This window comes from Cydia fagiglandana, chromosome 7 (assembly GCF_963556715.1).
Source record: "Cydia fagiglandana chromosome 7, ilCydFagi1.1, whole genome shotgun sequence".
NCBI classification, from domain to species: domain Eukaryota; kingdom Metazoa; phylum Arthropoda; class Insecta; order Lepidoptera; family Tortricidae; genus Cydia; species Cydia fagiglandana.
The window spans coordinates 5859807-5994309 of record NC_085938.1 but is presented as its reverse complement, the minus strand read 5'-3'; the positions used below and the strand labels follow the sequence as shown (position 1 = coordinate 5994309).

Here is a 134503-nt window from a genome sequence, read left to right as displayed (position 1 = left end):
CACTTCAACACTTCGATGTACCGATAGTCAATATGGCATCGCTGAAGAGACTCAAGCACCGCCCATGTTTGCACCGAATCGAAGTCTTTCTCATAGTCCACAAACGCTAAGCATAATGGCAAGTAATACTCTTCGGTCTTCTGTATAACTTGCCGCAGCGTATGGATGTGGTCTATGGTCAGGCGTTATGCCCTCGGACAAGACGGAATTAAAGAGCTTCTGGAGGACTTTAAGTACCGGTGTTCCACCCGCTCTCAGAAGCTCTGAAGTGATTCCGTCTTTGCCCGGCGCCTTGTTGTTCTTAAGCTGCTTCAGGGCCATCCTAATCTCGTACAGACTGATGTCCGAGATATCTTCGGTATAATGTCGGGAAAGCTTGGCTCTTGGATCTCCTACCAAGCTGTCATCGGGCTTTGCGATCGAAGTGTATAACTGTCCATAGAACCTCTCGATCTCGCCTAAAACCTCCGCTCTGCTCGACGTTATGCTGCCATCTTCCTGTTTCAGCTTTGTCAGCTGGCTTTACCCAATAGACTTGTCCTTTGCGAACACTTCGGAGCCTTGGTTTCGCTCAATAGTCTCTTCATAGTCAGTGTCTCAAAGAGACATAGTAATAATTTATTACTAATTTCTATTAAAAAATTAATATATCCATGAAAAGAAGCAAATTTATCAAAACGTATTGATAAAGTCTCCTGAGTCACCATCACAGTCTCTTGGGTCACCAGAAAAGTGACCCAGGGGAACGGTGACCCAGAAGACATTTAAAGTCAAATCAATAATTTTACTTATTATCCACAAAAATATGTCATAAAAGTATATTGTTAGACCATATTAGAGCTAAGAAGGATCTATAAAGCTACAAATTAATATAAAAAGACAAAACTTCTTACGAAATATCACAGTAAGTCAGCGGACCGACAATTAACACACCTTGTCACACTTCGAACCACAGACGAAATGGCCGGCGAATAAGAAAGTAACCGTAATGGTGGATCTTGTCACGTGATACTTAGATCGGCTGCCTATTGGCTGGGCGATACAGTGTCATAACTTTGAGCCTTCGTTGCCATTGTAATGTGTGGTAAGTTAGGGGACTTAAAAATGAATCATTGTTTCGGGACGCAAAAACAACTTTTTTTTTAAATAAATCTACGAATTCTAGCGAAATTTTAGCATCGAATTTGTAAATTAGATGTCAATACCTTTTTAATTAAGCGTTAGTAGTGAATATGGTGGAGTACATTTTTTACACTGTTAAGTAAAAACCGAAGCCGACATGCGATTGGGACATGCTTTTTTTGTATGGGAGTCTAAAATTATCTCCTGGGTCACCAAAAAAAAACTATATTTAAAAATAATTCTTTCAGTTTTTAAGTTCTAGTTTGAATGATTATTTGGTTAATTTACTATAATATACCAGATAAATTTAAAAACTGTTACGATTTGTAAGATTTGAATTTTTATATCGTTGGGACACGATATGACATAAAAAAGTTGATCGACCCTAAATCATATTTTAATAAGTTACTTACAGATGAAACAGTTCTTATCGGACAAAGTTGTAAGATTACTTTGAAAATGTATAAACATTCTTAGTTGCCTACTTGTAATACCTACACAGGTTATGCGACATACCAGTTAATTACATAATTAAGCTACCGTATTCTGCAGAATGTAGTGTAGTGTAGTGTATCTAAAAAAACATTAGTTTACACGAGCGTAGTTGCCAAAGTACAGGATTTTCCCTGACATGTCAGAATTTTCGAAACTTTGTCAGGATTGCGGGGAGACTTGGCGAGTGTCAGGATTTTTTAGAAACCTCAACTAACCACTAGTAAAGTTTGGGAATTGGCCAGTTTTGGGCAGAAAAGGAAGGTGATGCTGTAGCTACAGAAAGAATATCGCCCGCGAAAGGTTCTGGAGTAAGGGAAGTAATCTAACAATCTCACTACCCTTGAGAGAGAGCACGATTGCCACTCTGGCCGGTTTTATCTTCGAAAAAATATCTAGTTTAAAAACTTCGGTTTACACAGGTATAATTAAGGTGGAGACATCTGTCCACTGCCTTCTTAAGTTCATATATACCTATAGGAAAAGTCAGGGTTTCAAGAATGATGTCCGGACTTTTCTCAGAATATTCCATTTCTTCATATGGCAACCCTGAACACCAGAAACTACCTTAATATGGATAAAATAGTTATGCGACTTTCTCTACACTTACGTTAAGGATACGAAGACGGAATAGGTCAATACTTTCATTAACACTTTGGCTGGCTTATGTCATTCTGTATACAATTCGCATTAGGTACCTATATATGAGCAAACTAGGTGCTCATAAATATCTGAACATAGGTAGGTAATCTTATTGTCAAGACGATTTAGACTGAGTACTTTTTTTTAACAATTTCTCCCACAACATAGGTACCTACGTATGAGATAAATAATAAATTGTATCTACAAATAAATAGCTAGTAAGGAAACCTCCGTGCCAAGCGTTAAAATCGAATAATGATGTTCCTAACGATATATCCCATTCGTACCAACGCAAACTCTTAACCGTCTACGATCGTTTTCAAAAGTACCTAAACGCAATTTTTCCTAAGAGAAAGAAGACTAGCCCTATTATAGTCTATGTAATACGAGCTCGCCAAAGTGTCTGTTTAGCAGCTCCTTTGTACGAGTCCTTATTCGCGCCACAAAAGAAGTTTTTGTTATCATTAGTGGTTGTAAAACCTCTATTGGGCTTATGCAGTGAGAGCGAGCGGTTTCCTTAGAAAAAACCAGTATAAAATTGGTCTCCGGGCATGCATAAATGTTACTAATTTCGATATCGTAATTCTGGTTCATAAACATTAGCAAATGCCTGGTTAATTTTGTACCCTGACTCTGAAATACAGGGCATTGACCAAGTTTTATTATTGTTGACTACGTGACGAATTTGTCGTGACGTGTTTTTGTCGCAAACTTAAAAAGATATCATAATAGGTACTGAATTGTTTGGCATAAATATGACCTTACGTAATAGACCAGCGGTGGAACAAAAATGGGTTTTGATAACATTAAAGTTTTTTCTTTTTTGATATGTTATTGTAAGCATGTTAAATAACATTCATGTAAAAAGTTAGAAAATTTTAGGTGGAGCGTTCGGCCATATTTAAATTTTTAATTTTTGCTAAATAACTATGTAAATATAAAATTAAAGTTACAAAAAACTTTAACATATTCAATAACACTTTAATTTATTCACACTATTCGGTTTTTAGAAATCTGGAACAGCTGCTTTCTGGTGAACGTAAAAACAGGAATTATTATGAAAATACAGAATTAGAGTAGCTGATATTGCAAAATTACGATATTATCTATCAACTTAGTATACATGTAAAAAGTTAGAAATGTAGACAATGTGCTTGTCTAGATATTGATTTCTCGTTAAGCAGTATAGCCAATATTGAATTAAAGTTTGTAGAGTTAATATTACACGGTCATAATAAAGATCTTACTTCTCACACAAAAGATTAGAAATATAAAATCACGGCGACACTAAATACTGATACGTAAGTATGCATTCCGAGCTTATATTAAGTTACATTTCAAACGCGCGGCGTTTGCGCGCGCCGCGCTGTGCGCCGTGGGAGGCAGCGATCGACGGTCGCGGGCTAGCGGTTAGCGCGGTGCCCTTAAAAATACGCAAAGCGTTTATAAAATTATTATCAATGGTAAATAGTTATTTTACACAGTACACTAATGGAAACTTACCTTCCCTTATTTATTTCTATATGTACTAGGGATTGCCCGCGGTTTCGTTTACGTAGAATTCGTTATCGTGTTAAGTACAGAAATAATAGATACATTTGAAAATTATTTTAGGTGCATTGTCATACAGATAACTACCCTTGTTAAAGTATTCTTCAAATTCAATACACAGGTGTCATTTCAATATAATTTTGCGTAATTTGGCGCTTTTAGGTTATAAATGACTAGCGACATATATTTTTTAAGAGCGATCATCTCCGATAATATTTACTTTATCATAAAATCAATTTCAAACTGACGTTATTCAATATTTATCATTTTAAAGTCAATATTACCAACCAACTGATCCAATTTACCTACGGTAACAACTCAAAATTTGCATCAAATTAAATGCCACTTTTCTTATCCGTTACGAACAATCAAGAGGGCCTTTACGAGCTGATGTGGTGAAAATTTTATTTAACCTTCGTCCCTTGAAACCTTCACTACGCTCAAGGTTCAACTTTACGAACCACTAACTACGCTCGTGGTTCAATTTTAGAATGTTTGAATTTGTGAATGCCTCGAACAGCCAAACTGTGGAATGAACTGTCCGATACGACCTTCAAACCTTCAAAGACCCCCATCTTAAAGGTCGGCAACGCGCTTGCAACCCTTCTGGTGTTGCGGGTGTCCATGGGCGGCGGTAATCGCTAACCACCAGATGATCCGTCTGCTCGTTTGCCTCCTATTTAATAAAAAAAAATGTTTCGCTTGTTTGGGTATCAATATTAGCACGAGCGGTTAATCAACAACTTTTCCCCTTGTAAAACAAATGTGACGTTCCACGGGAAAAGGTACCTTATGAGGGTTTCTAGTTTCGGAGATATGAAATGTTTTGTAAAGAGGTGAAAAAATGCTCAATTTTTTTTTTATTGTGTGATCTCAAACCTTGATGCGTAACGTTTGTTTACCTGTTTTTATTTTTGTTATAAGTTAGTTATAAGCCTAGTAACGTCGTCTCAGAGTTTAGTAAAAAGGTACCTTATGGAAAAAAGGTTGAAAATTTCCAAAAAAACTAGTCAATACGGGAAAAGAAGTTTGGTAGAGAACTGTATTAGCATTCTGCAAAACTAATTTGATAATTTCAGTTCTGGTTGAGGCGCCTAGCAAATATTATAACCGTACATCGACCGACATTATAAATCCAAGTAGCCTGCTATTATACTAAAGTTACTCTCGTCAAGTCTTTCTTAACTAGAATAATCTTCATTTGGTTTGGTCGCATGCAATAAATCAGCCATTGGTTTGCTGAAAAATGCTAATACCCGACGCATTACCTTATGGAATATCTAAGGTCATTGAACCTCAATGCCGCTTGTCTTCAATGGCAACCAAAATATATTATAAGAAATAGACGATTTATAACATCTTTACCCCAAAATATTATTAGTTTATCCTAACTGTTCCATCATCATCATGCCTCATCATGTAACTTAACCACAAGGTACCTTTTCATTACATACAAATTATTGGTCCTTTTTAAGATTATTATGACGAAGAACCAATTAAATTTGTGGCAGTTTAATTTAAATTAATATTTTCTATTCATAAAAGATAAAAGCTTCAATGTGATTGATGTTTTGTAGTGATGTATTATTAGATTTATTTCCATAAGGTACCTTTTCGTAAATGTATGGAGCAAATACTGTTATTGTTATGTAAGTTTAAAGTGGCATAAGGGGTTAAATATAGTATTTAGTTGGGGTTTTAGGATTTATTTCATTTGAATGACAGAATATCTTTCATATGTGCTCAGAAAAATTGACTGTGTGTTACATTAAAAGTAAAAATATTCAATTTTCTGATTTTATATGAAAAAGTCAGAAAATACATTTTCACCTCTAAATCGGTATTGTTTTTTGCTTAAACTGTCTCTTAGTGTCGTTTTCTAATAGATAAAATTTAAATCTTGAGAGCTCATTGCAATCAATCGTGAAAATGAAATAAAACTTTATTTTCAAGAGACTGGTTAGTATACACATAAATCAGTCGATATCAAAGGTTTCTATTTTCATTACAGAACAAGTCGCAACATTTTTTTAATCTCAGATATATAAGGTATTATTATTTGTAGTCAACTATGTAACTTACTTCAGGAACATAGTTTTTTAGGCGGCTTAACTTAAAAGTTCTCTATCGTAAAGTTGCTCATTTCACAACATTATTTTCAAAAAATCATATCTCTGTAACTACGCAACTTAGGAGGTTGATCTTTTGTGTTATCGATAGCTTATTTATTGTAGATTACTGGGGTATGCATAACTCCATACCCGCCATAAGGTACCTTTGACCGTGGGACGTCACAAATAAATAAGGTAGATGAGGTGCAGGCATATGAGGCCCGGCGGGTAACAAGGCCCAGCATTCAAAAATAGCAGTTGCTCCCTATTATTCCCAATTATTCTGAATTTGTACTTGTTGCTAAGAAGGCCCACTGTCAGTGCAGGTAAAAAGGTCTAGTCCCGGGCCTTATTGAACGTATGAGATGAAATATTAGATTAAAATATTTTAAGATAATTTTCAATATTTTTAATCTCTTATTAATAAGGTCGATTTGAAGAAACTTCTATGAAATTATGACTTATAAATAACACTTGCACTGCGTGGGCTGTCAAAATTGCTGCAGACTTTTCTTGGTCTAACTCTAATAATTTTTCACTTGCTTTATTGACCTAAAGACGTTTTAAAGAATCAAAAAGTCTAATAACATTGAGGCACTTATACTTTTTAAAGGCAGTAACTAATTACAAGTGACTTTTTTTTGTTAATACATAGGTAGGTATTTACGATCATCATCATATATTTAAGAGTATGACTCTTGTCGGTGGAGCAAATTCCATGTTTGGCGGTCCTCCGCCTTCTCTTTGACAGCCCGATACGACACGACTTTGATCTTTTCCTTTATTTGATCCATGTACGCTCTCCTTGGTCTTCCCCTCTTCCTGTTTGCTTCAACTTTCCCTTCTATGATATTTTTGATAAATTCGTCGTGTCGTATCAGGTGCCCAAGCATCCTTCCTCTTCTATTGTCTATAGTTCTTAACAAACTCCTCCTCTCTCCTACTACATAGGCCACACTGAATGTTTTGCACTACTGGCCACTGGTAAACATTTAAATTATGAATTGTATATTTAAAAAAAATACAGGCTTTTGATTATGGAATGTGACAAATGTTGGCGACAAATCGATCCTCTTTTGTTTTTAATGGCTTGTCAAAGTAAGTCAGTGCGTTGAACGTGGCTTTAACGCGAAAATATTTTTAGAGCTATGATTTTGTTATGATTTTAAAAGTTCGCTTACTCCGCAAGAGTGTAGTGCTTGCCTTCAAAATGCTTTTGGGATTGAAGCACCACATCTGAGCATCGTGAGGCGTTGGTATGGTGAATTTAGTAGAGACAGTATTATTCTAGATAATGATTTTCGTGAAGGTCGACCGTCCACGGCGATCATTCAAGGAAACGTGGCTACTGTGAGACGACTCATTGAAGAAAACCCACGAATCACCTATGACGAAATTTGAGGACAATTAGGGATAGGTATGAGACAAATACAAAAGATTTTACAAGAATATTTAAAAATCGGGAAGCCTTGTTGTCTTTGGATTCCTCACGAATTAACTTCAGTCCAAAAACAGGTACTTTTTGACTGGTGCCGAGAAATGCTGCGTAAGTACAAGCAAGAAAGTTCAAATGCTGTATATATCGTTAGAGGAGATGAAATCTGGATTTACTGCTACGATCCGGAAAAAAGGCATTAGTCCAGTCAATGGGTCTTTCGAAGGTGACAGGAGGCCCATAGAAGTTCAACAAGCCAAAAGCGTTGCCAAACATTTTGATCGTCTGTTTTTTTTAAACGCGACTTTTTTGTACCGTACTTTTAAATAATAAAAGAACGTTAAATACTGAGTAGTACACTACCATTTGTGTGCCCGCAGTCATTGAAAAAGACCGCGAGAGACGACCGAGAAGCCGCATCCTCCTGCGTCATAATAATGCGTCCACCGATACCGCAATAAAGGCAAAAACATTTTTTAATTACGAAAACGTGGAAAATGTCTCTTATAATTCAGTCATTATATGTTTTGAGACAAACAAATTAATATAGTTTTCAAACCTGTGTGACGTGATACGTCTAGGTGTACTGTTTAAAATGCACCACTCTCCCCCCCCCCCCTCCACCTGACGCTCGACCCCCCCCCCCCACCTTGAAATGTGTCCCCGTTGGTAGTTTTTTGGCATTCTCACGAAAACTATAATAGATATCAAAAAAGTGTCAAGGACAGAATTAATCCTCATTAAATTTAGAACAAAAATGGTCTTATGTGTTTTATTATAAGTTGGACGGTATTGAAGCTATAAGTACTTGTATAACCTTAAAATAACAAAATAACCATACTAGTATGACGAAATGCAGAATATCTTCAAAACGGCTAGACCGATTTTAATAAAATATACCTAAAAAATCACCGCAGTGAAGCCAGCTATCAAACAAAAGAAACTACATCAAAATCGGTTCATCCGTTTCGGCGTTACGAAGTCACAGGTAAACACAGAAATACAAATTTTTTTTCAACTGCACCCAATAATTTTGTAAACCGATTAATTTTGATCAATTATTTTAATGAGATCATGTCCCTTGAAGTTTTAGCTTTACGAAAAGTTAAAAAACATGGAAAACGGCCCAGTATTTTTCAAATTATCGGCATTTTCCCGATTTGTGAGTGGTTTCGTGTTATCACGTGCACGAGTTGCCCTTGACCCCTATAAAACGGGGGGTAGGGGAGGGGTTGTTATCAGTCACTTATCAGAAGTTGACCGGTACACATATCCGCATATTTTCCCGTAAAGAAGACCTGTGAAAAATGGAAACCACTGAAGCTGAAGTCCGCCAAGTCGTCCAGCTCAGCTCCTGCAAGAGGGGCGTAGCCAACGTTCAGTAACTGCCACGCTGAATTTAAGTCAATCTACAGTTTGCAGAGTTTACCAGAGGTTCCAACGGACTGGATCCTTTACTTCAAGACCAAGAATTGGCCGCAAAAAGTGTACATCAGAGAGGGACGACCGCTTCATTGTCACAACATCTCTCCGAGATCGACACCTGACAAGCGTTGCCATCCAGCAGCGTCTGCGTGAGATACGAGGAGTGGCTGCCAGTGAGTGGACAATAAGAAGAAGACTTAAGAAAGCGAACTTGACACCCAGGAGGCCTGCAACGGGACCCAGATTGCTGGCGCGACACCGTACAGCCCGAAGAGAGTTTGCAGAAAATCATATGGACTGGACCATTGAGCAATGGACCCCAGTTCTCTTCTCGGACGTGTGCAGAATATGCTTGAATGGATGTGACCGAAGAGGAAGAGTCTACAGAAGGCCAGAAGAACGGTTCGCCCAATGTTGCTACTCCGAAAGGGTCGCCTATGGCGGTGGATCCGTGATGTTCTGGGACGAAGTTTCCTACGACGCGCAAACAGAGCTGGTTTTCGTGCCTGGCGGGGGCCGTGGCGCGACTTTCGGAGAAGCAACATTGGGCGAACCGTTCTTCTGGCCTTCTGTAGACTCTTCCTCTTCGGTCACATCCATTCAAGCATATTCTGCACACGTCCGAGAAGAGAACTGCGGTCCATTGCTCAATGGTCCAGTCCATATGATTTTCTGCAAACTCTCTTCGGGCTGTACGGTGTCGCGCCAGCAATCTGGGCCCCGTTGCAGGCCTCCTGGGTGTCAAGTTCGCTTTCTTAAGTCTTCTTCTTATTGTCCACTCACTGGCAGCCACTCCTCGTATCTCACGCAGACGCTGCTGGATGGCAACGCTTGTCAGGTGTCGATCTCGGAGAGATGTTGTGACAATGAAGCGGTCGTCCCTCTCTGATGTACACTTTTTGCGGCCGCTTCTTGGTCTTGAAGTAAAGGATCCAGTCCGTTGGAACCTCTGGTAAACTCTGCAAACTGTAGATTGACTTAAATTCAGCGTGGCGGCTACTGAACGTTGGCTACGCCCCTCTTGCAGGAGCTGAGCTGGACGACTTGGCGGACTTCAGCTTCAGTGGTTTCCATTTTTCACAGGTCTTCTTTACGGGAAAATATGCGGATATGTGTACCGGTCAACTTCTGATAAGTGACTGATAACAACCCCTCCCCTACCCCCCGTTTTATAGGGGTTAAGGGCAACTCGTGCACGTGATAACACGAAACCACTCACAAATCGGGAAAATGCCGATAATTTGAAAAATACTGGGCCGTTTTCCATGTTTTTTAACTTTTCGTAAAGCTAAAACTTCAAGGGACATGATCTCATTAAAATAATTGATCAAAATTAATCGGTTTACAAAATTATTGGGTGCAGTTGAAAAAAATTTGTATTTCTGTGTTTACCTGTGACTTCGTAACGCCGAAACGGATGAACCGATTTTGATGTAGTTTCTTTTGTTTGATAGCTGGCTTCACTGCGGTGATTTTTTAGGTATATTTTATTAAAATCGGTCTAGCCGTTTTGAAGATATTCTGCATTTCGTCATACTAGTATGGTTATTTTGTTATTTTAAGGTTATACAAGTACTTATAGCTTGAATACCGTCCAACTTATAATAAAACACATAAGACCATTTTTGTTCTAAATTTAATGAGGATTAATTCTGTCCTTGACACTTTTTTGATATCTATTATAGTTTTCGTGAGAATGCCAAAAAACTACCAACGGGAACACATTTCAAGGTGGGGGGGGGGTCGAGCGTCAGGTGGAGGGGGGGGGGGGAGAGTGGTGAATTTTAAACAGTACACCTAGATGTATCACGTCACACAGGTTTGAAAACTATATTAATTTGTTTCATTTTCCCATACATTGATTACATAGAATGACTCAATTATTATACGGATTATAATCCAGACATTGCACCCTGTGACTTCTATCTATTTCCCAAAATTAAGGATTTAATTTGGGGTTTGACATTTAAGACCCCGGATAAGGCAGTTACTACGTTTCATCACCACGTCGAAAACATGCAGTCAAGTGATTGGGCCTCATGCTTCCAAAAATGGTCTGAGCGAGTGAATATGTGCATAGAATGTAAAGGGAAACATTTTGAGAAGCAATAAATGTATTATTATGGTTATAAATGATTTTATTCAAAAGTTACGCAAAACTTTCAGTGCGGCCCTCGTATGCGTAAAACCTCTTCGTTAGTTTTCTTTTCTTTTACGATAGAATTGCGAAAAATAGATATTATGCAACGAGTGACGAATTTTAAAACACGGTCAAAGGGAGTGTTTTAACGTGCTTATTATAGCACCGGTCGTAATGTAGCACCAGTGGCCCATTTTATAAAGCTACAAGTTACAATTTACAAGCGGAAGTCTCTTTCTAACCCTATGTTTTAGAACGAGACTTCCGCTTGTAAATTGTAACTTGTAGCTTTATAAAATAGGCCACAGATGTACTGTAAAAATTATGTTAAAAGATAATACTTACTGTTACGAATAAATATTTTTACTGTAAAAAAATATCCCACCAAACACATTTTCATGTAAATTTTGTTGCTAAGACGAAACCATAAGACTCGCACTGTCAAAAAGTTGTCAGATCTCTTGTCGAGCCAAGCTTCAAACTCTACAAGCCCTAACTTCACTTACTCTACACCTTAGTCAAAATATGTGGCTTGGCTGTTTCGCTACCGCCACATGGGCATAAGGTGAAAAATTTATTAAATTCATTATTTTTAGGGTTCCGTACCTCAAAAGGAAAAATACTGAACCCTTATAGGATCACTCGTGTGTCTGGCTGTCCGTCTGTCACAGCCTATTTGCTCCGCAACTACTGCACCAATAAGTTGAAATTTGGTATACACATGTAAGTCTCTAGCCCAAGGACATACACGTAAAGTAAATAATAGAAATTCAAATAAAGGGGTCACTTTTGAGATGAATGATAAATAGAAGAAGAAAAAAACTATATCTTGTTATAATTAATATAAGAGAATTAGAATATGAATTAATATAAGAGAATTTTGTTAGAATTTTAATTAGTATAAGATAGATATGTATATTGTCATGTTATTTTCTCCAACTCCCCATCGGCATACAAACCTCCTCAAGGTTTTGCCCACGATGGGTCTTGTAATAATAATGTACTTTATTTAGCTTATTGTTCAATAAATTAAAAAAATATATATATATATATATATATCAAACGAAGGGGCTCATTGTAAGAATCTCAGATATATTTTTTCATAATTTTAAAATAAATAGTTTAGAAGTTATTTAAGAAAATACGCAAAAAATGACCATTCCCCCTCCCCCCTTATCTCCGAAACTACTGGGTCTAAAATTATGAAAAAAATACACATATTAACTCTCTTCCTATAAATGACAGGAAAACCTATTAGAAATGTGCAGTCAAGCGTGAGTCGGACTTAAGTACCTAGTTTTCCGATACCTACGGGTTTTTTAAAGACTACTCACTTTTCTCTTAAAAAAATATATTGTTAAAAATTGTGTAATGTACAGAACCCTTGGAACGCGAGTGCGACTCGCATTTGGGCGGTTTTTGTATTATACTTACATACAATAGTTCTTGTAGAAACGAAACGGCCAAGCCACACACTTTTGGTGTAGAGCTAGTAAAGTTAGAGGGCTTGTAGAGTTAGAAGCTTGGCAAGAGATCTGATAACTTTTTGACAGTGCGAGCCTTATGGTTTCGTTTGGGCAACATTGTACATCAAAATGTTTTTGATGGGATTTCACTTCTTCTTGTAAGTTGTTTATGACAATCTTCCATCCCCTAATTTAAAGGGTTGGGGGTGATTTACTATTAAAAATCCTGAAATAAGTATCTGGGGGCATCTGTTACACAATGTACTTCTTACTGATTCCCCATATAACCCTTCACCCCGTAAGGGTAAACTTTGGGGTTGAAATCTGCCTTCACCCCGTAAGGGTAAACTTTGAGGTTGAAATCTATTCTATATCCTTCCCCATGACAATACCTATCTACATACCAAATTTCAACTAAATCGGTTCAGCGATTATTGATTTCCCATACAAAATTAAACCCCATCTTCATCCCCTTAGGGATAAATTTTTTTTGAATTTATTTGTTGTTTGTATACTAAAACTATCTTACATACCAAATTTCAGCTTCTTAGAGGACTTCAGGAAGTACCCGGTATTGATGATCATCAAGTGAGTGAGTCAGTGACGAAATCGAAGTTTTTAGATATGAATAAAATCTAAAGTATAAGAGCTATGCAATTGATATGCTTAATAAGTCCGAGAACTTTGTTTATCTGGTATAATCCAACCCCAAGTTATGAGGGTTCCAAAAAACGACGAAGCGCTTCGAGAAAAGGTAGATAGTGCCCTTGCGCTTTTCTCGTCTTGGCGGGGGCACTGCCGTGCCCCCAGATGTTAAAAGATGAGACTACTGTAACTAATAAAGATTTATGTTTAGTTACCTACTATTTTCGCGTAAACTAGACAATTTTTATATCTTTAGTTATTAAGACCCAAAATAATTATTTTCACTTATTATAAATAAATCCTCCTGTTATGAAGTATCAAATATTGTTATTTGTATATGTATAAGTCTTACCCCATCCTGGCCACTGTAGCGGGCCGATACGACTCACCTATAATGCGGCATTTTGAGCGTGTTTTAACCGCTACTAGGTGAATATTATTGTTATTGCTGTCTGTGTGTGTTTGTTTATTTATGATTATGTTCCACTAACACTTAGTCTTTAATCTTAATTGTTACTAACCATTTTGGGCCATTGTTGTCTTTAAATAAATAAAATTCTATTCTATTCTATTCTTAAGTTAAAAACAATAAAATCTGTTATTACCTACTGTCAAAATGATTATTTTTTGCGGGATTAAGTAATACACTGGTAGTGTTCAATAAGGCCCATAATAGGACTTTTATAAAAGGTATATTTTCCAAGAGTATCGTAATATTTTTTTTAACTATTTTGGTATAATAAAGAAACTTAAATAAATGAGAAACCTATTTGAGTGAGTTTTTCATACTTCATATCCTGTTTATTAAAAAAAAACCATTTTAATTTAAGGTGGGCTGTATATAGGCATATACGGCCCACACGGAATATACAATAAGGTAAGTGAGGCCACTTACCTTATTGTATATTCAGGATGTATACCGTGTAATATTGATCAGTTGGTTTATAATATACATATTATGATATTGACGTTGAATAGGACAGGACATGACAATAGGAACCAGAAATAGGTATAGTTGGTCAAACCAATTTGTCAGTAAATAAAAACAAAAAACTATATTCATCCTTTTCTTTTGGGTGCTAGTACTAGTGTAAGTCAAAGATAGTATGATGATTCTCCCTGTCTATGTTTGAAATGAGACAGTCCTTTGACAAACTATGTATAGTAAAAAATAGTTGTGAATATCTTGTACATTTTTATTACAATATTAGTCAAGATAATGAAATATAGCTGGTCAAGCAAATCTTGTCACTAAAAAAAGGCGCGAAATTCAAATTTTCTATGGAACGATATCCCTTCGCACCTACATTTTTCAAATTTGCCGCCTCTTTCTACTGACAAGATCTGATTGACCAGCTGTAGGTATTTTTACTTAATAAGATATTTTAATTTCACGTAATGTCCGCATCTAATTTATATATGTGCACGGTAAACAAACAAATGAATGATAAGAAAAGACAGACAGTGTTACTGAGCGGGAGGTGGGGCGAGGGTCGAGATATAGGTAGGCTATGATAGGCTCTCGAGCGCCGCGCCGGCGACTGACGGACCAGCGCGGCGTATGTATGAATTTCGCGCCTTTTTAACTAGATTTTACTATTACAATGCAAGCTACACACAGAAATTTCTTACTTTCCATAATATGGCTGCGTATATTATTTTATAGTAATAGACTTATTTTTACAGACTCTAATTCAATATTAGATCTTATAGGACAAAAAACGTATATTAATTCTAAAGCATATATCTTATTCTTCTAGCTTTTTAGCTTGCCTATTAACTTATAAATTTAGATATGTTGTTGTGGATTTATTAAACTTTAATTCAATATCGACAAAATAATAAGCTAATTGTAGTTTTACAAAGAAGCACGTTAAAAAAAATTCTAATAATTTTACATTATAAAGCGTCATACATATTATAAACAATGGAACTTAAACATTGCACTTTAATTCAATATTAAAAAATCATTACTAAAAATATATAAATACCTAATTTATATCTAACGCTCGTTCTAACTTTTCATCATATATAGCATATATGCTTAAAAATATGTCCTATATCAGATAAGTATCACTTTTTCAACTTTAGAATTATCAAAACTTTTAGTGCAAAAATCCGGTCCCACTATTGAGCTATAACGTGTGGTAAGGTTTTTGACCGGCATTGAATAACGGCGCACTTTTTTCAATATTTTTAGCTTTATTAAATGTAACAGTACTTATCTTAAATCTGACGACGCCGAATATTTATTGGTCAAAACGACGAATCCTTTATATTTGAGTAGAATCCATAACGACGAAAATTAAGTTGATATCTTTTCTCTTGGATCTAGAAATGAACAATGTATACCTAAATACAAACTGAAGGTATTGTTTCATTGGTTTTGATATTTGATGTGTAGGTTCTTATCAATTAAGCCAGTAGGTACCTTATATAGAACACCAGCTTATTTGTAATTAAATACCTCTTTATTCCTTAAACATTGGTTAAATTGGGCACAATCTCGGTCCCTCATTAGACAAGCTTTGAAAAGGCTAATCTTACTTATTCATTCAAAACCTTCGGCCATAAAGGTTGAGGAGAAACTCAAACATCTGCGTAATCTTATCGATTGAGGCTTAGGCGAAGGCTTACTTAGTCAATGCCACTAACTGACTGATAATCAAGTTTTTTTGTTAAAATAGACGATTTAGCTTAAATCAGAACTCTGCATTTAGTTTAGTACCAGAGATTTTTGGTGAAGGAAAACATCGTCGAAAAACTGGTTAAGAAACTCAAAAATGTACGTGAAGTTCTAAATCCAGATTGGGCAGTGGGCACAATTGTGTAGGTACGTGTTTCTGATAAGGAAAAAGTAGAAGAAACATTTTTTTGACGCAAATCCACCATATTTTTTGGCCGTGTTACCTATAGAAAAAAAAATGATTTTATCGTGTCAAATAAAATTTTATTCTAATTTTTCCTAATCAGAACACGATACCGAATATTCCCTTAAATTAAACTGATCCCCACTATTTTAGTTATACCTACCTTGTATAATATGAAAGCATTTTTGCCAAAGCTATAACGGACGCCATCTCTGTCACTCGGCCAATAATCTAATTTTGAGATCATGTTGTAAAGTTCGAATACCGGTCCTGGTCACCGATCTATTTCGCCTAGCGACCCTTTGATTTGACTTCGCCATTGATGACCCATTGGTCCGTGGCAGGTATTTGACTTGAGAATTTATATTGACGCAAATATCTTTAAAGAGGGACGACCTATTTAGTACAAAACGTGCAGCTTTCATTTTAATTAAATTGCAAGGATAACGAGATATTTACTGAACCAATCTGAATCAGTGGGTCAAATTGATGAACTGACATTATGTGCGAGATTTGATTGCTTTTCATATTCAACTGATTTGTCCATTTGCGTTGCGGGTCAGACATTTTATTAAAAGGTCACTTCTATGGACAATACGATAAAAGTTAACGAGTGGTACATAATATATATCCCCATGGTATAATAATATACTCCGCCTGGTACTCTCTTCCCGTCTTTTCTAGGTCACCTGACTGACACAAGCCTGCGTCATCATGCGACAGCGCTATATGATATTATGCGATAGCGCTATATATAGCTGCCATGTTATTGTGACGTTGGCTTGTGTCACTCTGGGAAGAGAAGACCATGTTTTATTAGACTATGTATATCCCGTTTTTCTTGTTTGAGCCGCAAGTACTGAAAAAATGTATTCGACCTGTTTCCCTAAACTGCGATGTGTAGGGATTGGTAGGTATAGGCAGGTACAGAAAATACTCAAACGAATTAAGCTTAGGTATTATAAAATGTGTATGACCCATGGACACTTGACCGGTGTCTTCGTATTAGTTTAGTGTTTATTAACTACAGTCTGCGTCATATAGCATCCAAAGTATTCAAATAGTTCGGTACGCCATATAAATTATATTACTTATAAGGTGTACCGAAACATTTGAATAGGTACTTTGGATACCTACTTAGGTAAAAAAATTAATGTTCTTTCCCCATTTATAATTGAGAAACAATTCCACTACCGATCTCATCTGAAAGCGAAGCAATTCTAAAATTGGTAAACTTTTTTTTTTAAATTGGTAAACTTTAGCTCTCATTCCCGAAAAATAACGGACAAGCCTCATGTTACCTTGCGAATTGCTATTAATGTTATCATTGAGATTTTCGACGACCTCAGCACGACCCACGGACTTCTGATTCCCCACGACATCTGCGCGTATTTGGACAAAGATTGAATTTACTTTCGATAACTTGGCACTGCATAATTATTGGACAACGTTTTCTTCCCCACCCCTACACGACGGCCCCTGCGCTGACCCTTGGACAGAGTTTTGCAAGAAAAATAAGCGAGTTCATACGAGATTGCGAGCAGATTCTACAAATTTGAAATTATTATCACAAGCACAATGCCGTTGAATTAGAGGAGCAATGGCCGTACAGGAGTACGTATCCGTGAAATACATATGTACATAAAACTATCTTCACTTGTGTTTTGATTTTTATTATTAAATTGCCATGAGCTGTTAAGTTCGTAAACAAGAAATCGGTCTAATTTTTTCTAACAATTTCAACCATCTGTTAGTTTTGTGTGGTTATCCTCATTTTATGAATGTTGTTCTTATTTTCAGGTGGATGTAAACATTCATTGGCGGTATTATACTGATGGCTAATTAGAACCATTGAGCCATGACATACTTCCTTGCAGTGTTATTCGGCTAAGCCTCGAGCATCCTGTGAATCTGAAGGATATAATTATTTCCATAAAAAAGAGCAATCGAATTAGGACCAAGATATCCCGAGAATCTAAAGACATTTTATAAAAAATGCAATAAAATGAAAATGGGAGACTCTCTTATTTTAACAATGTTACAAGATCATGACAATGTTATGGTCTATACTTATTAAAATTTTAAAACCAACATGTCTTTATCTTTGACTTGAAAATGTACAAATGATTTGGGTTAAGTTTTATGAAATGCAACTTATGCTAAAAATCTATTATTATTATATGTCAAATTATCGTGAACTCGATGTTGCTTAAGGCGTATCCAGATTAGTCAATTTTTCGCCAATCTGATTAAATTGCCCGATCGAATCGGGACGTACGGACGCAAACGCCAATTTGGCTCGCCGAATTCAACCGCCGATAATGACCGATAAAATGAGGTGCGGACACAAGAACACCAATTTGTGAGGCTAGTATTTTCGTTATGGGGCATTTTTTCAATTTAAATGTCTCTAATATCACCATAAATCTAAAATTGGAGATTGACGCCAATTTCATTTCTGATCAAATCGACCGATTTTATCAGTCCCGTCTGGACACCGCTTTAGCACCGCGAAAGGGCGCTGCGCGGTGCGCGCGGATTGACGCATGCGCGTACCGTATGCTTAGTATCTATGGTAATATAATTTTAAAAAATATGCAAATAAAAGGCGGCAAAGTTTATTCGTTGTGCAATACTCAATAAGTTACCGCTTGTTATTTTAATACTCGTAATAAACAAAATGAGTTCAAGTGACGAAAACGACCTGGAATAGACGGCACACCGCCTCATTTGAAAGCAGAAGCAAACTTAATAATGAATAACTAGCTTCCTGCTAAGTCCAGGGACAAATACAACAGGACTTACGACATGCTCATGCTGTGGAAGGACACAAGAAGGACAGCCAAAACGCAAGAAACACCTACTCTGAAAGTGGTTTTTAGCGTATTTCTGTGACCAAGTGAAAACTAAAAAGCCATCTACATTTAATATAAACTAAGAATATGCGTTGTTTTTTTAATTGTATTCGCGTCACTTTACCTCAATTAAATACGCTTTACTAAATTGAATTTGTTTTATTTCCTCACATAATTTGAGAATAGTGCTTACTATGTATACCTCAATGGAAGCAAAAATGTAGTATTTTTGCGAGTTGATACACTTGCTACTTGTGTATAGTGGCAAATGTATTAAACCCGCAATCAACACTAATCAATATGTAAACAGGCCCCAACGCGAAGCACATTTACCCTACAGACATACTTATCCATATTGACCATATTTGAACCTTTCAACTCTCTTCAAGGGCACGCCACACAGCGTGATCCTATATACTGTTGTAATGTTAATGCTTAAGGATAATAATTTGTGGATTTATAAAATAAAACGAAACGGAATTTACTGGATTTATATTATATTATTTTGGATTTATATTATAAGTTTTCTAAAGTACAGTCGCCATCAGATATATTGGTGCAGCTAGGGTGCTCATAAATATCTGAACACGCCTCTATTATCAGGGCGTGCGTGTTCAGATATTGTGAACACCTTGCCGAGCCCATATATAATAGCCAATAACGACCTAGTTATAAGACTATTACAATCTTAATCATTATGTATGTATAATACAACAATCACGTTTATATAGTCCTCACAAACGTATAAGTTACCATTTTGGCCAATATATCTTCAAAGTTTGGCACCGAATCGCTGTTAAAGACTTTGGTGTGCTCAAATACGCTGAATTTGGAAAGTAACGTCTGTACTTCCTACAAGACGGTACGACGCACTTTTGAGTTCATCTCTGTAATATTCTATTTCCATTCGAACGTTTCCGGGATCGTCTCCATCTATTGTGTTGATACTGAGATCCAAAATGACTCGTGTAGCAGTCCAAGAGTCGTGGTGAAGGCGTTAATGAAAATTTTCTCCAAGAAGCAGTGCCAAGTAGTCGAAAGCAATCGTTATCATTATCAAAATATCCTTGTTGATCGTGCTAGGGACGTTAAAAATACTTATTCTAGAAATCACACCGACATCCAATTACAAGAAAACACAAATGTTTCGTCCGTAGTTTCGTCCGACCATTATTTTCCAATTATTTGCAAGTTATTTTCCCTCCGGGAAATAGGCGTGATTGTATGTATGTATGTATGTATTTTCCAAGAATGACACTGACAGTTGACATCGATTTTTTTTCTATCTCGGCCCATTTACTGCGCGCAAAGGAATTAATTCCTCGAGTCTGCCATTTCACCTCACAAACGTCATATTGATCATTTAAAAAATTATATTTAATCAATAAAATGATATAAAAATAAAAGAGCTGTATTTCCGTGATCGCTATAATGAATACTATCGGGAAAAAATATAATTTGCCTATCTTCAAAAAACTTTACCTACCCAATTGTGAGCAAATTGCTACCCCGTTTAAGATTTTTCATCCACTTTGCTACCTACTTAATAATATAATTTTATAGGAAGTAATCTAAATGTAGGGAAGAATATAGTATCTACTTACTAACCATTTATTATGAATAATGATGGCCCCCTAATTGCACATAACGTCGTGACTATTAATATTTTTTACCGTCTTCTAGAACGACAACCATAATTACTTATTGTGGCGTATTACTGGGGGCCAATTTTACATTGTTTTATATTTGCCTGACGACATCACAAACATGGTGCCATGCCCGTCATAATAGTTCGAAAAATTCTGTGCCCGCCAGAGTACAGCACTATGCTAGCTAGTAAACCATAGAGTAACTTACACATACTGTGCCTTAAACTGTTTTTTGACAAGTTTTCACACATAATAAAATATTACATTGATGCATCAAGGTTGTTTGTTAACAAGGGCCTACCGGGAAACGCGTAAATCGAAATTTAGTTATCTACCTCTTTATCGCTCGAATATGCAAGAGGAGAGGTTTTTTTTTTTTTTTATTATTATGAATGGGGTTACTCATGGCCACAGACTAGCCGAGGCGTAGACGTGGCCTACGATGGAGCGAGCTCGCCCAGAAGGTGCCTGTAATATAACGAAATTACGATTTTCTTGTTTCGCGGTAGACCCCCGGATTGTGATGGCTAGTGGTAGTGGCGCCCCCTACGCAGAGTTTTGCGTAATATTCCCTATTCAACTTTATTATCCCATTCGAATATCAATTTGATAGTTTACCGGTAACAGCATCACTGTCGACAAAAACGGCTCGTCATGTTCCGCGTTATCATTACACAAGTCGAATTTGTCATAAGGAAAACGGAATAAGTACTTTATAACTTCCTTCATATTTAATTCGTTTCGGTAGATCACGTAAATAAGATCATATTCGACCTTAACGCACATAAATAAATACGCAGGATAAATATGACAATAATCACGTTTATTGTTTAAAAACATAAGTTATGTTATCATTTAGATAGAATAAGGTGCACTGGTAGGTTGACAGACAAACGGACAGGGGAGTCTTGTAATAGTAGGGTCCCGTTTTTAGCCTTTGGGTACGAAACCTTAAAAACGTACTTTGAACCTAAAGTAAACGTATCAATTTCAACCCGCTTCATGGATAAGCAATGAGCATGAGAAAAGAAAATATTTAGAGTGTTACTTCAACAACGAACTGCAAGAAAGAAAATAAAAACTTAAGCTTGAATAGGTCCGCGTTGCCTTACTTAGATAACCAGATTGTCATAACTAGTTCACCGTCCCGATATAAAGGTGACGAGAAAAACGAAGATAAAACTTTTCTTTTTAATTAAGTCGATAACTTATAACTTATCTAACACTGAAGTAGTTGAGTAATAAAAATAAAACACGAAGAAAAGGATTTTCCTTTGCAACTTTTTTAACTAGTAAAAGTTTAGGTACTTAGACCTAGTTGCTTTTATTTTATCATCGACGCGGGAATAATTACCATACCCTACCTATCATAGGTGTATATGATAACACATACATAAACTCACAAAACCTAAAATAATTATTGTTCTATCTATTATATTTGTTTCAAATAACACAGCGTACCAATATTTACTCGAAAAAACCCTGGAAATATAAAGAATATTCTAAATGCGAGGCGAAGCATCGATTCTCCACAGTACCGCAATTAGAACAGTGACAAAAACCTGAAGCGTTACGTTTAGCGGCCAAACATGATGGGCGTGATATACTACGAACGATCCGACACGTGTACACGGAGGCAGTTTCTTATTTTTGAGCATCAAGTGCGTAAAGTCTACCGTAACGATCGGTTTTCCTAGGATAGCGGTGCCGTCATATAGCGGCCGTCTCCATACTAAATAATACGGCTAAATATTGATGTCGCAGTATTTGTATGGAGACGGCCGCTATATGACGGCACCGCTATCCTAGGAAACTAGAGCATAACGTCGTTAACAGTCAGTATTTTGTGCTACTTTCCCTCACTATCACTATCCGTCCGAAGTTTTCCTGTAGGTTTTCTTGATAGCGCGATTCAGGAATTTTACTAGACGGGACAGCGCCATCTATCGTGAGATTCGCAAACTAACCCAAATTGATACGATTCTGGGGTTATTCCGAGAAAAATCTTGATAGCGCGATTAAGAGCTAAACCGTACCACACGACAAGTCCTTTCAGTCCTTTGTTTACATTTTTTTCCGAAGCTAACTGCGCTGCGTAAACAATTTATTCGAAACACGAAACTATTCGAGGCCGGCCCAATAAATGTGTGAGCAGACAATAGCTATGTAACGTATGTTACGTTGATTAGCATAAAATTATCTATTGTAATAACGGCATTGCGGATGCAACAACATAGTGATATGATGGAAATTATAACATTCCATTATGAATATAAAACACGATTAATGTGTATGGCTATCGACACTACCGTACGATTTCATCTAGTTAATCTCACGGGAAAGTAGGTACTAACGCGTTAATATCATGTTTTTATGGTAATTAGATGTTATAGGTATATCCGTAAAAGAAACAAATTAGCTACTGTTTACTGATTTCTTTATTAGATATCGCCGGTACAGTAATATGGATCAATTTAAAATGCACTGTTATGTATCACTTCGAACATTATCGCCGAACGCTTATTTGTACACAGGGCAACACACGAATGGCTATAAATTTAAAAAATAATGACAGCGTTATTTCTACTTTTCGTCTGGTGTGCGAGATTCAACACATAAAAAATGTTATACTTCTCGAAATATAATTTGCATACAGTACACAGACTTCTAGCAGAGCGTTTTGGCATTGATATAGTATTTTAATATTTATCTTTGCTTTAACCTTTTGGACGCCAATGACCGATACATCCGCACCGCAGGTTCAACGCCAGACTGATTCACAGACAACAGAGCAACATAGACCTATGTGCATAGGCATAAAGTTCAATTTCAGTTTTAACACTTCGGTGACGGTGACGCGGAGGCGTCCGCGTGACAACTTTTGTGCTTGACACGGCGTCGAAAAGGTTAAGCCCCATTTAGACGGATCACGAACATGATTGCGATTTTCGTTACATTGCGGTATTTAATCGATCGACTGAAGTCATTGTCATCGAATATTGCATGAAAGTTCTCGCAGTGTAAATGGGGCTTTAATGTTCGATTCGATAAGAGTAAATTTTATAATAAGGATCGAAAGTCTAATTGGAGCTCACAGATAATCCCGCTTTTTTAATTTAAAATAGGTAGTCAAGTATCTCTGTAGATACAATCAGCAGCAGAAGTTGCTAAGCGGGCGAGATGTTCAAAATTACCTTGACGCCCTCTTATTATTTTAACAATAAAGTCGCGTCAACATCATTTTGAACACCTGGCCCGCTTAGCAACTGCTGCTGTTGACTGTATATCACAAGAAACGTAAACCACAAATGTATTCAAAAACTACGCAAATTACGAATTTTTTGATCTGGCACTTATTAAAAATTATATTTCGAGAACTATTCACAGAAAGTAATTTATTTGCTCCTTTCTTAGTCAATTAAAAATTCGATTTTAACTTACACTATTTTGTAATCTATATGCACTTTGCGAAAATCGTATACAAGCAAAATATAATACTGCTAACGTAAAAGTACTATATGTTGTGACATAAATTATCAGACTATCACATATGCATTACATATTATATATTGAGGAAAATTAACAGGCATATACACCAAACAAAGCTCATCGAAACTGTAAAAAGATTGATTTTCACTTAGTACCAGGTTACCAAAACAGCAAATTCATAAATATCACATTTAGTCTTTCAACAATCTGGTACATTAAAAATCCGTCGCTTTACAATGAGATTACATGTATCATGACGATAATTATCTGTGGGAGAGCGTATTGTGTGCTGCTAATTACACACCAGTGGCGGCGCGTCAAACATATCCATAGGCAAGCCGGGGCTAATTTGGCATACATATTTCCTTTACAACTCTGCTCATACGTCCAAAAACAGGCAAGCCGGTGGGAATCTGCTTTTATGGACGCGCCGCCACTGTTACACACATCAGTTAATTAAGGTCGACAGATATTGGCTATGTGCAAAGTGCATTTAGTGAAGTCAATCACAGGACATGCAGTGGCGTAAATGTCAATTTTTATGTCATGCCTGTTAAATGTTAAATAATTAATGTATCCCGAAGGCTTCGTGCACATAGCCAATACTCGTAAGAACATAAGATGATTAATTGAAGTTTCAGCCTCTTATAACAGAAAAAAGCTTCAAATGACCTGGCGGTCTAGCATGAGTTGCGTTCTCGCACGCGACTCCATACATCAAGCGCGACTTCAAGAATGGACTCGTGCGCGAGAACGCAACTTATGCTAGACCGCCTGGTCCGGTAAGTGACGTTTAAATTAAACAACCCACTGCTATTGAGATAAAAAATGTCGCTATGTAGATTAAGTTTATGTTGCGATGCAAAAAAAAAAAACAAAAACCTACGAGATAATCGCTTCTCTTGTAACACACCAAAGAAAAGATAGAAATCTATATTAAAAGATTTTGTTTTTCGAGTTTGGAACACTTGAAATATAAACTAGATTAGATAAATAGTTTTCTATGCAAGTCTGCATACATTCTACTATGTTAATGTTACACATATCACGGCTCTATTGAATGGATAAATGAGAACATTTCTAAGATATTTAATTAGTATAAGTGGGCATCCTATCTAAGCTAGAAATTACATAGATAAATACCATCATACACGCTATTTCTAACGCTAAGTAACCAACGTATCACATCCATAGATTCACGCATAGCCGCACATTGGAAAGACATTATTTCATTTACATTGTAACGACTAATGACTTACTAGTCGCATTTGACACTGGTTATTATGATAAAAAGGTGCCCGCGGATCGTCCTACTTAAATAATAAGTACCATAGAGGCGAAATACTTCCATTTTACCTCGCTTACAATGTCATAAGTATTCCTATGTCAATAATATTCATCAAAACAAGGCAGGGATGAATAGAAAAGATCCAAATGAAGGACAATTTCTCAGCATTAGTTTATAACTTTATAAGACTCGCAGAAAAAAATAAATAGAAGATAAAATACAATAAATTTTGCATACAGGTTTAGAAAATAAAGGTCTTATAAAATTTCACAGCGCGGCACGAAGTACATTAAGTATAAAACTGCAATACAACTCGTACCCTCCCTCGATGGACCGCGGCCTATACACATTCACACTCCTCGAAAAGAACATCTAAAATTACATCACTCAATATTAGGATTAGAATCTCGTGTCACCTGAACACTGTTCAATTTACCACAGTTTCACTACACTTTACACTTCTAGGTACCACACTACCACTGCTGGGTAAGTTAAAGAGCACTTTTGCCGCACTGACGTAAGATGTACCGCACTTTTACCGTACGGGGTACGTTTAGTGAGTGCACTCGTGTTCTAACCACCTTCGGGTAGTTCGTATCGCCCAGGAGGTTTACCACTGCGGGTTGGGCGGCAGGTAGTCGGGCGGCGCGGCGAGCGGGGCGGGCGGCGCGGGCGGGTAGGGCGGCGCGGGCGCCGGCGCGGGCGGCGCGTAGCCCGCGTAGCCGGCCGGGTAGTTGCCGTAGCCGTAGTACGGCGAGTCGGGGTACGCGCCGTAGTTCATGCCGTAACCTAAAACGCCACAGATTAGTTATAACGTTCATATTTGTCACGCCAGATATTGAATGAAAAGTAACCTAAACTTCATGAAATTCGGTCTAGGTTAGTCACGTAAAGCTTCCTAATAGATACGTACCTGGATATTGCGCATAAGGCGCCTCCGGCGGCAGGCCCGGTGCGGGATAGGGCTGGGGCGGCTTGCAGTCCGGCGCCGGCGGCGCGGCGGGCGCCACGGCCAGGTCGGCGGCCGGGCCGGGCGCCGCCGGCGCCGCGCCGTGGTCGCTCCGCTTCGCGCCCGGCGACCCCAGCAGACTAGACACACTATGAGACATCCCCGAATTAAACTGACTCTGAGATTCGCCCTCCTTGTTGGGAGACTTTTTCTTCTTCGACTTAGTCCCCGGCTTTTCTTCGCTACCTGGGGAATACGACTGAGTTATATCGTCTAGGTTCCTCCGGAAGTCCGGCATGCCCTCCTTATTTAGCACGCTGGCCGTCCTCTCTAATATACTCAAGCTGGATTCCGTTTGAGGCCTACTGCCGGGTCTTTGATGCCTATAGTTTTTCAGTAAATTAATTTTCCTCTCGACGTTATCCATCGGGGGCGTTTGGGAGTTATCTACGCGCGTCCTAGAGTCGTCGCTTAAATGGGAGTCGCTGGTGTCGGAATTTTTGACTTCTAGAGCCTCCTCCGAAGGTAGTTTTTCATCAGTCGTTAAAACAATAGGTTCTGAAAGTTTTTCTTGAGTATTGGCACTTTTCTTTTGGTTTTCAGAGCTTGTGGAGGATTTTGAGTCTTCAGAATTTTCCGCGAGCGTCTTTGATTTTTGTTCGCTAACTGCTTTTTTCGCCTTTTCCGTTTCTTCTTCGTCGCTGTCTAGGATTTGAGTATCATCGTCGGAGTCGATCTTAGTTGGGGGATTAGAGTCGCTATTTTCATTATCAGATCTTTTAGCGTCCCTTCTGATTTTTGTTATGCTAAGTGATCCCGGGAGGTTGGGTCGGAGGATGCGGCCAGGGTGCGGGGGTAGTCTGTGTCGCACGGTGCCGTAGGAGCGCATCTCCCCTAGCCGGTTCCGGATGTCGGCTATCTTCTGTCCGGGGAGAAGAGGCCTGGAGATCTTGTTGTGGCCTATTATGGCGGGCCTGGTTATGACCCGCTGGAAGCCGGGTCGGGGGCCGCTCTTGGAAGTTATTGTGATTGCGGAGTTATTCTTTAGAGAGCCCGGTATGCTGCCTGGACGGCTGCCCAGGACTGTAACAAACATAAATGATTAGGAAATACAAATGCCGTATCCAAAGGAAATCGAGCGCAATACTGCTTGTAACCCAAAGGATTATAACAGAACAAAAAAAAGGTTTTTATCAGGACCCCAAAACAAAACGCCCTTTGTGACAGATACCAAGATAAGAATAAGAAAACATCGATAAAAATCTATTAGAGTTACTAATAGGTTCTTACTTTAGTCACATCTTTGATTTCACAAATTATGTGTCGCGCATTTGTATATATTAGATAAATACTCATTAAACTCACTCATTGAACAAACAATTGGAAAAAGCCCAACTTTCCAACCCGACAACTCAAGACAGATCGTCTTGGCGCCGAAAGATAAGGAGAGCTGACTGCACCTAATGTGGGATAAGGCAAAGAAAAAGAAGAAGACTCATTAAACTAACTTTTCTTCCCAATAGGGCTGCTATCCTTGTTATCAGCCGCCTTCTGCCCCAGACCCTTGAACGAGGTCTTGATGGCGATGATCTTGCCAGACTCCAGCTGCATGTAGATACCCTTCGGTGACTTGAGCACCATGACTCGCTGACCGGCCTTCAGGACGATGTTCGTCTTCTCGGCGGAGTTGGTTGGTATCACCACGTCTAAGGGAAATGTGTTACGTTAGACATTTTTAATGGGACGATGTGGGACGAGGGCATTTAGATTCAGGCAACTAAGGCCCATACATACATATCTTAAGGTACGGGAGTATTAAGGTGTGTACCTTATAGACTTAACATAATAATAGTCTTATAAACATTACAAATTTTATTGTTATACATTCTTATAAACTAAAAATAATATTTGGCGAGACAACAGTTTTCTGCTGCGTTACCTGTTCTAGTGTCACAAACCCATCTTTAACGAATGCCAACCCCGCAAGTTGTGTATAATTAGCGTTGTCAACTAAGCGTTTTTTCTCAACGCCTAACATCACATGGCGATCCTGCCAGTATAGCCTTGAGCTGCACCTATTTATTATTTATTTATTTAACATTTTAAATCAGGCAACAAGGCCCATATTACAAATACCTTACAGACTAACATAATTATATATGCATTTTTATACTGAGGCGACAAAACGGCGTGGCTCCGTTGAATCGTCAGGTCTTGTGTGGCAAATGTTTATGTCTGAAGAGTGGTCTATGAAGTCCCCACGGGTCTCACTGTCAGCACTGAGTAGACCCAGCCGTAAATTAGCGTGGCCACTTTATAAATGAATCCATTAATAATGTGTTCATGCCATTTTACAGCTTGCTGTATGTGATAGTTAGTAGTTACCGAGCGGCAGCGTCATCTCCTGCGCGGTCATGCCCTGGCGGCGCCACACGTCGGCGGGGATCCAGCGCGCGCCGTGCTGCATGGGCCGCACGGTGCCCACTGGCCGCTGCACCACGCTGCCGTCCGCCGTGCGCACCGTCCGGTACGCCGTCGTCGGCTTCGGCGCTAGGGCTGCCTTCTTTTCTAATTCGTATCTGCGCGAAACAAAATAAGCATTTAAAATTAAGGGTATAATTACCAAATTGATATTAGAAACTTTTTTGTCTACTTAACTTCTTTATTCACTTATACAATTCAATATTAAATACCCAGTCAAATAAGTCAAAATCTAAGCACCCAATTCGTAGTTTTTAAACTAGTGGCTCTGTAAGCCACGTAGACTACGCAAAAAAACAAGAATCACATGTACTTCTAGATTCTGTGTTCATGATTTTTTGTTTTTTTATTTTATTGAGAAACAAACGGTCTTAAAATAAACATATGAGCAACTTAGCTAGCAGCTACAAATTAATTTCAACAAAATTAGTTTAGAAATGCGACTTAAAGAGGAGAACAGCCACGCAGCCGAACATACGAAAGCATTTTTGTCCAAGCTAAAACGGCGACGAAAAAAATAAATATACTCAAGAACAGAGAGCTAGAAATCAATAAATCCGTATTTTTTGCATGGTTCCAGTACTCACCCTTTCTGAACCAATCGTTTCTCCGCACTGGACAGTTTCTTCTCCTTCCTGTCGCCCAGCTGCGACTCGTGCTGGAAGGACTCCTTGCTCAGCAGCTTGCTGTGGTGCTGGATGATGCCCTGCATCAGCACGTCCAGGTACTTGTCTCTGTGCTCGGACAGGTCTTTGTGCATGATTCCATTACTCACCCTCTCTGAGCCAATCGTTTCTCCGCGCTGGACAGTTTCTACTCCTTCCTGTCGACCAGCAGCGACTCGTGCTGGAAGGGCTCCTCGCTCAGCAGCTTGCTGTGATGCTGGATAATGCCCTGCATCAGCACGTCCAGGTACTTGTCTCTGTGATGGGACAGGTCTTTGTGCATGATTCCAGTACTCACCCTCTCTGAGCCAATCGTTTCTCCGCGCTGGACAGTTTCTTCTCCTTCCTGTCGACCAGCAACGACTCGTGCTGGAAGGGCTCCTTGCTCAGCAGCTTGCTGTGGTGCTGGATGATGCCCTGCATCAGCACGTCCAGGTACTTGTCTCTGTGCTCGGACAGGTCTTTGACATGATTCCAGTACTCACCCTCTCTGAGCCAATCGTTTCTCCGCGCTGGACAGTTTCTTCTCCTTCCTGTCGACCAGCAGCGACTCGTGCTGGAAGGGCTCCTTGCTCAGCAGCTTGCTGTGATGCTGGATGATGCCCTGCATCAGCACGTCCAGGTACTTGTCTCTGTGATGGGAGAGGTCTTTGTGCATGATTCCAGTACTCACCCTCTCTGAGCCAATCGTTTCTCCGCGCTGGACAGTTTCTTCTCCTTCCTGTCGACCAGCAGCGACTCGTGCTGGAAGGGCTCCTTGCTCAGCAGCTTGCTGTGATGCTGGATGATGCCCTGCATCAGCACGTCCAGGTACTTGTCTCTGTGATGGGAGAGGTCTTTGTGCATGATTCCAGTACTCACCCTTCTCTGAGCCAATCGTTTCTCCGCGCTGGACAGTTTCTTCTCCTTCCTGTCGACCAGCAGCGACTCGTGCTGGAAGGGCTCCTTGCTCAGCAGCTTGCTGTGATGCTGGATGATGCCCTGCATCAGCACGTCCAGGTACTTGTCTCTGTGATGGGAGAGGTCTTTGTGCATGATTCCAGTACTCACCCTCTCTGAGCCAATCGTTTCTCCGCGCTGGACAGTTTCTTCTCCTTCCTGTCGACCAGCAACGACTCGTGCTGGAAGGGCTCCTTGCTCAGCAGCTTGCTGTGGTGCTGGATGATGCCCTGCATCAGCACGTCCAGGTACTTGTCTCTGTGCTCGGACAGGTCTTTGTGCATGATTCCAGTACTCACCCTCTCTGAGCCAATCGTTTCTCCGCGCTGGACAGTTTCTTCTCCTTCCTGTCGACCAGCAGCGACTCGTGCTGGAAGGGCTCCTTGCTCAGCAGCTTGCTGTGATGCTGGATGATGCCCTGCATCAGCACGTCCAGGTACTTGTCTCTGTGATGGGAGAGGTCTTTGTGCATGATTCCAGTACTCACCCTCTCTGAGCCAATCGTTTCTCCGCGCTGGACAGTTTCTTCTCCTTCCTGTCGACCAGCAGCGACTCGTGCTGGAAGGGCTCCTTGCTCAGCAGCTTGCTGTGATGCTGGATGATGCCCTGCATCAGCACGTCCAGGTACTTGTCTCTGTGATGGGAGAGGTCTTTGTGCATGATTCCAGTACTCACCCTCTCTGAGCCAATCGTTTCTCCGCGCTGGACAGTTTCTTCTCCTTCCTGTCGACCAGCAACGACTCGTGCTGAAAGGGCTCCTTGCTCAGCAGCTTGCTGTGATGCTGGATGATGCCCTGCATCAGCACGTCCAGGTACTTGTCTTTGTGCTCGGACAGGTCTTTGGGCTCGGATTCCTATAACAAATAGTTTTAGATCTGTTAGTACCGTAAACTTTATTTTGTTATTTATTACACAAGAAGTTACAACTTGAACTAAACGTAAGATCACTATTGTCCTAGAACCTAGAATACAACTATGGTCCAGTTTTTAACGTTAATTTTTAACGAGCCCTTTTGATTTGGCTCGTTAGATTTATTTCGGAGCTTAGATATATATTGCTTTTTCTATATTAGATACCTACTCATATAACATAATTTGAAAAATACTTATACATATTTTACTGGAACTTGAATTTGGACCATAGTTGTAAGTTGGTCTACTGTTAACTGAGTTTACGGTACTTATTTTAGTTTCAATTACACAAACGGGTCTACCGCGATATAATTTCATTGTTTTTACCTTTAATTCCGACGTTTCAGCTGAGTTGCATCAGCTGTGGTCACGGAAAGACTGACGTCCCAACAAATGTCAACGGAGATATTAATAAAACAACACTAAACTACCCGAAATTAGTTTATAAAAATGTAAACTAATTTCGGGTAGTTTAGTGTTGTTTTATTAATATCTCCGTTGACATTTGTTGGGACGTCAGTCTTTCCGTGACCACAGCTGATGCAACTCAGCTGAAACGTCGGAATTAAAGGTAAAAACAATGAAATTATATCGCGGTAGACCCGTTTGTGTAATTGAATATGTGTACAAAACGCGAGAGTTTAAAGTGTTATTTTAGTTTAATTATCCCTTTTAACAAGTAAGACTTCACTCAATGTTAGTCGCTCGAAGGTCCTACGAACGACTTCCTAAGCAACACAGCATTCATAACTTTTGGAACTTAGTTCTAGAGGTCGTAGTATCGACTCTAAGTGTGACGTTCCACGGCAAAAGGTACCTTATGGCGGCTTGCGCTTACGTCGCATAGCGCCGCAATAATACTGGAGCGGCGTTAATAATAGCGTAAGCTCCAACCGCCATATTGTACCTTTACCCGTGGGACGTCACAAATGTTAACGGAACTAAAGGTAGAATGACGAATCAAAGTAGTTCATTTTTAGAAAAAAAAACTATTTTATATATAGGTATAGGACAATTTTACACAAATCTACCTAGTCCCACGTATTATTAGATATAACGTTTGGTTACCCCAGTTTTCAAGTAAACATATCTAATAACCTTTATTAATATAATTATTATCTACCTTAAACAAATACGCAACAAAGTTTTGACACACAATTGACCAACCACAACTAATTTTTTTCAATACAAATAAAATTAGAGACGGCCGACTGTGTGACTAATTCCAGATTCAGATCAACGAATATGGAGAAAAAACCTTCACGGTACAATTACGCAATCTGATCATAAGTCGTCGGCCTTTGTGTCTTCAGTAATAGAATTTTTTACTATGAAATAGTAGAAAGTGATAAGCCAAGGGCAATAAGTAATAATAGTAAGTAGGATTCTATTGTATTCGCTGTATTGCGCAAATTACGACAAACTTGAGATTAAACAAGTGCGAGTCGGACTCGCGCACGAAGGGTTCCGTACCATAATGCAAAAAACGGCAAAAAAAGAACGGTCACCCATCCAAGTACTGACCCCGCCCGACGTTGCTTAACTTTGGTCAAAAATCACGTTGATTTTAGTATTTGTTGTTATAGCGGCAACAGAAATACATCATCTGTGAAAATTTCAACTGTCTAGCTATCACGGTTCGTGAGATATAGCCTGGTGACAGACGGACGGACGGACTGCAGTCTTAGTAATAGGGTCCCATTTTACCCTTTGGGTACGGAACCCTAATAAATTGAATAATTAATTTTAATAATCGTTTGCTTTCATTACGTATATTAAATGTAGACTTGATACCAGTTGGCAAAGCAATTACAACATGATCCATTTGTATTTCATTTTAATTAAGCGTAACTCACATTTGTAAGGTTTTTTTGATAACTAAATTAAATATTTCGTAAGTTTAACAGCTGTAGCTGTAGTGTCGAATACCAGACACGTGTAAAAATCAATGTGTAACCAAATATTATCTTATCATCAGTATCGAAATCGAAGTATACACGGTGGCTAAAAAATATCTGCATTTCCGTTCCCAGGGTTTTTTTGGATTATACAGAGCAACTTTTACTATGGGACCAAGCCCGAAATTGCGAAAAAAAATGTACCCGCTCGTAGAAAATGGACCAGCCATAATGCATGAAACAGCCAGTCGGTCGTAGTACACAACCAAGCTAGAAAGCAACTAATTCTTACCTTCTCGTCATGATCAAAGCACAGATTAGTGATCTCCTTCATTGACAGCACAGCGTCGGGGTTGCACTCGTCGACCACGTGGGCGGCCATGCCCTGCTTGTTGATTTGTCGGTCGTAGTACACAATCAAGCTAGAAAGCAACCAATTCTTTCCTTCTCGTCATTATCGAAGCACAGATTAGTGATCTCCTTCATAGATAGAACAGCGTCGGGGTTGCACTCGTCGACCACGCGGTCGGCCATGCCCTGCTTGTTCATTTGTCGGTCGTAGTACACAACCAAGCTAGAAAGCAACAAATTCTTACCTTCTCGTCATTATCGAAGCACAGGTTAGTGATCTCCTTCATAGATAGAACAGCGTCGGGGTTGCACTCGTCGACCACGTGGGCGGCCATGCCCTGCTTGTTGATTTGTCGGTCGTAGTACACAACCAAGCTAGAAAGCAACCAATTCTTACCTTCTCGTCATTATCGAAGCACAGATTAGTGATCTCCTTCATAGATAGAACAGCGTCGGGGTTGCACTCGTCAACGACGCGGTCGGCCATGCCCTGCTTGTTGATTTGTCGGTCGTAGATCTTCTTCTCGAGGCACCAGTCCATTACGAAGCGGTATACGAAGCACGGTTTCTTCTGCCCGTATCTGTGTGTGAAAAATGGTATTGGAAATATGGTTTTTTAGTTTATATTGGCACTCTTAACGTTACAAGTCGTAATGAATAAGTATAATCAATAATCATAGTCAACTTTATTTCTTCAAAAAGAGTTCGAGGACAGGGCAAACGTTTAACATAACGAAATCTAAACAAACGAATGCACCCAAAAACTCATATTATGACTATCAATTTTAAGGGTAAGGGTAACTGAGGGGTCTGTTCTTTGTGACACAAGCTTTTATTCCTGTGGTACATTTTTCTTTTTTTCCGATTCTCATCTGAGAGTTGACTGCAGTCTGCAATTGACTTACGATCTAGATGTAGTGATTCTGAGAGTGCACTTCGAGTCAAAACGACGCTATAGATCGAGCCGACATCAGATCCAAGATGGCTTCTTCAAACGCTAGTATTGTGCGGTTGAATTATTTTCAATGGTTAACAGTACTCGTCAGTCGTCGTCGTCGTCGTCGTGAGTGTTGTCAGTATATCGTCGGTGAAACGAAAGCGCACAGACTTCGCTGGTTCGGTCACCTACTCAGAATGGGAGAGGATCGGGCTGTCAAGAAGGCGTTCCAGGTATCGCTGGGAAGACAGTGTGGCGGCGGATCTGCTTCAACTTCGCGTCAGTAACTGGCAGGAAGGTACGCAGCATCGGAACAGGTGGTACGCTCTCGTTTCGACGGCCAAGATTCTCTTTGGATCACTGAACCAAAATAGTTAACAGTACTTACCTATAAACTCGGCATACGGCCTGCGTGTCGTGGCAGGGATTCCATGACGCGTCGAACACGATGACGCGGTTTGCGCCGACCAGGTTAATTCCTAGCGAGCCGGCGCGCGTCGATACCAGGAACAGGTAGATATTTGGGTTGGCGTTGAATTCGTTTATTAGTTTTTCTCGCTCTAGCGCGTGCGTTGAGCCGTCTAGACCTGAAAAGGCGCAGTTTGTTAATACTTATAGACAATCGAGGTTTTCTGCAATTTTGCCACAAAAAGGCTTTCAAATGTGTAGAAAATAGAATAGATAGCGGTTTTCAATCTTGCCTTTCGACAAAAAGACAATTTTATTCATATAACATTATTGTTAGAAGGATTAAAAATACGTAAGCATACTGTAGCATATAATAAAATGCTATTCTGCTATTCTTTTTTATTTCCTTATTGTAGCAACTCATTTTATAAAAACTGCCAGCAATACGTCGTCCAACATCTGTTAATCAATCAAAATCTGTTATTATGCATTACACAAACTGAACTATACTGCAAAACGTAATTCAAGACCAAAAAAAGTAAGAAATGTTGCCACTTTTTTACTAGCGCGTCTTGTATTTATGTACAAATAAATAAATAAAAGTACTTTTTTAAATAGTAGGAGTAAAATTACTAATGAATAAATTATCTTAGCGTGATTATTTGTCAAAAGGAATTTACAATTTTAGAAACAAATTATTGCAATGGCAACATTGTCTCACTTTTTTTGGTCTTGAATTACGTTTTGCAGTATAGTTGAATACTTACGATAGTAATTAGTGTTCCTCTCCCACAAACAGTTTGTGCCAGGAATATAATTCCTCTCTAAAAAGTCTTCAATGAGGTTCAACGTAAACAAACTCTGACTGAAAAGCAGTATTCTATCGCCCATCTTTATGCTCTCATTCAACAAATAGAAGAAAAGTTCCATCTTAGAGGAATTCTCTATAATACCAGGGATATAGTCTTTAAGCAGTTCAGCAGCCCAATCATATGTTACCTCTTCTGCTTTCTTCATTAGGGCTAATTCTTCTTCTCTGTTTAGTTTTTCTTCTTTTTCACTGTCCTCAGACTCTGAATCCTCTTTCTCTTTAGAAGTTTTTCTGTCTTTCCTTCCTTTGGCAAGTCTAGGTCGACCCCTTGGCTTCGGTTTGTCAGATTTCTTGCTTTCCTTGCCTTTGCCTTTCTGTTTAGATTTTTTACCCTCATCTTCAGATTCGGAAGCATCGCTCTTAGATTTCCTCGTCTTTTCCTTTTTATCTTGAGGTTTCTTTGTATTGTCTTTTGCGAGACTGGATATTTCTTTAGTCTTTTTTCCTTCATCTTTGACAATCATTTTGGTGTCTAAATCGGCGATTTTGACTTCACCGTCTGATTCGGATTTCGTTTCAGTTTTCTCCTCAGCTTTGAGTTTGTCGACTTCTGTTTTGATTGATTCTAGAGGCCAAGATGTGAGCGGACTGCCGGAGCTATTACTTCCGAGTGGCGGTTTAGTTTCAAGATAGGACGGGAACGGATAATTCCCATTTGTACTATTATCTTGGTTTGGAAAACCTGGTATGTTAGTTTGGTTATAATTATAACCTGGATTCCCGTAAGGCGCTGCATTAGGGCCTGTTTCGTTCTTGACTTCACCAGGTTGGAATCCAAGATTAGGCTCGTTCTTAATCTGTCGGTTTGCTTGATTAGATCCACTGTTGTAGCCCAAATAAGGTGATGTATTATCGAACTGAGTTTGCCCGAAGCCACCGTTTGGACCGGGACCAACGTTTGGCTTAATGTCATTGGTTGGGAAGTTACCAGATTCAGATTTAATTTGTGGTTCTTCTTTAGGCGGCATGTTGTTGGGATAAGCGGGGAAGTTGTAAGGAGGCTGGTTGTTCCCGTAAGTAGCTTCGTTATTGGCATATGGCGGTGGGTAAGGTTGGTTGGGGTAGCTTGGTGGAGGTTGGTTGGGAGGGTACGAGGATGGTGGGGGTTGATTATTAGGGTAAGGTCCAGGTGGCGGTTGATTACTAGGGTACGGTCCTGGTGGTGCTTGGTTATTAGGGTATGGTCCTGGCGCTGGTTGGTTATTAGCATAAGGTCCCGTAGGCGGTTGATTATTAGGAAACGAAGCTTCTGGGGGCGCTTGATTGTTAGGATACGAAGATCCTGGTGGGCCGTTAGGATACTCCGGGAATCCTGGCGCATTCTGGTAAGACCCTTGATACGGCGGTCTGGGTTGGTTCCCGTAACTGGTCCCTGGTTGTTCTTGGTTGTTTTGATAAGGTTGTAATGCGTTACCTGGGTAAGGTTGCTGGTCATTTGAGGACGGGTTGTAGTTAGGCGGATATTGCTGACTGTTGAAGTCAGGAGGGTTTCCTGTGTAGTTTTGTGGTGGAGCATTATTAGGATACTGCGGATTGTTATAGTAGCCAGGATTGTTGTAATAATTGCCGTTGTTCCAGTAGTTCTGGTTGTATCCTTGATTGTTCATGTCTGGGTTATTTTGGGGGTACTGGTTGGGGTAGTTGTTGTCGTAGGGCTGCTGTGGGTAGTAGTTGCTGGGGTAGTTTTGGTTGTAAGGCTGTTGGTTGGGTGGATAGTAGCCAGGAGGCTGGTTCTGGTAGTTGTAAGGGTAGGACCCGGGCTGGTCTGGTCGGTAGGGTTGTGGCGGGTAGGGAGGGTTCCCGTAGGGTGCGTCGGGGCGCGGCGGCGCTGGGCCGGTGGTGGTGTTCGGTGGTATTGTCGCAGCTGGTTTCTTTGAGGCACCCTGTGAAGAAATATTTGGGTGAAATGGGTTAAAATAACAAGACAGAGGCCGCTCTAGGGAATGGGAAAATGGGATACAAGTGACAATATATTGGCTATGGTTTGTTCTCTAGCTATCTTATTGCGTTTGTCAACAGCGTCAACACAGGCAAGCAAATTTTAAATGAAATCTCATCTGACAAATGTGACCACTTTTGCAAGAGCTTCGCTGGATCTGGCCTGTTATAACGTGAATTTCTAACTTCTCTTCTAACATTATCAACACACAGCCAGTGAGATTAACAGTGTAGTAGTAATTACCTTAGGCCTGCCAGGTTTCCTGCCAGGCGTGTTCTTGCTGTTCTTCGCCCGCCCCGCCTTAGTGACGCCTCCGAGCTCTTCTAGGTCCAGGTCTTCCTCGATGGCGGCGTTGGCTTCGCTCCTCTTCTTCAGGAAGTTGTACAGGACGTCGGGATGGTTCCAGATCTTGATAAAATATTATACATTCAACAAAACCTTAATAACTGATTTTAGACACAAACATAGAAAAGATATAACACTTTAAACTCCGTTTTGTACACATATTTAATAACTCATGGAACGGGAGTTTTACAAACATGTTACATAAAAAAATTAAAACTTAAAACTCTTCAGTTCAGTTGCACATTTAGAAGAAAAATGTTCATGATGTTGCAGCGTATTTACTATAATGCAAGGTTTAAGGTTTTCCTGTGTCAACCGCCCTAAAGGAAGCCAAAAACTAAGAAAGAGAAGAAATAATTGTAAACGCAATACTAAAGTAACTGAAGTTACACATACCTTGCAGCAAATAGCGAAAGCCTTCAAGGGGTTCGGTACAGACGTGGAGCGAACGACCTCGTTCATGAAACGATCGTACAGTTTCCTTTGCAACGGCGTCATGCGCACCAATAATACGTATTCCTCCTTCTGGGGCAGCGTCGATTGGAGTACTGCGTGCGATCGCCTGCGAAAAAAAAATGTACAATTAGTAGGTACATAACTAGAAAGAAGGCTGGAAAATTTGACAATTTTGACGTAAAAGTGGAAGAGAAGTCGTTCGGTAACAAGATGCTGGCATTTTCTATTCCAGCTAAAGTATCAGCTAAGATAGAGTTTTTATCTAAAAGTACGTCTAGCCAGCCAGTCACAGGCAGACAACGTTGAATTGTATTGTATTGTAGTACGGGCGATTTTCCGCAACTCGACGTCTTGCGCCTATTTTGCGTGATAAAAAGTTATACGAAACACAGACAATGTTATACGAAAAATCATCAGAACCGGGACAAGTCGTTGCTATTGAAGACTGTTTGTTTTCTTACCATACCATGGTGTGATACGTTGTCAGGGGGGCTACCGCGAAAACCGAAATTCGCAAATTGCGGGGATCTTTCTCTTTTACTCCAATGAAGGTGTAATTAGAGTGACAGAGAAAGATGCTCGCAATTTGCGAACTACGATTTTCGCGGTTATAGCCCAGGTCCGGTAATGTAAGCGTCAAATAAAGTTTCATTTGTATGATTTTACCTCTGCACGAAGCCGACGAGCAGCGAGTGTAGCACGTGAGCCCTGTAGCGCATGAGCCGGATGTCCTGCGGCGTGGAGTCGATGCACTGCCCGTTCTGGATGGGCCGCTCGAACATGTTGCAGAACTCAGTCTTGCTGCCGAGGTAGTTCGGACGGACGAAGTCCACCATGCACCAGTATCCTGTCCAGTTAGCGTTAAAGAAGGTAGTTCTGTTTGTAGGTTACCTCTGAACGAAGCCGACGAGTAGCGAGTGCAGCACGTGAGCCCTGTAGCGCATGAGCCGGATGTCCTGCGGCGTGGAGTCGATGCACTGCCCGTTCTGGATGGGCCGCTCGAACATGTTGCAAAACTCCGTCTTGCTGCCGAGGTAGTTCGGACGGACGAAGTCCACCATGCACCAATATACGGTCCAGTTAGCGTTAAAGAAGGTAGTTCTGTATGTAGGTTACCTCTGCACGAAGCCGACGAGCAGCGAGTGCAGCACGTGAGCCCTGTAGCGCATGAGCCGGATGTCCTGCGGCGTGGAGTCGATGCACTGCCCGTTCTGGATGGGCCGCTCGAACATGTTGCAGAACTCCGTCTTGCTGCCGAGGTAGTTCGGACGGACGAAGTCCACCATGCACCAGTATACGGTCCAGTTAGCGTTATAGAAGGTAGTTCTGTATGTAGGTTACCTCTGCACGAAGCCGACGAGCAGCGAGTGTAGCACGTGAGCCCTGTAGCGCATGAGCCGGATGTCCTGCGGCGTGGAGTCGATGCACTGCCCGTTCTGGATGGGCCGCTCGAACATGTTGCAGAACTCCGTCTTGCTGCCGAGGTAGTTCGGACGGACGAAGTCCACCATGCACCAGTATTCTAGTAGGTTGTTCTGCAGTGGGTAGCCTGTTGGATTATAAGTTGTATTAAGTATAAAAAGGTCAGGAATTTGAAGCTTCTATACAGTATTTACGCTCCACATTTGAATGGCAAATTCGTGCAGCATGATTGTGACTATTGTATATGTCGCAGTAAGATAGATATAGCCGTTATATAGTTATAACCCTAGGGATATAATTATATGACGTAACATAGTTATACGAAAGCGATTCATTACTATCTTACTAGGTATATAACTATAATACGGCTTTAGTTTAGTGATATATTTATATTACTGGATTAATTTTAGTGAAATAATTGTAAGTAGGAGTGCAGCGGTGCGGCGGAGGTATAGTTATATCCCTAGGGATATAGTTATATGCCGTATAGTACGTAACTACGTATTATAATCATATTCCTAGTAAGATAGTAATTGTAGGTATTAGGAGTGCGGCAGTGCGGCGGAGGTTTAGTTATATCCCTAGGGACATAGTTATATGCCGTATTATAATCATATTCCTAGTAAGATAACTATTATATATATACAGTGAAACCTGGTTAAGTGGGACCTGGATAAGTGAGAAACCTCTATAGCTGGGACTCATGGTGCGGTCCCGACACTTTAGCACTGAATTACCTCTGTTACTGAGAAAAAACGAACCTCTATAACTGGGATTCGTTATTGTGATTTTATAGTCACATTTACCTCTATAACTGAGACAGGGAGTGTATTTTACCTCTTTTACTGAAACTATATTTATAAGATTACATTTTCCTAATTGTTTTTTGGAATTTTATAGGGAATTGACTTCTGTATCTGAGATAACGTCAATCTATGACCTCTCTAACTTGGACTTCATTGAACAATTTCCGTATTCTTACTAACTCTTAGTCAATCCACAAATTCCGCATTTGCCTAATTGTGTCTAAAGAACTTCAAGTTTGATTTAGTTAATTTATGTAAGTAGTTAAAACTATCGAAACGAAAGCTGAAATTTTGATAGGTACCTATTAAATTTCTAATACGCATTGAAGTTCGTATCAAATTTAATTTAATTTTAAAATATCTATCCTTTGGAGAATCATTCAAAATTAATTCAAAGAAATATTTAAACAGACTAAAAAAATATTTAGGGACAAGGATTATTTTACCTTATTTATTTTTAAAGATAATTACTAAATACCCTATTAAATCACCTCTATAACTGAAATATACTCTATTCTCACCTCTATTAATGGAACCCTCTGTAAATGAGACAGAAATTTATTTGTACCTGGCTAACTGGGAGCCTGGGTAAGTGGAAAACCTCTTTAAGTGAGACAAATTTGCTCGCCCCTTGAGATTTCACTTATCCAGGTTTCACTGTATTTTCATGCTACTATTTTTAAGGGTTTATGAGGCATGGCGATCGATTCACGAAAGCTGGTGCGAGATTTGACAGAATTTCAATGAAAATAGCTGTCACTCAGTAGAAATCTCGCGCCAGCTTTCGTGAATCGACCTGTACTTTTACGTAATATTGCTAAAAAGTATTATACGGCATATAACTATATCCCTAGGGATATAACTATACCTCCGCCGCACCGCTGCACTCCTACCTACAATCATTTCACTAAACTTAATCCAGTAATATAACTATATCACTAAACTAAAGCCGTATTATAGTTATATACCTAGTAAGATAGTAATGAATCGCTTTCATATAACTATGTTACGTCATATAATTATATCCCTAGGGTTATAACTATATAACGGCTTTATCTATCTTACTGCGACATATACATTGAAATAGTTGTCATATACTTAAGAAAAAATACAAAGGCGCTTGCGCGAGGCTGGATTTAAACCAGCGTTTTCAATCTCAACTGACGCCATATACATTATCGCTCTTAAATACTGCTTCCCATATATTATGTAACCTTTGAAAGCCAGTTTGACCTTGTACTTTATTACGATGGAATACAGTGCACCATTCAATGAGATTGCGAATGTAACAAACAGTTTCTGTCTCTTACCTGTAAGAACGACACGGCGTTTGGTCCTCATCTGCTTCAAGGCGTATGATATGTTTGAGTGAGAGTTCTTAATCCTGTGGCCCTCGTCGCAAATTACCAAGTCTGGCCCGGGTTTAACCAGCGCTTCGTACATTTCTGAAACAAAAAAAAACATATTACAAGGGTAAATTACCGTATGCCCTTTAAAGTATAGTCTTTGGCCTGTATTTTTTGTAGAAAAGTGACCACTGTTGTCTTAAAATAAGACAGACATAATCAGACATATGGTAAGTACAGTGACCCCATAAAGGTGCATCTAGCCGTCCAATAGTTTCTTGTCCTCGTCAGTAGGGGCGTCCTCGTTCTTCTTCTCTTCTTTCTTCATCTCTTCTCTGATTTCGGCCTCAAGCTTGCACGCCGGCTCGCCGTCCTCCAGCTTCGAGTGTAACGTAGCGTCGGAGCCCTAGAATAAGTAAAGACTAACCGTCCAACCGTTTCTTGACCTCGTCAGTAGGAGCGTCTTCGTTCTTCTTCTCTTCTTTCTTCATCTCTCCTTTCATTTCGGCCCCGAACTTGCACGCCGGCTCACCGTCCTCCAGCTTAGAGTCGTCGGACAGCTTCGAGTGTAACGTAGCGTCGGAGCCCTAGAATAAGTAAAGACTAACCGTCCAACCGTTTCTTGACCTCGTCAGTAGGAGCGTCTTCGTTCTTCTTCTCTTCTTTCTTCATCTCTCCTCTCATTTCGGCCCCGAACTTGCACGCCGGCTCGCCGTCCTCCAGCTTAGAGTCGCCGGACAGCTTCGAGTGTAACGTAGCGTCGGAGCCCTAGAATAAGTAAAGACTAACCGTCCAACAGTTTCTTGTCCTCGTCAGTAGGAGCGTCCTCTTTCTTCTTCTCTTCTTTCTTCATCTCTTCTCTGATTTCGGCCTCCAGCTTGCACGCCGGCTCGCCGTCCTCCAGCTTAAGAGTCGTCGGACAGCTTCGACTGGAACGTAGCATCGGAGCCCTAGAATAAGTAAAGACTAACCGTCCAACAGTTTTTTGTCCTCGTCAGTAGGAGCGTCCTCGTTCTTCTTCTCTTCTTTCTTCATCTCTTCTCTGATTTCGGCCTCGAGCTTGCACGTCGGCTCGCCGTCCTCCAGCTTAGAATCATCGGACAGTTTCGATTGGAACGTAGCGTCGGAGCCCTAAAAATATATATATATTACAACTTCGAATTATAGTTAGAGTCCGTCTATGCTAACTCTGCACAGACTTTCACGTGTCAAAATGAGAAGGTGCCATAATAAACGCTTTTTCTAGACTAATATCTGGGAGACTGAGCTTTGCTCGGAAAACATTAAAAAAATCGTGTTTTCCCAGATATCAGGCCTAGCTAGATCGATTTATCGCCCCCGAAAATCCCCTATATAGCAAATTTCATCGAAGTCCCCGAAATATATATCTAAATAAATATACATAGAAATAAATAAACAATAATTGCTCGTTTAAAGGTATTAGATTAGATACCTTTTCTACTTTTAATAACTCTCTCCTTGAAACGAAAATAGGTCAACAAATAAAAGCTTTCATACAAAAGTCATACCTGAGTATCCTCGTTGAGCGTGTCCGGTTTATCCTTGTTCTTCTCTCGTTCTTCCCTCTCTTTCTCTTCGGCCTTGAGCTCGGCCTTCTTTTTCTTACGAGGCTTCTTGTCCTTCTTCATGCTGAGCAGGCGGTACAGCTCGTAGCCAATCATGAGGACGCCGCCGACCGTTGTCCATTCCTATTATGAAACAAGGAAGGGTTAATAATTCATAATTATATATTGAACATATTATAAACCCCGACAAAATTATAAAATCATCATCTGTTGAGTTCAAACCTATCTAAGAACCATCCCTGGTGCATTACAAATCCTTTACACTGCAATTAAATCAGTTTCTGTAAACTTTACAGAAACTGATTTAATTGCAGTTTCTGTAAAGGATTTGTGCTAAGTGCATAAATGTGCATACAATATACAGTCTCCATTTCGTTGGGGGTAAAAAAATAAGTTTAGGCACTGGTCCAACTTTTTAACAACTCAACCATAAGCTAGGGAAGTTATAGTTAGGTGTACTGGACATTTCCCACAAATCGAGCACCATTGTGCATTACGAATGTATCCATTAATTTTATTGCTTTATGTTGTATTGACACAAATATTGTAAATAATGCCGCTTATGTAATACCTACCTTTAAGTAAATCGTATGTTTTCCCTCACAGGACAGGCTTATGCCTAGTGTGGGGGTCAGAATAAACTGTAAATGTTCTTATGTTTTTTTTTTTAAATAAACTATTTGTATAATTACTGTTTAGAGCAGCCATTGATAAAGTAAGAATTGTAATTAGGTACGAACGCTAATTTTCGGTAACACACAAGAATACAGAAAAAAGTAACGATAGCACAGAAAGAAGATGGGTTGATACTGACCTTGACGACTTTGGCGCGCATCTGCAGCGTCTTGTGGCTGTCGTTGAGCACGTAGATGGGGAAGTTTCGCGGGCGCACCTCGCCGTGCGCCGACAGCGGACTCGTGGCCGCGTCCAAGGGTAGCCACATGTTGAATTCCGCCACCTAACACAAGTTTTTTTTGTAAATTAGCTCGATAGTATAGAGACCGTGCGCGATGGAGGATCTGCCATCTTGTGGCCTGAATCGGAAGCATTAAACTGTACATTGACTCTTCACAACAAAGCAAGTGTCGCCACAGAATAGATAATAGTACTACCGTACAGAAAGGACACTTCCTACAAACCCGAAGTTTGATAGCATTTCAGGGTTGATACATGCTATCCCTTTGCTAGCCCTTACAAGTTGCAGTCGGGTTGCAGCATAGAAGTAGCACTCAGCAATTAATGCAGATCATATTTCTGTATGGGCATTTCAGAATGATGGGATGATTTAACTATTTAAAAACCAGCCAAGTGCGCAAACCAGCCAAGTACGCAAAAAACGGCAAAAAAATCACGTTTGTTGTATTAAATATTTATTTTATTTTTAGTATTTGTTGTTATAGCGGCAACAGAAATACATCATCTGTGAAAATTTCAACTGTCTAGCTATCACGGTCACGGTTCATAAGTTGTGACAGACAGACAGACAGCCAGACAGACAGACGGACGGACAGCAGAGTCTTAGTAATAAGGTCCTGTTTTTATCCCTTGGGTACGGAACCCTAAAAAGCGCTTACCCAATTTTGCAAAGTGTTTATAGGCATGATACACAGCACGGTCTTGGAGCTGGTGTGCCTCAGGAATATGTCGCAAAAGCACACGATTTGCAGAGTCTTCCCGAGGCCCATGGAGTGTGCCAGAATACACCCGAAGCCGGTAGATGTTGAGAATCTTTCAACTGACTCTATTATGTTGTCGAATAAGAATCTGACGCCGCCAATCTGAAAATTGAGTAGTGTAAGTTTTCTATCGCAGCAGTATATAGCAGCAGTGTATATATAGCAGCAGTGAAGCGACTTGAGAAGATCTGGAGGAACCGAGGAATTAACCGCAAAACAAAGATAAAGCTCATGCATACCCTAATCTTCTCAATCTTCCTGTATGCTTCCGAGACTTGGACACTGAAAGCCCGGGCACTTAGAAGGATAGACGCGTTCGAGATGTGGTGCTGGCGCAGAATGCTGAATATATCTTGGACTGAACGCCGCACAAACGAGTCTATCTTAAAGGAGCTCAATATCACCACAAGGCTATCCACCATCTGTACCCAAAGAGTCCTCAAATTCTTCGGCCACACAGTCAGACGCGGCACGGATACGCTAGAAAGGTGCATTATTACCGGGAGTGTCGACGGACGAAGGAGTAGAGGGCGTGCACCCAGTAGATGGTCAGATGTGGTACAAAATATTACCCAGACTTCGCTCCAGGCAACAATGCAGATGGCCGAAGATCGAGAGGCCTGGAGAGCAGTGGTAGGAAGAATAACCCATAGGAGTCACGTCCCTCAGACATGAGGTCACGACCACGAAGAAGAAGAAGTTTTCTATCAATAAAGATTTGGACTGTTTCGGTACAGTCAGCAGCAAAAGTTGCTAAGCGGGCGAGGTGTTCAAAATGATCTTGAAGCTACATTATTTTTAAGGGAACAAGAGCGTGTCAAGGTAATTGTGATCACCTCGCCCGCTTAGCAACTTCTGCTGCTGACTGTAAACCTCGAAATTTTTTATATTTTATGCATAGTCCGCATAGCCGCAAATATGTTAGCCATTAATGCTATAATAGAGTTAGCTTTAATGCTTAGAGTTAACAGGACATTGTGGCGTCTGAGACTTGGCCGTTAATGGCCTTAATCAACGCGATTTGCCCAGTGGCACTCAAAATATTAACCTATTAACGACTCGTTACGCTATTCGGATTCGGCACAACCTTTCCAATTTTTCCAGCGTAAAAAAATAAAGATATACCTGATGAGGTTTTATAACCCGCGCTATCTGAGGCGCTAGGAAGATATCCTCCTCATTTTCGGGATGTCCCAAATTTATGAGAACTCGACCTTGTTCGTCCGGCGTGTTGTAAGCGTCATTTACGTGGAGACCTGAAATATAAAGTATTACTCTATAAAGGCTGTAGACATATTAATACGAGCATGTTTTTGCATAGCTTAAAACTGAACTTCCATATAATTATCAAACCTGATGACAAAATTTTACGAGAATCGGATGAGAAATGCGACCTGTAGGGAACCCCCGAATAGATTTACGAAAGCATTTTTGCCCACGCTGAAACGGAGACGCTATACTCTCGCTTCGCGCTCTCTTGGTCAACTAGAATTTGGAAAATTCACATCATATGTTTTGTGATAACTGGATTGTCCAACGTTAGCCCTTGGGTGTTCATTAAGTTGGAAGACATTCCTACATTAAAACCCATTTTCGGTCACCTGTGTGTGACTTAATTTAGTCCGAACTGTAATAAAAAATATTTACCAGAATTATGTGGATCTTCCTCAACCTCCGGGCTCTTCGGGGCTTCCGAGTCGGACAGCATTATGCAATCGTCCGAATCGGACCCCGACGACGATGACTCCTCGCCACTGCTGCTATCCACGATCTCTACCACCTGCAACATAAGGTACAAGTTTAGTTAACACATTCATCCTCACTCATCCTCAAAAAGGAGGAGGTTATCAATTCGACGGTATTTTTTTTTTGTATGTTACCTGAGACAGAACTCAGTCATTTCTGAATCGATTTGGAAAATTATTTTTCCAAATACAAATATATCCGTAATATCGATATTCTGAATGTCGGATAATTCCGAAATTCAGATGAAAATCACCCAAAATTCCATCATTATAAAAGTCTCTTTTCGGAACTATCCGACAGTTTTCGACATTCGGAATTACCCGAATACACTAGTTCTTCTCTATAGTTCGCGATCTAAAGTATCTGTTATTACATATATAGAGACTTTAGAGGCACATCTCAGTTTAAGCTATTAGATAATGGACATAGGTAAGTTAACTTGTTTTCATCACACTCGCTCAGTAAATGTGGAATTGCACGCAGGTTTAGCGGGAGTTATAGAAAAAGCGTTTTCCCTAGGGAGTTATGAAGATTCTAGTGCCATAATTAAGTCTTGTCTTTATACTTAATTAGGGTTCCGTACCCAAAGGGTAAAACGGGACCCTATTACTAAGACTTCGCTGTCCGTCCGTCCGTCCGTCCGTCCGTCTGTCACCAGGCTGTATCTCAAGAACCGTGATCCGTCTCAGATGATGTATTTCTGTTGCCGCTATAACAACAAATACTAAAAACAGAATAAAATAAAGATTTAAATGGGGCTCCCATACAACAAACGTGATTTTTGACCAAACTTAAGCAACGTCGGGAGTGGTCAGTACTTGGATGGGTGACCGTTTTTTTTTTGCCTTTTTTTGTTTTTCTTTTTGCATTATGGTACGGAACCCTTCGTGCGCGAGTCCGACTCGCACTTGCCCGGTTTTTTTTTTGTATCGCAAGTGTGATGAAAAACATTGTGTGTAACTCAGGGCGTAATAATATTGCATACTCGAGTCTATAAATTTAACTTACTCGTTTGCAATATTTAACTTACGCCCCATGTTGCACAATGTACTATTCTTGTTGAGCCATGAGAATATATCTAATGGACTTACCTCTTTCTTATCAGTCTTTTGATCGGGTTTAATGGACTTGGAGGCGCCAGACGTCGTAGGCTTTGGTATCTTGGTCACCTCCACTTGACCTGACTTCATTGTGGTCTTCTTCATCTCGCCAGATGGCAGCTTCACCAATACTGTGTTTGGTAGGCTGTAAAAATAACATAAAAGTTAGAGAATCAAAAAAATTGGTGGTATATGCTAAATAACCTACCTGTAAAGCCGATGGTCCTGATTTTTGGCGTAGGCACTAGATATTACGGAAGCGGGTTCCAACCCAGAGGGTAATGTAGACCTCCTCACAATGTTTTCCTTCACCGAAAAGAGACTGGTAAATATAAAATGATATTGTATTGTAGTTCGGGCGATTTTCCGCAACTCGACGTCCTGCGCCTATTTTGCGATATGATATTTCGTACATAAGTTCCAAAAAACTCATTGGTACGAGCCGGGGTTTGAACCCGCGACCTCCGGATTGAAAAACGCACGCTCGAACTGCTAGGCCACCAGCGCTTGCACGTATGACGCGCGCATTCTACAGCAAACATAACAGCGAATTCACTAGATCTAGAGTCCAGACTCTGGAATAGTCTGGACACACCTTGAAAGCACTAGGTAGTCCAAATAAAAAGTTAAATTCCACAAAAATATTATTAGGAATACATACTTGAGTTTTCCAGGCCCTTTCTTTAATAGGGATGAGCCTCCTTGTAACAGTGATAACGTTTTCTGATGTATTTTGTTCTGCCGATTTATCGCTATTTGTTTTTGTACCTGAAAATATTTAAATAAATAAGTACATGTAGGTACCAATAGAATTGTTATTCTATTGGTACCTAAGTCAGTCCCTAAGTCACTTCCTGTCATCCAACGTTTAATGCTTTTTTTATTGTTTTATTTTTCATATTAAACTAGATTTTACTTTTTCGATCTTTGGGCCAACTTGGTCCTATTCTGACTGCATCCTACATTCATCCATCCTATTAAAGTATAAAAGGTATCAGGCATGGTATAATAATATACTCCGCCTGGTACTCTCTTCCCGTCTTTTCTAGGTCACCTAACTGACACAAGCCTATGTCATCATGCGACAGCGCTATATGATAATATGCGGTAGCCCTATATATAGCGGCCATGTTATTGTGACGTAGGCTTGTGTCACTCTGGGAAGAGAAGACCATGTTTTATTAGACTATGGAATCAGGTATTAAAGTATATTTTGTAACAATTACCTCTCTAATGATCCTCTGCTGCTCCTGGACTCTCGCAAGACGCTCTGACTCCTGCCGCTGTGCAGCCAGGGTAGATGCATCTAGGTTCTTTTCGTCCATCACATCTCGGATGTTCCGTCTCATATTGAGTGCATTGGAGTTTTGTTTTTTCTAAAAATAAGAGGTTTTATCAATTAAATACAATAATAAGGAGTTGGTTAAAAAAAACTGAAGACATCAACCTTTATAAATAAATAAATAATTATTATAAGGTAATCAAATCAGTTCAACCTAGTTATGTAAGCTTAATAAGGTATGTATTGGGGGTAATGAATTAAATAAATATAAATACTTAATTAGTCATACATTTCCACTCGTAGACAGCTGAAATCATAATTTTTGGCTTAGTGTGATAACATCAAGTTACATAAGGAAGCAAAATTCTGTACAGTCACCTGCATTAATATGTTACCCTTCGAAGGCCGCAAAAATATGGTTTTACAAATAAGATCGTGTCAGATATTTTTGCGGCCTTTGTTGTGTAACAAATTATTGCAGGTGACTGTACAAGTAGTCACAAGTAGGTTGAATAATAAGTAGTGATTTAGGTTTATAAAAAACAAGTAATACTCACATCTTCTTCATTCTCTGTCTTCTTGTCTTCCTCACTTGGTGGTTTCTCTTCTTCGTCATCTTTCTTTATTGGCTTAACACTAATCTCACCCATTTCTTTCAATTTTTCCGTAATGTCAAAATCTTGACTGTTCTCCTCATTTTTCATGTCTAATAATTCATCCGCCTTTTCAGGACACAACTCACTCTCTTCAACTTCTGAAATCTCCACATTTTTAGTTAAATCTAAGTCACCATCACTAATAATATCACTTATAGATAATGTTTTTTTCTCTTCGGGTAGCTCCGCTTCGGCAGGCACAAGCTCTGGCTGTGGACTGGCGGGTTTAGGCGGCTTTTCATCACTCTTCTTACTTTGTACAAAATCACCAGTCTCTGGATCTATGTAACTTTCGTCATCCTGGTTCAACTCTTCAACAGCAGTGGGGTTAACCACAAACTCCTCCTCTGACAAACCATCACTGTCCGATTGACTGTCCTCACTTGAAAAATCACTTAACTCTAATATATTGTTACCAACAAGACTTCTTATAGCTACACCAGTGTCTTTTTTGAGTTTTTTCGTGAAATCGTGAAATTGTTTGACTGCTTCTAGTTTCCGTTTGTTGCTCATGGGCCGTGGGCGCGGGTTGGAGCGCCGGCGGCCGCGCATGGCTGCTGCCTGAGCAAAATGCGCTCGCTGGATCCTGGCTATAGTATCATCGTCATCGTCACTGTCCCAAGTGTCCTCATCAGACCCCTCTTCGTCGCGACCTTTTCCTTTTCTTTTGTTGCCAGAACTGCTGCCACTCACGTCACTCATGGTTTTCTCGTTCACGCTTCGGAATCCAAATATCTTTCGTTCATGTCCCGCGACGCCAGAGGAAATTTCGTACTCAAAATGCCATTCTCATACAAGGTATCCTAAAACAAATTACATACAAATTTAACTGAATTTTAAATTTAAAAACAGTGGCATCGTTTTTAATCATATATTATAAACAAACATAACAAATCTCTCTTTGAGATCCTTACGTTCTTTGTAGTTATTCCACGGCTTAGAGAAATTGTATAAATAGGAGGTGAAATAAGCCGGATAACACCTTATAATATTCACCTTATGCAATTCCTCAATTCGGAAAACATTACATTATATTTTTGTCTAATTGTTAATTATCACTACAAAATAATATCTGCAATTAAATTTTAGGGAAGCCATTACTTCCGCAGTAAATAGCCTATTCGACAAGCGTGTGTTTACAAAAATTGTCAGAAGATGTCACAAGAAAAGCTATGAGATGACTCTTGGGTGACCATAGTTCTTAAGGTGTGTAATTGCATGTCATTTGATAGAATCGTACATGACACTTTAACCTCTTCATAAATAACTTGGGATACAAAACACATCCTTGTTGACTTACATCAATACGGTGTAAGTTACGGAAGCAATTTTTTTTAGACAATGGCAACATTATTGATTTTATTTGGTGTTGTCATTCGCAAACCATAGACTCGTTGCTTATTCTTTTCAAAATCTCTACGAGTAAAAAAATGTTACGAGACGATAATCAAACTCACTGCTTTTGTAATGTTGGCTTTCATGATTATTTATACTAAATTATAGACAACTTGAGTTGAAAACTAATACGGAACTGTACGAGTTTATTTTTCTCTCAGCTGTATGGAAATAGTAGATTGTGTCATAAATGACATATTGACATTGAATCCTGAACGAAACGAAGGATTCTAAAACGTAATCCCGAGCGTAGTGAGGGATTCAAGTGTTAACGCCCAAGGGGAAAATAATTTTGCTTATATGTGACACATACTGCTTCTCATACCAGTATCACTTATCGTTTCCATGTTGATTATGCAAAAAAATATTATCCTACATTATAAAAGTTTGATCCCACCGAGGGAAAGAAAATGCATTTTTTCGAATAGGTGACGTGAAAACATTTTTTTATTTGCAGATTTTCTTTGCCCTAGGTGTCATAAAAAGCTTAAATAATTATGTAAAAGTAATTTGTCATGAAATAAAAGGTTACTAACTAGGTACAATACAACCCTTACTGTAACTGACGACTTAGAATAATTCCATTTTGTACAAAAATGCTATAGGTTTCATATGGAACGATTATATTTGAATTCTTCTTTACTTCTTCAAAATCATTTTATTATAAAAAAAGGTTAAAAATAAATAGTAAATAAACAAGGATTTAATTGATGATCTATTTACATTCACATGAATTGTATATTTTAACAAGTAAAACTACATTTTCCTCCGATGATTTATGCTGCAGCACCAACAAGTCGCTGCTCACGTTTTCGCAGGCGGCGCTCACGCTCAAATTCTTTCATGCGCAGAACATAGCTGTAATAAATTAAAAATAAATTAATAAAATACTTTACTTGGAAATTAGTAAGTTTTTGAAAATAGAGATTTTACTGTATTAACTTTAATGAATAACTACAGTTTAAATTTTTGTTTCAGATTCCTTTAACTCAAATATGCTACCAATGCTACCATTGAAAAGACATTATTGCCAATCACTTTCTCTTGTCCATTGAGAAATAGTTAAAATTTGTTTCCATATGTCAAGTAAGAAAAAGTAGATTGTATGTCATTACTCATCACTATTTTGGTATCAGTAAGATGAGACATTTCCCAGACATAATATTTCCTCAAATGCTACATAACTATAACTACATGAGGTTCTATGTATGGCTTATCAAATCATGTATATGACTATGAGTTATAATCATGCTACTTGAAATAATGGAGGAGAAATATATATATAATTTCTAAAAATTCTAACTATCCAATAAATATATTAATCGTGACTGAAAAATGAGAGAAAATCATCTAAGAGGTACTTTGTTTCTTCTTATTTTATGCAGTGATGTAAGGGATTCTTGAATGCATGCAAGTTGATAAAAGCAACACGTCATATTTTCCATAATCATTCCTAGATTAATTAAATCACTCATTCAGCATCTATAACCAAAAATATGGCAAAATAGAAGAAAGATTAAGCTAGAGATTAAGTTAACTTTGGACCAACTGAAACAGAAACGATGGAGGTCATTATGAAAAACTGGACAAGTGCGAGTTGAACTCGCCCACCGAGGGTTCCTTACTTTTAAGTATTTGTTGTTATAGTGGCAACAAAAATACATCATATGTGAAAATTTCAACTGTCTAGCTATCACAGTTATAAGCCTGGGGGCAGACAGACAGAGAGAGGAGTCTTAGTAATAGAGTCCCTTCAGGTACGAAACCCTAAAAGTCACATTTTGATAGAATTTTATTTTATTAAGTGATATGCCACACTTTGTTATTGCAAATTCCATACAGAGTTACCTTTGTCCGACTCTCCACACAAAACAATATTTTTCTGTTAGATTACCAGAATAATTTTCACCAGAACTTAAAAATTTAACAGTAAAAATATCTTTCTCAGGAAATACAGCGAACATAAGACCAATACTTACTCTTGCTGTTCACAGTTCAGATAATTATGTTTTTCATGGGCACACTTGTAAAGCATTGGCATTTTATCGTATCTGCAAACTTGGTATTCTAGTAATTGTTGGGCACAGTAATCGCGGAATTTCGGGGGGATTCGAGCGGATACTAGATCCTCCTCCTTCGCTACCATTTCTGTAAAATCAACAAAGTTTGTGGTTATAACCTGAAGAAAAACAATTATATAATAGGCATTAAAACTGGTACCGGACCAAACAAATGATTAAAATTTTAGAATTAATGAAGTACTAAGTTGTTTTTGCCGATTTAAGTGTATTTAATCCAGTTATCCGATGAATACCTCGTTGTTTTCGCTGAAATGCAAAACCACTTTGCGGGTCGAAGGTAGGCTTATCGTCCATGACAAGCCCCACATCGCGAGCGTTCAATGAACCCATGATTTGACCCATGATTAGAGTTTATCCAGAACTGGGTTTCAGGTGAACAAACACTCGGTAACCAATAATTAAAGATGGTTTTATGTGATGTAGTCTGAGTGTTGTTCAATACCCTCGATTTTTGATTTTTGAGAGCCCCAGGGTTGCCAACTCCAATTTTTTTTTACCCCTAGAACTCAACTTAAAACCCCTAAAACTGTACTATTATTTTGGAAAACCCACTAAATAAAAAATAAAAGAAATTATACGTTTAATTAATTCTTTATTTATACATTTTCAACCGGTTCGACATTTTTGTGATCATACATACATATGAACGTTATAGATGGTCAAGCAAAACTTGTCAGTAGAAAAAGGCGCGAAATTCAAATTTTCTATGAGACGATATCTAATTTTTTTAAATTTGCCGCCTTTTTCTACCCTAAAAAAAACCCTAAAAAAACCACTAAAAATATTTAGCCCCTAAAAAAACCCCTAGCTGGTTTATTTCCCCCTAAATCTAGTGGTAAAACCACTAAGTTGGCATCCCTGGAGAGCCCATAGACAATAGACATGACAGCTGTATTTTTTTTTTGACGTGACGATTCATTTCACGCAGTTCAAAGTACCGACAGCAAGCGAATAAATTGAATTTTAACAAGGAAACGTACCGACGAGAGCGGTATAAGATGGTTTGGCAATGTATATGTGCAAATATGATTCCGATTCAGGCCACAAGATAGCAGATCCTCCAACGCGCACGGTCCCTATCGTAAATAGTAATATGTATGTACCTGTGGTTCAGAACCACAACCACAGTAAAAACACTATGTATTGTATTGGTCCATTATTGGTCACAAGCCCCCTACTCTGTCTGTTCTATTTGACGGCGCAGCAACTAGTATCATTTCTCTCTCCTTGCTCTGTTAAAAATGCCGTTTGTCAAAAAAGGACAACCATACTGTTGACAAGATTGACTTCAAATCCGAGTGTCCCCTTTTTAGGTGACCCAGGCTGTGCATGTGTGCCTAAAAACGTATATGTGTGCTCTTTTAGGGATGTGAAAAGTCGATTTTAATAATTTTATATATCGATAAACTCTACACAGCGGAACGAAATAGTGATTAATTGAAGCTTCAATATCTTCGTTAAACATAAACATAATTGAAATGCTAATGGATAATGAATATTTATAATGTAATAAAATAATTCAATTATTGCGGAACACCTATTTTAGTATAACTTTCCCTTGGTTCTCTCCTGGGGCGTGACTATAAAATTGTGATCTGATAACCATAATAAAGAATAAAAGCGTTTTTGTTCATTTCAGGTATCGTTAAACCTTTGAAGTAAATTAAAATTGCAAGAAATGTCGATAGTTTATCGACATGGCTACAGCAAAGTGGGCCGCTTTGTTAATCGTACACTAAACAAAAAGTGGTCCCACTGACAGCTCGCTTGGAAGGTATCTGTATATTCTTATATCTATGATAGGTCAAGCAGATCTTGTCTGTAGAAAAAGGCGCGAAATTCAAATTTTCTATGAAACGATATCCCTTAGCGCCTACATTTTTCAAATTTGCCGCCTTTTTCTACTGACAAGATTTGCTTGACCATCTATATTTATAAATTGGAAGTCTGAGGGTAGATGGAAAGTAACCGACAAATACTACCTACACAAAACAATGCGCACGATGGATCCTCGTATAAACCGTTAAGCAACGGATTCGGCACCTTAATCAATTGACTCCTTTTTTACATTTATTAGGTATTAATTGCAATGGACACTGTAGCAAGGTACAATAAACATAATTTACATATTTTAAAAACCATCGGAAAGGGCACTTACGGGTACGTAACTTTTTTGAACACTTGGTTATGTTTAAATAGCTTCTCTTTATATCTTTACTAAATTATAGTTTATAAAATATGAACGAACGCTTATTTTCAGAAATGTGTTTTTATGCGAAAGGCGTGATATTCAACTAGTGACAATAGTGAAAGATATACAATTGGACATAAAGATACAAGACCACAAGAAAGTAAGTTAACAAACATTTTACATTTTATGGAAGTTCTACTTCGTTACCAGAGTGTTTTTTCACCATGTTTTTTCTTCAGGACATAGAAAATGAAGTGGATATTCTGTCAGCGATGAACCATCCCAATATAATTAAGTTCTATGATTGCTATTACACTGACCGTCATGTTATGATATCTATGGAGTATGCTACTGGTGGTAACCTGGCTGAATGCATGTACCATCGCTATCCAAAATTAATTAAACAGCAGGTAAATTTCAGTTCAAATCAAAGAGAAATGCATTACACGCACGCTCCCTAGTTTAGGGAGCGTCTTAAATTAAATCTTGTTACTCATTTATTTCAGGAAATAATGTTTTTCTTGTCACAAATCCTGCTTGGCGTGAACTTCATACACGGTCTAAATGTGATTCATAGAGATATAAAAGCAGAGAACATTCTCTTAACTGGCAAACATGGAATTCTGGTGAAAATAGGTGACTTTGGAATTTCGAAAATGTTGGCCTCGTAAGTAGCTTTGATTTCTAAGGAATATTTCATTCTACTTACCAAGAGATGGCGTTGTTAATATACTTATTTCTTTTAGTGCCAAGAAAACCTCAACAGTGATTGGGACTCCTTATTATTTGGCACCAGAGCTATGCGAAGGAAAGCCTTATGATACCAAAAGCGATGTTTGGGCACTAGGATGTTTATTATATGAAATGTGCACACATAAAAGGCCTTTTGAATCAGAGGTAAGTTGCATCAAAGTGGTAAAATTGCCACCTGTCTAATGTGTATGTTGTCTCACATTTTGCTTAATGAGAGAGTGAAGACGCAATGACATTGGATTGGACAGATGGAATACCACCCTAACTCATTTACCAAGTACGAATTCAAATTCTCATTGGTACAAACAAGTTTTTGCCACCATTTTGATATAAGTTAAGCCTGAGACCTACACTAGATGTCGCTATAATGCAAAATGGCGGATGTCCTAGCACCGTACAAAATACACAGGCTGATTGAAAATGAGGTGAAAAGTTTTGAGTTTACTTAACCTATTCCTCACTTCGTTTATTTTTCCAGACATTAGTCGGCTTAGTAAAGGCAATAACAAGTGAAAGCGTACACCCCATAGACATGACGATGTATGATCGAGGTGTACAGGATCTAATCGACTCCATGCTATCGATTTTACCAACGAAGCGGCCAACGGTGCAGGATCTTATAGGGAGACCGGTTATTCTGCCTATGGTGTATACAGTTTTATTAGACGCGGGAAATGAGGAGTTACTGTATGAAGTTACTAAGGAGTTCTAAAATTATTTATATTTATGTTTGTCATTATGTTTGTCATGTGTTTATGTATTTCAACGACGTAGCTTTCCAAGCTGATGTAATATTATAATGAAATGTGTAAAATATTTAACGCGTGCAGGATACGCTTTAGCAATTGAATAAATTAATGTTTAGTAAAAGTGACATGACAATAAAATTAAATGGAGAAACAAATAAAACAATTTAATGACTTTAAGTTTGATTTATTAAAAAAAAAGTTTTGCTAATAAGAAAGTGTGTATCTGTTCTTTCGCTAAATAAGGTTTATTGTGTAGTATCCACCTTAAAAGCAGTATTTGTAGTATGTTCTTATCAGCTCAACGGCACACAAGTATATTCTTAAAGTTAAAGGAAATGTATCTGTTCTTAACGTAAGTTTCGCATTCTCACAGGCCATTCTGGTCAGTTTCCATTTCTTCCTCGTCTTCCTCTGAAATAAAAGAAAATTATGATTGGCATCAGGCAATAAATCGCATTGTTAATATTAAGAATTGGACCGAACGAGCTCATTATTTGTTGAATTTGGGAATGGTATTTTAGTCAGGGTTCTTTTTTAGGGCCTCAACATTTTTTTTAAATGTAGTTTTCACAATAATGCCAACATAACTTGTGCAAAAATGAGTTTAGGGAGGTTTAACATCTTCTAAGTCTCTTTTTAAAACCCAACAAGAATCGATTGAAATTACTGAAGCAAAAACTTATGCAAATATTATTTGAATGGGTTAGTCATTATATGAGCTATTGTTTTGAAAACCTTTCATAGACAAGTTTTTGTAAAACTGGTTTTGACGCTGTTCCTAGATTATATCTGGCCGAATTACAAGACCTCTACAAAATAAATGGTATGCCATAAAAATGTACAGCTGTTCCAAAAACGTATTAGGCGGCTGCAACCCTTGTTTCAACCCAAATATGGTGCTGACCGCTCTCATCCCTGTGATTGAAAATTGTTAAATTAAAATCTATTGTTTCAATTATGAATAAACAAATCAATTCAATTCATGAGGCACCATTCTTCACTTTCAGGAGTCAGTCTCCATCATCGAGGAACCAGTTTCTGATGATGGACTCCTGTGGAAATTATTTGTTATCATTTTTCTTATGATGAATGAAAATCAAACTATTATAAAAACTAAATTAGACAGGGCGCTTTTTAGCGGATAGACTGCCATAGTTGATAACACAATACTAAAAATATGTAGTACTAAAACAACAATATTAAAAACGTGCAGAGCCTATGGGGCAGTCAAAATAGAAAATGCGCCCTGTGTAAGTTTTTCCAGGTTCGATTGAGCTGATTTTTTTTCAAGTACATATTATTATGTAAGTTGGATGACAAAATAATATATATTGTAAGTGACCTAAACATGACATATTCATCAAAAGTTATTACATTGTTGGCTGTCCATTCCTTGCCAATAAGGGACACCTTAGTTACCTATTGCTTGAAAATAGCATTATATAACAAAAATATTGTCCAAGTAGAGAGTAACAAAAAGCTATCTTACGCTGGCCGTTTGTTGGCTGTGCCTGCAATGGCTTCTGGCCAGGAATCTGCCCTGACTGCAACATCCTTGTAAGCTTCTCAACCTCCACCAGGGACGAGGCATTCTTGATGGCTTCTCGGATCTTGTGAATCTCTTGAGGAGTAAGGTCTGGAAGGTGAAATTATAGAAATTAATAAAAGTATCATTATCATATCACCCAAAAAAATGTCTGCTGCTGGACACAGGACACAATAACCTCCACAGTGATTAGACTATTTGTGCATTTCTTCCACTAATGGTTCTGAGTTAAATTGATATAGTAGCAAATCACTTTATGTTCTTTGCAGAATTTTCAAAACCAATAGGTATATTAGGGCCTTCTCTCAGCTTATAAAATGTCAAAATAATTAGATAAAATACCACAATACTGATAAAAGGTAATATAAAGTAGGCACCTACAGCAAACTAATCTACCCCATAAAAAATAATTTATGATAAAATAATTTTTAATATAAGAGTTCCCACTAATGTGTGTAATTGAAATATCTCAATAAACTGGCCTCATAATTTGCTCTCTCATACTGCTGAAATGGTTAGTAAATGGTCAAAGAACTTACTAGTGACTTTGTTGTCAGGCAAGTTTCCTCCGGGGACAAATGTCTTTGCCTTCCTACTGATCTCCTTTTGCATTTCTTTGCCTTTTTTACTCTTGAACAGCACATTGGCATCATCCCTCTCTTTTTGCTTAATTTTTCGGAAATCAAGTAATCTTAGTTCTGGCATTTTGAATGCAATATAAGCTCTGCAAAAGATAATTTAGCTCATTAACAGTAAAACAAATATTCATTTTTTGAATTAATTATTGGAACATCTGAATTATTCATTTACTTAGGGGCTTTGAGATAGTTTAGAAAGAAGCAAGTTCAAAAACCTGAATTGCTTTAGGATACCAAAATACAATGAAATACAAAATTTCTTTATTAACCAAGTAGAACAGGCAAGATTGACAAAAGTAGGTAATTATACATTTATAATACATACATTACAATTAATTTAACAGTAGCCCTCACTAGGGAGTGTTCCCAGTACTGGTTTTCTATACAAATACAGTACCAGAACCGGGAATTCCTGGTTCTCGCCATACAAACTCAGTACCGGGAGCATTCCCTAGACCTCAGACTAGGATTGTGGTGAGCGCGTAAAGTAAAAGGAATATTTGTGTAAAGGTCAGAATATTTTCTACAGTGGCAGTAGTTTAGTTGACATCATAGAGGTCTTCTTATATGGTGAGTTTGAGGGTCACATGCAAATTGTGACCAGATCTTTTCCAGATTCAGCTCATTTTATAAATTATGTCCCTAACCTTGTCTTTTTATCCTACTAACCTGTAATGTTGCTTATTTGCCACTGGATTATTCATTAGGGACAGTGTTCTCAGCTTCGGCAATGTAGCTAGAGGATCCAAATCACCAAGTTCCGTTATATTGTTGTTGGACATTATCAAAGACTCCAAATTTGGTAAATACTGCTCTAATGATTCACCAATCCTCCTGTAATAAATGGCAACATTTAACATATCAGCCTATATATAACCTCGTGTAAGACCCAGGGCAATATATTTTTATTTCTATAAGGGTCAAAGCTTGAACTGGATTTGTTTTGATTTAAGTATCTTACCATTATTTTTCTGCTTTCTTTAATGGCATAATAGGCATCACAGGTTAATGGTGCAAAAAGCAAAATGAATATACATATTATTTTATTTTAAAAAGTTATAATAATATGTACTTACACAATCCTGTTGTTGTTCAGTAATATGCATTTCAAGCGTTTCAATAACGGGAAACCATCCAATTTTCTTACATCATTATCTGAGAAATCAATGGTATCAAATTGATCGAGTGTTGCCCCCAAGTTTTCTATTTGTGGTATTTTGTAACCTACAAAAAAAGATGAGGATAGTCAGAAAAGTTTAAACAATCAATAAAACCAAGATTACTGTAGCAAAAAGTCCAGCTAGAATTACAGTACAAACGTAGCCTGGATATTCTGCGTACATTCAGGCCAAAGGTATATAGATTATTTTATTTAAAATCATAGTTTAAAGGAGAAAATAAGTATGAGGTTATGTATGAGGACGATTCAGTTTCTAACCTCTCAAGTCTAATTCGCGATCCCGACAGGGATTCATATACTGCATAGAGTTCTGTATGAGTTCCGTCGTAAGCTTCACCATGATTGAATAACGTTTGTTTTGTTTTCTAGTAAATTATACAAGCTTTGTTTTTTGATAACGCCGCATCACTCACAAATCACCAAATCTCACAAGAAATAAGTGTCAAATCAAATTGTCAAAATGAACGCCAAAGTCTATATATACTCTATGGCCAACGCCAGCTAATTAGTGTTGCTAGGTGTACCAAACTATGCTATGTATACATGATCCCATCAAAAACATAAATGTAAAAAAGGAGAGCCAAGTTCAATACAAAAATTATGCTTGGCTGTGGGGTTCGCCGCAAAAAGAATAGATATCTAAATGAGTGCCAAGTTCTATGCAAATCCAAATATGTATTTATAGGAACAAAATAACATTATAAACAAGTATTAAACTCTATTTCTTTGCTTTATTGGATACCTATAACAATTGCTGTAATAAAAAATAAAAAATAGTACTACTTATAAACCTAGGGAAGAGCGGTGTCTCCCAACACAAGCATAAGCTTACCGGGCGGCTCCATCCCCTGTATCACAAAAGATGTATATTATTATGAAATAAAGAATTTTGAAATTTTTTGAATTTGAAATTTTTTGCTGTTATTTAAAAAAAAATGCGAGATCTTAAAGCAGGTTAGATTTGACTTGGCTTCTAGATGTCCTTATGGATATAATTAAACACACGTAGTTTTATGTGTTTACGTTAAAGATGTTTTGAGTTATAGAAGGGTCAAAATTGGCACCAAGTGGTTCGTGTAATATTACACTTGGCGCTGGCTAGCCAGTTCCTTTGCTTGAACTTGGCTTGACACGCTGCCGCGTGTCTAGATATAATCGTCAAGGATATTTAAGTTGACAAAAAAATTTTGCTTCGCCAAATTATACCAGTGCTTATCATAAAAGTCAAAGAATTAAATTATGTACCATAATCTCGCAATCAGGCAAACCATATTTATGAGTAGAAAAGGACGTGACATAGAAATTATTATACAAGCTTGAATCTTTGCATAACCGATTTTCAAATTTACCGTTCTTCTCCTTTTGAAAAGCTGTTGGACGGTTACATTTTCGTTAAGCCAAGCGCGCACCACGATTTTTTGTCGCGCGATAATTTAGTCGCAAAAATGTAACGTATGGGTTTATATGGCGGTGCGCGCATATGCGACAAAAAAACCGCAGCGATTTTAAAATTGTGATTTGTTACATTTTTCCGCGACAGCGCGCGACGCGATTGTCGCAAAGTGAATTGCAGCATACGAAGCTGTATGGCCCCGCGCGCACTGCGATAATAAAATCGCAGCCGGGACCTCAGTCCGCATTTCGCTCTCCAAGCGTCAACATATCGGAACCTGCTTCTCCAATGGAGTTACAAGATGAGACGCTAGATGTTGACCGTTTAATTATAGAAATAAAAGGAGATCACCTTTCTGGTATATATACTCAGTCATACAGCGATTGCATATTGTTTCACGACAAGCGACTGGTACGACATCCATGTCGAGAATGACAGCGTTTTACACAAAAATAAAACGCTAATTAAATAACTTACCCTATTCGGAACCTAATAATAATATTGAGAATGGCAACCCTGTTGTCGGTCGTATTGTCCTTTTCTAGCATATACGTCCCTCTCTCTCCCACACTCCCACCACACAGCAGTTTGCTTTTTTGGCGGTTGTCGCAAAAACAAATTTCCAACTCATTGTCTCAAAATTATACATATTTACACCAGGCAGGATTAAAACTTTAGGTTCCGAATAGGGTAAGTTATTTAATTAGCGTTTTATTTTTGTGTAAAACGCTGTCATTAAACAACTGTACCGCTATTCGGAACCTAATAATAATATTGAGACGTGTTTGTTATCGCCTGGTGGTGGGAAGACGCCAAGCCAATGTGATTTATACATGTACTTATTATGTATATGTAATATTATTATATTATGAGTGTTTAATTAATTATGCAGTACACCCTTTATTTTAACACCCGTGAGGAGAGAGGTATTTAGTAAAGCATACAATTTGATATTCCATTATATAATGATACTAACTTAGCATTTTATATACGTACTTAATGTACTTATAAATGTTCAAAAGAATAAATAATAAAAGAACAAGGGTGCTATACTGGTACTTAATTACATGAAAACTGGGTAAAAAAAAAAGATGTGATAGGTCAGTCTACTCTTCAAGGAGCATACAACATCTGTTATAAGGAGTAATGTAATTCAAGTATGAGAAGATAAAAATAATAAAGTACTAGAGTAGTTTTTATTTATAAGTAGCAATTATTATCAAATTTGATAATAATTATCTATAATAGTAAAGTAAGCAGTTGCAGGAATATAACAAGGACAGGACCTTTCTTATTTCCAGAATCCCTCGGGATTAAGTAGACGAATATTTTAATTATTCTTTATATCACTATCACCACAAAGTTAATAAAATTAGGTACTTGTTGAAATGTCATAGAGAATCACTAAATTTCTTTAATGACTGTAAGCCATATACTTTGTTATAGGTTATAGCTATAAAATGCATTTAACCCTTTTAAACGCTTTACCTGGCTTTACTAACGAGAACGCGAGTCAATGTACCTAAATAAACCTTACTTGAAAGTGTGAAGGTTACTTTGAGAGCTTAAGCCACAACATTCATGTGTTCACTGCGCTGTGAGCACTAATTATGACGCTTTTTGGTGTTCTTAGCGTTCAAATGGTTAATGTAGAATTGCCACAGAACTTTATCAATGATATTTGCAGAGTCATTCTAATTAAACTCATGTTTAGCTATCATAACCTTAATTTTACTCATTAATTTGTATATATGTAGTAAGAGTAATTTCTCAGTGTTTTACTTTATCTGGTGCCTACTGGTAGACATAAGCCTTGAAACTTTATTGGTTCTGACCGCTAAAGAGGCTTAATTTCTGTAAACTATTCATAGACATTGCTTAATTCTGAATATTCAGTGTGTAAATTATAAGGAATAAGATACTTAATTCGAAACCCTAGCTCATCGCATAGGTGCTTTTAACCGATATACAAATTTATGTACTTATTTCGTGATTTTACATTATTTGCAATAACTGTGCGAAACCAGGGGGTCCCCGACCTTTTGCCGGGCGCCCGTGGCCCAAAGCCAACAGCGCAGAGGCCCTTTAAGAGGGACCTATTTCATCCAATGCTAGAATCAGCACTTTGTCGAATCTATTACATATTTAGGTATACTTATCCTCCTTATGAACTAAGGATAATTGTACCTTGTTTATATTTCAATAATAGCAAGATTGTAAATGTTATTATATATTCTGAAATATAATATTACTGAATTTGGGCCAGTGTACTTTTGTATACTATATCTCTGGCCTACTTTATAGGATAGTCTAATAACGTCCCGCCTCCTGGGAGGCAATATACAGAGTTCTTGCATATATATTCCCGATAGCGCCAAGTGGTGGGGACCTAGTTTACCGACACTTGACTACATGAAATTATTGTGTACATTTTTTTACAGGTCTCGAGCGAGAAGGGTACCTATATATTGGTTGAGGTCCTTAACTTGTGGATTTGGTAGGAGCAAGACACAGACGGGGTGTAAATTAATTGATCCACCATGTTTCAAGAGATTCATGTGCATTGATGCCTTGGTTACACTGTATAGACAGATTATATAACTCTTTGGCAGAGTTTTGCCAACATATTATAATAAATGACTGCATTTGTTTGGGTGTACTTGTTCCACGACAAAGACATATTTATATCTATTACAATGTATTTTCGAAAAGTACTCGCGTTTCAAAATAGCTTCGCCTTTTCGCAAGGCCTGTTTCCCATTTTTATTGTGCAAAGCAAACCGTATCACAATGCTATAATTTTGTATAAATTGATAACTAGAGGGTCATGCCCTAGACGTGACCGCCGAAGTTATACTAGTTAGAACCGTTCGTGCAAACCATTAAGTCACTGTTTATTAAAAACCTTATGTCGTGGGTACATTACATTCCACGGTGGGTACATTTGTTAAACGTATAGTATCAAACTATGATGAATAATGATAAGTGAATTAAGTGATAACAATATTTGGTCCGTGCATAGAAGCGCGTGCCCTTGAGATTAGGGCATGGGTAGTTTAAAATAAACTTAATCTGTGCATAGGAGCACTTACGATCAAGGTGGTTCAAATCTTCAAGGGTCACAAGACAGACATAAAGGTGTAAAATAAATCATTCATAAACGCCCCGTTAGGTCAGTTTTGTATATTTTTATTTCTAACATGCTTGTGCAGCACATGACAATTTTCCTATACCATGCCAGTCAGGAATATAACAATTAAATAGGTAACCTTGGTTATATCGTGTACCTCATAGGTAGGTACTCTTAAACATGTTAACTGAAAAACTAGTGCTCTCGAGGCAAATATAATTTATATTAATTTCTAGTCTGCCATAGCAGGCATAGACTTCAAAGATTTTTAGATATTCATAGGGCCGCTAAACGGAACCCTTTGTACACCTTGAGCAGACTCTTTGTGCTCTTGTAATTTTATTTTCACACCATGAGTGATATTAAACATAGCTTATTTCAGAATTGAACCGTAAGCTATGTCGTGTCGTGAGCTTAAGTGAGCCTGATTTAATTAGAGTCCACAGAGTAGTTATCTGGACCTTGGACGATTGACCACACCTTATTCTAATTATCAATATTGTGCCTGGGCTTGTGGTAGAATTTAGGTGACTAAATCTCTTAGTATTATCTATGCCACCCACATTATGAGGCTTAGCGTCTCCAGACCACAATTTTAAAAGTATTAGGGTGCAAAGATTTTTTCATCTTTAAAATAAAAATGAGTCGAGATAGGCCTGGAATCTTATGTTATTTTATACCTATTATATTATAATTTTAGAAATGTCATTAGTCCAATTTTGGGTTTAGCCAATAGGGTGTTCGGGACCCTTAAAAAAGATTGGTAAACAAAAATGAAAACTCGAATAACGAGGCCTTGCCTATTTCGACTGATTTTTACCCAGAACATTATTTTGTTAGAACCCTTTTACTTTCTCTAAGAGGAGGTATTTACATATTCATATTTTTTTTTTTTTTTTTTATATATATATTTATAATTGTGGTCTAGCCTGTGTTATTACCATATCATTTAAATTTCTGACATGCCTTGCGCAGGCTTACATAGGTTGTAATATCATCATCAATAACTTGACATCAGTTTGTAAATGAATCAAAGATTCTTTGGCACACCTTACGCAGGTGGAAACATGGCAGCCTTGCGCAGGCTTAGATAGGTACACAACATATTGGTTTATCACAAATAACTTGACGTTAGTTTGTGACTGAATAACAGATTCTCTTAGGCACACCTTACGCAGGTGGAACCATAACAGACATAGGCTTAAGAATATCATTCAAATGAAGTTTATGGGTAATATTCCCTTAGTTGCGAGTTCCTCGCTCGACAAGGGGAAAGGATTTACTTTAATAGGCACTTTTAGAAAGTGTCATTCAGGATTTGCCATAACTAAACTTTAACTCTACAGTTAGCGAATATAATTTGACAATATGAATGAAGCAAACCATGCGTCTTCGTCAATGAATCAATCTAAAGATTCCCATATCGTTAATGCCCTTTCAAGTCACAGGCTTCCGATTTTATTTAAAACGTTTACAAGTGTAGGTACTATTTATGTAGGTAGGTAGGTAGGCTTAAAGATTGACCCTCTTGTATGTAGTTACATATAGAATAATGAAGTTATTCAAATCCAAAATAATACAAGCACATATAGCAACTACATGCAAGAGGTCTTTTCTTTAACCTTTTAAACCGTTAGTAAGTACCTGTTATTTATTTAAAAAGATACCTATCTACCTACATTTTAACCATTTTTTTTTTTTTTCAAAATCAAAGATCTAGTTGGAGAGATATAAGTTGGTAGATAAGGAGCGAAATACTTAAGGATTTCCATGACATTCTTGCGCAGAGCCATGCTAATCTCTCTCTTTGTCTAGTCAGATTTAAGTTTACGTACTGCCGAAGTACTCACTTTCCACAAAAATAAATGCAATGCTTGCGATGTAGGTTTGTTCGTTACCTTGTGTCCCTCAGGGTGGAAATAGAAGCCCCGCGAAGCGGGGCTTCGTCGACTCCCAAGCGGGTACACGTTATTTATCAGCAAGTTTATTACCAAAAAATTCATTTTGCAATATTATATTTAACCCGGAACGGGATAAAACGACAAGTTGCTGATGGATACTTGGATAGATAAAACCTACACGTCTATAAGCTTCTATCTGAATACTTAGTTCTACGTAACACGTATTAACTATCCGATCCTTTCGTATTCGAAAACACAAATCACTTAAAAACTGAAGGGTATGCCTCCACACATCACCATTTAAGTGTTATAATTTCAACCGTTACTATAGACACACAAAGATTTAAGTAAACTAATAAGACTCAGAAGAGACTTAATGTAGGTATAAAATTAATTAAATTCTAATGGTGACAAGTGCACGCTTTACCAGCTCGATGTGTTTTCTAACATTATGTGTTTTAGTATTTTCATTAGCATAGCCACGATGCGCGCAGGCAGCCTTTGAAAACTTACACATTATTATTCCGGATCGTTTTTATTTGCTAGATAGTTTAAAGGACACAAAATTTAAATATTTATTTCGAACGGCAAAAGCCGTTAGAAACTGTTTTTCAATATAGTCAGCTAAACTGGGGTACAAATTCAAAAACTCACCAGCAGTTTAGCTTCACGACCTTCCAGATGGAAAAACAGCAAGCCAATGAGTTGGAAATTTGTTTTTGCGACAACCGCCAAAAAAGCAAACTGCTGTGTGGTGGGAGTGTGGGAGAGAGAGGGACGTATATGCTAGAAAAGGACAATACGACCGACAACAGGGTTGCCATTCTCAATATTATTATTAGGTTCCGAATAGCGGTACAGTTGTTTAATGAACAAATCGTCGACTTTTTCATCGCAGTGCGCGCACTGAATTTTCTGCGATAAATTACAGCGCGATTCTAAAATCGTGTCGCAAAAATTAAAATCGTGGTGCGCGCTTGGCGTTATTTCACCACTAACTACTTCATTCGTGTAAATGAAGCCTTACAGATCTTTTAAAAATAAAACAGATGCTACCATAAATTGTCACAATCAGTGTTGCCAGATGGTCACAAAAGTCACATTTTTCGTGAATTTTGGCCTTCTCATGTGACATGTGCGTGACTTTCGATCATGAGGCAATTTTTGTGACTTTTTAAGCTAGTCGAATTTTGGACAAGTTTAATTCTGCAATTCGTATTATTTAGGAACGCAGTGAACGCACCCAAGTTGACACTTGCACTGGCACTTTGACGTTACATCCACCATCACGTTTATTATAATAGTCGTGGCAAAATTAGACTTGTTACCTTGACATGACGGTGTTATTTAGTTTGACGCCAATTTTATTTCTGATCAAATCAGTCGATTTGTTCATCCCGTCTGGATACCGCTTAAAGGCTCTCGTGATTGTTCAAAAACTGATAAGAAAGTTGCATTTTATCCACATGTGAGGCAAAGTAATCAAGTGCACATTTTGCTGGTAGAATTTATTATTTTCAGGAACAAAAATATCAATAGATTTATCGTGATATTAGATATTAGTGCCCCTAAATTGAAAAAATGCCCCAAAAAGAAAATACTGGCGTCACAAATTGGTATTCTTGCGCCTGTACTCCGTTTTATCGGTAATATCGGTCATAATCGGCGAGCCAAATTGGCGTTTGCGTCCGCACGTCCTGATTCGATCGGGCAATTTAATCAGATTGGCGAAAAATTAACTAGTCCGGATACGATAAAATTCATGAAATCGATCACAAATAGCATTAAGTATGAAAATGTGTGTTTCAAAAAGAAAAGTCATATAAAGTTAGTAGATTTTTTGTGAAATATATTAGTTTCTGAATCTTAAAATCGATTTAAAGTTGGTCTAGCAGATCTTGTCAGTAGAATAAGGCGTCAAATTTGAAAAATGTAGGCGTAAAGGGATATATCGTCTCATAGACAATTTGAATATCGCGGCTTTTTGTACTGACAAGATTTGCTTGACCAGCTATACCTACCCATACAATACAATAATATAAAAATGTGACTTAAGCAGCAAAAACGTGACTTTTAGGGAAACGAAACGTAACTTAGGACTCCAGAGCCCTGGCAACACTGGTCACAATACTAAAACGTCAAATCATAATATTTTGTCCTGTCATTCCGTTTTGGAATTTTGAGACAATCTTCGAGAAATTAAAAGCAGTTTCTAAATAAAATCTCAATTATGTCGGAAATGGAAGTAGGCGATAACGAAAATGACTGTTCCAATGATTTGTGTAAGTGCCAATTTTACATTTGTACATTTTTAGAAAGCAAAACAATGGCTCGGGTTAACCTTATGTTAGGGCCGGCTGCTGTGGTTTAATTTATTTTTGGGTGCATTCTTTCGTAGTGTTGCTGGATCGAGTGTTCCTGCGACTTGGGAACGCGGAAACCGATGACCAGTTAGAGAGTTGCCTTGGACGTTTCCTGCCTCCTGTAATCTTGAAGCTGTCTTCGGCGCATGAACAGGTATAAAGACTGAAATTAACAAAATATTGATTTCTCTTAAAGTTAGTGTTGTGTAGGGGCTGGTATAGAAATCAATCAATCAATCGTTATGTATTCTAATTTAAAATGCGTCATATTTTTAAATCAACAACCAATTGTGTTCATTAAAATGCAACCTTATTATGTCTTAAACCTTACGAAAATCCTAAAACGTTAATGGTTTCAGTTTTAGGACTAATGATAATATGACAAACAATACATTATGACTTAAAAGTTTATGTCAAACAAAGGGACCCCATTCTCGGGTTACATCTGATTGAATTTTGCTATGAGCTGTTAAGATAACTGATTTGGATGAATGTCTTTGGGATATTAATGTATTCAATTTTAGATTGTAATTGTGTTCAAGACAAAATTGGCATGATTGCCAACTTTGCAACTAACATGTACATTTTAATGTACATTCAGAGTTGGTTGCACCAAACCATCTGTCACCGTTAAAGTGTTCGCTATATTTTATTGTATGAGAATGTTCATAGTAAGGCGCGTCTCCATATTGCGCGGCAAACTATCGAACATTGACTCGCGCGGCAGCCGCGCGCAATGGATACCGGGTTGACTCGCGAGCCAACTCGATCTGATTGTTTTAGCTCGCAAGCCAAACCGGTATCCATTGCGTGTGGCTGCCTCGCGAGCCAATGTTCGATAGTTCGCCGCGCAATATGGAGACAGGCCTGTACTCTGTTCAGAGGTGTTGATCAGTCTGCTAAGTATGGTTGGTGCAACTGGCCCTTAGACTCACGAAGATAAATTGTCTTTAAAGGCCCAAATCCTCAAGGGTGTTGGCTGTTGACAGCATGTACGAGTTAGCGGAGCCTTCCTCACAATATTAACTACTCATATTCTAGGTGCGCACAAAAGTGATGGAGCTGCTGGTGCATGTGAACAAGAGAGTGAAGTGCCGCGCTGACGTACAGTTGCCCGTGGAGACACTGCTGCAGCTCTACAGGGACCCTAAGGCCAACAGCTTTATCATTGTAAGTGCATCATATTAATAGTAATAAAGCCTTTATTCTGACATAATATTACACTAACATTTATATTTAACACATGATACATTATGTGAGGTAACCATTTATGGGCAAAGGCCTCCTCCAAGCCCTTCCAAAGACCTCTGTCCTTAGCTTGTCGAGTAGAGATGCACCGGATATCCGGTTACTATCCGGTATCCGGCCTATCCGGCCATTATTTTACTATCCGGCCAGATACCGGATAGTGACCTACTATCCGGCCGGATACCGGATAGTAACATTGCTTGATTTCGGAGTAAACACGGTCATAATCGTACTTGTTTATTATTTAAAAAAAAAAAAATGCCATTGACTTGCACGCGCACTCATTTCGAACCGAGAAATAAGTCCGCGCGAACGTTCACTACGAAACAGGTCAAACCTGCAGAATGCGCACCTGAAAAACCGAAATGTAGGTATAGTTCCGCATGCCGGATATCCGGCGGCCGGATACCGGATATTCGGCTGATGGTCAGGCCGAATATCCGGTATCCGGTATCCGGCCAAACAACTATCCGTTGCATCTCTATTGTCGAGTCCATGTATTTCCAGCTTATGTTATATCATCTCATCATCATCTGCCCATCTTCGATTTGGAGAGCATCTTGGTCTTGCTAGCATGCGAGGGTGCCAGTGTAATATTCTCTTGCTCCATCTATCATCTCTAATTCTGTGCAAAGTGCATCATATCATATCATCATAGGTAATATCTTGTATAAGTACTAGGTAGGTGATGTCATTAATCTTTTATTTGGAGAGATGACTGTAACAAATGGTGAATGAATGGAATTATGCCCTACACAGTGCTGAATGGAACTACTATCAAATGACTCCCTGCCAAGGTTTGCTTTTGTTCAAGAAAAAAAAAACATAAGTACAATAGAATACTTGTGTACATAAGTGGTATAGCAAAATGTTACTACGTTGGGTTTATTTTTCAATGAAATAACACATTTACCCACCTTCATGTTGAACACATCAAAATTAAAAATTAATCATTAACAATTTAAATAAATAATTTTTTAATGAACTGAAATATGTTTTCAGAATTTTACTATAATTTACATCACAATGGGATTCCCGAGGTTGCCGCGCGAGCAACAACTGGCTTTGGTGCCATCTCTGCTAGAGGCCATTGAGAACAAGCCTCAAGGCCACCAGGATGGGTAAGTACCTTTACTTTTATATTTATTTTAAAGAAGATCCAAAGGTCACGTTAACTCTGCATGCTATTTGCAATGACAAAGTCTGGCAATGTCATCATTAATCGGTATTAAACATATTAAATATCTTAAGTACGGGTCACTCACGTATTACGTGACGTGTACGTGAGTGACCCGTTCTTAAGATATTTAATATGTCTGTGTCTGACGGAAGTTTTGTTATTAAAATTGCTAGTCTTTACGGTATTAAACTTTCGTGAGACATATTTTAAAATGTTTATACGACAACGGTTTCACTCACTTGAATTTTTAGTCGCTATTGGGAACATGTTTCGGGCCCGTCGGGGGTCCTTCCTCAGGCTTGAGCCTGAAACATGTCACCAATAGTGACTAAAAATTCAAATGAGTGAAACCGTTATCGCATAAACATCATCAATAATGTAAAATTTCAATGAATATATGACATTTATAATGACAACCTCACATTGTCCTATTTGAGTCAGTGCAAAGTTATCTTAGACAGTTTTTTGTCTTTACCGGATATGTTTAGTCCTGATTTGCTAGTTAGCCGTGGCAAAAAGTACCAGCATCCCTTAGCAATACTATCAGCAAAGCAAACTGAGGACAAATCCGTCGTTTGATCCGTCAGATATATTGTTGAAGGTCGACCATATATAACGTATCTTAGACTATTAAAGACAAAAATTTTTCTCTTTTTAGTTGCATTCATTAGTAATAGACAAATGGCTCGAAATTCTTTTCGTGGTGTTGTGACCACTCTGTCACGCTTGTATTTTTGTCTTTAATCAAATAAATAAAAAAAGTCGAGTGCTATTGCATGTCTTTCTAGCTGTAGATTATAATTAACATAAGAATAATTTAAAACTAAATTTTACCGTACACAAAAAGCTCCTCTCCATCACATTTCGGGGACAAAAAACAAGACAACGCAAATAATTTTGACCCAAATATTAGAGAGAGATGCAGGCAAGCAACTCTGTACATGGAAGCGTATTCGCTATGTGCACGACTGGTGCTGCCCTCATTTTGTCGGAATTTCTACGTTAAATCTTATGGAGTAAAATTAGTTCAAGCGGCTGCCGCTAGTACTAATGTCGGACATTCCATAAGATTACCTGTGTTAAATTGTTTATACGACAACGGTTTCACTCACTTGAATTTTTAGTCGCTATTGGCGACATGTTTCGGGCCCGTCGGGGGTCCTTCCTCAGGCTCGAGCTCGAAACATGTCACCGATAGCGACAAAAAATTCAAGTGAGTGAAACCGTTGTCGTATAAACGTCATCATTAATGTAAAATTTCTATGAAAATATGACATTTACATATAATGACACAACCTCACAAATTGTCATTTGTCGTATAAACAATTTAAAATATGTCTCACGAAAGTTTAATATCGATTACCTGTGTTTGCGACGATCAGCGCCACCGACTTAGCACGTTCCCAATATGAAACCATTTCTTTTTTTACAGAATATTGGTGTTAATAATGCCACTGTTGGGCACCATTAAAGAAGCAGATCTGAATCTCAAGGAGAAGCCCAAACTGGCCTCGCTCATACTGAAGTTTGCCACGGACATACTGTTGCTACCTTACAGGTGAGTGCTTTAGGCCCATTTGCACCATTTCACTAACCTGGGATTAAGCGGTTAAACCGTTAACCTAGTGTCAAATTGTACTGTTAACCATGATAACGCCAGGTTTAACCGGGTTACCCCGGGTTAATGAAATGGTGCAAGTGGGCCTTAGGGCGTTACTCCACCTATCCAATTTCTTTGTCCAATGTGCATTGCGTCTCACTCTCTCATTAAGCAATAGTTATTTGTTTTACAAGGGGGCAAAGTTGTTGTTTAACCGCTCGTGCTAATATTGATACCCGAGCAAGCGAAAGATTCCAAAATTGGAACCTTGAGCGTTGCGAGGGTATCAAAGCACGAGGGTTAAACAAAATTTGCCCCCGAGTGAAACACAAAATTTTTCACCACACCAACCCAAAGCAAATATTAAATGTAAAATATCGAACGAATCAAAACAAAAAAATCAAAATGAATGTTATTAATTATTTACTATCCAAAATCATCATTTAAAAGTCAATTCTACCAGCAAACATAACAAAACAACTCAAAATTTGCATTTGATTACTTTGCCTCACATGTGAATAAAATGCAACTTTGCTATCAGTTTTTGAAGTGCAAAGTAAGCCTTTCCGAGCTGGTGTGGTGAAATAGTTACTTACGATACAAGTGCGTAAAACAGAAAATTCGAAACTAGTGGCGATAAATTAAAACACGACCGAAGGGAGTGTTTTAAATCGACACGAGTTGCGAATTATCTATTCGCACGTGTATCGTACAACGTTTTACACTACATATGGCCCTTTAAACTTTTGACATCGCACGAAAAGTGCTATTTTACGCACTAGTGCGGAAAAATAGGACCATATGTACTGTAAAATAATTTATTTCATTCATTCTCTTGCCCTTGTCCCATTCATTTGGGGTCGGCGCAGCATGTCTTTCTCTTCCACACCTCTCTGTCGCCCGTCATTTCATCATTCACTTGCGTTCGTGTCATATCATTTCTCACACAGTCCATCCACCTTTTCCTAGGTTTTCCTCTCCTCATACTTCCCTCCACATTCATTCGTAGTACCTTTCTCGTCACCTGACTTTCATCCCTCCGCATCACATGCCCGTACCATGCTAGGCGATTTGTCCTTACTTTTTCTGTAATGACAAATTAAGCAAAATGTGAGAACATATAAAAGTTTCCGCAACTTGCGAGTCTGTAATGCCAGATGTAATTTATTCCAGAGCTCTGCCGAATACAGGCGACAGTGAGTTCCAAGTGCCTCCAGGCATGAGCATGAGGACTTATAAAAGGATCGTGGACAAGAATCAACTCAATCCCAATCAGTTGGAAGAGGTAAGCACGGTAGCGCCCTACCACCCAAATACGCCAGAAATTTCTATCAAGCAAGAAGGGATATTCGGCGGGAGTTTATACAGTATGTGTCTGACAATGGGGCTTTAATTCCAGGGCTTGATTTTACTCGCTAAACTGAGCTACTTTTACTATGGGACCAACCCTAAAATCGGGGAATTTTTTTTGGCTTTTCCATAGAAAACGTCGACATCTGATCAGACAAAATGTATGAAAACGTAAAAAAAATTTTCGGGATTTCGGGGTTGGTGCCATAATAAAAGTAGCTCAGTTTAGTGAGTAGAATCGAGCCCTGGATTTAAAGCCCGATGGTCAGTAACACCCTGTATGCTTTCGTTCATAAGGACAGCGGGCCGAGTGCTTATGACTCTTATGAGTTGTATGAGTAGCGCGTCTTTTCCGTTAGGGGTCTCCTGTCGAAGTTACACACAAATAGAGTTAGACCAAGCCAAGTCTGCAACGATTTTAATAGCACACTCAGTTGACGCCTTGCAATTATTTATACGTCATACATTCATAAAAGTTCGACGTAAAAATAACAATTTCACTGCGTGTGCTATCAAAATCGTTGCAGACTTTTCTTAGTCTAACTCTAGGTATATTGTATTTCCGGTTCCTTTCAACAACGGCGCAACTTTACGTTACTTATCGGCCCTATCAAGTCCGCTTCTTATAGCTTCAGAGAATATGCTAATTATATCCATATAAGTCAATATTTAAAAAAATGAGAATTATAATCTATTTGTTAAGCATAACTTCAGCCAATCTATATTGGTATATAGACCCCACATAGTTCACTGCACAAGAGTCCCAGAGGCCTTTATAAAGGCTTTATTTCAAAACTTACTTTTAACTTTGATTAAATAGTTAATTCAAGGTTCCAAATTCAAAAACGAAACTAACGATTCTGGGACTTAGGAGGACCACTTTTTATTTTCTGTCTTTTTATTTATTGTCTGTAGTATGACTCATTATTTCGGCATTTTTCAGATGAAATTATCGATAGTGAACTTGATAAGCAAGGACATATTCAACACTCAGGACGTGTTGCTGCCGCTGGTGGTAGCCGCGGCTGACTCTCGGTTCAGCGTCGCCAACCACGCCAACAGCCCGCTTATTCGGGCTAACAGGTAACATCTTGAGCATCTTGGGCATCTCAGCCGATGGGAAAGATTTCCATCATGTATTTTGGGCAATCAACTATTTCTTGTTGTTATTTTGTCCCATCAGCCAGGAGACAATAGTAGCATAGTTTGTTAGAAGAACTGCTGCAAGAACCATCTTTCCTACAAACGTGCTTAAATAGTAGATATACTTTATAACTACCAAAAAATTCAAGTTTGGTTCATTAAAATACGAAAAAAGTATTTTAAGAGTGTCCCAGAAGACCATAACAATGGCAACTATAGTGACAAGAAAAAGTTGATTAACTCATTTAAACCAAATAATACATTCATTAGACGTTACTCTAACTGACGGTGATATAAATAGATTGCATCGACTGGGAAAAAATGAACCAAGTGGAAAAATTAGACCTATTCTCCTATGTACCTCAACACTGCAGAAAAAAATAGATATCCTTAGAAATAAGAAGAAAATGAAGGAAAACACCTATATAACACATGACATCACAAAACAACAGTTGGAAAACAGAAAAGAGCAGGCAAAACAAAGAGGGGAGCGGGAGAAAAGGAAGAGATCAGACACCAAAACACCGAGCCCAAACAGCAGCTTCCCTAACAGAAATAACCTCAAGATTCAAAGGACAGAAGAACTGCATCAAACACACGACGAGTATGAAACAGAAAATCACTCTAGACCACAAAGCCCAGGAAAAGACAACGCTTCAAGTCAACCTAGGGGACCGATCCTCAATGCATTTCAAATCATGCGAGAAAAATCATATTCACTGTCCGAAAAGAACACTTGGCAAAACTGAAACTACTACAACTAACCACAAAGAAGAAACAAAAACTAACCAGAACGAAATGAATAAACAACAACAAAAACAACAAGAACACAAGCAACATAATCCTCCCCCAAGCCGGCTGGTCCCCGTGGGGGAAAACGACCAACACCCTCCATCAAGGAAAAATAAACAACAACAACAACAACAACTTAAAAATAAAAACAACATAGAATTAACTCTACCCAAAGTAAAAGATACCATCGAGCCCCCATCTAAAAAACATACAAGAATATATATAGCTGCACTAAATGTACTAACATTAAGACTAGATGAGAACCTATCAGAATTAACACATGCATTACAAAATATCAACTGGGATATCCTCGGCTTGAGCGAGGTAAGAAGAATGGGAGAAAATATTGTCGCACACTCCAACTTCATACTCTACTATATAGGAGAGACTCCAGGACAACATGGAGTGGGATTCTTGGTCAAAAAATGCCTAGCAAAATATATCGACGGATTTTATGGTGTATCAGAGCGCATAGCACTATTGAACATAAAACTACCAGATTATGAAGACCCATGGACTATTATACAGATATATTCACCCACAGAACAAGCAAATACCTACACAATTAATAAGTTTTACCAAGATTTGAACAAAATAATACAGACCCATGCGCATAAAAACTTGATAGTGATGGGCGACTTCAATGGCCAAATCGGAGAATGCAAATGGGATGAAGAAACAACTATAGGACCTTATACATACAGCTCAAAAACCAGGAGCAGGAATGGAGAAATGCTAGTAAACTTTGCAATGGGAAATAAACTGAACATACTAAACTCTATGTATAAGAAAAAAAAAGACAAAATGTGGACATGGTTGTCACCCAATGGCAAATCAAAAAATCAGATTGATTTTATAATGAGCAATAAACCTAAATATTTCCTAAATATGGATGTCATTAATAACTTAAACTTCAACACAAACCACCGCATGGTCCGAGCTGAACTGAGATCATCCCAACCCAAGAAGCCGAGACCAAGAATAAATCCAGAGAATAAAAAGCCTAACCAGCAATTAATAGACGAAATAGCCAGCTTGCTAAACTCAAAGCTCAAAGAATACGAAAGAGAAACAAAAGATGCCAACATACAAGAAAAATACAACTGGTTGGAAAGTGCAATCACAAACACTACCAATCAATATAACAACAAGAAAGAAGATACAAATAATTGGATGTCAACAAAAACTAAGAATCTCCTGGATCAAAGAGCCGCTTTAATAAATGCAAAAACCACAGACAATCGAAGAGAAATAGCCAGAATTAGTAAAGAAATAAACGAAAACATAAGAAAAGATAGGAGACAACGGCGAATGGAAACAATAGAGAGACATATCAAGCAAACAGGAGGAATAAAAAAGGCGTACAAAGAATTGACCAACAAACACTAAAACGAATAAAACCTGTAATAACACCCATACTTACCGAAATATTCGATACTGTTATAAATACTGAAATTATCCCAAAACAATGGACTGAATCTAACATAATCCTCCTGTTTAAAAAGGGGAACCATTGTGATATTGGAAACTACCGACCCATCAGTCTAATGTCCAATATATACAAGATCTTTGCAAAGATTATACTGAAGCGAATAGAAAGAAAACTGGACGAAAATCAGCCTATCGAACAGGCAGGTTTCCGGAAGGATTTCTCAGTACTAGACCACATCCATACAGTAAGGCAAATTATAGAGAAATATACTGAGTACCAGCTAACATATTACATAGCCTTTATTGACTACAGTAAAGCATTTGACTCTTTAATACATTCAAAAATCTGGGAAGCCTTAAAAGATCAGGGAATAGAACACAAATATATAAGGATTATAAGAAATATTTACAAACACAGCTCAGCATGCATTCAACTAGAAAAGAAAGGCAATATGTTTCAAATACAAAAAGGCGTGAGGCAAGGGGACCCCCTATCACCAGCACTTTTCCTAGCTGTATTAGAAATGATCTTCAGAAATATGGAATGAGATGATCTAGGAATAACAGTAAGTGGTCGCACACTAACGCATTTGCGATTCGCGGATGACATTGTGTTATTCGCAAGAACATCTGGTGACCTAAACAAGATGGTTAATGATCTAGCATCGGAAAGTGAAAGAGCTGGACTGAAGTTAAACCCTGAAAAAACTAAAATTATGACTAATGGCAAGAAGGATCCTGTAATAGTGGACCAGAATCAAATCTCTTATGTGGAAGAATACATATATCTTGGGCAATTGATGTCTCCAGAAAACAGTATAAAGAAAGAAATTCAAAGAAGAATAGCGAACAACTGGAATAAATACTGGGGACTAAAAGAAATAATGAAGGACAAAAACTTACACATATCAACTAAAAGCAAGCTATTCGACACATGCGTCCTACCTGTACTAACATACGGAAGCGAAACATGGGCTCTAACAAAAGCCATGTCAGGTAAACTTTCCATATGCCAGCATGCGATGGAAAGAAGTATGATAGGAATCAAGAGAACGGACAAAGTAAGAAATAGCAACATCAGACACAAGACTAAAGTTCAGGATATAACTAGAAAGATAAGAAGACAAAAATGGAAATGGGCTGGTCACATAGTCAGAGGAAAAGACAAGTGGAGCAAACTAGTCACGCAATGGTACCCAAGAGATGGAAACAGAAAGAAAAGTAGACCAAAGAGAAGGTGGGACGACGACATAAGACAGGTCGCAGGAACAACTTGGGGTAGAGTGGCCACAGAAAGGCCAGAATGGAGAAGACTGGAGGAGGCCTTTGCCACCTGGCAAACGGACACACAGAAATGGAAAAAAAGTGAAATATACGAACATGAATAATGTATTGTCCGACTAAAGGCTAAAAATAAAATAAAATAAAAAACCAAATGATACACAATACTTTGTGCTATAAAGTGTTAAATACCTACGAAGTTACATTGCTCAACCACGTCATAACGACGGTTAATTTGTATGGTAACAAACGTTGACTGGACAAAACATTTTCCAAGGATCTCGATCACTGGCCGGACGCTTTTCTCATCTGTTGATAAACCACCGGCTGAAAGACGACCATAGCTAAATCAACAATTAGTCAATAACATCGTGGTTCTTTCCCTGAGTACAGTTTTTTTTTAATAAAATTTACAAACTCACTTTACAGTGTTGACGATAGTATTCGATCGTATTTGTAAGTTACTGAACTTTCGTATTAAAAAGCTATTTTGTTGCAGTTCTGTGGACTGGTCGCAGCCTTCGGTAGTGGCTCCTCTCTACTCACTGTATTTAGGCACATGGGGAGGGCTAAAGGTGCCCCCAGATGACCGCAAGGTATACCCCTGTCATCCAGTTTTACGCATTTTATTGTCTACCAGTTTTATTTCCTTCTCGTATGTAATGTTTACATACTGTATTGATATGTAAAATTTAACTAAATACATATTTCTAGGTTCCAGCATGTACCAGACTTCGGCTCAAGATAATCCAGTACTTGAACAAAGCAACAGGAGCAGGCATCATGTTTCCTCATTGTGTACAGGTAATATCTTAATAGACCAACCAGAATTACAGATCTAAACGTCTACTAAATTAATAATCGTTTGTCCCTTTCCATCATAACGATACGTCGGAAAGGGACACACGATTATTATCGGCTCGTCAACTTTAGTAGACGTTTATGACTAAGGGGGATAGTGCATAATCCTTTGCCAACGTACTTTCTCTGAAACGTTCGTATTTGTCATGGTACTTCAGTCAACCTTAGTCAGGCGTGGCTCACTCCGCGATTTCGTCGCTTTGTTACAGGTAGCTAAAAGTCCATCCGTTCGGCCCCAATTTTGGGGTTTGCCATAAGCCGCGCGTGGCGCTGTCGCCACCTAGCGGCCATATCTGTGCTGATCGTAACAGACGCGTTTTGTTAGAGAGTGAGCTTTCTGTACCTAGTACTATTATTTATTCTGTGCCTTAGTACTTTTTGTAGTGAGACTGACTGAAATAGTTAGCATAACACGTTCGTGTGATTCCGTGAAATTACGACACTAAAGGATTATGCACTACTACCCTTATTCATTAACGCGCTACAAACCTGAATTAGCTAATAATCGTTTGTCCTTATCTGTCATTTTGACTCACGTATTTGTAAGAAAGGGATAAAACATAATTTAACTAAATCAGGCCCGTAAAGTTTTATGAATAAGGGGGTAAATTTGTACATCTCTTCGTTACACAATATCAAACAGTAGCACCATTACAGTAAGCTGCAGAGTAGTTAATGTATTGTTAATGAATGAATGAATGAATGAATAATATTTATTTCAGGACGTGTCCCATATTATGTTAGTAACAAGTTTGGTACTAATACTATATACTTAATACTTTTGCTTGTATGTAAATTCAATGTTGCAAAAAGTGCCCTTGTGGCCTATTTACTGGAATAAATGTTGAAGTTTGAAGAGATAACTGCATGCAAACAAGTTAGGGGGGCTCAGTTATTTATGCAGCTTACTGTACATCATCATCATCATCATCATCATCTCAGCCATAATACGTCCACTGGTGAACATAGGCCTCCCCCTTGGACCTCCATACGTGCCGGTTGGAAGCGACCCGCATCCAGCGTCTTCCGGCGGCCTTAACAAGGTCGTCTGTCCATCTTGTGGGTTACTGTACATAAGATAATGAAGTCATGTAATCATGTTCCCAGGTGATATTCTCGTCGTTGTTCGACCCGAATACAAACTCCAGGCTGCGCAACATGGCGCTGATGTTCTTACTCAATGTCATCAACAGGTAACTAATGTTATTAATTGCGAAAATTCTGTAACCACACAAACAAAAAAATCTACAATATCTTAACGAAAAAAAGTTTTTTATTGTTATATTGTGGCTGATTCTAGTTATCTTGAAACGTCCGTCTAACTATTAGTACAGTCGCCATCAGATATATCGGGGCGGCCAAGGTGGTCACATATATCTGAACACGCCTCTATTGTCAAAGCGTTAGAGTGCTTGTTCAGATATTGTGAACACCTTGGCCGCTCCGATATATCTGATGGCGACTGTACGTAGGATTATAGTTCCGATCCGGAAACCCGTACAAATTTTGACTAAGTTGTAGGGTATGGTATAGTCAGCCAAGAAAGTGGTCTACCACTTTTCGACTATCATCTGACTGATAGAGTCGAAAAGTGTTAGACCACTTTCTTGACTGACCGTACTGGGTACATGGTGCCGGGAGGCAGTATCTTCCGTGCCATGGTGTCATCAAAATGGCTGCCTCGTGACAGATACTGCTAATCACACCCAAGTTGTTACATTATAGTTCGTTTTTTTAGCATTAGAAAGAACTCCACAGAAGTAAGCGTGCAGTTTTTATCAGGCTCTTTAATTGTTAATAATTATTGAATTATCTATTGTAGCATGGTCAATACATATAATTTACTTCAAATTATTACCGCTAAAAGTGCCGGATTTGGAACCACAAGCTTATTTCTGCGAAGTTCTTTCTAATGCTAAAAAAAACGAACTATACACATACAAGCACCGTATCTTCTTCGATCATTTCCGATAACGGAGACAATTATCCCTTTGTTAATCTTCACAGTGGGGACTTAGGACAGTTACGGAAAGTATCCTCAGTGTTCCTACAAGGACTGCTCAAGATAATCCGTTCTGACGAATACGCCGAACACCAACCCAAAGCCTACATGTGTTTAGGTAAGTGACAATTAAGAATATGTTGTAGTGCAGCCATACTCTAAGTGTGTTCCGCGGAACCCTAGGGTTCCATGACACCCTTGCAGGGGTTCCTCAAGAATTTAGAACACTGTGCTTTAGAATTTAAAACACACTTCTAAAAACTATTGTTTTATTGTAGGTTCCAAGTATTTTGCTTTCCAAAAGGGTTCCGTCAAAAAAAAAAGATTGAGAACCGCTGTTGTAGTGTGTTACATTACAGTGATTCAAAAGGGCGCATTACTAAAAGATTAATAATAAAAATGGCGGCACCCTAGGTTAGGTTTTTTATAATGTGTTTATACTTATTTTTTGTTGTTTTTTATGTGTTTTTGTATTTTACTTTTATATTCATGTTATAAATGACCTAGCCTAAGAAGAAAAATAAATAAATGAAAATTCATAAGTAATTAAATTACAAAGATTCATTTTGCGCATGCGATATAATTATGTTGGAAGAGTTTTGCGATAGGGGATAGTATGTTTTACACTCCATAAGTACTCTGAGAGGTGTCATTTAAATACAATTTAGCGAGATTTGGAACGCCAAATCTCGCTCCCTATAAACGTTTAGGTTATAAAATATATGGAGATGACACCTGTACCCATCGAGTTTGAGAAATACTATAATATGACCACTATGAGAAGGCACTTTTAGAATTTTAAGGAACAAGGGACTATTTGTGAGTTAGAAACATCGATTTCAAAAATTAACTGACGTTCCTACCAGAAATGTATTTAAATAACATTAAACACATACATATATGGTTCCACACAACCATATAGGTTCTCGATAAGGAGGCTTTTTAAACTTTTACCAAATGTCCCCCATCAGGCAGGCTAGCATTGAAGTGTCCGAAGACCATCAACAACCAGTTCGCGCTCCTCGAAGAGTTGGTCAAGAAGATTCCAGAAGCCACGCCCGAGATGAGGACGGCCTTACGGGACGCTTTGCTGGAGATGGCTGTAGCTTACAGGATCAACCCTGAAGGTAATAGTGTACACCTCATCTTATTCTACCATTAGGCAGGCTAGCATTGAAGTGTCCGAAGACCATCAACAACCAGTTCGCGCTCCTCGAAGAGTTGGTCAAGAAGATTCCAGAAGCCACGCCCGAGATGAGGACGGCCCTACGGGACGCTTTACTTGAGATGGCTGTAGCTTACAGGATCAACCCTGAAGGTAACTTAGTGTACACCTCACCTTATTCTACCATCAGGCAGGCTAGCATTGAAGTGTCTGAAGACCATCAACAACCAGTTCGCGCTCCTCGAAGAGTTGGTCAAGAAGATTTGAAGTAGCGCTACCCCCTCTGTCACAAATATACGGTAGTTTTACTCCATTTTCGAGTCAAAGTGTCTTTGTGTGACGCCCGTGTCTTTGAACGGACCAATCACGGCACGGGACTCTCTCACCTCGTCCCCCGCACCCCAGTATTTTTGGCAGCATCGGTTTCGTGAAACAATTGCTCTAAACTCTGTCTAGAAGATTCCTAGTCTATGACTCAAACACACCCACTTTTTCAGTAACATGTTGTTAACAACATATACGTTTGTTAATTGTTATGCATAGCGCGATACGTGTTGATTTATATCCGTTTCCAGATAAACTCGAAATAATGGACACAATATCCGAAGACCCCGGCACTTCGCAAGAGGCGATGGAGACGGACGAGGGATCGGAGAGCAAGAAACCCAAAACAACCGCCTTTGACGAGCTACAAGCGTTGGCACTCTTCGGTTTACTGGAGCAGTGAGTACTAGTCTAACGTTTGTATCAATTTGAACTTAAAAAGTATTAGAATAGGGGTTAAAATGCACTAACGAGAAATAAAAAGAGTTATTTTGATGAACCAGAATCAATGGCATATTTTGCTTTACTAGGCCAGTAGTGCAAATGTTGTATGAAATAGCACTTAAAACGTATTAAAATAGGGATTACAATCGATTACTAATAATGTTGGAGACCAACGAAGTTTCAGAGACTTACTCCCTTATTCATAAACGCGCTACAAACCCCAATTAGTTAATAATCGTTTGCCCTTGTCTGTCATTTTGATTTATGTATTTGTAAGAAAGGGATAAAACATAATTTAACTAAATCAGGCCCGTAAAGTTTTATGAATAAGGGGGTTAACCTTTTGAACGACACGCCTATCGTACGTGGTCACAGTGAGCCTTATCGGAATGCAGGAAGGTTGATATTGGGCTGTAGCTTCAGTTGACGTCTTTGGAGGTCAAACGGTTATAAACTACCGCCTTTGATCATGATGAGCATCAAGTGGAGGACGCAGATGCTATTTAACAAGTACCTAGGGGCTATCCATAAATTACGTCATTTCAAATTAGGGGGGGGGGGGTCTGGACATCGGATGATGGTAGCAAATATATTAAAGCCACTGCGGGCGAAATTAAACTTTCGGCGCACAGCAAAAAGCACTTTTCTCAATGACAAATTAAGTAGTAGTAGTAATCACTTTATTGTACACAACACAGGTTTACATAATATTTACAGAAATAAAGGTACAAAGGCGAACTTATCCCTGTAAGGGAACTCTTCCAGCTAACCTTCGAGTAGATGAGGGGAGAATGCAAATTAGATAGACAAACTTACGGAATGCACAGTAATGTTTTAAAAGTAACTAACCAAAATGTCCAGTAACTAACCAAAATGTCCAAATTAATCTCTATTTTTCTCTTTCTAACAGTTACATGCACAGCGAGGAGTCAATGATCAGGTACATCGCGATGCGATATTCCGCGGCGGTGTACCCGCAAGACTACATTCCGTCTAGATATCTGCTCTTACTGGCCAGTGGAGATAGGTGAGTACACAATTGGGTTTTCAAGTACTGTCAGCGACAAAAATAATTACAGATGTTGTGCATAATAGTTTTCTACTTCAGTAGACCTGAATCATAGAGGTACAATAATACACGGTGTAACATGAGCAAACCGAATAATTTTAACCACGCATATCTGAGGTCAAAAGAAGTAAAAAATGTAATATGAGTTTAGGTCAATTTCGCCAAAAAAAATTTTTGTTTTGTTTTGTTTTTTCAGTTTTTTTTAATGTATTTACATAAAAACTAAATGTTATTGGTAAACTTGTCACTTAAAATTGATGTTTAAATTACTACGTCCCATAGCAGCAACATCACCATCAAAAAGGCCTTTTACACTATGTAACAATATAAAAACTTGTTTTTTTTTTTTAATTAATAATATCTCTGAAAGTAGGCGAATTTCAAAAAAGTTTATAGGACATTTTTGTCTCTAAATATGATCAGGAATACGCTGTTAAAATTATTCGGTTTACTCATGTTACACCGTGTATAGAGATGAAACGGGGGAAAGGCCAAATGACCGAACGAGATACACTTATAAAACTTTCAGTAGGAGTAGCAGAGAAAGCGGTATTACTGCTTGTCCTTGTCACCTCTCACTTTTTGTTTGTTCACCACCAAAAATTTGGTATGGTTTATGGTGGGCAACAAATAACCCGACCGAATTACGTAGATTGTTTTTGGAATATTGTCAGGAATGTTAAAACGTGTTTTTAATATCGCATTGCGTATGTCTTGTCCCTCACGGAGGCACAGTCGAAATGAGACAGTCCCATGAGAAATAAATACTTGTCGGTGTAATAAACAATTCTTTTCTCAGCCAAGATGAGGTGTCCACAGAAGCGCTAAAATGCCTCTACGGAACGTCCCGTCCTAGCGAAATAGATGATGTCGTAAACAACGTGAACAAGAAAGAGACAACCACAGTCAACTTAGACGACGAAACCTCCGAGAAAGACAAGGACAAAGAACAGGAGGAGTTCAAAGTGCCGAAGTTTGGGGATGTGGTGAACTACGTGTGGGATCAGATGCAGAAGAGGAAAAAGGGGTCCAACTCGAAGCATCGCTATGTGGTCAATAACCAAGTGCTGCAGTTTCATCCTTTGACTTATCAAGAGGTGAGTGCGGTGTAGATATAGGTATTCCAATTTAGGGATATGTCTATGATAGTCAGCAGCAGAAGTTGCTAAGCGGGCGAAGAGTTCAAAATCACCTTGACATGCTCTTATTATCTTAAAAAAGTCACGTCAAGACCATTTTGAACACCTGGCCCGCTTAGCAACTTCTACTGTACTTAATAAAATAATTAGAAAAACCGTTGTTAACGTATTTTTGGGCCAACCTGTACAGTCGCCATCAGATATATCGGAGCGGCCAATGTGTTCACAATATCTGAACAAGCGCTCTAACGCCTTGACAACAGAGGCGTGTTCAGATATTTGTGAACGCCTTGGCCGCACCGATGTATCTGATGGCGACTGTACAGCACCGCGATGTTTCCAGATTCTTCGGTACCTCCGCATGTGCTTGAACCGCGAGGCTGGGTTGCGCGACTGCTCCGAGCATCCCAACGCCACGTCGCCGCTGCTCGCCAAGTACTTCTACGAGCGGTTGCTCGACTCGGAGGTGCTGGAGCGGTACCTCTCCATGATCACCTCCCTACTGAGCGCTAGCCCAGGTAAAAATATATGTTATGTCATATTCTACAACTTCTTTTTCTTATACTGACGAGAGACATTTGGATGGAACGATCCATTTTATAGTTTTTTTTAGCATTAGAAAAAAGGTAAACAACCTTGTTGTCTCTTTTAATAGAAAAACACGTTTTAAAAATAAGTCACGGCAAATATGTAACAATTATGAATCTAATAAGATCATTTATGTATCTTTTTCTGCTTTCATAAGTAATAGTTACTGATTTTTAAAAAGCGTTTTTCAATTAAAAGGCATGTCAAGATCGCTTACCTTCTTTCTAATGCTAAAAAAACGAACTATAGTCGCTGAAGGAATTTCTGAACACAGTGTATAAAATGACAGTCACAATCACAGTGTTGTCATTATTTGTATTCATCGTAAATAAAATAATACATACTAACATGAAGATTTTATTTGCAATTCAGACACTTATTAAAATTTACAGCGCCATACAATACCATCTATAACAGCTGTCAGCATTGATACCCAGATTGATGGTCTCACTGTTTCGATACGAAAATCTATTTTTTTTTTTCAGAATTAATGCCACTCACATGCTTCCTGGACATTGTCGGCTGCGTGCCCGAAAAGATAGCCTCCAAATACACGAATCTCCTTCCGTTCCTCAAAAACCTCTTCGTGACCACCACCAAGGAAGACATCAGAGAAGCGGCCTCCGTCATTTACGCTATAATCACAGTACACACTAGCGAAAAATCAGCGATAGAAAGAGAGTTGAAAGATTTCGTGGTACAGGGTGATAGTAACAAAAATTTGGAATCGCAATGCGGTTATTTGTGTGTGTTCTCGCACATGTGTGAGCGGTGTTTGGTGTTGGCGAAAAGGGGGAAGTTTGGGGGGAAAGGGTTTAGTGGGGCGAACTGGGAGCCGTATCAAGAGGGAGTTAGGAGTTTAGGTAAGTGGCTTTAGTTCCTGAATTTGTACTTAATATTTTATCTTATATTCACTTTGGGTTAGATAGACAAAAAACGAACAAAGTTAAAAGGCTTAAGGAAACTTTTAATTGGGTTCGGTTAGTTGAAGTTCATATGGAAATGCAACTAGTGACGTCACAATGAATCTACCTCCTTATGAGTTTCTGCTGATTTTAAAAGCGCAAAAATATGCTTGACATTATTTTTCGTAAATTTGATTTGATGACTGCCGTGAAACTGCCTATTCGTAACTAATATTAGTATTAGACTTGAGTGCATAACCGAGTCACGTGGTTTTGTTTGTTAACCCTTTATAAGGCAGAGGCGATATATCGACCACATACGCTCAATCAGAAATTCAACCATACTGTTTTAATAATAGGGCTCAAAATCGTTTGCATTAATTGAATATTCAACTTGCTTTTAAAATAGATTTTTGAAATGTAGGCTTCTGATAGCTGCAACAAATTCTGCGATAGCACGTCCCTGTCAACGGGCCTTATAAAGGGTTAAATATCTAAATTAACAGACTTATTACATTACTAGCTTTTGCCCGCGATTTTGTCTGCGTAGAATCAGTAACAGTAGCTAAAGTATAGCGCCTGGATAAAGTGTAATAGCAATCATTCAATTTGATAAGCTTAATTGCGTACATCAATTAACAGGCAATTTATTAACTCTCAATTCCACTCCCCTTTTCGATCTCTTTAGGGATAATTTCCGACATAAAAACTATCTGAACTCAAGCTATTTCTAAGGTTTAAGCGTGACAGACAGACACACTTTCGCATTTATAATATTAAGTATGGATTCCTCAGTTAGATAAAGTATCACATTTTATCTTGCAGCAAAATTCCTGGCTAATCCGCAAACGCTACTTGTCAGTACATCCGTATCGGCCATATCTCTCCTAGCGAGAGTCGGGCCGCTGCCGCTACCCGACTCTGATCCTAAGCAGGCCGCGACCATTCAAAGCGATACCCCGTTCAATGTCAACAAAACGGACATTGAGGACACTGTTAATAAGGTATGTGACGTCAAACAATATTAAATTCCTGTCTAACCCCCAAACGCTACTTGTCAGTACATCCGTATCGGCCATATCTCTCCTAGCGAGAGTCGGGCCGCTGCCGCTACCCGACTCTGATCCTAAGCAGGCCGCGACCATTCAAAGCGATACCCCGTTCAATGTCAACAAAACGGACATTGAGGACACTGTTAATAAGGTATGTGACGTCAAACAATATTAAATTCCTGTCTAACCCCCAAACGCTACTTGTCAGTACATCCGTATCGGCCATATCTCTCCTAGCGAGAGTCGGGCCGCTGCCGCTATCCGACTCTGACCCTAAGCAGGCCGCGACCATTCAAAGCGATACCCCGTTCAATGTGAACAAAACAGACATTGAGGACACTGTTAATAAGGTATGTGACGTCAAATAATATTTAAATTGTTTGCCTTATTTAGGTAGACTATCTAAGAAGATACGCTCCGTTTCTTGTATTTCCTTTTTACATAGTCATGCGGTTCCGTACCGATACGACCTTCAAACCTTCAAGAAAAGAGCGTAGCATCTTAAAGGCCGGCAACGCATATAGATACATACTTTTAAAGTTAAATTAATTTTGTATTAAGAAGAACCGTCTCCAAACTATGCCACAAAGCTAAAAATAAATTAATCATACGCGCCACGAAGCTTAAAAATAACTCATACTCGCTGTCATTGAGTGAAGTCTCGGTAGCTGAGTTGGCAGCGCGTTGGGCAAGTGATCAACATTCGCAAGTTCGAGTCTCGCCAGAGATAGTGAATTTTGTCATAAATTAATTCACTTTATATAAATTATACAAAAAAGGTGTTAAATAATGTTTTGTATTCTAGTTCACAGTAGCGGACAGCCTGTTCAGAATAGTCGGCAACGCCAAGCTTCCGTCTAAAATAAAGGAGCGGGCGCTGTATACACTCGGTCTGCTCTGTTGTGGGGAGCGCTTCCCCTTTGCGAAGCAAATCGTTAAAGGGTTCCTGCAGATGGCTAAGGATGTAAGTATTACCTGTGCCTTAAACTATGAGCGTTCAGACTGAAACAGCATATTTGATTCGTTTTTGCATTTTGAATAAAATTATTCTGCATAACATAAGCACAATTTTACGGTATGTCCTACTCCTACAAAATCTTCCACTGAATTACGAAAAAGCATGGGATTGTCGTAACGTATCATGTTTTTAAATTTCCATTTGATTTCGTGTTTATTCCGACCAGAATGAGGAGCTCTTCAATTAAACGTACCAAATTTTATCAATAACAAGAAATAAAAATTGGGATTGCCAAACCGTTGACGAAGATAAAAGAGTCAGCTGTGTCTTAGGATGGTATTCCACCTGTTCAATTTCTTTGTTCAATGTCATTTCGTCTCACTCTTTCATTCAGCAAAATGTCAGACGCAAATACACATTGGGCCAACATAATGGACAGATGGAATACCATTCTAAGGCGGTTTTTTTTTCTTTAGTAAGTAATAAGTGCTTTAACTATGTTACGACACGGGCATTACAAATCTGACTTTTATTTTCAAACTACATATGTGTAATTTTTTCAGAGCAAAGAGTTTGAAATCCATTTGCAAATTGGCGAGTCGTTAGTGCTGTGCGTTGAGGGTGTCAACTCAAACGAAAACAGGGATCTCTGGACGGAACTACCTAAAGAGGTAAGCTACTTCATTATTAATATAGGTGTCGCCACTGGTGTTAAAGTCACGCATACAACAAAAAAATCGTGTAATGATAGCGAAATTGTGAAATAAGTCTTTTTATTCGTACCAAATTATACCGATAGCAAGTTGAATTGTCAACTGCAATATGTACTAAAAAATTTCTTCAAGGTTTTTTTATATCTTATTTAGTTTAATTTTTTGAACGCCAAACGGCGTATTAATTTGCCGTGCCACTGACGCCACGGGGGTAAAATTTAGTTTTGTGAATAAATAATGCCAACCTTAAAGTGGAGTGTTTTTCAGTACATTTTCATCAAAAAACGATCGACGTCAAATGCCGTCTTTGGCGTCGTTGTCACGATTTCGCGTTGACGTCAATTGCCATCTGTGGCGTTCAAAAGGTTAATATCGTGCGGGTGCGTTTTACTCATTCATTTATTCAATACTGTTTTTGTGATTAGTAATCTGTGTAGCTGTGTGTGTAATCATTCACCTCAACTCTCCGATACCTGTATTTTAGAGTAGCGTTAGTAATTACATATGTATAAATAATTCCTACTTTTAGGGTGATGCAAAGATAAGAGATAGAGAAGCGTTGAAGGAAAACGACGAGCTGTTGGAATGGCTGCTGCAGGAGTTGTTCAAGATCGGCAAACACCCCCACCCACACTCGAGACAGGTACTTTTACATTCCTTTAATTCCATCTATACCTCGAACATGAATCTAGTATTAAACTGGATTGGGCATGAGAGGTGGGGATAACTGACAGAATGGGATAGTCTTATGTATTTTTCAGTAGGAGTAGCAGCGAAAGCGCTATTATTGTTTGTCCTTGTCACAGTCTCACATATTTTTTGTTCCCCACCATAAGGTGGGCAACAAATAAATTCGACCAATCATAGTGTCGCATTGCGTATATTTTGTCCCTCACGGAGGCACGCGTATACCACTTCTATATGATGCTACCTTCTATGACCTCGAAAGAACACACTTACACTTATACTATATAGTCTAAGTATATAGCCATATATACCCAAGCTTCCCAGGACCGGAGTCAGTGGAAGAAAATAATTCGAGCCCTACACCCCAGCAGGGGGTAACAGGATGGAAAGAAGAAGATACTTCGAAAGAAAACTATTAAATTGAACCAGAGGGCCTACCGCGAACCACGTTCGACGTGTTGTCTCCCTGTCACACTTACGTACAAATTTATAAGTGCGACAGAAAGGCAACACGTCGAACGTGGTTCGCGGTAGTAGGCCTGATTTACCTTTTTAATTTTATTTGGCCATCGTTCTAATACTATGGTGCTTGTTACAGGCGACTAGCATCTGGCTCCTGGCTTTATTAAAGAACTGCCCGGAACGGGCGCCTATTTCGAATAAGCTGCCGGCGCTCCAGGAGGTGTTCATGGATTTCTTATCCGAGAACAGCGGTAAGTCAAATAAGACCGGTTTAAAACCGGATTAAAACCGGTGGTAGTTTTTGACATTCATAAGTGCATTGTAGTATTCCTAAATTGAAGAATAAAGACTTTCATTATAAAGACACAGACGATAATCATTATAAATTATAATAAAGCAAAAATAAAAATTATACCTATTCTTAGCATATTTTGACTCTTGTCAGATCATAATCAGATTACGGTCTCATATAAAGATTTATTTTAGTTGTTTGTCTTGTATGAATAACGTAAAAGTTAGTAGTCATTTTTTTTTACTTTTTATGTTAACAGAAATAGTCCAAGACGTCGCCAGCAAGGGCTTAAGTCTGGTATATCAGAATTCAGACGAGGATGCGAAAAAGGCCCTTGTGGCCCAGATAATAGATCAGCTCACGAGTGGCAAGCGAGCCGTGGCTCAGGTCACAGAGGACACGAAGATATTCGAAGAGGGGCAGCTAGGCAAGGCTCCCACGGGGTAAGTGTAATGTTTGCTGAGCGAAACAGGCTCTTGTGGCCCAGATAATAGAGCAGATCACCGGTGGCAGCGCGCTGAGGTCACAAAGGACACGAAGATATTCGAGGAGGAGCTAGGCAAGGCTCCCACGGGGTAAGTGTATTGTTTCATCATCATCATCATCTCAGCCATAAGACGTCCACTGCTGAACATAGGCCTCCCCCTTGGACCTCCATTCGTACCGGTTGGAAGCCACCCGCATCCAGCGTCTTCCGGCGGCTTTAACAAGGTCGTCCGTCCATCTTGTGGGTGGGTGGAAGTGTATTGTTTGCCGAGCGAAAAAGGTGGGCCGTACCGAATGTAGGTATTCTGTAACTGTAATAATAGTTTATTTTATTTTTAATAATTGATTACAGAGGCAACCTGTCCACATACAAAGAGCTGTGTTCGCTCGCTTCGGATTTAAATCAACCGGATCTACTATACAAGTTTATGCATTTGGCACACCATAACTCCGTGTGGAATTCCAAGAAAGGTGAGTAAACATCTAGACGCAAAAGTGTTCAGGACTTTGAACGCACTGCGATTAATTCCTTGCGGTTTCAGTCTTGCATGTGCGTGCGCTTATGAAGCTAGCCGTAGGTACGTTACAATTTTTAAGGTTCTGAAACCGCAGGAAATTAAACGCAGTGCGTTCTAAGCCTTATACACACTGGCCTGATTACATTATTATTATTTAAGTATGTAGTAAGATATAAACTGAAATAAATGTCATACTAAGAAAAACTGACCAAGGCCTCCAGTGCCCCAGGTCAGGTCAGTATATAATTTGTATAGTAGTGTTTCTACTTGATAAAAACAAATTAAAATATTTTCTGAAAATAATTTAATTTGTTCTAATAGTATGTTGTAAGATATGGCTTACTCATTCACTCATCTCATTTATGGCGTTATTCATAAACGCGCTACAATCCTCAATTAGCTATTCATCGTTTGTCTTATTCTGTCGTTTTGATTTGTGTATTTGTAAGAAAGCTTGTTATGTTTTATGAATTACTAGCAATCCGCCCCGGCTTCGCACGGGTTACACAAAACCTTAACAAATTATACACGTAAACCTTCCTCAAGTATCACTCAAGTAAGGTGAAAATCGCATGAAAATCCGTTCAGTAGTTTTTGAGTTTATCGCGAACATACACACAAACAGACAGGGACTTTGTTTTATAAGGTTTAGTGATCTGACGATCATTATCTGAGGTTAGGTATTATCTGACGATCTGAAGTAGGTTGGGTAAAACCTTAGATTAAGCTTATTTTACTGTTTGCTTTCAGAGATATTTTATCACTCTTTCAATTACAAACTAAAATACCTAACCTTCTATGACCTAATTAATTCTTATTTATTATTCAGGTGCGGCATTCGGCTTTCACTCTATAGCTTTACAAGCGGGCGCCCAGTTATCCGAGCACTTGCCTAAAATCGTGCCGCGTCTGTACCGCTACCGGTTCGACCCCACGCCGCGCATTCAGAACTCTATGGCGAGCATATGGCACGCTCTAGTTCCCAACACACAGGCTACCGTAAGCATACAGTTGCAGACTAGTATAGACCGCGAGCCGCGAACAGATTTCTATGACCAATCGCCTCCCGGGCGATGACTCGTATAGTGGTTAACGGCTATGTATGGTGTACCTTCGTGGACGTCAGCTGCCGCTCCGTTGGTGGATTGAGGAATGGCAGCCACCGAAACACGTACAAAAAAAAACTTTTAGTCATCGCCTCCCGTTTGATACTTTGTCAGATGATAGTTTAGAGGCTATTGTGAATAAAAAAGATTACTGAAAAAAAAATGTTTACATAATCAGTTCATCAACTGATGGTCTTTCCACCGCGATACAGCCAGCTGACTATTTTTTTAATTCATGATAGCATCTAAACTGATAGTTCTGACAAAGATACAGACAGATGATTCTGACAAAGCTGATAGCCGGGAGGCGATGACTGACGATATATGCTCCTGGCCCGCGGTCTACTACAGACTTGTGGTAATCACCCACACTTAACTGTACATCGGTGGACCTTATGTCTTTTATAATAAGGTCCACCGATGTACAGTTAGGAGTGTTGCTGTCTGTCCTAATCTAGTGGCGTTGTGTGTTAACTTACAATAAATTTCTTGCTGTACAGGTTCACAAATACCACAAAGAAATCCTTGACGACCTCGTGACAAACATGACTTCAAACCAGTGGCGAGTGAGGATGTCCTGCTGTAACGCCCTTGCCGATCTTCTGAGGTATGTTATTTATTTACTGAATGACGCCCTGTAAATTAAATGTACGACTCTCTTTGAACTTCGAACGCATTGTACCCTTTATATATTATTTTGAATCCTTTAATATAATGTGGGTATTTTCCGTTAGCAAAATACGAGCGTTTTATTTTGTGTGTACAGTCGCCATCAGATATATCGGAGCGGCCAACGCGCTCACAAATATCTGAACACGCCTCTGTTGTCAAGGCGTTAGAGTGCGTGTTCAGATATTGTGAACGTCTTAGCCGCTCCGATATATCTGATGGCGACTGTACCACGCGGTAACTGCGATTATTTTGCCGCCGCTATGTGGGCTGAGATATTCGTAACAATATGATTGCCCTACTGCGGTGACTGCAGTGTACATGTACAGTCAGCAGCAGACGTTGCTACTGAAGTCGCGACTTTATTGTTAAGCGTGTCAAGGTCATTTTGAACACCTCGCCCGCTTAGCAACTTCTGCTGCTGACTGTATCTACAAAAACGCTCATGAAGAATAAGAGATGCTCTTCAAATTGTGTTTCTTTTGTAGATAGTGTGTGTGTGTGAAGACTGGAAAGCTTTAAGAATTAAAGTTGCGTCACACAGGCGCGTTTTCCGGGCGGGGCGTGAGCGTTTTATATGTAAAAGCGGCGCACCTCGCTCACGCCCCGCGCACGAAAACTCGCCTGTGTAAGGAGGCCTTTAGAGGCCTTTGTCGGAAACCCTGACTAATGAAAACTAAAATTCAATGATAAACAAACAAAACAAAATTATAACTGAGTCAATGATTAAAGGCTTACCCCCTTATTCATAAACGTCTACTAAAGTTGACAAGCGGATAAATAATCGTTTGTCCCTTTCCGACGTATTGGTATGATGGAACTTTAGTAGACGTTTATGAATAAGGGGGTAATTGTATATTGTATATGTATGTGTGTCACCCTGTTCCTTACAAATCGTCGGGTGACAAGCAAAGGTCACTAACTAGGACCATTTAAATTATTGGTCAATAAACCGTGTTACAAGTGTAATAAAGTGCATTGTTACTTAAATTTTTTGATAGTACTTAGTGACTTTTGCTTGTCATCCGACGAAATGCACTGTTTCAGAGGAGCGCTGAGTCTTCACGAGTCCCTATCACAGCTGCCCACCCTGTGGGCCCAACTGTTCAGGGTTATGGACGACGTCCATGAAGGCACGAGGCAAGCCGCCACAACCACGGCTAACGTGCTTTCTAAGGTAATTTCACGAACATTGCGATATTAAAATGTACGAACGGAAGAACTGTTGGGACAAAATTATTATGCTGAAACCGGACGAAGGAAACAAACTCAAACTACCTTAAATGTAATGAAAAAAAAAATGATTTCAGGCAACTATTGGCCCATACATAAATTACCTTAAAACTGCCATACATACTATACAATATACCTTAAAAACTAAAACACAAACTATGGTTGCGATGGAAAATTAATGGGACGATAAAGTGGGTTACTTATCCTCCTCTCCTCCTTAATTATCCTTATTTTGTAACCCTAACCCCGACGAGTTGCCTGAAATTTCGAGTTGCTCGATTCATCATACAAGTCGTTCGAGAGATCGGTACAATATAAAGATAAAGATAAAAAAGATAAAAAAATAGTTTATTCAAGTAGGCATATTATAATGCGCTTATGAACGTCAAATAAACCTTTAACGGCTCCAACCGTACACCTCTGCCCCGAGAAGATTTAAATCCCCCCTCAATTGGAGGAGGGTATCCCAATATGGGACCGGCAACAAACTCGGCGGGACACATCTTTTCAAAACATTATTACAATTATAATTAACCTGCATTACGAGTAATTAAGAAAAATACAATTTAAATTACTATAGAATTCATGCAATTATACTCAGTGAGTACATAACTTTATACAAATACGTAGCTCTTTCAGAAAACATATCAAATTCTTACAAAAGGAAAAGAAATAAAATCAATAAAAGAAATGAGAATACATATTATATGAATCTGACTGATTGTTATGAGATGCTTTCATACAATTTGATGTGCTTTTTACCTGAGCTGAGTCACCTTTAACTCTACACATAATACAATGCTTTTAATTGCTACTTGTTGTTATTACAGTTTCTGGTTTGGACCATGCATGTTTGTCTGTCAAGTAGTCCTCGACTTTGTAATAAGCCTTCAACATCAATGACTTTTTTAAGTAATTCTTAAGAGCTGGAAAGGGTAATCTTAAAGCATCCTCAGGTAACTTGTTATAAAAATGAATGCATTGCCCAACGAATGACTTCTGTACTTTACGAACACGAAACTTTCTGATAGCAAGCTTGTTTTTATTTCTAGTATTATAGTTATGGACATCAGAATTCTTAGTGAAGGAGTCTAGATTCTTAACAACATAAATAATACTATCATATATGTATTGGGAAGCTACAGTTAAAATATTAATTTCTTTAAAAAGTTCTCTTAATGATTCACGCACCCTTAAATTATATATAAATAATAATAATAATAACCCCGCGGGGGCAGCTTGTGGCGAGCTGACGGTGAGTGGCGACACCGCGGACCCCTATTCCAGAGGGCCCTGTCATCTGGCCCTCGCCTCTGTGCTTGCCTTGATTGGCCGGCCAGAGTGGAGTCGCAAGAGCGGGACCTATGCTCCAGGTTGGAAGTGTAAAATGTCATAACGCCGGCGGCCCTTGAACGGATTACCGGGATCTGGCTACCGCAGACTCACCTCTCGACAACCTTACAGCCACTCCAAAGTGTTGCCCTGTTGTCGCACTGAGCGTGCGGCCATTGCGGGGCCCACTCAATGAGTTGGCGAGTCACCACCTGTCTTATACAATTTTGAGACTGATTGTCACGGCAGGTGTCCGCTAGTCTCTCCCATAGCCCATTATCCAGACCATCCAACTTTCAAATCTATAGCCCATGACCTTAGTTCCCATCGCAGCACAAAAGTGCTGCACTGCAATAGTCTTTGCACCTGGCGGGGACCATCTCCGGATGTATCACATTGTGCGTTTGGGGATGGTATCCGCCACGTGTATCCCTTGCTTTTAGATTAAAGTGTCTTAAAGGGCCTCTGCGCTGTTGGCTTCGGCCCCACGTACGCCTCCCAAAGGTCCGGGACCCCATGGTCCCGAGGTATGGAAAAGACATACAAATAATAATAATAAATATTGGGGACATCTTACACAGATCAACCTAGCCCCAAACTAAGCAAAGCTTGTACTATGGGTGCTAGGCGACGATATATATACTTATATAGATAAATACATACTTATATACATAGAAAACACCCATGACTCAGGAACAAATATTAGTGTTCATCACACAAATAAATGCCCTTACTGGGATTCGAACCCAGGACCATCGGCTTAGCAGGCAGGGTCACTACCCACTAGGCCAGACCGGTCGTCAAATAGAACGAATGGCTCTCTTTTGTAAGACAAATATAGTCTGTATGTCAGCTGCTTTGCCCCAAACCAGAATACCATATGACATTACACTATGAAAATAACTATAATAAACAAGGCGAGCTGTTTCAACATTAGTCAATTGTCTAATTCTCCTCACAGTGTAAGCGGCCGAACTTAATTTGTTTGCTAGTGTTCTTATATGAGGACTCCATTGTAGATATGTCAACTATAATACATAGAAACTTATTTGTCGTTATTTATTTTATTTACTCATTTATCACTTGAATTATTATCGTTTCTACATGCCCGAAAGTAAAGCGTGCAATCTTTGATTGAATTTATTATACTTAAGGGTAATATTCCACCTGTCCAATTTTTTTGTCCAATGTGTTTTGCGTCTCACATTATGCTTAGTGAGAGAGACGCACAGACATTGGACAGATGGAATACCACCTTAACACACCTGTATACGACAACAGCTATGCGTCCGCGCCTCCGATGTGAGCCAAGGGAAGGACGGCAAGCAGATCGTGTCCGCGATACTGCCCGTGTTGCTCGATAACGGCATCACTAACGTCGTGCGAGAAGTCAGGAGTGTCAGGTACGGAACATAGAGATCAGAGAGAGAGAGAAAAACCTTAACTAAACCTCTGGTTTCCTAGGATAGCGGTGCCGTCATATAGCGGCCGTCTCCATACAAATACTACGACATCCATATATAGCCGTATTATTTAGTACGGAGATGGCCGCTATATGACGTTACCGCTATCCTAGGAAAACCGATCTTTAGTGAAATGGTTTTGCCTTATTCAATTTGACATCATTTAAAAGCTCATTTAATAACCTTTAATCTGTTTCTTCTCTTTTGTTTACATGTTTTATTTATTGTTAAGATTGTCGGCCTTGGAATGAATCGTTTATACGGATTTCCATGAAGCTGAGCGTAGATATATAAGCAAAGTTTAAGAGCAAATGCTGTGTTATGAGATTTGTAACATTGCATAGCATAAAGATGCGTTAAATCGACCTTGAGTACATTTTTGACGCTCTAATGCTCTAGTTTCCTAGGATAGCGGTGCCGTCATATAGCGGCCGTCTCCATACAAATACTGCGACATATTTAGCCGTATTATTTAGTACACAACGAAGTACACATAAAACCTTAACCAATCGAATAAAAGATATAATTATAATCAAGTTATCATCAGTTTACAGACAGTATCAAAACTAGTGAGTGCGGCCGGAGACTCACTCGCGCCGTTCCTACCTAAACTGATACCTGCCTTAGTTGGTGCGGCGGGTGAACTAGAATCCGCCAAACTTTCGTACCTCAGTACGGCGATGGGCACTGACAGCGGCACCAGAGACCTCATTGACGATATGCGAGCCAATGCGGCGAGACAGCACTATACCACCGACACGGTTGTCAAGGTAACGAAATCTTATGTCTGTATTTTTTTTTACAATTATGGCCTGGGTGCGATTTTTTAAGCCACTTATGTCTGTAAAGTATGAGGTGTTTTTTCAACGTTTAATTTTACTGCGAGTTGAATCACTAGGTCACACTGAACAATTTTACTAACGGGCCATCCCTGTAATTCATCAATCATTGTTAAGTGTCGATGTCGATATTTTTATTCTACATAATCGAAAAAAATATAACCCCGAAAATGATGGTTATACTTTATATTTACCATCAATATTTATTTAACGTTAAACTGAATAGCGTTTTTTAACTGAATACTGATTAAATAGGAATAATAGGATGTTCTCAACTTGGCCTAATCAGTAGGTACCTACCTACTTTCTCTAAACGAATTTCACACTTATACCCTTAAGAGTACGTATCATTTTCCCACAGTGCATGCCGTTCATAAACATCGAGGTGATGAAAGAAACCCTTCCCAAAATCCTGGAATTGACCAAATCGCCCCAACTCGGCACTAAAGTCGCCTGCACACACTTCATAGTGCTGGCCGCGCATTACTTGCGGAATGACTTGGAGCCGGTAGCCGGGAAGATCATGAGTAATCTGCTCAATGGAGCGTTTGACAGGAACGCGACGGTTAGAAAGAACTATGCGGAGGCGTTGGGGCAAGTTTCGGCTTACGCTAAGGTAGGTTCTAATTGGTTCTCCTTTAGTTTACTTGATTTTACTGCTACTACGACGATGGGTATCCTATGAGCTACAGTCAGCAGCAAAAGTTGCTAAGCGAACGAGGTGTTCCAAAATTACCTTGACATGCATTTTGAACACCTGGCCCTCATAGCAACTTCTGCTGCTGACTGAACAAATACTTAATTAGACATCGGAAACAAATGTATTCTATACAACTTTAAGAAGCCTTGATGTATTTTCTTGATACTAAGTAAACTTGTTTAAATATAGTAATTTTAAACCCTCTTCTAATAGTCGACCGATTTGGCATTTGGTACAGAAATATATGTCAGCAAAATAATAATAATACTATATGCAAATAATGATACTATATGCAAAATAGCTTGTTCGATTAGATTTTATTACACCTGCCCGCGGGTAATGACGAGACGTAGCACCTATATAAAAATATTAGGCGTATGTCTGTTATGCACATTTTATTAGTTGTTGGTGAAATCAACTAGTTAAAATTGCATCTTCATAATTAGTTTTTTTTTCTGACATGAAAATTAATGAGTCTCCGTTTCAGCAATCGTCAATCGACAAACTAATGAAGAAGCTAGTGGGCCTATACGAGACGAAAGAAGAGGACACGGCGCGGTCGGCCATCGCGCTCACTCTCAAATCCATCGCCAAGGCCAAGATAGAACACGTCAAGGACAATGAGGCGGTCTTGGCGCCTATGGTGTTCTTGGCCATGCACGCGCCGAAGGATGACGGTAAAATACCTAATGTTATTTACTCATTCAAAAGCTGATGAAAAGACTACACGGCATGTTCAAATCACAAAAAGTCAAAGTGTGTCACTTTTGGGCGAGCACATCCATTGATTCGAGAGCGATTTAGCCGAAAGTACAGTTTAAAGCGAATGAAGGAATCTCGCTCCAATTGGTGTAGACAACCAGAGATATTAATTATGAATTGTGTCTTTTAAAGCCATTTCACATTATTTTCATTGTTTATTGAAGGCAAGAAAAGTCTATTTTAGCTATTTACTATAACCTTTTGTATGGTTTAAAATAAACAGGTTTTTTGTTGTAGACCCTTCGACAGTGGAGATGTTCGAGGACATATGGACGGACATGAGCCCGGCGCGGGCGAGCGGCATCCGCCTGCACCTGCTCGCCATCCGCGAGGAGATCGAGCGCGCGCTCACCGCCAGCAGCTGGACCAAGAAGATACAGGCGAGTACTACACGGGGACTGTTATACAGACTGGACTATATCCATGTACGTCTAGCATTGTATTGGTCTGTCGTCTGGACCAGACCAAAACGTGTGGACACGTCCGCAAGAATTAGCTGTATTGGTATTACGCGGAGGTGGCAGAGCGAACATTTTCTCCTCTCAACTCAGCTACAAAACATGACACCAGATTTATTTTATTGTGGCTCCAAAAGGTACAACTTTGTCGGTTGTCGATAAGGTTAACTTCAAAGCTGTATGGAAATAACACCTTATTGACAACTGGCAATAAGTACCCTTGTCGTTGAGAATGACACATATAGCTTAACAATGAATACTTTATTTATCCTCAGGCGGCGAACGCAGTAAAGACGATATGCAAAGACCTTCCGGACGGCTTAGGCGACCAGCGGGAACAGTTGATTCGGGCGCTGTTAGCGGCCGTCCACGGGAAGACCTTCGACGGGAAACAGCACATGATTCAAGCGCTCGCCGAGTGCTGCAGGTCAGTTGAAACTTGTGTATTATCGACTTATCGTTCATACTGTTAACTGTTCGTAAACCTTATCGCAAATACATAAGGTTCACCGATGGTTAGTCTAGATTGTTGCTGTTGATATTGCATGACGATATGCCAATACCTCCCGGACGGTCTGGGCAACCAACGGGAACAGTCGATCCGGGCCTTGTTGGCGGCCGTCCACGGGAAGACCTTCGACGGGAAATAGCACATGATTCAAGCGCTCGCCGAGTGCTGCAGGTCAGTTGAAACTTGTGTGTTATCGACTTATCGTTCATACTGTTAACTGTTCGTAAACCTTATCGCAAATACATAAAGTTCACCGATGGTTAGTCTAGATTGTTGCTGTTAGCTAGTATTGCATGGCGATATGCACGTATATATCTGGGCGACCAACGGGAACAGTTGATCCGTGCGCTGGTAGCGGCCGTCCACGGGAAGACCTTCGATGGGAAACAGCACATGATTCAAGCACTCGCCGAGTGCTGCAGGTAAGTTTGAATCTTTTTGGTTTACAGCTACAGGTGTTCTATAAGCGCCATTTGCACCATTCCACTAACCCCAGGTTAACCGGTTAAACCTGGAGTTACCATGGTCACCGTGTACAGTTTGACACTGAGTCTAACGGTTTAACGGGCTAACCACGGGTTAGTGGGATGGTGCAAATGGCCCTAAGTAAATTAAAATCTGAAAGGCACTACCCTCAAATTTTAAGACTAAGTGCAAATTGTGAGAAGGTTTACAAACACCTGTGATTGTATATTGACTCGTGAAGTATTATTAAGTAAGTTTAATGTGTTTGTGTACTCACTGTAATACTGATTACCTCCGCGATTAGTTACGCTAATCATACACCACTCTCAAATCACTAAACACCTCACAGAGGAGAAAATACATAGAGAAACGGAAGTTTGCGTGTGTATAATGCCGTGAAATCCCAGTAAGAAATACAATATAATATCACAATATCATTAAACACATTTTCTTATCTAACTTGTCAATCTTGTAGCGTGAAAGACGGCGAGGCGCCTATATCCCAAGCGCTCGCGTCAGAATGTATCAACGCGCTGCTAGTAGAAGCCCGGAAGCAAGAAATGGTGTACAAGAAACATGCCATCGCCGCGCTAGGAGAGGCGCTGAGCGCCATAGAGACGGATCATTTCAATCAAGTCTATGAGATCGTCAAAGTCATACTATCCAAGGTACATTTCAGATCAAGTTTATCTCAAAACCTGGATTAATTTTAATGCACTAAAGATCTAAGGGGCTGTCCATAAATAATTACGTCATCGATTTTTGACGATTTTTGACCCCCCCCCCCCTATAATCATCCAAAAATCATGCTTCAAATGACCTCATTTCCTCCTACTTCATGCTACCGTCATCCGATGCCCAGACCCCCCCCCCCTAAATTGAAATGACGTTATTTATGAATAGCCCCTAAGGCCCACTTGCATTATTCTACTAACCCGGGGTTAGCCGGTTAAACATGGAGTTACCATTGTTACCAGCACAATTTGACACTGGGTTAATGGTTGAACCGCTTAACCCCGGGTTAGTGGGATTTGGGATGGTGCAAGTGGACCTAAGAAATGGTGAGTCTAAGCAAGAAATTCACATCTACCCTCTACGGGTCACGCAAGGTTCCTTTCGCCTTTTAGAGACTATCTTGTAACCTAAATCAGAAACTTCAACTTGAAATGTAAACAAGGGTGCTGACGCCTAGAGTTTATGCAGATTCCATAGGACAAGTTACAATACTCTTCAGCTGGACGGATTTTCATGTGGTTTTAACCTATCAATAGAGTGATTCATGAGGAAGGTTTCATCATCATCTGAGGCATTACAGCCGCGGGTGGGCCTTAGCCTGGTCAAGCAAGTCTCTCCAGTCCGATCTGTTTGTGGCCTTCCTTCTCCAACTTTTCACTCCTAAGATCCTGATGTCCTGGTATACGCCATCCAACCATCTGAGCTTGGGCCTGCCTTTACCTCTGCGGCCCTCCAGTCGGCCTACTAGAAGGCGCTTGAGTACTCTGGCCTCGTCCATTCGTATCACGTGCCCTGCCCATCGCAGGCGTCCGATCTTTATGATCTTAATGACGTTAGGCTCATTATACATTTGGTATAGCTCGTGGTTATAACGCGTTCGCCATATCTCATCCTCCATCACAGCTCCGAAAATGCGTCTTAGTATTTTACGCTCAAATACCAACAAGGAATTCTCGTCTTTTTTGCTCAGCACCCAACATTCAGAACCGTAGGTGATATGGGCCTTAGTAAGGTTTTGTACAAAAGAAGTTTTATGCTTCTTGAAAGAAGTTTCGAGCGAAAGTATCTTAGCAAGCCGAAGGAATGAGGAAGGTTTAGGTGTATAATATGTTGAGTATTTGTGTAACCCGTGCGAAGTTGCAGCGGGTCGCTATTAATTCATAAATTATGATTAAACATTGTATAAAAGTTACTCCACATTACAAAAAATAGTGTTTTACACACAATATATTATGTTTTAGGACGAGTTATCAATGGGCAAAGAATCAGATGAGGAGGATAACGAAGGCGCGCGCTTGCGGCGCGAGCAACTCGGCGCGCTGAAGGAGACCGCGTATGAATTACTAGGCAAGGCCTGGCCTAAGGATGCCGCTACGCAAGGTAAACAAACAGAAAGAGACGGCAATTCCAACGTGACGTCGTTCAAGGTCATATTACCGCCACAGAATAAATAATAGTACTAGGTACAGAAGACTCACTCTCTAACAAAACGCGTCTGTCACGATCAGCACAGATATGGCCGCTAGGTGGCGACAGCGCCACGCGCGGCTTATGGCAGAGCCCAAAATAGGGGTCGAACGGATGTACTTTTAGCTATCTGTAGCAAAGCGTCGAAATCGCGGAGTGAGCCACGCCTGTTACCGCTTGAATGAAATGGCATATTTAGGACATCTAGTTGTATGTAAGCTCCTTGGGACCAGAAGGAGACCGCCTACGAGCTGCTAGGGATGGCGTGGCCTAAGGACGCCGCCACGCAAGGTAAACAGCAGAAAGATGGCAATTCTAATGTGACGTCATTCAAGGTCGTATCGTCGCCGAACACCCGTAGTAAGTTCAGGGGGGTGTCACTACGCAGTTTAGGTACATTTGGCCGGCGCGGCGTATGGCAGTGGGCTGCCGCGCGCCGCTCGGCTCGCACGATAGTCGTGTCACGTGGCGCTCGCGCAAAATTGAAAATAGGTACACAATAGCTTCGAAACCTATATCTCGATCTAATCCGTATAAAAGATATTGTTCTGTTAACGGATGTCTGAAGAACAAGGAAGCAGAAATAACATTTTATTAAATTCCGGACGATGTAGAAAAGTGAATTTAAACTTTAAAACGTAACATAAATACTAAGGAATCAAATTCGATAACTAATTCGTTTCGTTTGCATAAAACTAAAGCGCTTTAGACCAATTTAAAATGATTATTGGTTGCCCAGAAACAATATTTGGAACTGACCGACATATTTTCAAAGGAATACGGCTGTGGCATACCTACCTACTTACGTAAGAATCAGACTTACTATCTCCGGATATAAAAAAAAATTGTTTACAGAATCAACATTTGTAATTCCTATTTATTAATCTTAAAAGTAATCCTATAGTGCGAGTCGGACTCGCGCACGAAGGGTTCCGTACCATAAAGCAAAAAAAAAACCGAAAAAAATGCAAAAACAAAATGGTCACCCATCCAAGTACAGACCACGCCCGACGTTGCTTTACTTTGGTCAAAAATCACGTTTGCTGTATGGGAGCCCCACTTAAATCTTTATTTTATTTTGTTTTTAGTATTTGATATTATAGCGGCAACAGAAATACATCATCTGTGAAAATTTCAACTGTCTAGCTATCACGGTTCGTGAGATACAGCCTGGTGACAGACAGACGGACAGACGGACGGACAGCGAAGTCTTAGTAATAGGGTCCCGTTTTACCCTTTGGGTACGGAACCCTAAAAATAATTCCTATATATTAATCTTATAAATATCTTGGTCCAATGTGTATTTGCATGTCACATTTTGCTTAATGAGAGAGTGAGACGCAATCCACATTGGACAAAGGAATTGGACAGGCCTAAACTCCTTGAGAACAAGGGAGCATCGAATTCGAAGTTTTGGGGTCGGTTGCACCAAAATCGTCTGTCACCGTTAACGAGTTCGCTAAATTTTATTGTATGGAAAGTCTCATAGTTCACTGCCGAGTGACGTTAGTCAGTCTATCAACTGTGGTTGGTAGAACCGGTCGAAACGTGGTCATTGATATTAAATTAACAACGACAAAATTTGGAAATCGGCCATTTCTAGACGCGGTTAACCGTTTCGGTGCGGATGGCACGACAGGCGTGCCATCAATGTTTTTAACGTGTGGCGTATGACACGACTGGCGTGTCATCGTATTCTATGGCGTCGATCGTGTTATGTGAAATAATCGTTTCCCGCCACAGCCACAAGTTTTCGAAAATGGAAGACGCAACGAACGTGACGAACCAGTTAATGTATTCAGATGTCCACAGCTATTATGATCGTAACCTCTCAAAACCCGATAATCGTATTTACATGGAATATCTTCATCTTCAGCCCTAAATTTATTTTTTTACAGAAAAATACCAAGACGTATTCTTCGAACACTGCGCGACGTCATACTCCATGAGTTCACGCCCCACACAATTGGCTATCCTCGCCGCCGCCACGCGAGTGGTCGAGAGACTGGTCGTGCTGAATGCCGAGCCTATGGATACGGACAACGCCTCTGACAGTAGGAGCAAGGCTATAAGCAGCGTCGTTGGACACGCGGCCACCATTATTGACTACACGTTGAGTAAGTTACAGTTGACACACACAGTTGGCTATCCTATCCGCCACGCTGTAGAGACTGGTAGTACAGTCGGTTCCCTACAAAAGTATCCACTTTTCTATACAATTAGTATGGCGACGTGGGTACTTAAGTTGGGGACACGGACAAACAACGCTAGTTAGTAGGAACAAGGCTATAAGCAGCTTGTTCGATCATGCGGCCGACAGCATCGACAATACATTGAGTATTATAACAGTTGAAACACACAGTTGGCTATCCTCTCCGCCACGCTGTAGAGACTGGTCGTACAGTCGGTTCCCTACATTAGTATCTACTTTTCTATACAAACAGTATGGCGACGTGGGTACTTAAGTTGGGGATGCAGCTTGGTCGATCATGCGGCCGACAGCATCGACAGTACATTGATTATTATAGACAAAGAAATAAATAATTAATAGCCATATCTCATGACCGAAACATGTTGTAACATGTTTATCTCGATGCAATGTTGTGGTGCATGAATTAATATAACAAATGTGTTCTTGCAGAAAACAGCAATCAAGTGAGGCACAGGCGAGACGCATTGAATCTCATGGAAGTACTTGTCAAAAAGCTAAAAGGTAAACAACTAATCTAACCTTATTTAGCAGTATAGTCAAGTAATCTTTACCGCTCAGTTGTCGAAATTTAAAGCAGTACGACTTTCAGAAATTGCTGAATCTTAAAGCAAACTCCAAGTTTCGTATTTCGAATGTTCGGCCTTACACAGAAGCATGAGGGTTGAAATTAATCTAGCACTTTATTTGCTGTAGATAAAACTAGTTAGGTTATAAAATTGTTTTATTCGTACGCTTTAAACCATATTTATATTTTTCAGATTTAAACAAATTAGAGGAACTGGAGAAACTGAGCAGTATTTACAACTTGTATTCAAAAGATCTATCGAAGGATTCTTCACATGAAATAAGGGCAAAAGTTGATAACATTAAAGTGTACTTGAAATAAACTTGTATGATAAATATGTAATAAAATAAACAATTCTGTAAATTTAATGTCTTTTTATTTCATGATTGTGGTTACAATAACAATTAGGTTAGGTAATGTAATTTTATTAAATTATCTTATACAACAGTTATCACATCAGAATATATTAAGATTATTAATTTAATTAAGAATATTAGTATACTACTGGACAATTAATATATTTGACGTCCCACGGGTAAAGGTACCTTATGGCGGTTGGCGCTTACGCTATTATTAAAGCCGCTCCGATATTGCGGCGCTATGTGACGTAAGTGCCAGCCGCCATAAGGTACCTTTTACCGTGGAACGTCAAATATTTGGAATATATAATAAGTTGTTGATTTTGAACTTGTCCCTATGCTTCTATCTATCGGGTTTTGATTTTAGCGCCGACCCTTCGGTGATTAAAAATAAAATGGCTATGAACGAAAGTTGATATTTATATTATTTTTGATAAATAATTTATTTTAAGAGCAACGATGCTTCTGTATTCTTAGTTCTAAAATATTCCAGTAGTATTAACATTCATGAACTAACCCCACAAATGAATTAATCTAATTTTGCAAATTATTCATGTGTCTAGCGGGCTGAAAGAGGGTTTCATAATAGAATGAAATATTTAACAAAAAACATATAACACCTATTTTAGGTATGAAACAGTATTAAATCAGTGTCAGTCGATAAAATATGGCATGACGAGAACTTAAATGCCAATTATAACTATGACTTCATATTAAACGGTACGTATGTATGTACATACGTTGTCATTTTTACTATGCGCTGCTACTAGATGTAAAATTTAACAGTGATAGTACTAAGGAAACTGTAAATACAGTGATGTTACCAGTGCCATTACATATTTGACCATTACAATATACCTACAAGCAGCACTATGTACTAATCTCTCAACATTATAGTCGGTTGGGTTGGGGTTTAGGTAATCTTAAGAATGGCATGTGTTTTTCGTGATGCGAATACTTGGTTGCTGGACTTTTCAATTATTTGTACATAAAATGGTGCACCTAGAATCTTATATCCGTTAAAAGATAAATAAATTAACACATTCACTGCTAACGCTTTCGTAGCGCTATGCTCGTAGCCGAACCTAGCGTTTTCCCGCTTTGTAGAGGGAATCGATCACGACCAGACACGAACACAATGTGTTATATACAAGATTTACAAACGCTAAGCGTGTTAGATGTATCACACAAAAATGAACCTTATATAATAAAAGACAAACTGGTATTTAACCTTTCCAAGTAGGCATTTGCTGTTGCTGAAGGAAAATCTTACTGGAAACCGGACTTATAGCGCGCGCTTACGCGACTGTCCCGTTTCAGTTTTTAAGGTTGGAAATAATGGAAATATTTGCTTCCATTTAGTCTCGGTAGCTTACTTGGTATCCCGATCTTGAGCGAAAAGAAGCAAATTAAAGGGAGGACCTAGTATTTTAATGGGCAGTAGGTATATTCGTACTATGCCTATTCATTTTAAGCTTAGTTGTCAAAAATCTTAATCATGGTTAATCGGTTAAAGAAAACAAAATGGCCGTGTATACATAACTCGTCTTCAAGGTTCACGTTTTTAATTGACGTTAATTTTAGGCATTCGCTATTATCTCCTAAGTTTTTCACCTTCTATGGTAAATACACATTTTATTATACAACTAGTTATAAAACGTATAAAAAGCAGGAATAACACAAACATGAATAATTAAATTTGTTTTCATATTAAAAAAATTCTCACTGACTGCCTTGAGACATAACATCTAATAATTTCACTAAAATACATACAGATGTGCTATTTCACTATTTTACCCACCACGGGTTGTAATAGCCATTGGTCAACCAATTTGAATTAGAAATTAATTTCCCAATAACACGGTAAACAATTATATGCCTGTTACTGCTGGCAAGCGTTGTATGGCCGTGTTTATCTAATTGACTTACACGACGGGCTCATAATTTCTATCGTTTTTAACATTAATTAAGTGGGTACTGTACGCGGTTTACTAACGAATGGGCCAAAAACGTTTCCCAAAGTATCACAACCCAAACTATGTTTCCCAAATTATCATTTCCCAAAAAAATGTTTGGCAAAACAACTTATCGCAAATTTTCAGTTAGCAATAGTCTTTTTTGGCAAGTTATTGTTTAGCAAATAATTACTTGGACAAGTTTCATTTTACCAAATATTATTTAGTCAAATGTATCATTAAGCATAACTTACATGTCCCAAAATATTGCATGGCATACAATTTACATACCAATAGAGAGGAGGCTGCAGAATTTTATTTGTCTGGTATTCAACTGATAATTTTTTTGACGTTACATTTTACTATGTATATGTATAGTATAGTAAAATGTAACGTCAAAAAAAAAATTCTTACTGCCAAAAATATGTAGTAAATGATCACTAAAATTAAAAATCCGTTTTAATGTAAAATGATAACCAAATTTGTTAGATCTTGCTATTCTATTAAAGCAAATAACACCAAAGTAATCATTGTAACCCAAGAATAGTAAATAACCACCAATATTTACACCACATTTTAGTTTAAAATGTCATGCAACTTTTTTACATCTCGTTATTCTATTAAATTAATTAATCCACTTCGATGACCTTTTTCTAGTACATAGTATATCTTTTCTGTAAGGATCGCAGTTCTAACCTAACCTAACCCACTTTTCTAATAGCATTTCGATTCTGTGAAGGTCACAGTTCTAACCTAACCTAACCTACTTTTCTGATAGCGGCTCCGTTTTGTGAGGATCGCAGTTCAAACCTAACCCAACCCACCCAAATTACGTAGAATTTAACGTACCTATATTAACATAACAAAAAGTACAAATTTAAATAAGGACTGTTCAGTTTACTAAGCGGACACTCTTACACCTCTTTTAATCGGCGAATTTAAAATCAATTGACGTACAGCTCATAACAATATAATCAACAATCCCTTATTTATCAATTGCTACATATTTGTTCCCATAATAGTCTAATATTTTTCCCGAAGGACCGAACAAATTTGGAACATAGCAAGTTAGTTCTGCAATTAGGATGCACAGGCTAGTATTCACTGCAAAAAATCGTAAATATGTACAAATTTTCCAAGTTAAACGTGAATAAAATAATTAAAACATTTGGAGAGCATCATATGCTTGAAGATTTTACAAAATCCCGGCACAGAAGCGGCCCGGCCAATCCAGAAACAAAAGTATTGTCATGCGGCTGTTAAAATCAATAAATTACTTATCGGTTCGCGAAATTCCTAAGACAGCAGGCGTTAGAGTAGACACAGATTAAAATATAAGAAGTATGTACAATAAATGGACCCATAAAAAGAAAAAAATGGACAAAAGAATTACAGAGCAGCGAAAGCAATCGAAAAAAAGAAGCGTCAAACTGTACTACATTTTACATGAAGATAAATTTCGTAGCATTTTAATGGACAACGGAAAATGCGTAAAATGTTGCTGTAGTACGTTACCAATGGCCCTGATGCTACCATGCCGTTGTAGAAGATCATATATTCGACGAGGAGAGTAACATGAAAATTGACCAATTCATGAAGAAAGTCCTTGTCTGGCAGGCAATTGGTTCCTGTGGCCTTAAAAACTTGTTCTATTTTGCGACATGAACTTTGGTTGCGACATTTACAGAAAATAATGCATCTAATAACGAGTACTTTCCGTCTATCAGACGCATAATGTCACCTCTTCATTTCGGCCTGATTTGGCAAGTGCCCACTATGCTGGTCAGAAAGTGAAGCTACTGAATTTGAAAAACATTGATTTCGTTCAAAAACAAGTCAACTCATCTAATTGCCCGGAGCTCCACTCCATCGAGTGGCACTAGACCAATGTGAAGATGCGCTTAAAAAAGGGTAGATGAGAAGCTAAAACATTGAAAGAATTCAAACGAATGTTGTTTACAACTTGTCAAAAAGTGTCAAAAATTGATGTGCAGGCACTTGAACGGCGCAACCGTGTAAAAGTACGAAAATCTTACCGATGTTATTATATTGTACTATATTTATATTAAAATGTTTTGCGTTGGTTTCCGTTTTTATTATATTTATCTAAATAAAGCGATTCCAGAATTAGAAAAATGTAATTTATACTTTTTTGTGTGTCCGCTTAATAAAATGAACAGTCCTTAGAGATGCCTATTTGTCAAATTTGCGAAGTGACAATTTTGACCAATCTTGAATATAATATTTACTTCCATTTAGTCTCGGTATGTTCCAATGTCAGCGGACCAATTTTGAAAAATCTTTTTGGAATATAATATACAATAAAAAACTTTTGCTAAATAAGTTTTTGTCCTAATAACATTTGACAAAGTAAAATCATGCCAAATGATAATTTGACCAAATAAATTATATGCGAAGTGTAACTTTGCTAAAAGTTCCTTTGGGAAATGAAACTATTGCGATAAGTTTGTTGGGAAGTGAAATTTTGCGAAATGTATTTGGCCCAAACGAAAGTACACCACTGTACGCACCTATTAGTTTGTAATATAAGCATGGTCAAGCAGGCGTGGTGTGAAAAATTTTGTCAAAATACCCCGTGAATATTTTTGAAATTAACATTGATCATAATCAGGGGTCGGACAAAAAGTGCGGATGACGTAAAAATGACGTAATCTTGCACACAGGATGATGTTTGAGTTTGTATTTAAACTTCCGTGTCACGTACCTCCAAAAACGGAAAATTGCCACAATATTCGAGTAAAGATGACATTTTAGAGCGTTTTCTTATACATTAGTAAATATAAATTTTAGCTAAATATAATCGTGAAGATACAATAGCTAAACAATAACGAAGTCAATTTATTGTTCATCTGATTGACAATGTGTCAGTCAAAAACGTACTTACTCATTTCAAGTGGCGATATCGTTTAATAAAGAGGTTGATAAATGATAAGTGATAATTGTATATGAAAATCAAAAATACTATTTGAAATCATCCTATAAGTGGTTTGACGTCATCCGCACTTTTTGTACGACCCCTGATCATAATAATATTAGCCAGGTTTTCACATTAATAATTCAACTAAAGTCCAGAGACCTCAAAAATATAAATGTTTTCGTCATGGACTATTAAGTGTTAACCCTCTGAACGCCAGAGGGCGAAGGACTATGCCGTGCTCCGGACGCCAGGCGATCGCTATTAGTTAAGCCAAATTGAAATTTCCGGAGTCCCGCGTAATTCCCTATTGCATTGGCGAAGCTGACGGGTGCAGCCGTTGTTGGTGCCCTTGGTAAGACTTTCTGATGACGTCTGTGGCGGTCAAGAGGTTAATTGACTCTAACCCCCGAATCCCGCGGTCGCGATAACGCGTAGGCAGAATAAAATACCTCTAAGTCCCACGGACGCTATTTGCACACGCAATATCATACAAAATATATAAAAAGTCGTAAACCAGGGGTTAAGATTTTGTGATACTATGCCTCAACTCGAGGATTTAATGAGCAATAACTAAAAGTTACCTAAAATAATTGGAATATATTAAATGATTCACTACGACTATGTAATTCTAGTTAAACTAATTACAATGGACAAAAGCAAGTACTTATTTTTGTACAAAAAATAAATCTCTTATATGACTCAAGCATCCATATTTATTAACACAATAATATGTATTACAACCAATACTATACTGTAGAATAATTTACTGTACAACTTAACGCGAGCTTTCATAAAGAAACATTGAGAAATTTGGGTTTCATTTAGGATCTAAATCCTAGCATACATTTTAGGCTACGTCTTACGATGGAATTAAAAGACTTCAATGTCGACACACATGGCTGTATTTACCCAAACATTCGTGTTACATCTCTTTCCAATATCTCAAACGAAAATGTCCGCAATGTTTGCGCAAATACAATAGCCAAGTATGTTATGGGCGCACATAAATAATGGTAAATCGTTCCACGAAAGAATTTCACGTTACCATAGTTTTGGTTTATTCTCAATCAATTTAGCTTCTGTAATCCAACACTAACACTGAAACCACGTAGGTATAGTGCTATCCGTATACACACTAATCCAACAATTCTGTACGCTGTCAATTTACAACATTGGCCTCAAAAGTCTTTTACAAAAACCCGCTCTATATTGCACTTCACACGTCATCGAAAAGCCCTCGCGGCGGCGCGCTCATCTTGTCACGCCGTCGCTCGTCGAACTCGGACTGTATGGCCGGCAGCGTGCTCGCACCGAACCTCTGGTCTAACTCATCGTCTACCGTTGTCCTGTTGTATGGCAGCTCCGCGCGCTGGTACGCGGATATCGGCTGGGACCGTTCGGGACTCGGTTGGACGTAGTAGTCTGAGTCCACGTCGTTAAGGAGCCCGGTGTGGGCTGAAATGTGGTACCATGCACAATAACCGGTATAAAAATTATGGTAAAGTGAGTTGGAGTGTTAGTAACAGTCTGTGAAGTGTTGGTGTTAGGTGACGAAACTGACGTCACAAATTAAATCGTGTTTAATTTAGGCCGGTGACTTATTTTTGCTGGCCTTCAATGTATTAAGCTAACTGCAACAATTGCTTGTGGTGTAGTGTAAGAAACAAAAATAAAAATACTAATTAGGTGTGATATTTGGTCGAAGGTAACTTACACATTTTAAATTTAATTTAAGTATTTAATTTCCTGTGTGTTCCATTGTGAAGTGTTCAAACACCATTAGTTTAACAAATAAGAAAGTAAAGTCCGTGCAAATGAGATGTAGTGCGTAACAATCCAACAATAACCAACCGGGACCCAAGTTAATAAAGTTCCAAGATACAATTTTACAAGTCAGGGCTACGCGTGTTCTCATTGGATAAATGCGTATGAACAAGTGTGGTATTACATCTGTCCAATATCTTGGTCCAAAATGTGAGACAAAAGACGTAGAAATTGGACAGGTGGAACACCACTCTAAGCCTTGTAAAATTGTAACTTGTACTTACGTACATAAAATAGGTCCCAAAGGCCCTTTAAAAACCACAACCAATACTTATTGATAAATAGAATTATTTTTGACTCAGTAATGCGAGTTTTCAAGATGACGGTTGTAGGTATGGCTACATAGTTTATTGTTGTCACATCAATGAATGACATACATACAGTGAGCTGCAAAATTGCATGAACACTATGAATGATTTCATAAAGTGGCCAAGCAATTTTGCGACTGTAGGCACATGTAAAAATCACTTTGGAGTTTATACAACCTCTTGTCACTCAGAGGCCTATACAAAGGCTAACTATTCCATTGTACAGTTCTGATTCTTTATACAGACAAATCAAAATTGCATTTGTTTTGGCAAGATTTCATTTGTAGGCGGTTCGAGAATAAAGTATTTGAAAGAAAGGATCGATATACCGCCCTCCTAAGTCGAATAGCGCTATCTCAAAAACATATATAATTTTGAAAATGGAATTCTTAGTAATAGAAACTAAAGTGTAAGCTTTTCTTTCTTTCTTTAGCATATCAGAGTGTCCCACTACTGGGCAAAGGCCTCTCCTCTTTCCCGCCACTTGTCTCTGTCTAATGCACACTCCCGCCATTCCACACAGAATGTATCTAGTTGTATAAGTTAGCAACGTATTTTCTTTAGAGATAGCGCTCTTTGGCTTAAGATCGGTTTTCCTAGGATAGCGGTGCCGTCATATAGCGGCCGACTCCATACTAAATAATACGGCTAAATATGGATGTCGTAGTATTTGTACGGAGATGGCCGCTATATGACAGCACCGCTATCCTAGGAAACTAGAGCATAAGATCGGTTTTCCTATGATAGCGGTGCCGTCATATAGCGGCCGACTCCATACTAAAAAATAATACGGCTAAATATGGATGTCGTAGTATTTGTACGGAGACGGCCGCTATATGACGGCACCGCTATCCTAGGAAACTAGAGCATTAGCAAGGCATTATAAACATTGTAGGTATTACCTCCATCCTGGTTGTCCCGCTTGGTGCGGTAGTTGGCGTACCGCTCGCTGTAGTCGCGGCGCCGCGTCAGAGACTCTTCCGCGCGTTGCCGCTTACGCTTTTCTACAAAAACATTACTAGTGCTAGTCTTTTGAAACTTTTGAAAGAGTTGAGGCGAGGAACAAAACCCGGGAAACGAACGATGTGAGGCCTCAGGGTATGTTTTTAAATTGTATATTCCATGTCTTTAAACGATATCTAACGATCTATTTGGATCCTAGTACTCAATAAAGTCTGCTCAAATCCATTGATAGATCTGAACGCACAAAAGGTCCACTCGGATCCATAATGGATCCTCTTCTTCTTCTTCTCTGTCGTATCGCTCTTGACAGAGCGGTCGTGGTCACGTTGAGGCGTCCGCATCGGTAGTAGAGGCGGACACAGCTCTTCGCACGATCTCCCGCCATCTCTCCCTGTTGGCAGACTGCCTGGCACAGTCAGATACGCGGTTTCCCACTGCGGATTTTATTTGGTCAGTCCAGCGCATAGGTGATCTGCCGCGCGATCTGGTTCCCTCCACTCTTCCTTGTACGACCAGTCGCTCTATGGAGTCGTTATCCCGCCTAGAGACCCTACCAAATGGATCCTACCAAATAGATTTTAGTGGACGGAGGGCTACTTTTCATGTTCTAAAGGTTTTGAAGATTCTTGACCCAATTTTAGTCTCATAACATAACAAACAAGCAGGAATATTATTTAATGCAAATTGCTGTTGTATCGCGAGATCATTGTTCGGAACGAACTATTACACCATTTACACATTTTATAACTTGTCAATAAAGACTGACTGTCTGACAATAACGATTGATTGTTTGTAAATTAAATAACCTTTGACGAGCAGTCAAGAATAGAGATGCATATATTCGGCCGATGGTCAGACCGAACATCCGGTATCCAGCCAAACAAAACTATCCGTTGCATCTCTATGTCAAGTGCATCTCTATTATAGTCAAGAATGAATCATTTTTGACTAACCTCGCTTAACGATCTCCCGGCCCTCATCAACGAGATCAGTCGTCAGCTCGTCGTCCCCCACGAACTGGTGGAAGCCGCAGAGCGAGAGGAGACGACTGCCGAGCGAGAGGTACGTAGCCGCGCACAGCAGCACCACTAGCATCGGGAAGTAGATGTTGAAACCTTCGGCTATGATGCCCAGGACGTCCATGTGACCCATTATCTGGAAAATAGGGTTTTGGTTAGTGTTGTGTTGTGTGTTAGCGTTCAGAAAAAATTAGTAGACTATAGCAGCGGTTCTCAAACTTTTTTGGTGACGGAACCCTTTCGGCAAGCGAAATATTTGACGGAACCCGAAATTAAAAATTTTCGTTCATCACTGTGGACCAGATATACCTACCTATAGAAGAGCTGGTTTTTTTCTTATTATTACAAATATATTTTCGAGGAACCCCAACAGAGGCTTTGCGGAACCCTAGGGTTCCGCGGAACACACTTTGAGAATGGCTGGACTACAAGAAGCTTGGTTTAGCTTTGAAGCAATTAGTCTTTAAAACGTCTTGATGTACTTATTACTTACGATATTCCACAAAAGTAAGCTTTAATTGAGGTGTTATTAATTTTATATAAATAAGAGCGCGTGCGACTTTCAATCCGGAGGTCGCGGGTTCAAAAACCAGCTCGTACCAATGAGTTTTCCGGAACTTATGTACGAAATAACATTTAAGATTTACCAGTTGCTTTTCCGTGAAGGAAAACATTGCGAGGAAACCGGACTAATCTCAATAAGGCCTAGTTTCCCCTCTGGGTTGGAAGGTCAGATGGTAGTCACTTTAATAAAAACTAATAATGCCTACGTCAATTCTTGGGATTAGTTGTCAAGCGGACCCCAGGCTCCCATGAGCCGTGGCAAAATGCCGGGATAACGCGAGGAAGAAGAAGACTCCGTTCAACATCACAACATATGGAATCATATTATATAAACAGTGGATTAGAAGGTTTAATAAGTATACAAGATTCCGAATCCTAAAGTATGCATACTGGTAGATACTACGTGCTTTTGGTACGTAGTCTTACCTGTAACACAGACACACAACATTTTTTCCTACGTGCAATATGAAACTTACCTGAGTATAATATGTCTCCATCACATACTCCTTAATAACATGCGAGTCCATATGCACAAGGCTGAGGAAGTTGAGGCACATAGCGGGCGTGAGGCGGCACACCATCATCCCGCTGAAGATGAGACTGTACTCGTTGGTCTGGTGGTGAGGTGCCAGGTACCATAGGTTCAGAAGACGGATCTTCAGTACCGTCGAGTACGCGCAGTAGAACATATACGCGATAACAAGAGTCGATACCCACTGGAATAGAAACTGAAAGTTAACTCATGGGCGCCGTGTATGAACTATAGGGGGCAGCATAGGAGCCGTCAGATTTTTGGCGCGAGGCGTAAATGTGTCGTTTATGCTTCTGATGTAGCCCACAAGATGGCAGAACCTACTATGCACATGGAAACGTACCGACGAGAACGGTAGATAGCACTTGCTTTGGCAATGTGCATGTACACATAACGTATGTGCCGATTCCGATTCAGGCCACAAGATGGCAGACCCTCCAACGCGCAAATCCCTATGAGCCTTGCGGTTGGGAATGTGGTGCACCGCGAGTCAGGCCACACGCCCATTAAATTTGAGGTTTTTGTTTAACTGCCAAAAACCGAAAAATGTAGCGCTTGGGCCATATCAGCTGAGACTGCCTGTTATAGCTTGATCGGTGGCTTGGCCATATCGAAAGGATGGAGTAATTTCGTGCTGTAAAGAATAAAGATAGCATATTTTGTTCAACCGACTGGACGCCGTCATCCTAAGTTTCGGTGGGCGTGAGTGGACGTAGATATCAGTTAGCTCGGCGTCAGTGAAAGCTCAGAAACGTCAGGAGGCCAAGACTCATTGGGTCATCGCACCAACCAAGTAAGTAGTAGTAGTAAGTAGCGCTTGGGCAAGAGGCCACGGCCCGCTAGTATGTTTACCACACAGTGTTGCCAGTTAGGTTGTAAGGGAACGAAAAATAGACATAGGGTGAAAGCGAGCGAAAGAAGCACATGCCTGTCATGGTAGTCGATTTCGAGGTTTTCAGGTAGTAGAAATTGTACCACATGATTTTTTTTAATAAAGTAACCATATACCATAACCAACTCATTTTAAATTGACATTCTACCCAATACTACAAGATGAAAAGAAAGGGGAAAGAGAGATAAAACGATAATAGCAACACTCACGACAATAGCCGCGTAGTTGTAAGTGTATTTAGCGGCGTTGAGGATGTTGGCGAAGATGGACAGCACGGGCTGCTTGCAGAAGAACGTCATCTCCGACCACACGAGCGCCAGCGACATGATTCCCGTGACCACCGCCATTGTCTTCAGGAAGTACTGCTTCAGGATGCACTCCCAGTACCATTCTGAAAAATATGTGATTAAGAGTAGACCCACAAACTTTGATTTCGAATTTTCTATTCTTTGTCAGTTCTTTTCATTTCTAATCACGCCACATTGTTTGTCTAAAAATAGGAATACTTTGGTTGAATGAAAACAGCACGATTTTTTTGCAATTGGTGCAACTGGCCCGAAGTCTACCAAATATAATAAATTGAATGTAGTTAATTTTTTATGAGACCTGTATTTCATTTATTTTATTCTATTTTAATTTGACGATCCTTATGAGATATCCGTGCTTATCTTAGCCATATTGACATTGTTTTTAAATTTTTATAATATTTGACATTGTTAATAATTTAGTTAATTATTTAACCGTGAGGGCAGCAGGGGCAGCTGCTGAGGTGGCGGCGCTGAGAAAACGGGAGAAGTATGCGGAATTGGACGGCTATTTGTTTGTGCCTCTGGCAGTCGAAACGCCTGGATGTTGGTGCTCAGAGGCTAGAGAGTTTTTTTAAGGAGGTTGGGAACCGGTTGCGAGATAGAGGCCTGGATCCCCGCTCCGGGTCATTCCTGATGCAGAGGTTGTCCATCGCGATTCAGCGCGGTAATGCGGCAAGCGTTTTGGGCACCTTTGCGCCAGGGATGATGCGGGGTGGGATATTTGACTGACGGGTGACCGTTTTGTTTTTGACTTGTGTGTATTTTTTTTTATGTTATGTAATTTGTAGTTTGTAATTATGTGTTGTTATTTATAGGTTTTGTAGTTTTGTAATTTGGGTGTAGTGTAGTAGTTAAGTTGTATATTACCATTGTGAGTACGCTGTGATAAAGATTTAGAATAGAATAGAATAGAAATACATTTATTTATGACAAACAAACACAGATGACAAAAACATGTTGACAAATATACAATGTATAACATTTAGTGAAAAATGCCATAAAAGGGTCACAACTCAGCATGTTGCTGGCAAAGCCAGCGCTGTTCTTCCGTTGTAACCCAGGCGTACGCCGTTCGACGACGAGGCGGTTATGCTATGATTTACTAAACTAATTAAAAACTAGAACTATACCTAAAACATAAAATTGAAACTAAAACTATTATATACAACTTCAACATTGCGGCAATTGCCGTATCTGGAACAGGCCTGACAGCCAAGTGACAGCTGGCCGCCACGCCATTGCCACGTCACACGGCACGACACCAGCACGGCCATATTTGTGCTATGACACAGCTATCCACGTGTACATTTTGTGCAGAAAACTTAAAAACTTCTAGTCGTAAAAGCTTTAAACAAACCAAACTATATCACTAAATTAATTATTTGGAAAAGACGAACAAATTAAAAAATAGTGCAGAAATGGTTGGCTCATGGGACATAACTACAGGTATGTGAAAAAAAAAAGGCTTCTTAGATAAAACTAGTATCACATCTTAAACTTTCCTGTCTTTGCTGATATTATTATTATTATTTTAAAGATCTCCTTGGATATCACGGGCCTATAATCCCGGTTTTTTTATAGGCTTGCGTGGGGACACAGATCCAACACGTAGAGGCCCCTTGGAGAGCTTTTATGTCATGTAGAACGCCTGCTGGAACCCGTTCACAGGTGCAATAATAGACACCCGTGAACCGGTCTCAGCAGGCATTGGGACTATTGTAGAAAAAGAGAACAGTATACCGGTCTATGGATTGAAGTTTGGGTGGACTATGAGACTGGGCTATTGTAAAAGAGGTCCGGACACCTGCCATAACAATGTTAACACCGTCATCGAGGCAGGCGGTGACTCGCCGCTGACTAGATGGGCCCCTGAAACTGCCGTCGTAAAGACGACCAGGAGCAACATCGGTGTGAGCGGCTCAGGGGTGTCGAGAGGTGTGCGCCGCTTTCTACCCAGTGGCTGTTAATAGCCACTGTGCCAACTCGCGTCTTATGCATCTTTCACTTCCACCCCTGGAGCATATAGCTCTAACGACTCCTCTCTGGACGGCCAATGAAGGCAAGCCAGAGCTGAGAGTCCTGCGGGTCCCCTTGGGGTCCACTCCGACCGACGAAGACACGCCGGAGACGGAGACCCTGACCGACTCTCGGGAGCACTCGGGTCCGTGGGGTCGTTACTCCCCAACAGCTCGCCACAAGCTGCCCTGCGGTTTTATTATTATTATTATTATTTATTAATACACAGTACAGAGCTTAAATCTATACAGATCCCTGCAAAACTGTATTTACAGTTTGCCTGCAGGTAAGAGTCTCTACATACATGTATATTATTATACTTAATTATTATTTAATATGTATAAGCACTATAAGCACATAAGCACTTAAGTGACACTTGCACGCGTGCAATTGTCACTTAAGTGTTTGCAGTAGGTACAGTTTTAATGCGCTTTTGAATTTTTTCTTATTTGGTTCATGCCGAATATTCTCGGGTAGACTATTTAGGAAATACGGAAGTCTTTTCTTAAGAGTCCTGTCATCAAAATAGTTACTAACCCGGGGAACTTCAAATTTTCGCGCTGTTACTATCCTATGTTCATATATCTGTTTTTTTAGCGTAACTTTGAAACTATGCACACTTTTCAGGTTCCTTAAAGGCGGAGACAGATTGTTCCAGCATTTTGTTGCCAAATATCTGAAACTTCCGCGGAATGCAGCCGAACAGTGACGGTGCGTTAACAACTGCAACCCACATTGTCGAGCTACTCGCGTCTTACGGAAGGAAAGTTTCTCAAAGAGATACGCAGGAGACCGCTGGTGTACTACCTCAAAAAGAAGACTTGCCAGATGAAGCTTACGTCGGTGTAGCATTTTAAGCATGTTGCATTTGTTTAAAAATGGGGTTACATGTGCCCTTAACGGAATATTGAAGCAAAAACGGGCACAAGCGTTCTGAACTCGTTGCACCAGTCGCTTTGTTTTAGTGAGTAGTCGTGGACCATATATTATATCCATATAATTTAATTTTGACAGAACAAGTGAGTCAACTAATTGGATGCGTAGAGTTTCACACAAGAAAGGTCTTATCTTGTACAAAACTTTTAACTTATAGAAACAGCTCCTAACTAAATTTGAAATATGTTTCTCATACCTGAGCTCCGAATCCATTAATAGGCCTAAGTTTCGTGCTTCACTGACACGCTCGATGGCATTTCCCATTAATTTTACATCCATTGTAGGATTAAGCCTAGCCAGCTGATGTTTACTGCCAAATGCTAGGTACTTTGTTTTGGCAGGGTTCAATAATAAGCCATTACTGGTAGCCCAGTCCGCTATTCTACAAAGATCCTCATTTAGTTTGCCTATTGCATTGTCAATGTCCAACTGCTTGAATGAGATATACACCTGCACATCGTCTGCATATATGTGGTATTTACAATGTTTTATATGCCTTATTATGTCGGCAGAGTACAAAATAAACAAGATCGGGCCGAGGATCGAGCCTTGAGGCACCCCTCGTGCTAGTTTCATGCTCTCTGAGATGAGCGATGAGCCATCACTCAAGCTCAATTTTACATGCTGGCTACGATTTGCAAGGTAACTATCAAACCATTTAAGTGCACCAGAATCAAACCCGTAGTAGCTCAATTTTGATAACAATAATACCGTATCTATACAATCGAATGCCCGGGAAAAGTCTAGCAGCACTAATATAGTACACATTCCTTGATCCTGAGCACACAGTATTTGTAATTTATTTTATAATGTAGATATTAAGAATTTGACAATATGTTAATTAATAATATACTTAAAACTCTTATATCTTAGAAATATGTATTGGAAATATGTATTAAGAAGAACCTAAAGACAAGTTGGATTAATTGATTGCTAATAATGGTTTTTAAATTGTGTATTGCTTGACATTTGTATAGTTATAATCAATTGTTGTTTCCCTACTTGACGATCATAATATAAATTCGTATAGATTAGTGTAAAATAATTTATATTGTAATTTAATATTATGAAATAAATAAATCTAAATCTATGGTGTGACCCATAGCCTATTCGCGTATTACGTAGTCGCTGGTTACTTAAGTCTACTAAACTGCGAGATTAAAGTATAACAAGCTCACCAGTAGTGGGCGGGTACAAGAGCCGCAGGGCGCGCGGCCGTGTTGTGTGGAACGTGTGTGTGAAGCGCCGGTCCGGAGCACGCAGGTTGGTAGATACGTCCTCTAGATGGAACACTCGCTCCAACGTTATGCCCTCTATGATGTGACCCATAGCCTATTCGCGTATTGCGTAGTCGCTGGTTACTTAAGTCTACCAAACTGCGAGATTACAGTATAATAAGCTCACCAGTAGTGGGCGGGTACAAGAGCCGCAGAGCGCGCGGCCGTGCTGTGTGGAACGTGTGTGTGAAGCGCCGGTCCGGAGCACGCAGGTTGGTAGATACGTCCTCTAGATGGAACACTCGCTCCAACGTTATGCCCTCTATGGTGTGACCCATAGCCTATTCGCTTATTACGTAGTCGCTGGTTACTTAAGTCTACCAAACTGCGAGATTACAGTATAACAAGCTCACCAGTAGTGGGCGGGTACAAGAGCCGCAGGGCGCGCGGCCGTGCTGTGTGGAACGTGTGTGTGAAGCGCCGATCCGGAGCACGCAGGTTGGTAGATACGTCCTCTAGATGGAACACTCGCTCCAACGTTATGCCCCATTGGGTCTCGGTGCGTTGGAGGACGTGGAGCGCTTTGATCATCTGATGAATAGTGAACATTAGGAATTTTTTTGTCTCATCGTGGGATGGGGAGTACCTACTTATATACAAGTTTAAGAAACTATATCTGTTTTATTAGTTTAGTGAATGTCACTAAGATATTTAACTAGGTCCCTTTCGTGGCGACATATCCGCCGGCGGGTAAATCACGATATATTTGTAGCAATACTGGCTATTTTCTAATTTCAATATGTATCTATTTTGTATATTTTTTATACATTTTGTAATAAAAGGACAGATAAACGCAAGGACAGGCGGGCAAATGGTTTCGTTTTTATTTTGACTATGTAACCTTCTAAACTCCTTAAATTACCTTTGAACATAAAAAATCATACAACACACATAACTTATAAATATGTGAGAGACCGAGCTTCGCTCGGAAAACATATAATAACTCAAAAATGTGCGTTTTTCCAGAGATAAGACCTTGCTAGATCGATTTTTCGCCCCCGAAAACCCCCATATAGCAAATTTCATCAAGTAAAACTACCGTTTATTTGTGGCAGAGGGGGTAGCGCTACTATGCTCAGTCTGGAGTATGTCTCGTCTGTGACTCCAAGTTACCTTCTTATGCAAGTTGACGAGCGACTTGAGCGAGGGCGCGGCGGGCCGCTCGGGCGCCTGGCGGCTGTTGAGGCGCTCCCGCAGCTGCACGGGCAGCTTCTGCACGATCGTCTCCACGTGCCGGTGCAGCGGGTGCCCGGGGCCCACGGCCGCGGTGATCGACGACAGACTCTATTCAAAGGGAATAAAGTTCATTATCGACTGCGATATTTTGTTTTTGTCACTGGTTTTGGGTTCTTGTATGTTCGCTGTATGCTTTGGATTCTAAATCAACGCAATAAGGTACATTATTGATTGCTATAAGTTATCCAGGCTGTTTATGGGGTCAGGCAACTGAAATGGCAGCTACAGCGGGTGACCGGATGATAGCCGATAGACTCTATTTCAAAGTAATAAAGTTCATTATTTATTGACATAATTCTTTGCGCCCTGGCTAGAGCCAAAGAAGAAGTCAAAGGTGGTTGCCGATTGCGATAAGTTTTCAAGATCGAGTCACCCGCAGCCTACGATGGGTCGCGGCTCTGATCTAGAATAAACTCTATTTGAAGAAAATAAAGCTCATTATCAATTACGATTAGTCTTTTAGCAGATGGGGCGGGCGCCGAGATCACGTATAGATTCTTTAAATCAAGGGAGTAAGGGTAGACTTTAAAGTAACTCACATCTAATATGTCGTCCATATTTTCCTCTGCCTCACACTTGTCGGTACTCAGCTTGGCTATCTTGAAGTAAGTGTATGTCAGAGTATAATTCTTCTTAGAGTTGTTCCATAGATTTCTTGGTACCTCTACCAGGGCGTAGCCCAACAGAAGGATCAGGAGAAAGAGACCCCATGTGTTACTGGCTGAAAAAAAAATCATGTCAGACAATTAGTTGACTCGTCATTGAATATTAAATGAAATTACACTGTTGTAATCAAAATTGACATGAATTTTTACAATTAGTACTATACATAATATATGATACCAAAGTATCGGAACTAAATAGTCTAAAACAATAATAACAAATAATAATAGTCTATAGCGAATGGGCACCACGGCTTGAGCTGCTCCCGGGCTGCAGGGCGGTTCCCGAGACACCATGCGATCAATGATTTGATACGTCGCACCATGGTCTCGGCGAACGTGCCTTGCATTCTGGAGCCTCAAGGCTTAAGCCGTACAGACGGGAAGCGCCCGGACGGCTTAACGCTGGTTCCGTGGGCCAAAGGCCGCTGCTTGCTCTGGGATGCAACCTGCGTGAGTACTTTTGCGCCTACTCATGTTGCTCCCGGTAGCCGGCTGGCAGGCGCAGCCGCGGCAAATGCCGCGAGGCTCAAGCGATTAAAATACGCCAACCTGGAACCAGCGTACGATTTTGTTCCGGTCGCGGTGGAAACTGCGGGGCCGTGGTGTTCGGAGGCCAAGAGGTTGATTAGAGACTTGGGGCGGCGTCTACGTGACAGAGGAGGCGATCCCCGTTCAGGCTCCTATCTAGTCCAACAGATATCGCTTGCCATCCAGCGCGGTAATGCCGCTAGCATCTTTGGCACTTTTGGGCTGGGTGGGGGTCGGAATGGGGCTGATAGTGTAAGTAGGATAGTATATTAGTAATATGTTTAGATTTTAAGTTAGGAAATTGCATGTAAATTATTTAAGTAATAGTCTAAAATAGTCTACATTTTACAAGCAGCAATGTCACGCTGAAGATAGAGATTTAAATAATTAGTTAACTATATAACTATACTTTGTATCTTTCATCATCATCATCATTCTAGCCTTCAGTCGCCCACTGCTGAGCATAGGCCTCTCTTCGTGTACGCCGCTCATCCCGGTCCTGGGCTAGTCTCATCCAAGTTTGTATCTTTAGGTACTTAAATGAATAAATTTTCGGGTAGTTATAACATTTATTGGTTAACCAACCAAATACAAAACCGCCTGGATCTGTGACTGATAGTAGTGAACTGACAGAGAGACATACATACCTGAGGACGCAATAGCCTTGATCTTGGCCCAGTCCAAGGACACACCCTTCAGCGCAATGTAGATGAGCAGAATGCCGCAGATGAACAGGTAGGAGCCATAATAAATGGCGTTGTCAACGAGCGCTGACTTCAGCTTGCCCTTAACCGTGAAGTCACCCGCTTTGCTGTATGACTGCATCATCGGCATTATCAACCTTTAATAGAAGGATATAAAGACTATTTTACTTTGTAGGTGCCAACTTAAAGTAAAAAAATTACTCTTAAATTAAGTCTTCATTTAGATTAGGGCCGAATATGGACTTTGCCGAATGTGAATATTCGGTTGGGCTGACTGCCTAACACGATGAAAATAAGTTTATTCAGGTCCACGATCTACACTCGGCACGTCTTTTTGACCCTTCCCCTCTGGACCTGACCGCATGACCGCGAAGACGCCCGTAAAAAAGAATTTGTTTATTCAGTAAATATTCGGCAGTTCGAACCGAACTATTCGGCCGAATACGAACATTTAAAAATTTGCCGATTATGCCGAATACCGAACAATCACCGAATATTCGGCCCATCTCTAATTTAGATGTGACTTTTTTAAAAGGTCTTATAAAAAAATCATGAACGCATGAAAAAACTCAAGCAAAACCAAATGATGATATGTATTAATGAACTATTGGATCATAGTTGTTCTTCTGGACTGTTATTAAATGGTTTTACTACACACATTTCATTTAAATAGAGGCCTTTGACTAACAATGCAAGTACTTAAAGAAAAAATCTTTATTCTAGTTGTTCCCTCACGGCTGAGGATCATGACTATTCGCAACTGCAATCCATCAATTCCTTGTTAATTTAAATACAGAAAGTTACCGTTAAGGTTCCGTCACACCTGTGTGACGAAGCTTTTAACAGCCCTCTTAATTGTGTCACACAAGAAAAAATACCAAAAGTTATAATGTGTGTAACAAACAAACAAAAATTACCAAGTCAGACATTGTGAAGTCCAATAGACAACCCTCCAGAGATTAGGGAACACACTGTCGTCCACAAAGCTCCACGGTTTCTGGCATTTCGTGACCGGGGGGACGGTTGTGGTTGACTCATTGTGTAGCGGTGACACACTCGGGGCGACTGTAGTCGAGTTGCTGTTTTGCATGCATTGTCGATATACTGTCTGTAAGATGCAGAGTTATATTAATTTTGTACTCAGCAGAGTAGTCTGCTAATGTTACTATATTTTTAAATAAAGAAGAAATCGTCGGGTGACAGGCAATACTCATTAAGTACCACCACAAGTTCATAGCCATAGTGAACCATATTAGTACTAAAAGAAGGTCGATTTTTGTTAATTTTTTTTAGGGTTCCGTACCCAAAGGGTAAAACGGGACCCTATTACTAAGACTTCGCTGTCCGTCCGTCCGTCTGTCACCAGGCTGTATCTCACGAACCGTGATAGCTAGACAGTTGAAATTTTCACAGATGATGTATTTCTGTTGCCGCTATAACAACAAATACTAAAAACAGAATAAAATAAAGATTTAAATGGGGCTCCCATACAACAAACGTGATTTTTGACCAAAGTTAAGCAACGTCGGGAGGGGTCAGTACTTGGATGGGTGACCGTTTTTTTTTTGTTTTATGGTACGGAACCCTTCGTGCGCGAGTCAGACTCGCACTTGCCCGGTTTTTTAGTAATAATCGACTTGCTTGTCACCTGACGAAATGAAAAAGGTACTGTCTTGCATGAGTAGCACTCATCTCTCTTACAAGATGTGTTGAAAAACCAACAGTCTGACAAGACAAGTAAGGAACAATAAATACCAATATGTAATGTGGAGCCATTGAATAAGGTTTAGAGGCTTTAGTTTCGTTTGGAGGCTTTAGTGACCACTGAAGAAAAAATTTATCTCCGTTTAAACCAATTTTTATCAATCTTTGATTTATTTATCCTACAACAATAAATTGTGTACAGATGTGGTGCGTAATTGTTTTTCTGCATATTTTGTCAGAATCATTTGTATTTGTCATGTTGCTTCAGTCAACCTCAGTACTTTTTGTACCGAGACTGACTGAAATAGCAAGACACATTCATGTTTCCATGAAAATACGAAGGAAAAAAATTATGCACTACATAGCTCCTTGAGAAACATAGTGTCACTATACAAAATTAAGAACCATTTGAATAGTGACTTTGTTCCAGTTTTGAAAAGTTGAATTTTTAGGCACATATAATTTTGTATAGTACACTATGTTTCTCAAGGAGCGACATCTTTAATAGTGTTGCAGTGGTAAATTGCCATTCAAATTTTTAATTGGCACGTTAATAATCACAAAAGATAATCAGTTACTAGCTAAGACTAAAAAGGGGCGGAAAAGGTTTATCTATAAATGATAAGACTTATATCCAACTAAGGTAAATTATGATTAACTTTTTGCATAGCCTGTCTGATTTCATTCACCTTAGATTTACTACATATGGCACACTTCATCTTGGAAAAGCGGACAGTAAGTTTTGTATTACAAAACTACAATAAGAATGAGGTAGTGATGTAAGATTGTACCACAAGATGATAGTTGGATTAATCAAGAAAGAATTAGATAGCAAATTTACTCACCGAAGACACATCCAATGGCAATATAAACATAATAACAAACGAGAAGTACCATGCTGTAACAACAGCCACTGTCACTATAATGTGATTTCTGTAAACATCTCCGTATCTGTACAATAATGTAGCTGCCAATATAAACGCCGATATAATCTCTATCACAAACAGTGTGTAAGCCATATTGACAGGCTAATTTGAACAAGGAATCTTTGGTTGCGTTAGTTTTTCTTCGCCGTCGCCGCTGTTCTTTGTTTATCTCTCCACACTCGCGCCGCTTCGTGCTGAAGCTGTTCGAAACGCACTTGAGTCGACGATTTCAACGGCAACAATATCGGCTTCTCAATCTCATACTCCGCGGGACATTCCTCATAAAACAAGACACCAGTATCAGGCAAAATCGGATCGAACTCTATGCTTATGTTATCAGACTTCGTATCAGACATTTTAGACACTCGCTGGAAATAATAACATTGTTGTTGATAAGTGTAAAGCAAACATTAATGAAAAATCAATGATTTAGACACACTTTAAGCATTAGTTTTAATATTTTGATAACAAGACAGAAAATTAGGTCGTGTTGTGGAAAATGTGGATGACGTTATTGACGTTCGTCTGTTCACATCATTCAGCTGCGTTTAGTTTAGATAGTATTGGGTACTAATAAACGTCGTGGATGCGACAATTCTAGCTACCATATGCTATGAAGCGCTGCATAGTGAACGTTCTAATCGCGAAAACGCGTGTTGACGTAGCTGTCATTTTTACGGACCACAGATAGTATAAAATCCTACGTTCTCATGGTTTACTATTTGCCGTTTGTTTCTATCCATAGGAATCAATAGTACACGATAGATGACGCTGCCTGCTATTTATAACAGGGGCCGAACCGCGCGCTGAACCTGCTATGATGTAAGTAAAGGTACCATTCGGATTCAGAGGGTCAACCGCGAACACCGAAGTTCCCAAATTTCGGGCATCTTTCTCTTTTACGACTTTTACTTTTAGATACTTAAGGCGTAATTACTGCTACAGTATTGCACCAGCGTTACTGCTACAATATTGCATCGCTACTGCAAATGTCTAAACCAATGTTGATTCCCGGATTATATAATTATTTACTCTTTTAAATATACTTTTTTGCTATTTGATATCTCTCAACTGTTAAATTTACTCGTGTGTCCGAAATCGGGCGCTCGCATCGCACACAGCCAATATAGGTATTTATATATATATATAATAAAGAAAGTTGCTATACATATACCTATATACCTAGCTACTTTCTCATAAACATGAAGGCAACGAAACGCGCTCATATATTCGCCAGAAAGCGTTCGAGAATAATTCCCTCGTGAGCGATAAAATACTTCCTCACTGGAACAGATTGAAAGTGTAATTTTTATTGAAATAGGGAAGGGGCTTATCTAGCCAGCGTGAAATATTTCTAACAAGATGCTCGGGTATGTGTGAAATCTAATGAAATTGCGATTTATGGTAGGTATTGAAATAGTAGCAATTTAATTTTGTGGGCCTTTTTTATTTGCTGACGTTTTTTTCGTCAGATCATATCTACATTTTTTATTGGGTCCTATTCCGCCCAGAATAAGTTCTACAAACAGGAAAAATAGTAGCAAACTTAGTAGAAACAGCCGAATACCTACAATAGAAGGAAAGCAATAGCGCCTTTAGACAAGATTAACACTGCGGCTGCCGAGCGAGCCGCTTCATTGGCTGCTTCTCTCGGGTTCCGTGTAGAGCTAATAAAACACGCTTACTGCCAACAACCAACTATGGCTCTCTGCCGTTTATAACGCTAGTTCACAATTCACATCGGGCTTAATACGGCAACACAGCCAACACATAGAACACACATGCTGGCCGTATTTGACTACCGTAAAATGATCCTACTGTGCTAGACTGTGCTTCCTTTTCCTTGTGTTTGACTGTTTGTTTGTGTGTATCATGATTAATTTTATTCACGGTAATTATTTGTGCTGGATCAGACTGTAATATCGAGACTGGACGTGACGTGTATTATAAATAAATTATACAGCAAACAAGAACTTAAAAGTGGATTTTCAGCATCACAATTTCATAAATCTGAAAGTACCAACGATACTAAAGTAGAATTTTTTGTCTGGGTAGGGCTTGTAATTGTAACCTGTAAGACGTTGTTTGCACCATTTTATAAGAAAATGTTGTTAGAAAGACGTACACTAAGTGCTAACAGGTTACAAGTAATTTATAAAACGCGACCCAGGGGGCCGATTTTTGAATTTCGATCGCTCGATTTCGTCATTCGAAAATCGGTGGAAAACGGCGAAATGTAAATTTTTGAAATACGTGCGATCGAAATTTGGAATATAGTGGTATTGACCACTCGATTTCAATTCTATGAGGAGAATTTAAATGCCTAGTAGTGGAGATATTATTGAACGAAATACTCGAAATCGAGTGATCGAAATTCAAAAATCGCCCCACAGAAATTGGCATTATAGAGCACTTAGCCCTTGTTTATTAGTATTCTGTTTTATCTCCCCTCGTGGCTTTTTATTACCACGCTCATCTATCGAAGCTGTAAACATTTGGCCGTTTCATTGCTTTATTTACGACCGAATTAGCATTCAAAGTCAAATGCAGACAATACAGCAGAAAGGTTCGTACGCAAATGGATTTCCTTTAGTGCCCACAACCGCGCCATTACGGAATGACAATGTAACAGTGCAATAAACCGCAAATAAACGAGGCGTACGCAGACTTCAAAATATGATATCGACTAGACAGTGACGGATTTGCCCTAAGGCGCAGTAGGTCCGAGCCTAGAGCGGCAAGATATTAAGGGCGGCAGCAAGACTGCAGTCTATAGCACCCATATGGGTGCTGAGAATGGGGCGGCTAATATTTATTACAGCGCACCTAGGGCCTAGGGCGGCCAAAACTGCAAATTGGCCACTGCGACCTGATATCAATCTCGAAGCATATCGCTCACACTTAAAGGTGAAGTGTCTTTGCAATTTGCATATATGGCTGAAGCATGAGTTCCTTGATGATTTGAAGATCATATGTTGGTATTTATAACTAGGATAGTGTGATGTCATTCATTAGACGTCGCGCTGGTTATACAGCATAATTTGATGTAATTCGACCAAAGAATATCATACTGACTATGTAGGTACCTACTGTGCTGTACTGTGTAGATCCCTACTGTGTTTGACACAGAGTTTGACCGCACATCCGTCGTTTTCCAGCGATTGGGCAAAAACTGCGTCGCTTATCATATCTACCGTATATGCATTTGTAAAAAGTTCAAACTAGTATGTTATATGTTGTCATGAAAATAAGATATAAAATCAAAAGCAATGGGGCGGAGATGCTAAGCTCGGCAGAATAGAACCCTCGTCAATCAGATGCAGCGACGCAGTGATCCCTGAGTCGTTATTATAAAACCACCGTGGATTCAGAGTGATAACAATTCACAGGCGAATCTAACGCTCATACCAGTGTAAGCAGTCGCAAATAGAAAAAACAAATATGGGTGATTATGATTTGGTACCCAAACTTCCAACTGCCGATTGGCCGGCCTACTCTACTGAAGTAACATCTTTTCCAATGTATTTATTTGGCCAATGTGTACTGCGTCTGCGTCCCACATTTTGCCTAATGAGAGAGTGAGACGAATGAAATTGGACATTGAAATTGGATAGGTGTAGTTTTCACTTGTACGTACGGGTATGTATACTGATCAAAGAATATAATACTCACTAGGAGAAGAACGATAACTCCATACAAAAAAATGTCCCCAAACGTTTACACGTTTATACTAGTAGCGCCTTCGTTGTGTACCAAACACTAAAGTTGACAACCGGTTTAGCCTGGCGGGTATTGGTATTATAGGTAGCTAGGTATATAGTAATTCTGTAGATAAACATATTTGTTATATTCATATCACGAAATATATGAAAGATGCAAATAAACCCTTGTTTGTGGTGTTATCAATTGATTTAAATAAAAGGCATGTTTATGTTTATAACATTATATATATTATTTATTAAAAAATGTTTTACATATAAAAATATACACTGAAAACTGGCAACTTAATAAAAAAATAGACATTAATAAAGCGCATTCACAAAGTTTTCAGTACCTTTTATACAAATAACATTAGGCATGCCTACCTATTACACTTTACACACAGATACACTACACTTTACACACGGCATTTTACACAGATTTCCAACTTGTATTCATACATTTCTTCACGGTTAATTAATACGCTTTCCAGATGCGTTATGACTCGGTTCTTTCTGAACCCACTAAAGTTGTAAATTTCACTCTGGCTGCTTCAACAGCCGTTGCTCCGCATTTAGCACATTTTCTATGTGCATTGCTGTAATCCATGTAGGTACAGACTTACAGTCTTAAGTGGTACGTAGCGGTACACGTTGTATGTATTATTTAAAGATTTAATAAATAAAATTTTCGTTATGAACTTTAACCACAGCAGTTGGACAGTCATTGACAAATATATTTTTTATTATGGTGGGTAGACGTACCTACCCTCCATATATTTTATGAACATTGATAAAGACAGTTGGAAGCAAATATTCATTATAAAACTTAATCGCATGTAATTAAGTTTTAAGCGTTTTAAGTCCCGTTTTATGATTAATATTGTATAAAATTCGTGATAATTTAAATCAGAGTTGGGAGCAATGTTGCTGTAGAAAAATGTTTTTATTTTTATTACTCGCAACTTTTTCTTGGAGGCCAACGCACACATAGAAGCTTAAGGCGCACACATGCGCAATTATTTGGGGACATAACTTTCTTAGGAAGTGAACAGGCCTTGATACTGATGATGACAGGTTGAAAGAAACGAATCGAAGTGTAATTTCCAACTACACATGGATCTCGAAGTCAAGTAATATTGGTTTAACGCTTTTAGTCGAACGCATGTATTTCAGACGCGATGATAATATTTATGAAGCTACGTCGTGATATGTGTAACTCTTTTTACAGCGCTAAACCATTTTCCTACTAGTCTTAAGCCTGTGTTTGACATTTGTCTACGAACACATGGGTTGGAAGCTGATAAAAACTGTCACAGACAAAAAAAAGAACACACATACCCTCTCTTTGGCGTAATAATACTATTGCAAATTGCTCTCTTTGCGGTCTTTGCTTTGATCCCACTTTGGTTTGGCAAACTTAAATGTAACATTAACGTTCTAAAAGGATTTTACGAGTAGGTACTTATACAATCAAATCTAATAAAAAAGGTCAATTTACCATATTTATTTATAATTTATATTATTTAAGTTCTATACTTAATTAGGTACTTATGTTCACAGTAGGTAAGGATATTATGTTTGGTCTAATGTACCTACTCGTCACTGTAATCTGCAGTAGGTACGTGACTGATTTCACATGGTAGGTAAGTACCTAAATCATAGCAGCTTTT

At 39.2% G+C, this 134503-nt stretch overlaps 6 protein-coding genes across 7 annotated transcripts; 2 read left to right on the top strand and 4 right to left on the bottom strand.

Moving 5' to 3' along the window:
- Positions 1-22823: 22823 nt before the first annotated feature.
- On the bottom strand, positions 22824-51339 carry LOC134665777 (uncharacterized). Its single transcript, XM_063522759.1, has 23 exons — positions 50948-51339; positions 49853-50754; positions 49240-49389; positions 48675-48781; positions 48005-48158; positions 46815-46947; positions 46293-46423; positions 45066-45269; positions 44306-44449; positions 43435-43614; positions 42877-43036; positions 41870-42004; positions 39673-39880; positions 38272-38437; positions 37774-37938; positions 35488-37474; positions 34701-34899; positions 33773-33956; positions 30890-31068; positions 28515-28708; positions 27638-27835; positions 26094-27212; positions 22824-25969 (listed from the first exon to the last, which is right to left on the bottom strand). Exons 2-23 carry the CDS (start codon positions 50651-50653, stop codon positions 25791-25793), a joined length of 7077 nt encoding a protein of 2358 aa, XP_063378829.1. The 5' UTR covers positions 50654-50754; positions 50948-51339; the 3' UTR covers positions 22824-25790.
- A 688-nt stretch (positions 51340-52027) lies between these two features.
- LOC134665775 (NADH dehydrogenase [ubiquinone] 1 beta subcomplex subunit 7) lies at positions 52028-53891 on the bottom strand. Its single transcript, XM_063522755.1, has 3 exons — positions 53661-53891; positions 53326-53494; positions 52028-52204 (listed from the first exon to the last, which is right to left on the bottom strand). Exons 1-3 carry the CDS (start codon positions 53767-53769, stop codon positions 52123-52125), a joined length of 360 nt encoding a protein of 119 aa, XP_063378825.1. The 5' UTR covers positions 53770-53891; the 3' UTR covers positions 52028-52122.
- Positions 53892-55447: 1556 nt separating this feature from the next.
- LOC134665773 (serine/threonine-protein kinase Nek8-like) lies at positions 55448-57118 on the top strand. Its single transcript, XM_063522753.1, has 6 exons — positions 55448-55587; positions 55688-55778; positions 55858-56028; positions 56125-56285; positions 56365-56515; positions 56850-57118. The coding sequence occupies exons 1-6, from the start codon at positions 55517-55519 to the stop codon at positions 57081-57083; spliced, it is 879 nt and encodes a 292-aa protein (XP_063378823.1). The 5' UTR covers positions 55448-55516; the 3' UTR covers positions 57084-57118.
- A 170-nt stretch (positions 57119-57288) lies between these two features.
- Positions 57289-60919, bottom strand: LOC134665774 (U2 small nuclear ribonucleoprotein A'). The gene is made up of 6 exons (XM_063522754.1): positions 60743-60919; positions 60381-60528; positions 59974-60138; positions 59206-59390; positions 58610-58756; positions 57289-57531 (listed from the first exon to the last, which is right to left on the bottom strand). Exons 1-6 carry the CDS (start codon positions 60822-60824, stop codon positions 57488-57490), a joined length of 771 nt encoding a protein of 256 aa, XP_063378824.1. The 5' UTR covers positions 60825-60919; the 3' UTR covers positions 57289-57487.
- Positions 60920-69056: 8137 nt separating this feature from the next.
- Positions 69057-107842, top strand: LOC134665778 (proteasome-associated protein ECM29 homolog). Its single transcript, XM_063522760.1, has 38 exons — positions 69057-69190; positions 69307-69425; positions 70313-70441; positions 71522-71640; positions 73132-73257; positions 74473-74584; positions 75593-75732; positions 79796-79892; positions 80011-80100; positions 81265-81350; positions 82165-82277; positions 83131-83286; positions 83900-84047; positions 85003-85119; positions 85961-86258; positions 86644-86818; positions 87374-87751; positions 88619-88806; positions 89651-89809; positions 90367-90474; positions 91046-91159; positions 91802-91916; positions 92217-92400; positions 92796-92914; positions 93791-93960; positions 94568-94674; positions 95784-95913; positions 98583-98704; positions 99312-99534; positions 99965-100219; positions 100791-100980; positions 101303-101445; positions 101799-101950; positions 102975-103167; positions 104476-104614; positions 106600-106818; positions 107343-107414; positions 107672-107842. The coding sequence occupies exons 1-38, from the start codon at positions 69139-69141 to the stop codon at positions 107797-107799; spliced, it is 5685 nt and encodes a 1894-aa protein (XP_063378830.1). The 5' UTR covers positions 69057-69138; the 3' UTR covers positions 107800-107842.
- On the bottom strand, positions 107833-129741 carry LOC134665776 (LMBR1 domain-containing protein 2 homolog). Of its 2 annotated transcripts, none has more exons than XM_063522756.1 (11): positions 129052-129741; positions 127420-127610; positions 126446-126639; positions 125145-125326; positions 124483-124653; positions 123723-123900; positions 119042-119223; positions 117885-118124; positions 116779-116980; positions 115765-115866; positions 107833-114185 (listed from the first exon to the last, which is right to left on the bottom strand). In XM_063522756.1, the coding sequence occupies exons 1-11, from the start codon at positions 129223-129225 to the stop codon at positions 113947-113949; spliced, it is 2055 nt and encodes a 684-aa protein (XP_063378826.1). In that variant the 5' UTR covers positions 129226-129741; the 3' UTR covers positions 107833-113946. The 2 variants fall into 2 exon arrangements, with proteins under 2 accessions (XP_063378826.1, XP_063378827.1); XM_063522757.1 differs by having other exon boundaries at positions 107833-114152.
- Between the last annotated feature and the right edge of the window lie 4762 nt (positions 129742-134503).

What these genes read in the sequence shown, in the direction of transcription:
- LOC134665774 (XM_063522754.1), bottom strand. Translation starts at nt 60,824, where the DNA reads ATGGTGAAGCTTACGACGGAACTCATACAGAACTCTATGCAGTATATG. An exon ending in CTGAACAACAACAGGATTGT is followed by an intron (nt 60,139 to 60,380) that starts GTAAGTACATAT and finishes CATTTATTACAG; the next exon opens with GAGGATTGGTGAATCATTAG. An exon ending in GCCTGACAACAAAGTCACTA is followed by an intron (nt 58,757 to 59,205) that starts GTAAGTTCTTTG and finishes TTCACCTTCCAG; the next exon opens with ACCTTACTCCTCAAGAGATT.
- LOC134665773 (XM_063522753.1), top strand. Translation starts at nt 55,517, where the DNA reads ATGGACACTGTAGCAAGGTACAATAAACATAATTTACATATTTTAAAA. An exon ending in ATTTCGAAAATGTTGGCCTC is followed by an intron (nt 56,286 to 56,364) that starts GTAAGTAGCTTT and finishes TATTTCTTTTAG; the next exon opens with TGCCAAGAAAACCTCAACAG. An exon ending in AAAGGCCTTTTGAATCAGAG is followed by an intron (nt 56,516 to 56,849) that starts GTAAGTTGCATC and finishes TTATTTTTCCAG; the next exon opens with ACATTAGTCGGCTTAGTAAA.
- LOC134665778 (XM_063522760.1), top strand. Translation starts at nt 69,139, where the DNA reads ATGTCGGAAATGGAAGTAGGCGATAACGAAAATGACTGTTCCAATGAT. An exon ending in TCCTGCAGATGGCTAAGGAT is followed by an intron (nt 89,810 to 90,366) that starts GTAAGTATTACC and finishes TAATTTTTTCAG; the next exon opens with AGCAAAGAGTTTGAAATCCA. An exon ending in TTCCCAACACACAGGCTACC is followed by an intron (nt 93,961 to 94,567) that starts GTAAGCATACAG and finishes CTTGCTGTACAG; the next exon opens with GTTCACAAATACCACAAAGA.
- LOC134665777 (XM_063522759.1), bottom strand. Translation starts at nt 50,653, where the DNA reads ATGAGTGACGTGAGTGGCAGCAGTTCTGGCAACAAAAGAAAAGGAAAA. An exon ending in CGCTCAACGAGGATACTCAG is followed by an intron (nt 43,037 to 43,434) that starts GTATGACTTTTG and finishes ATATATTTTTAG; the next exon opens with GGCTCCGACGCTACGTTCCA. An exon ending in GCTTCGATAATGACGAGAAG is followed by an intron (nt 31,069 to 33,772) that starts GTAAGAATTGGT and finishes TATTTGTTATAG; the next exon opens with GAATCCGAGCCCAAAGACCT.
- LOC134665775 (XM_063522755.1), bottom strand. Translation starts at nt 53,769, where the DNA reads ATGGGTCAAATCATGGGTTCATTGAACGCTCGCGATGTGGGGCTTGTC. An exon ending in ATTTCAGCGAAAACAACGAG is followed by an intron (nt 53,495 to 53,660) that starts GTATTCATCGGA and finishes TTGATTTTACAG; the next exon opens with AAATGGTAGCGAAGGAGGAG. An exon ending in CTGAACTGTGAACAGCAAGA is followed by an intron (nt 52,205 to 53,325) that starts GTAAGTATTGGT and finishes AATTTATTACAG; the next exon opens with CTATGTTCTGCGCATGAAAG.
- LOC134665776 (XM_063522756.1), bottom strand. Translation starts at nt 129,225, where the DNA reads ATGGCTTACACACTGTTTGTGATAGAGATTATATCGGCGTTTATATTG. An exon ending in ACTTCACAATGTCTGACTTG is followed by an intron (nt 126,640 to 127,419) that starts GTAATTTTTGTT and finishes CTTCTATTAAAG; the next exon opens with GTTGATAATGCCGATGATGC. An exon ending in CTTGTACCCGCCCACTACTG is followed by an intron (nt 119,224 to 123,722) that starts GTGAGCTTGTTA and finishes CATATTTTTCAG; the next exon opens with AATGGTACTGGGAGTGCATC.